We start from the raw sequence: 144,179 nt of genomic DNA on the forward strand, positions 1-144,179 counted from the left end.
AAATACTCTATGTACATAATACTAAATTAGCTATTCAGCTGCTGCTCCGACTGTCTTGTATCCATAGACAGCAGTCCTGTACAGCATTCATCTTTATATTTCTGGTACAAAATAGGGAGCCAATAAGGTTTGTCAAGTCACTGATGAATGAAGTGAGCAGAAGGCAGAATTTTATAGGTGCTAACACTTAGATACAGTACGGTAGTATGGGAGTCCCATAAGCAATTACACTATCACATTCTGTAACAGATTGGTACTAGCCAGGGAATGACAGTATGTCCAAGAGGTAATGAATTAAAACCCAACTGTAGCGTATATCCCCTTTCAGAAATGGGAGCAGCCTTCAAGCAGCTTGAAAAATAGGCCTCAGTAAAAGTGTAAGAAAATATGTGCAATTAGATGCAATCAATAAAGTTGTCCTTGACTAATGTCTATTTTTAAGGGAGTTTAATTAAATTATGAAAAAGGCCTCTCTGACTTAACTGTCAGTCTGGTTTATCACGTAGGCTCACAAGCTTTATGTCGGACTTTCTTTCAACATTTCTAGGTGCTCCAGGAATGCTGTGATCCAGAGAAGTATCAAGAAATTGCTTTAGAGTAGGGAGTCTGGAAGGAAAGGCTGAGAAAGCAGTGGAGCCACAGCACTTTTTGGGACATCCTGACAGCAAGAAGAATCCTGAAAATTCATTTCCCCTTATTCACACAGAAAACACTTCTTCATCATGTACGTGTTAGTGTCTGTGCGAGATGCTAGTAGTATCTGGGATAGAAAAGATGGACATCAAACAGACACATATATAAATAGATAACTATAAATAATTATGTTTATGATCCAGCATCTCAAATGCCCCCTTGTCATAATTCTGCTTATGTTAATTTAATATACTCAAAATAAGTATGAAGTAAGAAGAAATACATTTAATATAAAAATGTTAAGTCACTATGTTAGATATTTTGATAGGTCTTAAGGACACAAAAATACCTCTAAGAACTTAGCACTGTAGTAGAAGAAATAGGCAAATAAACGGTAAAAGGTTTAGTAAAGTATGAAAATTGTGCTGCTGGAGGTAGGCACATGGGCTGCTGAAGGGACCCTCCTATTTCCTTTGAGTCCATCTCTCCCTCAGTCACATAGAGTGGACATCAGGATAGAAGGAACTGAATATCACCACTTGCTCTCTTTTACTTGAAGTCACTAGTTTTGGTCAGATCTCTGCATGTTTGCCTCCTTCTGACTTTATGCAAGCAGAGGAAGGGCATGACTTCACAGAATCACCATTCTGGAATGCAGAGGGACAGAAAAACAGCCGTGATGGTAAATATGCGTACGAAAGCTTAAATAAATAAGAGCTTTAACAAAGGCACGGGGGGGGGGGGGGGGGGGGGGGAAGTGATGAATAAAGCCACTTGCAGAAGCCAGAGTTACAAAATGAAAATCTCAGTGCTGGGTAGTACTCTACTTCCTTATGAGTTGTTGACTCCCAAACCAATGCAGACTAACCCTATGACAGTGGGCTGTTCACAAGAACTATGTAATTATACCTGGTTGCCGGAGACAGTACACGCTTTAACTGTAGGGCATAGAGAAATCAACCTGAAACTTAGCTGGTTGTTTCCTCCCTCACTTTCATAGTGCTCAAAGGTGCTAGTCGGGCTATTAGGCTAGAGCTGTCATCAACAATCCTACTCCACTGTAGACTTTGCTTGCTATGGGACAGTCAGTCAAGCCAGATGTGCCCGATGGTGCAATAGTGGCATGATGGTGATGGCTGTCACCAACTCTGTCTGACCAGATTTGAGGCCTGCCTTGCAGGAAGGGATTCAGGGCTGGTGATGAAAGCCTTCTCAAATGGCTGTTTAAGGGGTGGCTGTAGGCCCCACTGAGGAAGACATTGCTGCTGTTTTGCTAAATGTGTATGGTATATCTGTCAAATTACCTCCTACATACTTATATGTATGCCATAGATCAGTGCTGCTGTTAGCTTTGGTCAGAGAAACTTCTTTTCGTAGTGAATGGTGGTTCCTGCAGAGACTCACAATCGGTCTAAGTGCTGAGAAGAAGTGATTTTGGGGTCTTATCTCTAAATGAGACATAAATAACACCACTTTCAAGGCTCAGGAACCATCAATGAAGAGAGACTGGAAAGAATGTAAGCCCCCCCAAAAGGGATGGAGAGTTATGGGATTCAGTCTCCCAGGCGGGACATGGTGTTACATTGTTGAACTCTTAGCAGCTGCAATTACCTGCACAAGACCTGCTCAAGACTGAGCCCATCAGCATTCCATCATGGATGGTGAAATGGCTTAGAGGGTGCCACCGCTCCCTGGGCATCTATTTGACACCTTATGGTTGCTGGGGAAAGGAGTTACATTTTCTCCATGGTGTAGCCACCTGGTAATCTGCCTCGGTTGTAAATAACCCCTCATCCATTGTTTTTAAGTATTTCTAATGAAACTCGCTGGGGCACCAAGACAACTACTCAACAAACAAGCCAACAAATAAACAAGATCCAATTGTGGAGATAAGATAAGGAACTTTTGGTTAGAGTCAAGGAGCAGTGTAGAGATGGCCATCTTGAAAGCTTCACTCAGGTCCTGGAATCTGCGACTTTACACACTCTCCAGGTGTTCTAGGCATTAAGATGGATGTCAAAGGCAGAAGGAGAACCAATAACAGCCAAGGATGCATAGCTTGATTTTCATATTTAAAATATACAATACATTTTAATAAAAAATAAATAAATTTAAAAAATAAATAAAAATAAGTATGTAGATAAGTGGCTAGAGATAAATATCATTTAAAATCAGCTATTTGAATAAAATATTTTTTGAATAATAAAAGAAATACACAATACATACATTTAAAAGGCTTAATGTATCTATACTTAATTTCACTGATTTTTACTATAAACATTTAAAATATTTTTGACGAAGGTCACTTCATAAATTAACAACAGAAATAGCCTTAATTTCATTTTTTCTTTGGTAGTGTGGTAGACAGTCAGAGCTTGTAATTAGCCACCACAGAGTGGATTCAGATAGGGCACACATTTTGCTGCCCAAGAACTGCTGACTTTTTTTCCTTTTCTTTTTTTCTTTCTTTCTTTCTTTCTTTCTTTCTTTCTTTCTTTCTTTCTTTCTTTCTTTCTTTCTTTCTTTCTTTTTTTGAGACAGTGTAACACAACTGACATTCTTAAAGTAAAAATGTCCTTAGGTCGAGGAGGGATTCTTGTGTTCTCTGTGGCTCTGAACATTTCAGAACCTAGAGGGCGTTAGAAATCCAAGTTTCAGGTCTACATTAAGCCCTTCATTTTTCAGACAAAGATGCTAAGACTCACAGGTAAAGGTACTATGGGATGTGACATGACTGGGGCTGAGATCATCTCGTCTAGTTCCCCAAGCCCACCACTTCCTATGACAGGCCTGCCTCTCAGGAAAGCATTTGGTGAATAAAGGCTCCTCACCTACAGGAGTTTGCCGCAAGAGAAACTACCCATGCAGGCGTGGGATTCAGGAGGAAGCCTGGGCTGAGTTAGGTTCTGCCCGCACACAGCTGTTTGGTCTTGTAGCCTAAGTGGTAACCTTCTTTCTATGGGATAAGCACATGTCATCTAGGGACATGAGAGAAGGCTGAGGGTCCACGAAACAGAAAGTGGGCAGGGTTTACCTGGGGATAACACACCAGTTTACACCTTCAGAGCCAGGGTCACTTAGGAAAGTCTGTCTGTAAACAGAGAAGTGGATTCACAGGAAGATTACACATTGGCCTTGCCTTACCCTCTCTCTTGTTTTCGGCCGTCTTTGGGTCAATGGGGAGGGCTGGCAAGTCGTTGACCAATTTGCATGGCAGGTTTGATCCACAAGTGCTAAGTGTTCTCCATAGAGGGGTTAGGGGTGGTGGTGAGAGGGGGGAGGTTAGGGTTGAGGGAATAGAATGGGAATCCAGGTAGGAAAGAGAAATCAAAGCCTGACCCACATCTAAGCTTATACAGAATTACAGTCTGATCCTAAGTATACCAGGAAGGCAGGCCCACCACTCTGGGAAGGCAGCAAACTGAAAAGTGGTGTTTCCTTAAGTTCAAATGTGCCCTACCCTGGGTCTTTCAGGTCCCACGCCGACTTATTCTCCTCTGTCTCACTCATTGCTATTGTCTGGGTGGGGAGGTCCTGGATAGGACATTCATCTCTGTTTAGAGACTCAGTTTTCTCTCTATTACCCAGATTAATATACAGCCAAAGAGGAGCAGGCCTGGGGCCTGTGTTCAGCATCCCCACCCAGTGCTGGCAGCTGGTGTCCAAAAACTCCTGTTCTAGTTCCCTGGCATGAGGTTGGATTTCAGTATTCTGTCCTGACAACCTGTTACTTTCTGGGGAAAGTGGTCCAAAGGCATTTCCTTTAGACTAGCAAATGCCTTTGTGACTCTCAAAAGTAAAGCTCTCTCGTTCTACCCTGCGATATTCTTAAGTGGAGAAACACGGACTTACATGCCTATGTCTTCAACAGCCCAGAAGCGTGCCTCCCACACTGATTAGTTTTTGCAGAGACGTCTAAAATTTACATGGTGGTTGCTACTAAAATAGTCAGCACCGAGCTAATGAAAAACAGACAGGGCATCTTCTTCACCCACCAAGACCTTAATATTTACTACCCCAAATATGCTAATGATAATTTCGCTATAATCAGAAATGTTCCAGGTTTCGTTGTGATATGACATTGTCATCCACACACGTGTTGGGCTTCATCCCTAGATGTCCTGGGACTCATGCACCTAGCCAGTGGTCATAGGTTGGTCCTCCTGCTGACAAAACCTAGCCCGTTTATTGAGCAGAACAGCGTGAGAGGTGTCGTGAAGGAACTTTGCTGACCCTGCCTGTCTGCCCAGGAATCTCTTTGCCTCATAAGCACAGACGTCACGTCCTGACGGGCCCGTGTCCCAGCAGAACTGTGGTGGATCGAGTCATCCATGATTTGTCTCATATCCTTGCACAGCCTGCCTTTCTTTCAGCATAATCCGGATGCTGAGGCACTAGGTAGGGTTCAGTTTGGATCTGTTTACTACAAATTGTCCCTCAGCCTTTGGATATATTAATGATGATCAGACTCAGGTTGGCAAAGTTTCTTGGGTATCTTTTGAAGGTCACTTGTGAGATGGGCTCTACCTGGCGTCCCCCCTCCCTGGTTCTGAATGAAGGCCAGGGCGTGAGAGCATCGTGAGCTTGCGGCGGGTGACAAGTCCTCTGTTATGGTGGGGGGCGTGTGTGGTACTATAAATAACTCTGTCAATATTGTGGTAATGGCACTTTGAAGAGGTTATTTCACAAGTTGCCACCATACGAGAGACCACAGCTGCACTCATTAACTCTGAAGTGTGCCTCCCTCGGTGCCCATTGCAGGTGGCACAATAGGGCAGGGCGAGCCTAGGTAATACTTAGACTGAGAATGAGGTTAGAGTAACATTGTTAGTTTCTCCATGATGTTTGGCACAATGAAAACAAATTATAATGACTTAACTGGAAATGGGGGGGGTGGGGAGAGAGCAAAACGTAACTTCGTCCCAGACTCCCTGGGCTCACAAGTAGCTCCTCCCCCTCTCAGAAGCACGCATCATAATTGACGGCAGTAGATTTTTTTTTTGATAATTAATTGCAGTAAATTATCACTTGGCACAAAAAAGGCATAATTGCAATTAATTTGCAGCCTTCCCAGCCTAACACTGAATTAGAAATGGCACTGCCATGGTTTGAGTGAGGAAGTAAAGGGAAATGGCGTACCTTTTGACACATAGAGCTGGGGTAAGCTCTGCTTGTAATTTTTCTGATATGGATGCGCTGTCTTTGGCCTGTCTTGGTTTAGAGGCGTCTGGTTCAGATTGTGACTATTTGGGTCTACACTGTGGTAGTTGCCAAGATTAGGGTGCCCTGCTGAGCTCCACGTTGGCCTTCATCATGCTAGGTTTCAGCTGTTGTCAACCTGTGTCCTTCAGAGCCTGCTGCATCAATCTCTGGGGCGCCGGAAGACTTACTTCAGAGGACAAGCATTGTTATTATATTTTTATTTTAAATTCGTTGTTTTTAAAAGTTGCTTCATTTTACATACAAGAGTGTCTTGACTGCATGTATTGCACCACATGAATGCATGGTGCTCCCAGAGGTCAGAAGAGGTCACTGCGTCCTCTGCAAGAGCAGCAAGTGTTCTTAACCATGCAGTCACCTCCCCAGCCCTCTAAAGCCTTATTCTTAACAGCTTCATTGAAATGTTACTACCACATCATAGTCGTACGTGTTTAAGGTGTGCAACTCGATGTTCTGACGTGCACATGCACTGTGAAGTGGTCATCATGGGTAATTAACACACAACCTTATTATGTGTACTTACTGCTTGTGTGCACTGAGATTGAACTTAAGATCCCTCCTCCTAGCAGACTAGCGATATGAACATGCTTTTAAGATCCCCCACGCCACTGCAGTAGATCTTTGGAAATCTCCGGTCTTGGAGAACCACAGCTTTGCCCCTTTGTTCAGTGACTCCCCATTTTCCTCTTTTATCTATTTTGCTGCGTGAGATATGCAAGCGCCTCTGTCAAGATGCTCTCCTTTCCTGGTGCTACCCATTTCCGGGGGGAAGTAGCTCATTGCTCAGATCTTTGCTATAGTGCAGTCTTGTAATGATTGGCATCAAGTTCAATCCACTTGCCCAATAAGTGACTTGAAATAGAAATTGTCACTGGATTTGAGGGACCTCTTTATATTTTATTAGAGAGCCTAAGAAACTATATCAGGAGGCTACGGAAGATTACATTTGGGGTAGAATTAAAATCAAGTGGGTTTGTTAACCCAAATGGTGATCTAAAGATTGTAGTGATGATGTTGTATTGTGATGTGGGAAGGTCATTGGGAAGGGCCACCAAGGCCCTTAGGTGGGTGGAGTAGACAGAACAGAATGCTGGGAGGAAGAAGGATGTGAGGTCAGATGCGATGAAGCTCTGACCCAAGATGGACGTAGGCTAGAATCTTCCTGGTAAGTCAGGACCTCGTGGTGCTACACACATTAATAGAAATGGGTTAATCAAGATGTGAGAGTTAGCCAAGAAGAGGCTAGATATAATGGGCCAGGCAGTGTTATATGAATACAGTTTGTGTGTTGTTATTTTGATGTAAAGCTAGCCATGCAGGGAGCCGGGTGAGACGAAAAGCAGGCCTGCTCGCAGCTCCTTCTACAGAGCCAACCCAAGGCTTGGAGTTTTTTCTAGTTGTGTTTACCTCCTAAGGCTGGGGAGACAGAATCTCTGTGGCCAGAGCAAGAAACTGGGTCCCCAAGTCCTACAGTGTTTGATTATTAAAAAAAGAGGTAAGGACCCTATTTCAGGAAGACCTATATAACAAAAAAAGCCTTATTGAATCAGTTTTGACACTCTTTGAATTCTTCTTAGCCCTGTTGTTATAAACATTAAAATAAGATGACTCTGCAGCCAGAGCTCCTCACCACTGCTGCCCTGCCAGGGAACTCTGGCTTGCCCTGTGTGTAACACCTTCTCGGGGGGTTAATAAATCATTCAGTCATAGTGCAAGGCTCCTTCCTCACAGAGCAGTGCTCTCAATAACCCCTACCACCGGCATCCCCCGAATAACTTCCTGTAGTTGCATTCAATTAGTCACGACGGCTTCGCTGCGCAAGCTAATATTCGCCAGTGTCAGAGTTCAAACCACCCGACATATTTCAGGAGACTCCAAACTGAGTTCAAGCCCTACTTGCTGAGAGTCCGATTTTTTTTTTTTTAAACCGAACTCCCTATATAAAGACTTACATCATAGAACAAGAGATGCAGATTCTACCCATGGGTTCTGTGCAGAGTGCCCATGGACCTGAGAAGTCAGGCTTCTCACTGGAAACAGAGCTCCGGTTTCACGGTCTTAAACCCAGATGTGATTTCCGTGTTGGAGACTGAGGTAGGAAGTCCTTGGCAGACTCCCTCACAAAGACAAGGCTCACTCTTTCTCCAGAAAAGGAAGAGCTGCGATTTGTGGCGGACTCAAAGAGAGGTGGATTTTGACGGTAGGAAGAGCCATTTCAACATCCACAGCTGTCAGAGACAGGAGATGGGCATCAGGAAGTAGGGAGGGTATGAGTGGCAAAGGTGTGGAGCTGGAGCCATTCAACCTTATGCTTAGGGCTTTTAACTCGTTTTCAGTTTTCAAATGGAGTTGCTGATGGATTAATAGCCAAGGCTAGTAATCATTTCTTCTTCCAGTCATTTATGCATTAAAAAAATAACCTCAGGAGGGCCTTCCACCCCAGGCCTTTACTGTTTTCAGCTGTTCTGAAACTATCCCGACACCTCCTCTCCCCTGGCTATGTGCAGGTAGGTAGGCCTGAAGACCTCAGTATTTTGATATTTTTATTTCTCATTCACTGTTATCCAGCAGCAGCAAATATGTTGGCTAATAAGAAATTGAGATGACAAATTTTCTCAGTTTTCTCCAAGCCTTAGCAGAGACACAAAGCACCGTCACTCCCTCGAGTACCCCCTAACTGCCCTCAAACTCTGAACCCCTGCTGACCCTTTCCCTAGAGTCCCTCAACCTCCCCACTTGCTTCTGCTTCTTTAAACACTGCAGGTTTTATTACAAATTATTTTAAGCATACACTTGAATTGTGTGTGTGTGTGTGTGTGTGCTCCTCAAAACAGAGTTGTGAAGCGGCCATCTCTCTAGCGCCACACTCAGCATTTTTTGTTTGCTAATTTGTTTTGTGGTTCTGGGAATCCAGGCCAGGGCCTCACAAACGATAGATAACTATTTTTGCCATTGAGATGCACCTCTATTTCTTTTCCTTTTTTCTTTTCTTTTCTTTTCAACTTGAAGAAAGGATTTTCTATGGAGGGAAAACAACCAGAATCTTCTGAAAGGTCTTTGCTTACATCTGTAGCAGCTGACATACCGAAGATGGAGGGAACAGAGAAGAGGGGTGCACACCTGCTCTGTTGCTGTCTGGCTAGTCATCGGCTTTCTACCTCTTGCAGACTGACCATTCATGGAGATGCCATGGGTGGAAGTTAAACTGGGTGGAGAGCTGGAGAAAACCTTAGATGGGTGTGGCTTAGGCAGTTCCACACTGCCAGCCCTAATTCATTGCAGTTCCCAGTACAGGCTTCATCACGGTCTCCATCCCAGCCCTACCTTGGCTTTCTGCCTGACCCATCGCCTCTCCCAGGAAGGCCTTTTTATTTCCCTTACCATCTCGAGAATAGTGGTTCTAAGCTCCAGTGTCTTTTCTGCTTCCTATGGTGGCTAATACACAAATCCCTCAAACAAGGCTGAGCTCTCTGCTTTGGATTTTAACCCATGTAGTCCCCGCATCTGTTTCTAGGATTCTCTAATACCCCTGAGATGGTTTTCAAAGACTGGCAATGGTGGCTATTGCTGTTCTTTATTGTGAGTAATGGTTTGGCCTTGGGATGTGTCTAACCACACTTGGCCCCGGGAGAACCTGGACATTTTGGTTTTAGAGGGATTTTCAGTAGTTTGCATATCTGGGCAAGCACACATGCACTGAGGAGAAGGAAGGTGATTGCCAGTGAGTCAGAGCTTTGAACAGCTTGAAGCTGTGATTGTACCATGTGTGACCCTGCAGACTTCTCTTGTCAGTGCTGGCAAAACCCATAATTCCACAGTGCTACTTGCTTTATGGAGAGGATATAGGAAATTGACCTGAAATGAAGTGTCTACCCATTTGAAATAGGGACCGGATAGACCAACATAGCTTTCATGTCAAGGTGGATGAAAGTATCATGCTCTCCCAAGAGGAGGGATTCTTAACCCTAGTGGGTTCTAGTTTCAATTTAAACATCTTTTGTATGCATTTTTTCTGCCCTATCACGAGTCTCATTCCCTCTAATCCTACCTGAAGAAGGACACAGCCTCTTCTAATTCCTACCAGGAAAACCACCCAATGAAGGTGCTTAGGCCTGCAAAGGCAGGACTTAAAAATAGCATGTAAGGGGTTTCTTTGTTTTTGTTTTTCTCTCTAAAATTCTTTAGCCATGTTGACAAATTAAGACTTACAGGCTCATGATGGGCGGAAGCATTTCTGTCTTGTCCCCTCAACTATCTGTAGTAAACAAAACACAAAAGCATCAAATGCTGCCAATATCCCCAGTGAGTGAAAAGGAACTTCTTAAGCCTGTGTTGTCTAAACTGAGACCTAAATTCATTAAAGTGTTAAGCAGGACAAATACCCTTTCCTGTAACTAGATGCCTCTGCTGTTAGAAGAAACTGGACCAAAAACCTTGGTTTCTTTTGGAATCCATGTGGCTTGTGGGGACTGAGGAAAGCCTTGTGGTAGTTACTAGCTGACATAGGCGATAGCGGTTCCCAGGGGAAAGGCTGAGCATCTTCCCAGGATGTCAGGGACAGAGCCAGTGGGGTGGGTCTCTGCGGGGTCTCCACAAGGCCTTTGCAGGCAGAGTGGCTGCTCTTTTGCTGACTTTGCATTTCAGGCACTGTCACCACTTGCTCTTTGGAAAAGGAACTGCAGAGAAACGTGCCTGGCTTAGGAATGATATGCTCACCCAGCCTTGCTGAGGCAGGATGGCTGTGGAGGGCAGGTATACTCTAGGAATCCGTGCCCAGAGTCTGTGACCTGGGTCCAGCATCCGTATGGCCACCACCACATGTGAGGGCTGTTCCATGCTGTCCTCCTGGGTAGGACTGGCTCATCGCATCACTGCTAAGAGATGGGAATCTGAACGATGGCTGACGGATTTACGAAGAGGACAAAAACAGAGAGCAAGGAGAAGCCGGAACTGTTGGGAGGTATGCAGTGTCAATCAAGCTGTTCTAGGCTGGATCAGCCTTGTGCTCACAGAGGGACCCTGGTGCATCGACCCTCACCCTTGACTTCATCATATGTTGCTCAGGGGCTCTGGGAGACTCTGCATAAGCGTCAAAAGCTGAGAAGCAAACGTAGCCCCGTCATGGCTGCTATTCCTTTCTGTTTTGTGGCTAAAGCACCAAGATGAACTTTGCATAGAGGATTCAACCATGAAGAAAGTCTGAAAGCCCACATTATAAAGGGGGTCCAGTGGTCTCCAGCTCTGATGTTACGAGGATCTAGACAGAGGCATGAAAAAAGAGGGGATGCTGGGAAAGGAGCAGCAGGAGAAAAAGAAATTCCTGCAACAAATAAATCCCCGTCCAATCTATCTTAATCCCTGAAACTTTAAAGATTTAAAATCTGCTTTAAAAAAAAAAAGACACTGCAGTTCTCAGCAAATAGAGACACTTTAAATTATTTAGGTTTGTTATACCCACAAATCACCCATCCAGAACATTTTAAATAAAAAGCCAATAACTGTCTTTGCAAGAAATGCCCTTCTAGGGGCCATGTCTAAGACATTAACCTGAATTGGGAGAGAATACCATGAGTGACTTCCAAATTATAGTCATTTTATGAAATAAATAAATGAATTTGGCCACAGTGTGCTTATTTTCTCTGCATTGAAATTCAAGGAATATATGTATTGTCAGCAACTTTTGGAAACAAAATCACTTAGGGCCCTAAGTACATAAAGTAACATTTTTGGAATATTTCACACACAAAAAAATTCAGTACCTTTCTCAAGCCTTTTGCTTTTTATAGTGCTTAGAAGGGAGGGGAAGGGAGAAGGAGAGAGAGGGAGATCAGCACATGGGCTCAGGACTCTAGGTTCAGAACACTCAGCCAACCAGTTCCTAGCTGTCATCTTGCTGCCTGCTGCGTTCCTGCTACGCCCTCATTGGTGAGTGGCACAGAGCTAAGCTCAGCAACTCTGAGTAATACAAACATTCTGCCTTTGTTCTTACCTATTAGTCATAGTCTACCCTCCGAGGAGGTGAGTGCACAGGGCAAAAGCTGTTCAAAGGTAACCACAGGGTCGTCTCTTAGAGATGATGGAGGCATGCTGACTAGAGGGGTGAGATGCTTAGGACACATCCCTTTTTCTATCTGGGATGACCCTCAATGGCAAGATGAAATTCAGTGTGTCCACTTGAATTGCAAAAGCCATTCCAATGAAGTGTCCAAGATAAAACCAGAAAAGGAGAGAAAGCTATGAGGGCTGGATGTAACATGGTAGTTAGAATCCAGTTGTATCTTAGTTGGCAACCATTTCAAAGCATCTGTTTATTGTGTTTGAGCTTTTATCCCCTCCACAAAGCATTGAGAAACCGTTTCCTGTGTAGGATGCTGATGAAAATTCAAATCTAGGAGTATTTATTGGGTTCCTGCTGTTTTACCTAAAGCCATAGTACAGTCTTCCGGTCTGTAAAGATCTCATCTAAAGGAGAGGGGCATACACACACGGAGCACGGTGATCTAGTAAGGGAAATGCCACAGGAGGGCAAGTAGAAGGAGATGGAAGGATAGCGAAGGGAGCCTCCATTCATCCTGGGGATGGGAGTAGATCACAGGAGGCTTCTCCTAGGGTAGAAAGGTGAGGTGAGGGTCATGTTCTGTATTTGCAGGACACAGAGTCAAAGGCAAATGCAAGACCAAGAACAGAGACTTTTGTGTATCATGCTAAGAACCTGAGTCTTGTTCCTGGTGATGGGAACCCAAGGATGGGTTTGGTGCAGTGGGGGGTTTGTTGACAATGTTGGAAAGCATCCTCTGCTTTGTAGGCCCGAGGCAATGTCCATTGGGCATTTTGAGAAGACATAGTTTTTTTTCTATGCTGTTACCCAGATTTCCATTTCTTAGGATCATACATATGAAGAAATTCTCTCTGTGTATGTCTTTGCATGTTTATGTGTGTGTGGGGGGGTACATATGTGCCAGATCGCATGGGTGGTCAGTGGCAGGCGAGTCAGCCAATAAGCTTACAGGAATTTTCCTGTCTCTGCTCCTACTAGACATGAGCTGCCATGCCTGGTTATACACGGATTTTGGGATTTAAATTTAGCTCCTCACATTTGTGTGACAAGAACTTTACCCACTGAGCCATATCCCCAGGCCCTCACATGAAGGCATTCTGGATAAGGCTGACTTTAATGTCATTGAAATAACTCTGGGTTGGGAGCTGTGAGACGTGGTCTAATTCGCACTCTGCCTGCTCACTGTGTGGTCCTCGGAAGGAAATTCACTTCATATCTTTGCTATTTGATTTCATGAACTCTAAACGGATTAAGGCTATCTATTCCATCTGATCCCAGAGCACTGTGCCAGCATCAAGTGTTCTGTGATGTTTCTGAAGCTACCTAGACGATGCTGAGATCCCAAAGTCACGGGACAGGGAAGGAGTATGCAGTTCAGGCAGGGTCATGAGAACAGTTTGGCGAGGAGGTAAGTACATCTCTTAGTCGTTCTCGTTCCATGCCTCCCAGGCATGTGCATCTCCAGCCAGCCCAACAGAGTGTCTGAAGCTGGAAACAGCTCTGCTGATTTATAGGCAGGAGGCAGACTTGCTTTAATATCGCAACACAGAAAGTCAGTTCTCTTAAATAATCGGCTTGCAGATTTACGGCTGTGCCGTGTTCCAGGCTCGGTGCTGTCTCTGACCATGGATGGTGCTTCACTCTGGAATGGCTGAAGTCAGCAACTTCCCTGACACGGGGAAATAGATCCCAGGGCAGTAGCCAGCCCACTGGGTCAGCCCTTTTCTGCTGGCTTTTCTCCCTCCCACCACTTTATTACATACTGTCAAGCCTCTGGGGACCTTCTCAGAAAGCTGGGGGCTGCTTGGTTCTTGTGAAGCCAGAAAGCTTTGCAGAGAGAAAGAGCTGGGGCTTGTAGGTCACTAACTGGGGGGCAGAGTGCACCAGGGAGCTCCAATACTCCTTTTGTGTGTATGGCAGTTACTGTTATGGTTTGGGGGGGTGCAAATCATGAGGGGGGCTATTGACTCCTGGTTCCCAATAAAAACAATAATGCATTCGTTCTGCAAATATCTAGATGATACTTACTATAATCCAGTAAATGTCTTGAGTTATTTACCATTTTCAGGACATTATTTTTCTTAATAACACTCTCATATGAGACCATCACTATCTCTGTGTTATGGAAGAAGGGGGTGGGTAGTAAAAGCAGCTTCTTGAAGGTCACAAAGCTACTGAGAAGTGGAGAGCTCGAACCTGTGCTCCACTGTAAACAACCCACCAATTTAACAGCGATGCAGTTACTGGCTATTGGCTCTGCATCCTGGTTTTGCCTTGCTGCATCGCTGCCCCAGCCCTGTAGGACAGGTGCTCCTGTGACCAGTCCCACTGCATAGAGGAGAAAAACCAATGCAAGTGGGTGGCGAGTGGCGGAGCTAGGCTGCGAGTCCCACCGTTCTAACTCGAGAGTGTGCTTCACTGTCAGTGTGATGGGACGCCTTGCATGTTCTGGAAAGCTTGAAAGAAAAAGGGGCAGAAAGTCCACGTGGGAATTGCATTTTGCCTATTACATTTGCTATGGTTCAGTTAGGCTCTCCAGGGGCCTCATTCCAGTTTGGCAGGGCAAACACCAGCTCTGGAAACTGGAGGGTATAGAGGGTGGCCCGGCTTCTTGAATTGTTCTTTCTTTTTTAATGGGAACAGTTGACCTCCTTCCCAGCTATTGTGTCTTTGCCCAGCTCAACAGGAGCCTACCCTGCCCTGGGATCTATCATTGGTCCCTCTCTCCTTTGTTTCTCATGCCTGACCCCACCTCCCTGGACTCAGAGGGCATTGACTTTCCCATCACCAGTTCATCTCCTGTGAGCTTGGTCCTTCTGTCTTTATCTCTCCAGCATGTGGAGTCTGCATGGGTGGATGGGACACCTGCTGTCATCCCTTTGGCCACTTGTTCATTATGTGTGGGGTTGAGAGGAGCCTGACAACTGGAGTTCCACTGAAGCACAAGAGCTGGTCCCTGTCACAAAGAACTCACCGTCTGCCGGGCAGAGACTGCACAAGGTAACAATTCTAGTACGAGTCAAGTGGTTCTGTATTGAAAGATGCAGAGCTATAGCAACCAAGGGTAGAAATTCCTCAGTCAGATGAGTGTGCGTGCATGTGTTCTGCATGCGGGTATACTGGGAATAAGAGAGGCCTTGGGAAATGGAAAAAGCTTGGGTTGATTCAATCCAATGTTTGAATGTCAAGAGGGTGGGCGAAAGAGAAAGGGTTAGTGTTTTGTTCAGAGGGAACAGCGATTTGAAGGTGCTCAAATCCAGGACTGCAGGGTCCATTTGGGTGGCTTTAGAAAGTCATAGCTAGAGTAAGGGGACCTGAAAGGAGACAGAGGAAGGGGTGCAGCTGCCAGGATTTGGGGACTCATGAGATGAGAGACTTGATGCACAGAGCTCAGGAATTAGATGGATTTTTTTGTTGGTTTTTTTTTTTTTTTTTTTTTTTTTTTTTTTTTTTTTTTTTTTTTTTTTTTTTTTTTTTTTTTTTTTTGCAGCTGAAGGTTATAAATAGAGCACCATAAACAGTGCTCTTGAAAACCCCCCTTGCATGCTGTGTGCTTAGGCTGCCCTAAGGTTTTCTGAGACATGCGATTTGTGTTCAACCTCCCTGCAAACATCCCGTTTATTGTTCTCTATCTCCTCCAGACAAACTGTGTCCCAGCCACTGCACTGGACGTCCTCGAGGTCGGTGACAAAACCTGACCTTTTACAGCTCTTCCTGCACTGTGGCAGCTCGGCTGGCCTCTGCCTCTGTGCTCCACTTCAGCACTGAGACTGTCTGATGTATAGCAAGGCACCCAGTGCAGCTGGAGCAGACAGGGTGAGGGGAGAATTAATCTAGATGGCGAGGGAGGAAACGAGGAGCATAGTGATTAAATAATTACTATGTTTTGTGTGTATGCGTGTCCACATATGTGTGGAGAAGCGACATGGTTCCCACGTTCAGGTCAGAGATGGTTTTCTCCTTCACCGTGATGGTGAAGAACGAGCTTACACTGTCAAGCTGAGCAAGAAGTGCCTTCACCTGCTGAACTTATGCTTTTATTGGAGTGGAGAATCATTGGAGGTTCATGCATAAACATGTCATGATTTGATTGACACATGTGTGGTGTCCTATTCTGTTGCTGTTACAGAACACTTGAGTGAGTAACGCATTCTGAAGACACGTGTATTTATCTGTTAGCTCTGGAAGCGGAAGTCTAGGAAGTCTAGGAGCAAGGTCATGGATCTGACAAGGACCTTCAGGCTGTGTCAGCCCATGGGAAAACAGAGAAGTCAAGAGTGAAACCACAAAGAGACCATGTTGGAATATATTAGAACTCACGCCCACGATCACAGCCTTACTCCCTTGCTAACTCCATCAATCCACTTCGAGCAGAACCCCTTAGTGGGCACCACCTCCCAACTGCTGCACTGGAGATGGTGTTATCAGCAAAGGATTGCTGGGGAACACATTCGAATCCTAGAATGTCAACGACCAAGTAGGAGACACGGAAGAGGCTTTTGTCTAATCCAGATGAGCAATGTTGGCAGCTGAGATGTGAAGAAGCAGAGCACACAGCTGGATTCTGACTCTCTCACAGATTGATTCTGACTCTTACAGATTCTGACTCTCACATTATGCTGAGTTAGATGCAGACTATAAAAAAGGGACTCAAGGTGACTCGAAGGACCACAGCCTGAGCGTTTATCATAATGGGCTTGGTGTTGCATGAGCTGAGCGAGAGCCTGGAGTTTAAGCCCTTCTCCCTACATGTCACCACAGCTCCTACCAGAGTCCGAGGCTTGGAATCTCATTACTGAAACATTATTTCCTGGAAGATACGAGTAACTTAGTCACTCTGGTCTCTTTCATATCTCAACGCTTCCAGGCACCTGTGTACTCCATCTGCAGTCCCATTATATTTTCCAGAAGGTACTCTCTTCTTTGGCCTATTGCTAAGTGACAGGATTTACTGCAGCCTCTCCTGTCAGGCCTAAATCAGGCTCTGTGAAGCTGACATGCTGCTAAGCAGAAACTCTGGCACAGGCTCTTAGTAATGAAAGGGTCTTTCCACATTTAATATCGGCTCGGTTATCCCCAAGTGATTTCCAGGGGAGTGGACCAAAAATTGCCTATCAGTCCAAATGAAGTATGCCACAATTTCCTCTGTTTTCCAGTTGCTTTTTAATTTCCACACCACCTGCTCCTAGCTTCACCAGGGCAGACTCTGCCAGCATCACCATCCGGGATCTTGTCTTTCTGTGATGTATAACTCATCATGTCATGGGCCCGTTCCTGCTCAGTGGCTAAAAGAAGTATTTGCCAGTATAGCACACTCTGTAGCCTACAAGACATACACTGTGCTAACTTTCTTATATCCAGATGAGACTTTGAACTTGTTGGCAAAAGGTGCCACAACCCTTCGTGCGTGTGTGTATGCTTGGCATCTCCAACCAAGTCTAGGAGATGGAAAGAGTAGAGGTTTTGACATCTAGTCTTACTATTATTGTACTTACTAAGCTGGAGACCTCAAGTAAGTTAATTATGTTGCTTATATGCCTTTGAGTGCCCCAATAGCAGATTGGGTCTAGTGTCTGCCTTCAGTGACTGTCACAGGAGTCAGGGGACATCCGAGGAGTATGAACAGAGGTACGACATAAGAGGAACCTGACGTGCGGTAGTCTCAGAGCGTATGCTAATTCCTGTGGTGCCTCAGGTTTGTGACCGCATGAGTTTTGCCGTCTGTGATGTGAGCGTAGACTGAACACCAGTAGAGATCAAGTGCTTTGATGCTGGGGGACTTATGTGAACTTCCACCCCTGCCTCTGATGGCCTGTGTGATCCTGGCAAAGGGCATTGTCTCATCGTTCTCTGTTCTCATTTGGAAAGCAGAGAAGACGGCCACACTGGCTTTTAAGGGTTGTCATGTGGGCTAGCTAACTAGGTCACTCCTGGAGGGCACTTAGAACTATGAAGGGCACAGAGTCAGCGTTCCGCAGCTGCTGGGAACCGCCGTGGTCCAGGTTCCAGTCCACTAAGGAGCTGATTACCAATAGTGTGTAGTGAACAAGTCCTGTTACAACTTTGCAAAGTTCATCCAGATAGTTGATTTCATGTGAGTCTCATAATCCTGAGATTGTGTATGATTTTATATTTGAGAAATTGAGTACAAAGAGGGAAGGAAATGGTGAGGCTTACACACTAAGTTAAAGCCCATGTCAAGTCAGAATCCATCTTCTTGGCCCCTAATGAAGAAAGTTGACCTCTGTTACCACCTAGGGGGAGGATGTTGGCCAAGTCCTTGAAGTGGTGAGGAGCCTGGAGCATCCATAATACCATCCTCACATGGAATGACAATATCACTGTGCACATTCCTGTGTGTTATATAACCCCACACCCATGTCTTTCCATAAGGACCTAGCAAACTGGGTAGAGCCAATAGATAATAGAACTGAGACCAGATATGGTGCCTTGCAGAGTAAGTACATGGTTGGGCACACGAGACTTTCCCAAAGGGCGGATGCAGAAGTCAGTTAGTTCAGTATGGCAATCCGTGTGCCAGCGACTCATGAGCTCTGAGTTTCCCTCTGGCAAGCATGGACTCTCTAGTTATCGGAACTAGTTCACAGCAGAGAGCTGGCCAGACTTTGAGTTCTCGCAGAGCTGATATTCCAGGTGGTGGTAGTAGTAGTGTGTGTGTGTGTGTGTGTGTGTGTGTGTGTGTGTGTATGTGTGTGGCAGACAGAGGATGGATCAAGCAAGTTAGGAAGGTGGCCAAGGTACAACTGTCAACGGAGCAGTTGGGGACTGAGAAGCCTGAGCAAAGAGCAGGAGAGAAGCCAGTCCTACTGAGGGAAGGGCATTCTAGGCTGTAGGACAAATGTGTCCAGTAGGGCTTGGGACTAGAGAACCGAGGGAAGTGAGTCCAGGGGGCAGGAAATGTGAGCTAGACTTTGCAGCATTTGGCAGGAAATCCTGAGAACTGATTCTGACCTGTGGTCTCTAGGCATTTTGCTCCAAAGAGTCATGTGACACGCTTCAAGGATCATGTACAGTGTCTGGACAGACTCTGTCTAGGGGAAGAGGACACTTTCCTCTTGGGAGGAAAGACCTTCATCTCAGTCCCCCAGGTGGTTCATGCGGCTGGGTTGTTCCCAGAAGGCAGCATCAGAACAGGCAAGAAATGCACAGTTTTAGCATCAGTAGAAGGCCTGGCCAGCATGACTTGTTCAACATGATCGTTGCCTAATGAAACAACGTCAACTCCCTTAACCGGAGTGTCTCTTTTATGACTCAGCATTACATTTATTTATTGTGCCTGCATGTGGGAGGAGTGGCCGTGCATGTCTGGTGTGCAGGACAGTCGGGATGGCAGTGTTCTCCTGCTTGCAAGCTCAGATGAGGGGGTAGATCTGCTTTCAATTACATTTACCCAAAAAAGTGTGGGAGTGGGTTCTCTCCTTGTACCATGTAGTTTTTAGAGATGGAGACCAGGTTGTCAGGCTTGGGGGGGGGGTTAGCATCTTTACTGGTGGAGCCATCTCACTGGCCCATGTTTTATGACTTTTACAACCGTTTAGTGGCTTACCTCCCAGAATCCTCCCTTGTATTTTTATGAAGGACTGGCAGCCCTGATCCTCCAACACAAAGAGGCCCCTGAGTCCCTGGGACCATGCAATAGAGTAGTTGACTGAAGGGGTACACTATACCCCAATCCGCCATCCTATTTCCAGTTTTTCTTTCCAATTTAGCTTGGGATCTGAGCTCTCATTGAACTATTACCATCTGGAATGACATCACCCATAGCCTTCCAAAATGCCACTCGACAAGTAGCAGGTCCTCAGTACTAGGGAGCTAACTCCTATCTCCCTGGAGACTCTTCCAGCTTCACCCCCTCCAGGTCTACCCTCCCTCTCACATGGTGTTACTGGACTGAATTTAATCGTTTCTTACACTCTCATTACTGTCTGACCAAGATTTATGAGTTGATAATTGTCTACAGTAAGGCCACGGAGTATCGTTTTGTGTTGGGGGCTAACCTTCCTGGTGACATTTAGGATTAGAGGCACAATGAAAAGTGTGAGTTCTACAACCCCAAACTGGATGACGTGATCCAGGGCCTTGGATTTCCCAACTGAGGACACATGAAGCTGGGCACAAAGGACAAGTAGTCTCGAAGGTTCATTTCACAAATTAATTTTTCAGGGCGTCACATCCCTGTGTTGACTCTGGGCACGTTCTGAGTGACGTTTTCCAAGCAGAAGGATGACAACAGCTGACACCTCCGAGGCCTTTATTGAATTATTTTTACACACCATTTAAAAACCTTTTTTTGGGGGGGAGGGTAAATCTAATTGAAGGCAGTCCTCTCCCCTCATCCGAGCTTGCAAGTAGGAGAGTCCTGTGGGTAAGAGAATGAAGTCATGGAAATTTCTCCAGCTTAGCAGCGAGACTTGGTCCCTCACGTCCCTGGAGCCTGGAGCACATGCTAACAGCCCTTCCTCGTGTGTACAAAGCAGACAGAGACAATGCAAAGAAAACATTGCCCAGTCCTCATTGTGAAGCCTCTAGCCAGCCCGAGATATCCATGAGGGATTTGTAGCTCTAGGTTGGGGATACCTAACACTAAGTCACTGAGTCCTCGGGCCATTTCCTAAAGGAACAGGATTGCTGGCGTGGGTCCCATGAAGTAAATCATAAAGTAAGGAAGTCTAATAAATATGAAGCTGTGAGAATGCCTTCCTTCATGCAGGCATCCTTGGCTTACAGCTCAAGGTCATTTATTGTACCAAGCAGTGTACTCAGTACTCTAGAAAAGTCTGTAAAATTCTAAGGAGTCCACAGACTGGACTGTGTCTCCCCAGAAAGGCCAGAGCTGGGCTCTGCTCAGAGAGCTGACTTGAGTCTGGGGTTGGTGTAGGTGCTGCTGGTTTTATCGCAAGAGAAACCAAAGTCACTGTGTTTAGAGGGAGAGATTCGGGAGCAATGACAATCCTGTAAACTGGAAGCTTTGGGTATTAGAATAAGAATGCAGAAACCGGAGTCTTATGATGGCAGGGCTATATTTCTATTTTCCGTTGATATATTCAGAATGCTCTGGTCACCAGGAGAGGTCTCATATGGCTTATAACGCTGGCCCACAGGCAACGTGTGATGGTAACATCTCTGAAAGTATTATCTGTGCCGACGATTTGACCAGTGCCTTGGGAACGTGTGTTTATTCCATTTTGAACAGTTTCCCCGTGGACTGTTGGCCCCTTTCTACAACTTTAAAAGGGCCCAGCACACACACGCACCTGTGTTGCACAGTGGTGACAGCCACAGGTTTCTTCTGAGTTATCACTGTGTTACATTTCTACAGTGAAGCGGACTGTAGCGAGAGAAAGCAGGTGTGAGGGTCTGGATCTTAAATGACCCCCAGTGGCCCACGTGTTAAGGGCTCAGACCCCCAGATGGCACTGCTGAGGGATGGCAGAAGCTTTAAGAGGTGGGCAGTTTCTAGGTTATCCCTTTCTGTTTCTTTCCTTCCTGGCCATGAGATGGGCAGCTCCCACTGTACTCAGCTGTCCTGCCATAGACCCAAACAATGGGACCAACTATACGCAGAAACCTCCAAAGCTATGGTCTAAGTTACACCTCTTCTGTTTCCAGCTCGATTATCACCAGCATTTTGGTACAGCAACGGAACAGCACCAGATGTTGGTCTTAAGAAAGCTCAAGGTCTCCGTTAGCAGTTATTATTCACCAGTAAAGGTAAGTAGCATAGCTCTTACCGATATGTACTGCACAGTCCAAAACATCTTCCCTTGTCTGGGACCTCGTCTCTTTTTTGTCCAAGACTTGGTTTCAACTTGGTTCTGCTGCGCTTTCTTTGTGGAGTCTGCCTGCTGCCCTTTCGGTTTAGTGTCAAGACTTTATTTCTTAAGCGTCTGGCTTCCAGCTCACTGAAAATGTTGGCTTGGCTCCCTCTTACCATTCCAGATGGCTTCAAGCAAGCTCTCAGTTCACATCTGGCTTCTTGAATCACCACCTGGAGTTCCTACTGTGGCGTGGTACACTTCTGACCCTGTGTCCCAGAGATTCCCAACCCAGTCATGCGCGGGCGTGAGTTGCAACTGTCTGAGCTCAGCTGCTAAAAGTGGCAGGGATTTTGTGAGGCTGTTGCTAAAACCCAAGTCACATCATCTGCAATTAAATAAAGAGCCTCCAAACCAGAGTTAGCATCAGCCGAAACCTGTTTCCAAAAGCTCCTGACTAGAGAGTATCTCTACCTGTGGGTAAGAAGTAATAATATGGTGACATTACTGGTACCACTTTCCAGTCCATTCTGTGACATCATGCAGCCACTTGAAATCAGACTGGCAGGGGACATTTATAGTACGAGCATGGCAGGACTACAAACTCAGGCTTTCTGGCGGAGGACCGGTAAGTGCTTAGCAGCATGTTACTAAAAGACAGTGTTTTCACTGTGGTACTCAGAGGCTGCTCCAACTTGGAGGCTACTCAAAGTTACTCCCACATCTTGGTCCCTCGTGGGATCGCCACCAGTTGCAGGCAGAGGATCAGTATCTATTCTTTCCCTGTTGCGAATTCTTCCTTTATCAATACTGCCCCACCCCTAGCCTATTTGGTGAAAGAAGATAAGGATGTAGGTTTACCAAGAAAGGGGGGATTTTTGGTAACCTCTGTGATCTCACAGTGTGACAGGAAGAAACAGCGTACCAGCAAGGCACCAGTTTCCAGCAGGGGTATGTTCCTCATTGTACAGAGAGCCTGTCAGTAATAACTGTCTTTCAAAATAGAGGGGGGGGGTCTGTCTGCGTGAATGTGCCCACCCATGCAACTGAGCACACAGTAGTGTAGGTAAAGGAGTCATGCATTTGGGGATGATAGGAGGGAAGGGACGAGAGAGTGGAGGATGGCTTATGGATACCAAACAGGCCTTTAAGGTAGATGTTTGATAGGTAGACTTCTGATGTCAATGCTATCTAAAGCCTTTGCCCGGTGCCTGCTTTGGTATGTCTAAGGGTGACTATCAGCTGGTATCACTGGGAGCTGTTGGGGAGCCTAGGGAATGATAAATAGTCCTGGGCTTGGCGCATTCATAAATTTCATAAAATGATAACTAGTTAACACTCTCCAAAGGCTCCGAGGAAACAGCCAGTGTGACCCTTCACATACACCACCCGGCTTCACACATTTTATAATTAAACTGCCTTCAAGTGACTTATAACTTGGGATTTTTCCTTTTCCTAATAGACTGCTTTGGCACCTTTTAGGACTTGGCCGTTAACCCGGCTGCCTGTATTTCAGGAACACTCTTGAGTTCTGGAGAATAAAGAGCCTATGCTAAGCTTACAAAAAAGTGTATTTCATACAGCACACCAGGGCTACCACCACTGTCCCTGCCGACTAAGTCACATGACCCAGTTCATCTCTGTCAGGAGTGTCACAGCCTGAAGTCTGTGACTCTGAGCATCTCAGAATACAGAGATGAGATTGCTCTTCTGCTGGAAAGCCGTGTCCTAGCATGACATCTCGGACAACTGGGACCTGTGGAGCCATGAATCTGAATTTTTTTTTTAACAGTTGCCTCCAGCATGCTGGTGGCTTTATTTCTAAAGTAATTGTTTTAATTGTGTAGCTTCAGATTGTGGACACATGTCTTCTGTCTGTGTGTTTCCTCGCTAAAACAGAGCTAGCACTAAATGACCTTAGTAAAAACTGTCCTTTCTCTGCAACACATGGCTAACACGGAGAAACATGTCTTAGCATATCTGTGAACAGGGCACTCGAAGAAGTTTATGTGTGAGATAGTCAGCCAGTGCTGCCCTAGCTGGCTGCTCCCAGGGAGGATAATTGAGGCTGACCAATGTTAAGTAACTTGCCTGTGGTCCCATGTCTCCTAAGTGACTGTGGAAGGCCAACGGTTAACACAGATCAGGGCAGGGGTGAGGGAAGAAGAAAGAGCATGGATTTGGAGGGGCAAATGAGAAACCCAACCCAGGGCTTCACAAGGAGGGAAACTTTGGGTTGTGGTGTGTGTGTGTGTGTGTAGAACCCTTTTAATAATAGGGATGTCACAGAGGTGGGTGGGAGATGTTTCATTGGATTCAAGGAACGTAACCAGATTACTATATCAAACCTGCCACTGAGGGTGGTTGACTCTTTACTTTGTATTAGTGGTTTGGGAGAGTCTGCAGGGGAAACCAAGCCAAGTGGGTGAGTTAAACATGGCTGCTATTCACTTTCAGTAATGAAAGATCGTCCTGTGCATTTTCAGAATTACATCCATTTTCTTTGGCCGGGGCAAGATGGCTTGGGGAGATGAGCTCAAAGTCTGGGCAGGTGGTTAGGGCTAGGGATCCTAGGCAAGGGTGTTTTGTAATGATGGAGTCTAAACAGATAAGCCCTTAGTCCAGAGCTTGGGACACGCTGCCTGGTGTGACCTGGGCACCGACAGGAATACGGCCACATTACAAATATGGATTCATCTGCTCTTTGGCAATCGAGAAACTGTTTACCGAATGCCCGTTGTGCCTGGAACTTTGCCAGTCTTGGAGATACGACCCATGGGGCAGACAAAGGGTGATGCCATAGAAATAAAAAAAAATGCATTTGGTCTTAGCCAAGAGGCTGAGAAGTGATAGGAATGGAACAGATGACACGACTCTAAGGGCTGCTGACACTTGTTTAGGATGAAGCCCCCGTAGACTGTGAGCTCCACAAAGACGTGGAGTTTGTGATGGCTGTCTGTGCTCCCTGCTGCAATGCTAGCGACTAGAGCAGCGTGTGCCGCATGGTGCGTGATGATTGCTAGATAAACATACCAGCCACCATTCCAAACAGATACAGATGCAACAGGTCACCTCATTTCACGGCCGCCCTGCGAAGCATCCAGACTGTTCATGTCCCTGGCCCCAAAGAGGCTTATTGAGTAGAGATGACTTGCAAAGATGTCTAGGGTGTCTACTTGCAACCACTTCTGTATGTAAAAGAGATGGTGTATTCAAGATGTGCTCGTGGCATCGTTTTTTAGGGCACAGTGGGCACTAGGGAAGGTTGCCATGCCTGGTGATACAGGACTTCTGTATCACTATGTTTGGATTTGAACTCCAAGGATGGGGCAGGGCCCCATCAAAAGATGGCCACCTTTGAGACAGAGCGGCAATTTTCAGACCAGGCATGCACCTTCCCATAACAGCCGTTTCATTAGGCATTTACCCTGTGTGGTAAAGCTTATGCTAAGAGCTGAGGTGAACTGGAAACATGTGTCTGAGTTTGCACTTTCAGAATCTGTGAGGCTCCATATACAGGAGGCAAAAACAGTAGAGAGGCCTGTGGCGTATGGTGAGCCATTGCAAACCTGAGGGGAACATGCCTCTGCCCTCTCTGTGGTAGTCAAAGGCCTGGCACAAATCACAATACTCTTGAGGGTCACGAGATACATGAACGTCCTCTGTGCTGCTCGAGGAGCCCCTTGTCATCCTAGGGTAGAGTTTTCCTTCTCAGGTCTGCCTTTGTTTGGTAGGTTTTTGGCTCCAAGGAGGCTTAGATTTAATGAAGTGTCTGGAAGTCCTCAGGGAGAGGCAACTGAAGGGGGCAACTAGACTGTGAATGCCAGGTAAACCACGTGTCTGGAAGACGTGGCAATGGATCTTCTCCCATCCGCACACCGATTTCCCCACTAAAATGGTCATTGATAAAGGTTGGCCCCTACTGAGTCCACTGGGGCTTTTTATGTCGTAGGTTCACTCGGAGTTTGCCCTGTGTGGGGCGGCTGCCTCCCAGGACTCCAGTCTTCCTTTGAACAAAGGAGCTCCGTGCATACTCCTTTGTAATCCTAAAAGGCCACAGCTTCAGACTGTGCTGGATGAGGACTCACTGAGGTGTCTTCTTACTGGCTTGTGAACCCTGGGAAGCCCCAGCTGTGCAGAGAACAAGCCGTGGAGTAGCTTGCTTTGGTGCAGAGCGCCGACCCACCAGTCAGCAGGCTGGTGATTGATGGAGGTCTGTGCTCTGGGTTATGTGAGCTTGGGATGTTTTCCAGGGAAAAATCTGGTCATGAGGCAAGGGCTGGCCAGGTTTGAGATAAGTGTGAAAAACACATTACAAAAGGCAACAAACTGAACGTTTCCTGACAAGAGAACCGGCTCTATTTAAGGTGTCTCTGTGTGCCTGGGTCCCTGCAGGGCTGGAAGCTGGGTGTGTGACAGTGTGCAAGCATGGGGAGTGGATGTTCACAAGTGTTAGAGAGTAGAGAGGAGAAGAGACAGAACATAGACGTGGCCGGGGAAGGCAGGATATTAATCATGCTAAAAGCAATCTGGCCCCATGGGATTTATAAGGATCCAACTAAAATCAATGGGAAATTTTATGAGACAATTTTCTTCTTGCTGGCTCTGGGGATTGTTTGAACTCTCATGGAGCTTCGGGCGGGGCTGGCTCAGAGTTCCTCCAGTTCTCACACCTGGGTGTGAGACTATGTCTTTTTCATGTTGGCAGCTTGGAGGTGAGTCATTTGGAAGGACTGCAACCCCGACCTCCTGATTTCCTGGCTCCTTTGCGCAGAACTCAGGCTGTTTGCTAGCAGTCTGGAAGAGTGGGAGGAGGAAGGGGGTCGGAGGGCCATGACCAGTGTGTTTTGTCTGTGGCGTTTGGATGGATGGGAGAGGACAGCAGATGCAGAGGGCTGAGGTCCTCAAGTGATGCCTGTGGCTCCTCATTTGCCTCAGAACCTATCTAGATGCTTGATGTGGTGGTTTTCTACCATCTCCCCCATTCTCCCCACCCAGCCAGCCTTCAGTCCAAATGACTGCAGGCTGCTCCTGGAGCCAGTTATCTTTGGAGGGCTCTCTTTATGCTGATGTCCTCCATCTGCTGAACTGCCAGGGAGCAGTTCTCATCTTGTGAGGTGTGAGGTCTTGTTGCTTAGATGGGGGTTAATTGTGAACCACTTCACATTTCACTCGGAAATGGACAGAAAACATTGACTAGAACTCTAGTAGCCACTCCTGAGCTTTGGGAGATACTAATGTTTGTTAAGCATTCCCAATCCTGGTGGCAAATACTGGTGCGGGACAATTGTCTATATTCTGTCAATTATGTTTTAAATAATTGCTGATTCGCTAAGTAGCCAGGCAGGAAGTATAGGTGGGACAACCAAACAGGAAGTAGAGGCTGGTCAATGAGAATAGGAGACTTCTGGGAAGGAGGAAGCCCATTCCTCCCCAGTCCTGTCCAGACACCCAAGAAGCAATGTGACCTGCCCCGCCAAAAAAGGTACTGAGCCATGTGGCTAACGTATACTAGCATAATGGGATAATGCAAGTTATAAGAGTTAATAAGAAGCCTGAGCTAATGGCCCAATCAGTTTATCATTAATATAGACCTCTGTGTGATTTCTTTGGGGCTAAATGGCTGTGGGACCTGGTTGGGGGACAGAAACCAGGCAGGACAGAAAACTCAGTCAATAAAATACCAGGTAAAGCTAACATGCAATAACCCCAAACCCTAACCCCCCACACAAATAATATAAAATGATATGTACATATGGGATTGCTGATATTTATCCCTGCATGGTCTTTAGGGGACCATTTGGCAGCAGACATGTGCCAGAAATTCCACTTGTGATTGCTGGTGCTGAGAAAGAGCTCATGTGTGCCTCAAGCATATAGAAAATTAGTCAGTCTAACGGAGCAAAGGTGGCGACTACTCAATCGTCCCTTAGTAGCCAAAATAAAAAAAAAAGAGCTATGGTTCAATAATATGAAATATCACACAGTAGTTAAACAAATTGTCCCTTAGTAGCCAAAATAAAAAAAAAAGAGCTATGGTTCAATAATATGAAATATCACACAGTAGTTAAACAAGATCTACATGCATTATAGCTATAATGCTATATAAAAAAGAAGCAGGATGCATAACTGCTCATTTTTCATAGCCAAGTTAAAGATACAATCCTTCTCTTTAATGACGCACCCTGTGAAAAACCCCATCCAAATGAAATCAATTGCCTTTTCTCTCCCATTGAGCTTTATAACTTTGCAATTTATATCCAGTAATACTTTTACTGGATAGAAGAATTCTGTGAGTTTTCTGACAGTCTTTTGCTGTGTCACAATGCCTGCCCCCCAAAGCTGATTTTTTGATCATATGCCCTTTATACTCTTTAAGAATGTAGCTTATCTGTAAAGCTCTTGCTTGATGTGTAAAGTGTTAGTTTCAATCCCAGTACCATAAAGTAAGTAAATAAGTAAGTAAATAAATAATGTCTTTGCCTCGTGTAGTGATCCATGCCTACAATTCCTGTGCTGGGAAGGCAGAGGCAGGAGGATTGCTGCAAAGCTCAAGACACAATGAGCTCTAGCAGAACCAGATCTACATAGCAGGTTTCTTCTCTCCAAACCAACAAGCCAACTAAAAAGGACTTTGTAACTTCATTTGTTTACAGCTGACTTTCTACCCTTCCCTTGCCATCACGCTGGTCATGAGCTATGTGGCCATAAGCACTCCATCTTGGGCATTATTGCATCTTAGAGATGGGCAACAATATTAATAATTGCTCTGCAGGGAGAAAAAAGCACACATATGTTGTTTCCAAACATCTCCAACTATCTTCTATCCAGAGAGCTTTATCATCTCCATTTCCAATGAGGAATTGACACCAGTGCATTCCGCCAGTGATGTTCCTTTCATCACTGAGGGCAGCGAGGGACAAAAATCCAGGGTCTTGCCTCATGGCCACCTGAAACAGTGGGAGCCTAAGGACTGAAGTCACTTGTCTTTTGGAGAGAGTCTGTTGCAATAAGCCACCTTGCACGCAGCTGCAGGAAGTGGGCTGGCTGAATGACACCACTGGCTGTGCCTATTTGCTGGAGAAGATGGACACCTTTCTGGGAGTTGGGAGAGCAAGACAGGTGAAGAACCTTAGAGATCCAGGGAGGAGACTGATACCTGGAGAGTGGGTTCATCTCACCTTTGCAGAATGTATTTGCATAGGTGTTAGGTGCCTGGTAATTGCTCAGACTCATCAGAAATGGAGCCAAGGCAGAATGAATGAGGAAATCAGTGGAAAGGCAACTATTGAAATATTGCGACCGAAAAGTCTGTAGTAGATGCCAGGTCTTTTCCTTGTAGAAGGAAGGGGAGAGCTAGGACCAGATCCAGACTTCCAAAATCCCACCCAGCTTCTTCTCAACCTGGCCAGGTCCGTGTGGAGAGGATAGAATCTGACAGGAGGCCATGCCTGCCTACCCTTGCTAGACAGAAGAATACTGTTTGTCATTTTTCCTGACAGTTTTCTGCTGCGTCACAACAGCCCCATCTGATTTTATGCTCACATGGCCATTACTCTCTATTAGCATACTAATAAATGTTTATGGGATTCTGCTGTATAAATGATAACTTTTACATATTATTAATTAACCTCATACATTACACGGGAGCTCCTGAGCATTTACTGACTTGTAAAACAGGACAGGGCTGCACAGGGAACCAAGTTGGCAAAGTGGCTCTCTGCTCTATTGGGAGGAGGGGATGCAGCCTCATTCGTGGGATCCTTCACTCAAGCCTCAGAGACACAGACTTTTACAGAGACTTGGTCCCAGCTCTCCTCAGCTCTGACAATATTTCAATATTCCAAACTCTCATAGGCTGTTTCTTTGCCTGCAGGCTGAGGCTAGCAGTCATAGGTATCTGTGGGGGGTACTTGGCCCATGGCAGGTACTCAGAGGACGCATAGTGAGTGAAGTTGAACTGATGCGGCGGGTTGATGAGTGGAGAGGGCAAAGAGTCAAAGTTCTATTTGGAGAACAACCGCAAAGGTAGGGATTTCTAAGAGCGGACAGGATATGTTGGAAGTGTATGAGGAGAAGCCCCCCCCCCCCCCCGCATTCAAAAGGTAGTCTTCTGTTGTAGTTAGGAAGATTCCAAGGCTCTGAGAGTTTAGGGCCATAAGAAAAGCAGACTCTAATGTTCTCTCTCCGCATCCATCAGTATCTGCCTGAATTTGGGTGGTGATAGAGGGATTGGGCAAAACGGCAGCCTACAGAATGGGAAAAGATCTTCACCAACCCCACATCAGACAGGGATCTGATCCCCAAAATATACAAAGAACTCAAGAAATTGGTCATCAAAAGAACAAATAATCTAATAAAAAAATGGAGCACAGACCTAAACAGAGAACTCTAAAATGACTGAAAGACACTTAAAGAAATGCTCAACATCCTTAGTCTCAGAGAAATGCAAATCAAAACAACTCTGAGATTCCATTTTACACCTGTAAGAATGGCCAAGATCAAAAAGACTGATGACAACTTATGCTGGAGAGGTTGTGGGGTAAAGGGAAAACTCCTGCATTGCTGGTGGGAATGCAAGTTGATATAGCCCCTTTGAATGTCAGTATGGCGATTTCTCAGAAAATTAGAAAACAACATTCCTCATTACCCAGTAATCCCACTTTTGGGTATATATCCAAAGGATGCTCAATCGTGCCACAAAGACATGTGCTCAACTATGTTCATAGCAGCATTATTTGTCATAGCCAGAAACTGGAAACAACCTAAATGCCCTTCGACCAAAGAATGGATAAGGAAAATGTGATACATTTACTCAATGGAGTACTACACAGAAGAAAAAAATAATGACATCTTGAATTTTGCAGAAAAATGGATTGAGCTAGAAAACATCATTTTGAGTGAGGTAACACAGATACAGAAAGCCAATTATCACATGTACTCACTTATAAATGGTCTTTAAACACAAAGCAAAGAAAACCAGCCCACAAATTATAATACCAAAGAACCTAGATAACAGTGACCACCCTAAGAGAAACATACATAGATCAAATCTACATGGGAAGTAGAAAGTAGAAAAAGAAAAGATCTCCTGAGTAAATTGGAGGCATGGGGACCTGGGGAGAGGGTTGAAGGGGAAGGGAGAGGTAGGGAGGGAAGCAGAGAAAAATGTAGAGCCCAATAAAAATTAAAAAGGTATTTTATATATTCAAAAAAAGAAGAGGGGTTGGAGAGCATTTCCCATGATAGGAGACTGATTGCTAGAAAAACACTGGGTTAGCAGTTATATCTAGTCCCCTGTCCTGGATGCCTATAGCTGAACATTCCTGTGTTTAGTGTTGTGAAAAGATGCGAAGATGCCATGGAAAAGCCCAGACCTGGGAAAGAGGGGACAGGTCCAGACTGTGATTAGCATATTATTGATTCTAGCTGAGTGTCTTTGTCCCTTGCATTCCAACTAATTGATCTCACATTTATAAAATGAAGCTGTCATAAATATTAAGTCACTACCTTTGAGTTAGATGAGAAAGGGGTCACCTATCTATAGGCACATTCAGGACATTTTGCTTTATTTCAAATTGTTGCAAGGAGAGGCTGCTTGTTTATCCCAGCTGCCCAGCTAGCTTAGCCCCAAAATAACCACACAGAAACTATTAATTAAATCACTGTTTGGCCCATTAGCTCTAGTTTCTTATTGGCTAATTTTTACAACTTAATTTAACCCATATCTATTAATCTGTGTATCACCACATGGCAGTGGCTTACCGGGTAAAATTTCCAGTGTCTGTCTCTGGCAGATCCATGGTGTATCTCTGATTCCACCCTTCCTCATCCCAGCGTTCAGTTCTGTCTTCCCTGCCTACCTAAGTTCTGCCCTATCAACAGGCCAAAAGCAGTTTCTTTATTAACCAATGAAAGCAACACAAAGACAGAAGGACCTCCTACACCATCAAATGAGCTATGTTTTCACCTTGTACCCCACAACACTATCAGATGTTTAAGTACAAACCAATCTTTTAGATGTTTTTATTTACTAGTGCCTAGCAAAGTAAGTACATTGATTCAATATATAGTTGTGAGAGACTAATTATAGACCAGGCATAAATGGCAAGTGTTGGGATGAGGGGATAGAAGAGATGTGGCCTTTCCCTACAGGTGTTTTTCTCCTACTAGATGAGAGAACTCTAGATGTATCCAGAACAAAATAAAGAAAACCAAGACTGGGATTTAGCATCCAAGATAATGTCCTGTGTGTGACCGCTGTCCTGACTGCAGCAGGACACTCCCTCTCTGTGTTGCATTCCCCTGTGTTGAAGAAAGAAAGGTGACCATCTCTTTTGATGTTTACACACTGCTGGTTTTGTGTGTTCAAATGTTTGCGGACATAGTTGGATGGGGGCACACGTTGGTAGCTGAGTCTGGGATTTCACTGCTGACATGGTTTGATAGAAAATATGAATGAAATGATTTAAATCCGAAAGTCACGGGGAAGCCCCTGGGGACAAGAAGGTACTTTCCAAGGAGGAAAAAAATGCCTATCACAATAGAATTGATATTCATTACTGTCAGATCTTTTTATCTGATTCCTGCCCATTGAGCCTCTTTTCAAAGTTAGAAGCTCTCCCTCCCTGTCTGCCTCAGAATATCTCAAGTGCTTCTCGGATGGATTCCATGGAATCCAGATGATCCCTGGATAGCATTTAGAAAAGTATTTGCAGGGGTACCTGAAGCCTCAGCAAGAAATAACCATTTCATGATTATGATATAAGTGGAAAGAAAGGCCACCTGTCTTCAGTGCCCAGCCCAAAATGGTGTCTGCAACAGCAAAGTCAGGAATCTCTACAGAACCCCTTGGTAGCTAAAGTGGTGGCTTTGTGGGAGGCTATGTAAGTGAGGCCTGTGGTTTCTGCATCTAGCATGGGTTCCCTCTGCTTTTTCTAACGGGACTCTCATTCTGAGTCAGGACAACCATACCTCCTTGATTCTCAGTCCTGTTCTGTGTGCGCGTGCGGATGCATGCACATACACGTGCGCAGGTGCACATATGTTTGAGAGTACCTGTGCATGTGTGTGCATCTGTATGTGAAAACCTTGGGTGTTATTCCTCAGGAATTATGTCCACTTTGTGTGTGTGTGTATGTGAGAGACAGGGTTTCTCATTGGACTGAAATTTGCAGATAGGTTAGTCTGAGACCCAGGAATTTTCTTGTCTCTGTCTCCCTTGTGCTGGGATAAAAAATTTGCACTGCCACAGACATGCAGAATCAGGTGGGTTCTCGAGATCAAACTCAAATGCTAAATTCTCTTCTTCCAAATGTCCCAGGTATCGAGTCCTTAAAATAGGCTTAAATCAAAATATGAATTCTGTTCAATCCATAGCAATACTCACATAATCTCTTATCTTTCTCCTGCTTGAACCAGTTTTAGACTGGTTTTCTGTCATTTGCCTCTAACACATTCCTGATATGATATAGTGGGTAATAACTGATGCACATTTTAGAATCCATCTGAGTAAATAATAATATTAGACCAATCACTATTCAAAATTAGCAGGGAAGCTTTGTGATTTAGTTTACAAGTAAGAACTACAAGCCCCAGAGAAGATAGCAGACTCACCTGAAGGAACACAGCTAGTAAGTGAAGGGGATAGTATAATGACACAGGCTTCTGAACACACTGATTGCAAAAGACACAGCTTATCCATACCAGATACATGGGCAAAGGATGTCACCGGTAGTGCTGACTGCTACATATATTATCTGATGGGCTGCTACATCTGCAAGTATAGGCTTATATCCAAAGGCCCGCAACCATGTGCTACAGCCATTGTCTTGGTCCTTTAGGCCTTTGCCACTTCTCACCAAGGTTACTTTAGTATTTATCTAGGTGGTCCTTCTACCTCCACTCTCATCTACCAGCTCCCTATCTTCCATGCTGCGGGAGAGTAAGTTTTGTAAATGCACTCGATTATGGCATTGTGTGTGTACAGCCTTGTACCAGGTTGAAGCCTTTAGTACAAATACACTCACTTTGTAACCAAAGCATTTTAAGATGTGACTTACGAATATAGCTCTGTAGCCTCATCCCCCTTGTTTCGTAAGTCACAATGAATGAATGATCTGTGGTTCTCCAAATGTTGATTCATCCAGCTGCCTTTGTGCATGCCATGCTAGCACTGTGGGCTCTGCTTTCCTGTAAATCACTGTCACCCCTTAGATACTTCCTCAGGGGAAACTTTTTGGAATCCATTCCTTTTTTGGATACTTTTTTTTTCCATGTCTGTGTTGCACTCTGGACATAGCATTTATTATACTTTTCATCCTGTAGCACAACTGTGTATTATATGCCGGTGTTTCCTCTGCACGTGGGAAACAGTTGTGCTCCAGGAATTATACGTCAAGGGGTCCAGCAGATGGCCTGATACATGACAATCAGTAAACGTGGTTCATGTGGATGAAGATGAGAGAACAGTGGGAATGACAGGAAGCGAACGTGGCTTTTTCTTGTTTGGCACTTTAAGCTACTGTACAGGTTGTATACCAATTCTTTGATCAAAGTCAGCAGGATACCTGGCTTCAGGTTGAATCTATTACTTTATTTTGCTTGTGTTGCATGGGTGCTTTTAAAAGAAAGATTTCATGGTTCTGAAAAATTAAATTATTTTTCTGTGATCTCAGAAACATGTAAGATATGCTGCTTGATGAATTGCTGGTGGTGGAGAGGGAGTCATGGAGGCTTTATGAGTGATGAGAGCAAAAGTAGGTATTTGGAAGCTGAGAAGTGAAGTCTTTTGGTACCATTGCTGGCTCTGGCCTTGGGTAGGAGGAAGATGCTTTATGTTAAGGATCTAAGAAGAGTGAACTTTGGTTTCCATGCACAGGAAACCTTTCCCTCCCAAATGTGTCAAGGTTTGGAATCTCATGATGTGTGACAGTTAGACAGGAGTCTCATTCCCAAGGACCCTATCTCAAACTTGTCGTGGAAACTCCCAAGGGGGATCCTTTTGCTGGACCTTGTTATTCTTTTTCTAATTATGGTGCCCAAGTGTTGTTTCTGGTGAGTAATGGCATGTGTACGCCGAGCATAATTTTTGTATGTTGTAGTCATAGTGTTGTGAAACTAAGCCTCGATTACCATCTCCTACACATTAGTAGAAAATGTAGCTACAATCTCTGATTTGAGAAACCTTGTGTCTTACAGGAGGAGCTTTATAGTACTCGACTGAGCTTTTGGCAAATTATTGATTGATTGCGATATCCTGATGGGGCATCTGCCCATCCATCTATCTATCCATTCTCCCATCCATCCTTTAATCCACAGTAATTTTCTGAAATTCCATGTTTTTTTTTCCCCATGTAGTTCACAGAGGTAATGAGGATTGATTGCTGAAGCTGGGATGGGAGGCCAGGGAAGGAACGTCGTGTTGGAGGAGTAGAAAGTGAATGGAACGATGGGGTGTGAATTATCTAGGTTGGAAGATGGAAGGAAGAAGCAAATGGCAAATGGAGTAGTGATGGCCAGGATCTAGGTACCCACACAGATGTGGAGTACAGGTATGAGAACACATGGTGACTCCAGGAATGAAAGCAGCTTGAACCAGGTACCGCTTAGTACCTTTCTTGTGACAGGTTGCTCTACAGGGATCTTCTGGTGTGAGCTTTGCTGCATGGCTCCTACAGAGGAGGTCGGGTAACATGGAAATTACTAGTCATTAGTTAGAGTAGACATTTCAGAATTGCTGATGAAGATGGCAGAGACCAGGGACTACACTGATTAGCTTATATGTGCCAGAAGCATAATATTAAAGTCCAGTGTGATATTCTATGTTCGGTTGCAAGGAGAACCCACTTAGAGATAAAGATTGAGGAATGGAATCCCTGAACAGAATAACAAAAGAATATAGCCAGCTTTGGGGAATGAAAACACTTACAGTCTTTCCATTGTGCCATAGCAAAAGAGAGGCTTTCCCTTTAACAAATGGCTTCAAAAATGAGGATCTCCTTCTTTCCCTCAGACAATACTCGAAACAGAGCTTTGTCATGTACTCTGTGGCTATTGGGAATCTCCTTTGAAATAAAGCTCCCCAGAGGGGAGGCCGAGTACAAAGTGGCTACCAAGGAGTCATTCACTGTGGTGTTTTGGATCAACTTTGACCAACTTTCCAGATCCATCTAAAACCTTCCCTCCTTCGCCTGGCCTTCCTCAGTACTACATCCTGCCCACACTGCAGATCTGTGCTGAGTTAGAAGCCGCTATGAACAGAATATGGTCAATGACCAATTGTATCTGCCCCCTCAAAAGCTATATTGTTGCTGGATGCGGATATTTCACCAGGTCTTAAATATGTCTTTGCCCCTGTAGAGCTCCCTGCTTTGCTTACAAGTACCTGGAGGCCAGAAACGTTGCCATGTTAAAATGTGAACTCTTCCTTTCTCTCCAGTACCTAGCAGAGTAGACACACTAAAGGCTCCCAACATTTATTTTCTCATTGGATGTAAGAGGTCTTGCAATATTTTCTGAACTAGAAAATTTGATAGAAACTTGAATTGCTTTGTAAAGGTGTTTTTATTCATCACTCATGGCAGAATACAAAAACATAATTATGCTATAACAATCAAAACAACTCTCATCAAGAGGCCGGATCCATTTCCCTCCAATCTGTGCTTGCTTTGTGATTATTATTATTATTTTATGATCATTTGAATTCGGGGGAATGATGTTGTATGCCATATGCCTTCAGGTCTGGAGGGCCCAGCAAAAGAAATGCTTAGCTGAGACCTCGCCATTTGTGAGCCCGTAGAATTGTGACCCTAAAGGACAATGTTATTATAGATAACAGTTTGGGGGATAACTTGTTAGGTATCAAATGCTGGTGGATATCCAGGGAATATGCCGTGTCTTAGTTATCATGCAAGCCCACGGGATGCTACTTTATGAAGAGGAAAAAAGGGGTCAAAGGTAAAATGATGAGGGATTGCACTTTGGGTCTTTATGAGCTGTCATAGCAAGCATCTTTCAGGAAACGTCTCAGCAGGCACTGGGGCATCAGAGGGCAAAGAGGTGTGTGTTGGAAGATGTCAGGAAAAGTTCAGAGCATGAGTTCCCTGCAGTGGGCTCTGGGTTCCCTGTATTCAGGATGAGATGAGGTACGACAGACATTTGCAAGGAGGGAAACAGTAATGATCATGAAATTCACTGGGCGCTTCTTATGTACCAGAAGCTGTTTTGGGTCTCCAATCCTTAGAAAATTCCTGGGCAGTTCCAGAAGAAATCAAATAGGGCATGGAACACCTAAGCAATGTGTTCAACTACAAGGGGAAGTACCGATTAAGTTAATGGCTCATGCAGTAGAGCGTTGGACCCGCCACACCTTTTCCCGCTTCTCAACAGACTTAGCGGGCACTTGGTTGGTACTGGAAGCCTCGCAGTAATAACCTGTGGCCTCAGATGCTGACTTAGCCCACCCTGTCACATGACAGTAGCTTTTCCAGCTTGATAAGAACAGGAAGGGTCCTATGCGAACTGCTCTGTGAGGATATTATTTGGCTTATCAAGAAGTCTATGAGCAGCTTTTGTAGAAGGTGAAGAAAGAGCCTTGAGCAGAGACCTCCAGAGACCCTTGTGAGGTATGGCCAACCAGGGTAAATTCAGGATGGTCCCTTCTGTTTTCCTAATAATGCTACACACTGCCTCTCCAGCACTGATTGGATAGGAGTCCCTGAGCAGCATGTGGGATCCCCGGCTTATTAACTGAGAAGGCCGAGACTAAGACATTAATGGTCATGCTACAACGTTTGTCGGTGTTGAAATGGGACTGTCATTTCCACTCCCACATTCTCAAGCTAGTCATGAGTGAGAGCTCACGGACACAAGAGCACTTCCTGTGTTTGAAGCACGAGGTGTAGAGAAGAGATAGCCGTGTCTTAGTCACAGTGGCAAGGTGTGTGGAGACAGTGCTTATGGGAGTCACACTGAATGCTTAGCACAATCCATCTAATTCTCCTAACAGCCCAGTGAGGGGCATGCACTCAGCGTTCTCAGGCTGTGCATGGGAAGGTGGAGGAATCCAACAGCCTTCTAGAGCTTTTTCTAGGGCTTTTACCACCACAGTGCGCTGGGTAGCACTGCCTCCGTGCTGGGGAGAGAAATGAAAGCTACATAATGAGGGCAGCCCTTACTGCCTTGTGTATTCAAAGTGGTTTGACCTCGAGCAAGCTAATTAAATTTTCTGCATCAATTTTTTATCTGTTAAATGGGAGTTTTGATGTCACCTCCTTCATAGTTAAAGGGAGGTTGTTGTACGAGTTAATTGGCTGTGTGTGTGCAGGTGTGTTGCCTCAAACAATCTCTCCTCATACATTTAGTACGACTGGAGTGTTTGTTATTATCCTATTATAAGGGGCCAGCATGAGCAAATCTGCAGGTGTGTAGCGCACGCAAGCGCTGAGGGTCCTCAGAAGAAAGGAGGATTCACTTTCAGTGGAGATGATTAGGCTGGCTTCAGCGGGGAAGCGAGATGTAAGCTGAGACTCAGAGGGCACTGTCGTTGCAGAATGGAGGTGGAGGGGACTTCAGCGTCTGTGGAATTGCGTGACTCTATCTCCTAGAGGAAATCTCATCTCATGGGGTTGGGCAGCCTCTTCACGTTCAGCTGCTTGGGGCAAGGCTTTAACTGTAAACCAAGCCTCCTTATTTCTCTTCCTGCCCTCTTTAAGTCCTGTCCTGCTGCATGTCTGCTAACGTCATTCAAAGCTAGCTACATCAGAGACTACTTACTTCCTCAGCCAACTCATCCGTGGTCTGCCCCTATGGCACTCCCTCCAGATGCTGCCTCGGATGCTGGCTTTTCTCAGCCATCCTTTCGGGAGTGATGCAACTGAGCCATGCATTTCCCCGTAATAAGAAAAAAAAGTCTCTACACAAATAAGGGACTTGCCAATCTATAGACAGTCTCCGGATAGAACCATTGATTTGGAGCTGTCAGGGGCTCAGTAAACATTAATCTGCACAGCAAGCCTGCGAAGTCAGTTCTGTTATTATTCTCCACAGGGAAACACCAAAAGCCTGTGCTGGAGCTCTCTTACAAAGCACCAGTAGCTTTGTAAAACATCATGGTAGATAGAGATAGGAGCTCAGCAATGGTCTAAGAGATTACAAAGCCCATAGACAGAAGGTTGGCTGGCTGGTGGCTGGACCATACCCAGGCAAACTGAGAGAAGTTCTCTTGGGTCTGTGGCAAGAATGCTGTGACTAGATGGTGATGCTTGTCTTAGACAGAGATGGGTGGCTGTCCCTGCGTTCCTCTCTCTGGAGAGCTGGCGCCCAGCTTGGTGCTGTTGGGAGGATTCAGTTCGCACAGAGAGAAGCAAGAGCAGATTGCTGTGCTCTATTCTTTCACGCACTCCTTTGTCCATTTGTCTGTCATCTGTTTGTCTGTCCTTCAGTTTCCTGCCCATCTCTCACACCATCCATAAGCCTTTACTGGGACGTGTTCTGTGTAATAGACGGTAAGGGGATTCATATTTGCTTGATCCCATGTGATTTGAGTGGGGGCCTTCCCAAGGAACACTGTGGGATGGTGCTGGAGTAACGAGGGAGGCAGAAAAATTTTTCTCAGAGACGGGGACTGAGGAAGACGGTTCAGTGAGTCTCTGGCAGGCTGTCCTAACTGCTGCTTCTGTGCCTGCAGATGAGTGCCCAGCTGGCCCGCTGACCACGGTCACGATCTCTTTGTGTGGCGGTCACGATCTCTTTGTGTGGTAACCGGTGGGACCACATATGTGCCTCTCCCTCATGCAGCCTCCTCACTGGCTCCTTCCAAGCTGGAGGTTCTGTCACGGTGTGGTCTGCCAAGCATGCTGAGATGCCCTGGGTCTATGCACAGGACTGTTCTGTTCTGCGTAGGGAAGTTCAGGTCAGGTTGGACCTCTCCCCCACTCCGTGTGTGTGTGTGTGTGTGTGTGTGTGTGTGTGTGTGTGTGTGTGTAAGCACGCGCGCGTGAAAGGAAGCCCTTTCTGTTCTGCACATGAACTGTTTTCTAGGGTAAGGAACAGAGCAGCTCTGTGTGCTCCATAGGGTGCTCTCTGGTAGGGAAAGCCCAGCCACAAGCTACAAAGTTGTCCAAGTTCAACCCCTAGACACAGTGTGCTGCAGTCGGAAATCACAAGGGAGGGGGGAGGACCCAGAGAAAATGGAGAAAGTGAACCCTGAGCAGAAAGGAGGGTGATGAGCTGATTTTTTGTGTCAGATTTTAAAGATCTCGTCCTTCCTGTTTTTTTTTTTTTCATATATAATTGGTAAGGTCCATGTTTCACTTCTAGATTTTTTTCTTTGCAATTTATTGTAGCTTTCCATCTAGCGTATGCGTCAGAGGCAGGGGTTTGCCAGTGCCCTGCTCTCCTAAGGTTCACTACTGAGAGCTGCCTGCACTTCACTGGCCACAGAAGAGTACCTGACATTCAGGCTAGTGTCTTGGATATAATTGAATTGCTGGGATATGTTAAACATCGCAGGGCTTTAAGCTGAGGGTAATTTAATGATGTGGCCTTTAGGATTGTTAATTAGCACTGTCTGTATGAGCATGTAACAATAACACCACCTACTGTAAAGCGAACGTTCTGCACTCAGAACACTCCTTTCTTTAGGGCTTCCTGCGGAGAAGCGCTCATTAACTCCTTTGGTGACAAAGCCTTTTCCCTTTGGGAGGGGTTCTGCTGGCTGTGAATTCTCGCTCTCTCTCAGTTCCCATTCTTTTTCTGTGTGAAGCCACTAGGCAGCTGGCAGGCAGGAGCAGACAGAGAACTGCCGCTCAGGCCTGTAGTAGCAGTGACTTGGATGGGCCTTCTCTGCCCTGCTGCTGGGATGCTGCAGTCCAGGAAGCAGAGAGGCTCGGCAGAGGATGTGGGGAGAGTCAAGAAAGGATACGGAGAAACTGCGACCCTGTATACTGTTGGTAAGAATTCAAATGGTGTGGAAGTACCGCAAAAATGAAAAAAGAACTCCCATGGGATTCAGCACTTTTGACTGCTTATCCAAAAAGCTTGACTGAATCAGGATATCAGAGTGATAACAACTCTCCTTAGCTCACTACTATTCCAACTGGGAAAGATGCAGAAACATTGTGTCCCCGGATGGATAAGTAGAAAAGAATAGATGAAATTCCATCTAGCCTTTAAAAGGAAGGCGGTTGTACGCTGACATGGACTCATCCTGAAAACTTAAGTGAAATGAACCTGGCACAGAATGAGAAATATTGTCCAATTCCACTCTTAAATATCTGAACATCAAATTCTGGGAATCAAACAGTCGAGTGGCAGTTGCCACAAACAGTTGAGCAAAAGACAAGATGGCAAGGTGCTAGTTCAATAACATCACTATTCAGATGAAAGGGTTCTAGAGGTCAGCTACGTACCACTGTGCCTATGCTCCACGATAATGTGTTTTACACCTCAAATGTGCTTAGGATAGGACATGTCCCATGTCAGAGGTTTTCAGTGCAGTTGAAATCACTCATGGAGGGTGAGGGGGAATAGCTCAGTGGTAATTCACTGCCTCAGTCTGCAGGAGATATGGGTCAGTTCACAGCAATGCTCACACATAAACGCAAACACACATATATGAATGCTTACACAACGTACATGCACAAACATATACACAATGAGTGCATGAGCATATATGTATACGTACTTTTGCACACAGCATATATACACAAGCATGCACATGAATCACACATACAGTACACACACACACACACACACACACACACGCCATTGGGATCTGATCATTGAAAGACAAGATGCTGACTTCCACTCTGCTTGCCCAGTTGGAAGAAATGGTCCATGGCTGTTTGGTGAGCCTGGGGGCTCAGTTGAACTGTGAGTTTGGAAGACGCCTGTGTGTGGCTGCATGTTACTAGTTTTGAGGAAGCTGCAGCTGTTGATCAGATGGGGGTACTCACTCTCCTTTTTTCATTTCTGTTCATACAGGCAAGGACTTTTAGAATCACTTATCCATCTCTTTAGTAACAAGTATCTATTTTTGAAGTTACATTCTTCAGAGAAAAATGTCAGCTATATTTAAATATTTGGATATTAGACTATGTCTTGTATTGTGTTCAGCCCAACCACCCCATGACAATGCTTTAGGTCATGGCATAACTGTGAGGTTTCTACTGTGGCCATCTCAGCTTCTCTCACCCTCCTCTCTGGTCTTGCTTTGGTTACTTGCAATTTCACCTGGCCTCTAGTTTAGAGATTGCATCCTGGCCTCGACTTTACTGACTGTCTGTAGCCCACCCCTGCCAAAGTCAGAGGTGCCTTTCAAATACTTCACAGTGCAGAGCCTGTTGACTGAGCTGGAACTCAGACCAGCTCCCTCTTCCTGTGCCAGCTCTTTGGCCCATTTTCTCCTAACCTGTCCAGCTGGCCCCCTTCATGGCCCTGCCTGGCCATCTCCCCGCTCTTGCACAGGTGCGTCTGCCCAGTGCTGTCTGCTGCCCACACTTATGCCCTGATGCCGCTGCACTGTCTGTATGGCTTGTTTTATTATTTTTATTTTTCTGCAACCTGCTTTTTGTTTCTTCTTTATTAATGTCCCTTGTTTTCGCTGAGAACAGCCATCCAGCACTTCCTACTTTTGCAGCCTCTCCCCGGAAGACCCTTCCTCCCTTCAACTGCAGTCCCCCTCCTCTTACCCCGTTGGCCTCTCCTACCTTGCCTCCTGCTCCCACATGTGTCCCAGTGCCCCCGTGACTATCTTTGACTTCTGTCCTCATCATTATTTGTCCCGAAGTGTTACACTCCCTCTGTTCTTGCAACAAAATACTATTCCTTTGTCAGTGCCTTCTGTGGCAAACCCTGCACCCGCTGAGTTGGGTGTGCTTGCTTTTTCAGGGTATCTTCTAGGAGCTATCAGTAAAGCTCTTATCCTCCTAACCGCCATTGATCTAGTCTGATTTTCATCCCAGATCATAACAGTATCTGGTCTGTACAAGGAATTCAAGTTTATTTTCATACAAATGAGCAGGTGAATTGGGAAGCTGAGACAGGAACTAGATTTTGTTCATCTCCCAGAGGCCAGACCGCTAGTCTTCCTGTCAAAGACCTGCACGAGCACTCCTGTCTGTCTTTCGGGCTGTAATTATCATTTTCTATCATTGGCTTTACTTATCTGAGTAAGTCTTTCCATCCCCGTCATGCTGCAGCTTCCTCTAGACTCCGTCCGCATCCACACCAACCGCCTCTCTGCACACTCGCTCTTACAAGGCCCGCGTGTTGTTTTACAAAGATTTATTTGTGTGGAAAAGTTGTAAGTTACCTTTAAACTTCTTTGTTCAAGAGCAAGCTATTTATGTTAGTGAACTAAGCTGATCTTAGTATTTTGTTACAGATACGCCTATTCACATGCATGGAAATTTGCTGAATTGTAATATACATGAAACAAGGATGTCAGTTTGGTCCAGTGTTTTTTTCCAGCAGGATGGTGGACAAGGATGGGGTTAAACAAATACTTTCTGATGAAATACAGACATCCTTTCTTCTGCCTTCAGGAGATAGGTGAACTCAACTGGCTAAGGACAGTTATTGCATCACTTTCTCCCCCCAACTTTCTCAAAGTGGAAAAAAAAATCTTTTCCCTGAAAGTATTTAACTAATCACAAGGTTAAAGACTCAGGGCCTTCCTTCAATCATTTAGTGAATAAAATTCTGTCTGGTTTTGTCTAGAGCTAGATTTAAAACGAGTAGGGGTAGGAGGAGGAGAAGACAACAAAGACACAGACAAAGACGAAGATGAAGAATATGGGTCTCTGACACGGTGCTTGGGTTTTCTAAGTCCCTAGCTCAAGCTGACAGCCATGGTACTTCTGTGAACACACTTTTAACTAGGCGGCATCTGGTGCCTCTCAGTGCAAATACATTCCTACACGGGAGAGTGGCCCTTCCGTGGTGACTGAGTGGGTGATGTCTGTCAGATCAATTATGGACAAGACTCATCTTCTCTAAGGTTCCCCCACATGTCTTTTCTCTCCTGAGAATTCACCTTGTACTCAACCTTCTGTCTCTGGGAGTCGGGCCTGCAGACAGTTGCCTGCCCCCAGCTGTTTCCCTCCTGAGAGCCTGGCGTAAAGGAACATTTCCCTGCCGGGTTTACATTTTCCTTCTGAAGGGTCTTCTCTCATTTCCAAACATGGTGCTAGTGAGTAGTCCTTTCTATTTCTACTGACATACCATGAGGACGCCTAGATCGTTGGTTGCTTTGACATTTGTGCAGTGAGTGGAGCCCATTGCCTGCCCCCAGCTGTCAATGTATGTCTAGTCAGCCTCATCTTGTGCTTTTTTTTTTTTCTGAAGTCACTGCTTCTTTGACCACAGGGAACAAGGCATGGTCATAATATATGAAAAGCAGGGAGTTTTCTGTAGGTGGGGCTTCCTGTAAACACTGACCTGGGACCTGCATCGCTTCCTTGAAGGCATGATTGGTACAACATTTTGAAACCCTCTCTTGGGTGTTGTAGAGATGAGACCTGGCATTCTGTTACTGAAGTCGAGTTCTCAGTATCTAACAGGCAGAGCCAGAGTATAATGAGATCAGTTGGCAAGGGCGCCATCCGGGGTACCCTGGAAGCATAGGTCTTGTTCATTTGCAAAAGTGCAAGGTGACAAGAGGTCAGGCTTCTCTCAAAGCATGTTCAGGATGTGGCATCTCCTTTCAAATCTGCCCAGACCTGTGGCAGCCAGCAATGTTGTTGCAGCCTTGCTCCTCCATGGCCATTCTTAGCAATGGTACATCTTCTCTTGTCCCACCAAAGCACAGCCACGACTATATTTTTAAAAACGCAATTCATGAAAAACGCTTAAAGCCCCCTTAGTTCTGCCTGATGACCTGCTGCTGTTCCTTCTAGAGCTCTGACACTTACTGGTTGTGGTGGTCACCTCTTTGTGACACAAACACCAAAGCCATGCCTTAGTATTGCTGCCCTTGCAGTTTCCTGTTGAGAACGCGTTTCAGCCAAGCCTTTGCATACTGGAACCTTTCACTATTGAGAGCAATTCGCTTTATTTTTAGCGCTGTGATTCTTTCCATCAGAAGACTTCTATTTATAAACTTGGGGCCTCATCTATTATTTTCTACTGCTCCTACAAGCATAGTAGCCCTATGTAACAACGTTTTTGCTCAACATTGTGTTCCACTGGCTTAGAAATGCTAAGTTAAAGCAGGGGCTTAGGAGGTACTCACTAAGGATTGGAAGGATGGGAACCGTCTCTCTCTCTCTCTCTCTCTCTCTCTCTCTCTCTCTCTCTCTCTCTTTCTCTGTGTGTGTGTGTGTGTTGAAGGCACGAAGGCACTATGACTTTTGTTACTTTTTCTTTAAGTGGGTTTGAGCTTAGCATCTGGAATCTGATAACACATTCAGGGTCCCACGTTACCATTTGTGAGCTGAGCAAACCCTTGTCTAACTTCTAAGCCTCCACTGACTCGTCTCTATAACAGACATAATGACAGAAGGGTCAACTCCTAACTAAGTTGGATGAGAAAACAGAATGATATAATATTTGATTGTCACAATCACAAAGCCATTGCTTAAGGAAAACAACTTTGCCAGCTTATACAAGGAAGAGTGGATTCACATCAAAGCCTCCAGAGGAAAAATTAGTACGGGCTCACAGATCCTACTTCCAAGAGAAACATCTTTAAAATCTAGGCCCGGTGCTGGTTGACAGTCCTCTTGAGAAGTATCCTTTCTTGAGTCATAAAGACAATTGTACACCCGTTATAGGCCTGAGCGGAAAATAAGAAGTAGTCTGTAGGACAAAGCTCAAGCAGGCCCAGTGCCTGCATCCAGTACGCTGTCTGGCTTGGACCCTGGCTTTCGGGATGGGTGGTGGGGTTTAAAGAGCAGGGAGGAAGAGGCCAAGGAAACAACCTGGCAATGAGTAGAAATTCATTTCTAGGGCTTTGTTGAGCCCTGCAGGCCCAAGGCTGTCTCTTTTAGCTTCCTCTGTCTTGCTTTCCTGTTTGGTTGGCAGGCTCCAGGCTGAGCCACTCCGTGGCCCCTTGCTGGTGGGTCAGTGTGCTTTATTTCCCCTCTAATAAAAAGCATTTGTGTCTAGTAAATCTTTCCTTTGCTCTTATTAAAACACTTGGTGCTGGTTATTGAGGTCTGTTCCAAGCTAGGTGAGAATCAATAAGGTGATCCACTTAATCATTTCAGCAATCAACAAGCTATTCTCTTAGTTTGCACTCTGGCCAAGGCCCACAGAAATCCAAAGGCTTATCAGGTCCTCATAACCCATAGAATCGCGAGGAGACCGCCTCTTCATTTTCCTTCTTCCTGTGCCCCTCAGGGAGCCCCAAGTCCTCTGAAAAGCCCTACTGTCTGCTTGGCCTTAGGGCTGTGCTTGGCAAGATGGTGACCGACCCTAGGTTTCTGGAACGTTCTTTTTGAAAGGAAAGCATACTTTTTTTTGGGCCAGGGGCAGTCAATACTTGATTGTAAATGCTTTTGTCTCGGCTATTGAGTTTTTGTATATTCCGTGCACCTGCTTGGACAATTACCCCGTCCCTCTAGGTTCAAGGCTCTCCAACATCAAGATTCAAATTCTAACAAGTGCAATTTGTTCAAAACAAGTTGTATATTTTATGAAGAGTTAGAAGCGTTAAAATGTTCCCAATAAATGAAATAAAAAATGTTTAAGGAGATAGTTTTCTTTTTCTGATTTGGTTATTCCATACTATGTATATATTGAGTGATTTCACTGTACCCCAGAAATATATGCACTACCATTATATGTAACAGTATTTATTTCCAAATAGACATATTGATTGTCTAAAATGCAAGAATCAAAAGATACTCAAATTCTGTTTTTCCCAGGAAGCATCCTGTGGCATCTAGAGGGGTCAGGGGTTCTTGTGCTGGTTTGAACAGAGACACCATACTTCCACCCTTCCCTGTTTTCCAGCTGAGAGTCCCTTAAGGTCTGGGTCTGTGGCTTAATCATCTGCGTTATCAGGACCACCCTGCTACCTAGCACACAGACATGACTCCCATGTACTTACTGAAAGGAAGGGATGGAAAGAAGGAAGGAAGGGAGGGAGGAAGGGAAGGAAAGAGAGAAGAAGGGAGAGAGGAAGGAAGGGAAGGAGAAAGGGAGACAGGAAAGGAGGGAGAGAGGAAAGAAATGAGGGAGAAGGAAAGAAAATAATTATTTAATTTAGTCCTGGATGTCAGTGTGGATTTTAATCTTGACATGGCCTGTAATTTCTGGGCATCTTTAACCAGTTCTGGCCTCAATTTCTTTTTCTTTCCACAAAGTATTTTAATCCTCTAATTCCTCTTGGCTCACACATTTCATACCCTCATGCCTCTAAGTCCATGGCTCCCAATTCTTTGATGTCCAAAGTCAGTGTAGGTAAATATATATTTAGAAAGCTCTCATTTTAAACATGAACCAAATGTCCCAGTATTAGAAGTGACTTCATCCAGTTTGAAAAACATGCCCAACTGCAATAACAAGATGAAGTAAAAGGAAAATAATCTATGGTAAAATCTTAGGTATTCATTTCACAAAAGTGAGGTGAGTACCCAGCTAGAAGACACATGGTGGAATCAGATACTTGTGAACTTCTTCTAGTCACTTTGAGCTAGGTCTCAGCTGCAAATGCATTCTAAAGCAGGTGTCTCCTATAGTGTGGGAACTGGGGTCACCACTGGCATACTTGTACTGTATGTAAGTTTTGTTGTTTATATAACTGGTTTTATGTTACTTGTTACAATTTTAAAGTAGCCCCATGTAGCCTTTCTAGAGCCAACATAACAGTCACATTGCTGGAATGTATAAAACAAGGCAGAATTTAAGCACTGATAATAACAATAGGCATTTCACCTGGGAAACTATCTGGTGAACATTCAAAAGTCCTCTGGGAAGCAGGACAGCATGCTATCTGTAATTCAGCTTTATCCCTGGCATTGAGTATCTGGGGAATCCATACCGTCTACCAACCATATACCATCAGGGCATTCAATCACTGAACCAACAGACACCTTCCCACCTAGCACATGTTTGAAATGCTGTTTACAGGATGTTGCCGTTTCTGCCAGGAACTAGTGCCTCTGCAGTTCAAACTGTTAGAATGCCATATGCAGTCCTTTCCTGAAGGCAGCAGCACAGTGTCTCAGAGCTCCCCATGCACAGAGGGGTCCTGTCCTTCCAAGCTCTGGTGCTACTGTCTTGAATTTCTTCATTGTTTTTGCATTTTCATTTTACTCCAGATGCTGTGAATTCTGTTGTCAGTCTTGGCTGTGTATTGGGGTATATATGCTGTATTCTTAAGCATCTAAGAGATGCTTTTTGCCTAAATGCCAACTAAGTTCTGCACATCAATGCTTTATTTTATTATCTAGTTTATTACCAACTATTTTGATTATGGATTGAGCAACTTGTGTATTTGTTAATTGCTTTATTTATATATTATATATTTTTATATATTATTTATACTATATTTATAAATATAGGATATTTATTTTATACTCTGGACTTGAAAGGTCCAGGTTCAAGTTCAGAAAGAGTTCATCAAATTTTGCATCCTCTTGTTTTACCATGTATTATTAATATTATTTTGCCACTAATAATAATTGTTAATTCTGTATAGAAAAACTGACTTAAAAAAGATACACTGCTGGGGTCAGACTCCAGCTAAGACCCTAAGCAGTAGTGGAGAGGATTCCTGAACTGGCTTTGCCATGTAGTTAGATTAATGACTTTCTTAAATGTCATCATAGAACTGAAATCCAGCAACTGATGGAAACAGAGGCAGAGAATCACAGTGGAGCATTGGGCTGCGCTCCCAAAGTCCAGTTGAAGAGAGGGAGGAGTGAGAACAAAGAGGTCAAGACCATGATGGGGACACCCACTGAAACACCTGACCTGAACTAATGAGAGTCCACTAACTCCGGTCTGACAGCGAGGGAACCAGCACAGGACCAAGCTAGGCCCTCTGAATGTGGGCCTAGTTGAATGACTGGGGCAGCCTTCAGGGCTACTGGCAGTGAGACCAGGATTTATTCCTACTGCTTGTTCTGGCTTTTTGAAACCCATTCTCTCTGGAGGGATACCTTGCTCAGCCTAGACATAGTGGGAACGGTCTTGGTCTTGCCTGAAAGCAATGTGCTAGACTTTGTTAACTCCCCAGGGGAAGCCTTATCCTCTCTGAGGAGTGGATGGGGGATAGAATGGGGGGTGAGAAGGGGAGAAGGTGAAGGGAGCAGGAGGAGGGGAGGGAGTTGGAAATGAATTTGGCATGTAAAATTAGAGAATCATTTAAAAAAAATAAATTATAAGAAAAAATATATTTAAAGCACTTGGCAGTAATAAAACCCTGTCATAACCCACTAGCAATTGGATGTTTTGTTTCTGGTGTTATTTCAGCATCTGTGAAGAAAGGTGCTTTCTTTTTTCTCTCAGCTATTCATTCAGAATGTGAAATCCTTGAAGAGATGCGAATTTCCCACCCAAGGTTTCCATCAAGAATGGATCAAATGAAGTTGAAAAACTCGTATCTCTATTGAATGTGTGCAGACTTTTGCCTGGTTATTATTCCTAACACAATACAGACTATCAGATATTTGCACATCATTGGTCATGCAGGTTGTTTCAGTAATTGTAAGTAATCTAGAGATTATTGAAGTGCACAGGTGTGTGTGTGTGTGTGTGTGTAGGTTATATAAAATTCACATCTCTTTATAGAAGGAGCTCGAGTATCTGTGGGTCTTGATATTTTGGTGATGGAGTTCTAGAGCTATTACTTCCACACATGAAGGGAAACTCTTAGGTTTCCTGTAAAAATATACAAAGAAAAGTAATTGCATTCAGAAAAATACCTACCAATGAGTTAGGCTGACTCATGAAGGAGTTGAACCAAATTAAGAGAAAGATGTAAAATTCAGGTAATCACAAACCATGGGAGTTTTGGGGGCTCAAATTGATTTTTAAAATTATCCAGAACTTAGATCTGCTTCAGCAAGATTGATGAGTTATTAAGATGAAGAATTTTGAAAACTTTTGATATATACAAAAAAAATATGTGTGTCCTAAGCTAAGAGCATTAAAAAAAATTGAGCAAACTGTATATATGCTAACTGCAAGTAATTTTTACCTGACCATTAAATCAGGGCACGATAGTATGCCTTCTAACACTTAATTTAGTTTGATTGTATTTTATAGGAACATTTTCTGAAAAGATGCCATTTACTATTTACTACTATCCAGTTTTCACTAATTCAGTGCAATCATAAGTAATAGCCAAACTAAACCCCACAGGGACTAAGTTTAAAAAATACTATAAATGGAATCCACTGGGATACAGTTAATTGGTTCAGACAGTATTGTGCTTGGAAGGGGGACAAAAGCTGACTTCAATTGATTGATTTATGGTGAAGCCACAGTGAAATCCTGGCGTGGGGTCAAGTCAAGGGTGTACCTCAACCTGCCCTCTCTGGGAAGAGGAAGGGCCTTTGGACTGTGAGTCTGGTGCTCTTCACTTTGTGGTAGTTTTATACACATGGAGTTGGAAAAACCCACATTTTCTTATGAACTGCTAGCTACATATGGTTTATACCCAAGAATTTGAAAGTACTTTTTAAAATAACATCAAGAAGATGACAGATTTTATTTGGCCAACTTTTACATGCAGACAGATTTCAGTGCACGTGGGCATGCTCCCTCTTCCCCCACAAATGCACACATGCATTTGTGATATGAGCGTGGAGATACTGCACGGAGTAGGTCGTTGCATGGCTTTGTGTTGAAGTACTAAATCACCTCGTAAGGAGACGGTGGTTTTCCTGCCCACAGTGGTAGGAACCCTGGTCCCACAGCTGAAGCTCACAGACAGCAACACAGCTGTTTGGAAACTAGGAGCTCTGTGGGTCAGTTGGAGCATAGAACTCCTATGCTATGATGGAATTTTCAGAGTCTGTTGGTTCCTTAGCATTTAGGGTCTAGGGTTTAAAGACTCACCTCTGTTTAAGAATGTGTCAGCAAAGGCTAAGGCTTTAAAAAGTCAGGGCTTAGAAGTAAGAGATGGGCATTCCTCTGCAGAGAGATGGGTCCGCCAGTTGTAGGAGTCCCATGAAAGTCAGAGTGTTCCATGTCTTAGTCGCACAATTCTCCTAGATGTGGGGTGTCAGCCACCTGCCTTAGGTTCACTGTGGAACTTGGTAGGGATGCTGAGTCCTTAGCCTCACTTCCTAGGTATGCACTCAAGTCTGGGATGTGTCGTTTTTGATAACCTTCCTGGGTGATTCTCAGCCCTTTCAGAACACAGGAATAATTATAGGTTTCTCATCTGTTTCCTCATTAGGAGAGGCGCACATCTTGTTCTGCAGTGCATCTATAGCATCTAATTTTAGCCATCAGTTGTAAAAATCACTCAATAAGTAGATTTTGAAATCAAGGGTGGATGACTGGATAAGAAAAGCCACACACTAATAACATAGCTCACTAATAGTTATTTACAGTTCTTTGTTCTTCATTAGTAGTGGCTTCAGATTCTAGTTTATGCTTCAGAACAGGGCAAGATATTTTCAATAAAATCTATCAAATCTTCAAAAATAAATCCTGCCATTAAAAACTGTAAGGTCTTATTGAATATAGGTATCTGGAGTAGGGGTGTTGCTCCTGATTAATCGCCTGCTTCAGGCTCTCAGAAGGGAGTGGGGGGTTACCAGACATATGTAGAGCCTCCTGAGAATTCTTAATTATGTTTGTCTCTGTCCTTGCTTCCTATTCCACATTGAGACAGGTGTTCCTGGGGAACACGCATGAACTTGTGCTTAAGAGCTGGAGGAAAGAGTTCAAAGACAGACACATCATATTGTCATGGTTTGAGCATCTTTCAGCTCCCTCCCTGTTTGGGAACGGAGGATTCACTGGAGCTGCAACCTAACTCCCAGCCCGGCTTTCCCAGACAGAGGTTTTCTTCATAAAACCCACTCAGGCCCTTCTTCTCAAGTTCTTCATACACTTTCCACCAGAAAAAAGCAATCATTCATATCTCACAAAGGGCCTTGGATGCCTCAGATAGTTTCCATTGTGAGTTTTTGGCACTGTCATTGCCCTAGCTCAAGTTACCTTCTGATCCTCTTCTCCCATCTGCTAAAAATGCATTATCCCCTTATTAGCTTGAAACCGTTACTGTTCACTGTGGGCTAGAGAGGAATAATCCTACGCCTGGAATATTCCTGGAGACTGGAGACCCTTGGCTGCTCCACAAATTGACCCTACAGCGTCTGCTTCCCTGAGAATGGAATGGAGGCCCGCTTTGGGAAAGGCTTGTTATCACAGTGGAAAACGTTGCAGAATGCTGAGCTGAGAAGGTTGAGCACTGCCAGCAAGTGTCTGAAGCCAGAGCCAAATATTTTCTTGGGAGGAGTGATCTCAGAGGTCAACACCACCAGGGGTTCCTGGGCTTACGGGACACCAAGAGGATAGCCAGAGAGTGAACCTCTGAGTCTGCTGAATTCTGTTCTTAATTCATTAGCAAAAATCAAGCTCCATCCCCACTCCTAAATATCTTAGACATTCTTACTGATAACGTCAGTGTGAAATATCTTCCAGATTTCTACCTGAGATCTAAATAATGCGTGTACATCTATGAATCTAGGGGAGAAAAATTCTTCCTGTCCCATTATGCTCCCTAGCCTACCATTGGAAATACATCCTTTTGGTTTATTTTTGCATGAGCTGTGATCAGAAGTAAGACACAGGAGGAACACAAAACCCGTGGTTCTGTCACTCTAGAAGTTGCTTGTCTTCATATCACACTGCAGTTGTGGAAGGGGTCCTGGAATATTACTGGCTGCCGTTCGAAATTTGGGCCATGGTTAGTTTGTCTAATGGAGCTCACTTTCCTGGAAGCATGAATGAGGATGCAGTTAGGTTCCCATAACACAATACTTAAAATTTCTTGGCAACTATCGTTGGTAATTATGTATTTTGATAATTAATAAATATTTTCTGAAAACACAATAAGTATCTCTAGTAGTTCAATGCATGGTCCTGTATGAATTTAAAAAATGATCCCAAGGAAAGCCCTATGAATCATCAGCTTGTTTATCAGGTCCATGACACCCCCAGAAATCAGCTTCACGCCTGCATTAGGTGATTATAGCTGTTGATTATGGCGCGAAATAAAAATAAGTCTGGGCTTGAAGTCAAAAGTTTTGTGTTTGAGTTTCAGCTTGGCCACATGGCAGCTATAGAGCAAATTATAAGCTCTTGAGCCTCAGTTTCTCCATTGTCCTAGCAAAATAATCACCACCCCATGAGGCAATTGGTGGGGTTAACAACCAGCAATCCTTTCTCCTGCTCTTCTAACCCCACTTGTTTATCATATATGCACTTGCATTCTCTCGCAAATAAAACGCTTACGGTGCCACTATACTCTGTCCTGCATATGGACTTGATCTTGGTGTGGTGTAAAGGGACGGAACCTTCTTCATCACCGTTCCTCCTTTAAATCACATTATTCATAAGGAAAACTTTATTTCCTATTGCCAGCCTCCCTTTCCTTCCCTCAAGCCCTTTCCATGTAGTGGCTGGTGCTTTGCCATCAGAAAGCCGCCGCTCTCCGCTGTGCCTCTTTTATAGTTCTACCAAGCCAGCAGAATCCTGCTCACACCCTTGTCAGTCCCCAGGATGTGCTCGGTCCCCACACCACTAACACTCAGTGCCTGTTCTGTCATCCACTTTCTCCTTCCTTGGTATTATGGCAATTTTCTTTTCCTTTTTTTTTGATTTTTTTAATTTTATTTTTATTTATTCAGTTTTTTTTTTTTTTTTTTTAAAACAGGGTTTCTCTGTGGCTTTGGAGCCTGTCCTGGCGCTAGCTCTCGTAGTCCAGGCTGGCCTCAAACTCACAGAGATCTGCCTGCCTCTGCCACCCTAGTGCTAGAATGTAAAAGCAGGAGTCACCACCACCTGGCTAATTATGGCGATTTTCAAGCTTGGGATAGGAATTTGCATCAGAGAGAAAGCGTTTGGAGTTTGGAAGAACATATTGCCATTATAGCATTGATTTGCTGTAAACCACTATATTGCTTATGTTTTAAAATTCCAGGTACCATAAAACATCCCAGAGTCCTACCCTCTTTATATTGCTTGAGAATTTAATACATGCATATACGATCTTCCTATCTCCTTCCGTACAGTTCCTCCCCTATACCCTGTCATCTTCCCCTCACATTCATGCGCTCTGAGTTTTTCTTTTCCTCTTCCTTATTCTCCTCCTCCTTCTTTTTCAAGGCTAAACCCACTCAGTGCTGTCTGTATTTGCATGGGTTTAGGACCATCTACTGGAAACTTCAGAATTGTCATATGAATCTAGACAGCTTTGGCAAAAATTTCGGACACGATGTTAATTTTTAAAAGATGGCAAAAGATATACAGGCATGTTCTCTGAGGCCAAGGGGAGGGAACTTGTCTAGCATGGGCATGCTCCATGAGATCTGTCAAAATATTTTCTCTTTCTGGAAAAACCTTGTAATAAAGCCCCCCCCCCCCCACTTACTCTTCACAGTTCTATGCTCTTCTCCAGGAAAGAATAAGTCTGCCAGGCCAGTGGTTTTATTGAAAAGACACATTGTCCTCTCCCACCTGCTCTTTCCCTGGCTAGAGAAGTCGCTGAAGGGAAGTGCTGACACTCAGCCCATTCCGGCTTGACTGAGGGGGCGTGGCTGGGGGTGTGGCTGAGAGCTGTTGGAAGGTGAAGGGCAAGTTTGGTAGAGAATAGAAGAGAGGCACATCTGCTGAGCGGGCATGAGAGGCACTGTCCTGTGCCCAGCATCTGCAGCCTTTGGGACTAAAGCAGAAGGCAAAGTTCCTTATAGTTTACTGAGGAAGGAACCAGAGCTTAGAAAAGCTGTATCATTTGTTCAAATTTCATCTGTAGGACTTGGATTATAGTTCCTGTCCAACATGATGTCACAGCACATGTATTGTTTGTTTGGTTCTTTTTTAAAAAAAAAAAAAAACTACACTAAATTGTATTACCCAACATATGTTCTCCTGTGTTTCCATCTCCGTTTTGAGTCCTTACTCAAAAGTGAAGTGACCGGGGCTTCTCCCAAGAATTCTGGGAAACTTGTTTATTACCGTTAGCTTACATCTTTAACTGACCCTTCAAAAATCCTCTTCAGATAGGCACAATAAAAATGTATTTATAACGCGTGGATATTGTAATTGGTTTGTGGTTTAGTTTTGCTATAGCCCCTCCGCCACAGTTTGTAAACGAGGCCACTGAGGCACAAGGTGCTTAAGTGACTAGCCCGAGGGGGAGATTCGTGCAAACATAAAGATGGGCCTGAAATTCTCCTACTTTGTATTCTGCCTTGGCAGGCAGGGAACATATGCTCGAGGGGGAGATCTCGCAGTTTCATGTCAGGTTGTCTGCCTGCTAATTTAATTCTGTCATTCCTAGTTGCCTCCCTTTGGAGAAGACACCACCAGTTCTCTCTCTTTGGGTATTTTTTTTTACACTAAAAATATTCCCTTTGCTAAGCCCCTCACTCTTCACAGGTGCCATCTTGGCCCAATCCCATGAGTCTGTGCTGCATCCCCTCCCATCTCCCAGAGGGTCCATAACTTTTCCCTGGATTTATTCAGAACTTTCCATTCCAGGATAGAGCAAGGAGGGGGCCTGTGATGCTTGTGGAGTCAAGCTCTCCTGGACCCTTCCTCCTCCTGGCCATGACCCAGTCAGAGGAAAGGATGCTTTGGAGGTGGGGGTTATTGCAGTTTTGGAAACACTGTCCTTCAAAATCCTTCTGGCATAAATGTTTCACGTCTTCGCCTGGGTGAGGCCAGGGCTGGAACATTCAGCTGTGAGGGTGTTTATATTTGTGGAACTCTCCTGAACATTTGCTGCGGGTTTCCAACAGCTGCTGAGCTGGAGCTCTGGGGAGATGGAGATCATGAATATTCAGGTGAAGCCACCAGAATGAACAGCCGTTAATAGAATAAATGCCTAAACAGTTGTGTAAGGCTTATTAAGACCTATTGGGGCTGAGATAATAAATTCCCACTTTGACATGTTGCAACTACTGTCGCTGAAGCACTCTGGATCACCTCTTCCAAACTGAAGGAAAAAATGATGTGTGCTCTCTATGCGAACACAAAGAAACACCTGGACGCCTTGGCACGAGGAAGAGATTTGGCAGAGATCTTTCTGTGGACCGGCGAGGCCTCAGGAAAAGGATGTGCTGTGAGTTGTTTCGATTTTCAAGGCCATCTCAATCCGCTCCAGCTGGAGTGGCCATTGTTTCTTAACACTGTAGAAAATGCGTCTTGAGCCACCAGACCACCCCAACATTAGTTCTGCGCCAACAAGATTGTGAGGCCTGGGCACAAGTATCGCTTCCACACAAGCCCATGGCCTGGCTCTCTCCCTCTATAAGAACTTCCCGGTCCTTCCAGTCTTCCCAGAAGGTTACCATCCCAGAGAGGCCCAACACCTACTTGAATAGAGATTCATAGCTGGGAACCGATGCAAAATGGACCAGAGAGACCTTTCCCAGTACCTTTGCAGACAGGGTTGGAAGTATAGAGCCATGAATGGGGCATGTGGGCCATGGTGACAGGAGCTGTTTCTTTTTCTGATGACAGCTGTCACCTTGAGTCAAGCTCACCTAGCCTCTAGTCACACAGCGTTACCCTAAGGTACGTGGAGGACTCTACTCAGGTTCACACCTACAGGCAATCTCAGCCATATTTGATCAGAAACCTGCTGTCGACTGCAAATAAAGGCGACTGGCTAACTGAACGAAAGAAACTGACACGTGGCAGCGGGACTGCCTCCTGTGGAGCCACAGGGACAGCTCCTCTGTGTTAGACATTTTGACTGATCTTCCCTACTCTGAAGATACAGTAAGGTCTTGATGAATGCAGCAAGTCGCCGTTAGGGCTTTTGAAGGCGCACAGACAAAACCAAGTGGAGACCTGGGTGTAGTTTGAGAAGGTTAGTAGATTTTAGGGCAGTTCAGCAGTATTGTACCTGAGTCTGGGTTTTGTCTCTTGTACTTGGTCTGGGTCAGAATGACCCAAGGCGAGCTACTGCACTTCTCTGGAGTATTCTTCTCTCACCTGTGACTCAGAACCATGCTACCTGTATGAAACATTTTCCCCCACCATCCAACGTGGTTAGCTCACCAAGGACCAATATTCAGTAATCTCCCCAACACTGTACAACTTTTAAGCAAATCTTTTAATCTCCCCAAACTGGTAAAACCTCTGTTTATACAAAAGCCTCCTTGTGTAGCTGGAGCTTAATGACCCGGAGTGGTTCGTCCTTTTCTCCATTTCCTTCATTCCCGTGGTGCCCATGACAAATCAACCACTGAGCCAGACTGTGAGGTCTAGCTCCCACCAACATGACGAGCTGCAGGCACTGCCTGATTCAGTATAAAAATGAAGAGAACTTCCTGCCCTGTGTACTTGCTAGCCTGGCCCGAGTTGCGGTACTCCCTTTCTACAAAGAGCATACCTTTTGGTTTATTTTGCTCTGTTTGGGTGTTTTATTGTGGGATATTGAGAATATTTATTTTTAACATACCCTCTCACAAGCTTATTCTGAGAATTAAAAGCACATAGGCCTCTTGGTCAAGGAATTAACTCATGCTCTGTGCTCAATTAGTTAATTCATCCATTTAACAGCCATTTGTTTATTCTCTTATTTCCTGTCCCTTCTACCAAGGACTCAGCAAGGTTATTTTTTATTGTATTGTTTAGTACTGGGAGTGAACTTAGGAACTCACAGATGATGTTATGCAAGAGCTCAGACACAGAGTTATATTAATACTCTTCTTTTAATGTTTTATTTTGAGAGGGGGGCCTCAATAAGTTAACCAGACTGGCCTTGAACAGACTCTGTGTAAACTAGGCTGACCTTGAACTTGTGGTCCCTGAGCCTCAGATTATTAAGTAGTTGGGATGACAAGCCACCAGCAAGCTGGGAAGGATTAGTTTGGAAGCATTCTCTTGCCGTATAGATATTAGCATTTTTCCTATGTAGTTCCTAGATGTTACCATGTACCAGGTAAGACAGTGATTTGTCTAAAAGCTAGGCAAATTAAAGAGGAAAAATATTTTAATTACTCCATATCTTTAGCCCTCCTTAGTTTCTTCTTAGGGGTGACCTGGTTATCAATATAAGACCCAATCTGTCTCATAGTTGTGTGTGTGTGTTATGTGTTGCAGTGAGCAGTCCAGAGGAGTGAACAGCTGGAATGAATTATTTAGTCAAAGTATGCTTAACCGGAAGGGCACTTATTTCCAGGAATGGCCAAAGGGTGAGGGGAACAGGCACAAGGCAAGCAGCAAAGTTCCTCAAAAACTCTGAGGTCTAGGACAAGATGAGGTCCAGGATTGGATAGCATCTCACAATTTGAATAAAGATGGTATGGTTTTCTTCATTTTACAAGTCAGTCAGGAGGGTTCTGATGACTGCTGCTTTTCAGGAGTTGGGTCGGAAAGTGACCCTGAAAATCTATTCGAATGGGAAAACTCTAAGAAGGGTAGGCTAGGAAGACATCGATGTAGCCCCAATAAAGCTGAGATACACACTTGTTCTTAATGATGGCTCCTGGATGGGGTCCTGATGGGGCTGGCTGCAGGAGATGCCTTTAGGAGGCTGCAGGCTAAAGTGTGCTTTCTTGGTCAACAGGAGGAGCCTGGCTGATTTTAGAGTAAATTTTATACCCCTCACCTACTCACCCCATAAACTAATACCTATTTTTATCATCTCCCTGATCTTTAATGGGAATGTCTGGTACTGCATGTCACCTCCTGGGTTCTGATTGGGAGAGTTTTCCAGGGTGTCAGTCTTTGGCAATACCTTTCTACTTGTTCCTTCCTCACACCCAGGTGTAGACTCTAGGAATGCCGCCACACAGCAGGAAACCCATCAGAGCCCACGATTATAGACTGATTATTGAAAAATTCCTTTCCCTACAGTCCAAATACCTTTTCACATAAAGATACTCTAATAAATTTTTACTTCTCTCTCCCTCTGAACAAACACCAAGCATTGCACACTCCTTGTTCTGGAAGAAAAAACTCCATCAGTGGGAGCATACACAAGGCAGAATTCTTTCTTTAAGGGTTTTTGAGAATGAGCAATTTTATTCTCATCCAATATGGGGGGACAATAAACACAAAATCGAGATTGCTTCGTAGCTAATACGAGCAGGAAGTAATCGTCAACATGGTTAAACCTAAGCTAACATCCCAAGGAAGGGCACTTGGGGCCTATCCCAATGTTAGGGAGGGGGCAGGAGAAAGTGAAAGGTTGTACTTGGAAAGATTAGGAAGGATCAGTTACATCTACCTTTCATAATCTTACTGTTCTTGGCAGCCCTCTTATCGGGGTAGAGGCTGCGGAGTTGAGTGATTCACCCAGGGTCAGCATCTATCCAGGAAGTCTAAGATTCCCATGTGGCTGTTTGGCTCCAAAGCTGATTGTTTGCCCCCCAGCTCACCCTATACTACTTCCCACTACTCCACTTAAAATAAAGTCTGAGAGTCTAAAAGAGACCCAAGAGTTTGTGTATGCCCTCAGAGCAACAGTCCCAGCCAGGAGCTCAGGTGTCCTGTGCAGAGCCAGGGAGACACAGGAAGTGGGGACACAGGTCTGAGTGCAGAGTTTCCGCCAGTGGTCCAGGCCTCTAGCTTAGTATTTACACACACACACACACACACACACACACACACACACACACACACACAGAGTTGTTTGCAGTTGTGGTTATAAATAATTTAAAATATGTTCCAGATGTAGCTAGCAGGTAGTAAGGCAGGTCTACAGGCGTGGGGAAGCCCAATCTTGCGCATGCTCAGCACCCCAGGCTGGCTCAGGAAGTGGGTCTATAGGCTCCAAGGTAACAAGCTTCCTTTCTCCTCTGGCTGGAGGAAGCAGGGTGGGACGGGGCTGGAGAGCTGCAGCTGACTCCAACTGCCTGAGCAGAAGGTGGAAGTCCATTCTTCCTGATTCTTCTAGTAGGCTCTAGCTGGCACTTTCAGAGTTAGACAGACTTGGGACTTCTGAAGCAGGAACACTGTATCTTCTAAGTAGCTTAGTACCTCGAATTCTCACTATTCTTATCTATACAATGGGCACCATAATTTGTTCTGTAAAACTTTTCGGGAAATAAAAGAGAAAGCATGCAAAGAACCTGGAACGGGAAACGTTAATTCTCATGTCTTTCCTTCTGGATCGGAGTAATCCAGCCAACAGTTTTTAGACATTTTCCTTGGAATTGTAAAGGAAAACAGGTCCTGAAGAATGTTCTTAGTTTCCCTCAGTGATCTTGACAGAGGTGGATGCCATTTGCCCTCCATGAAGAGGAGGTGGCAGGGATCGGGTGAGCAGCGTAGAGATTGCAGGGCAAGAGAGAGACTGTAGCAGCTGTGGAGAAAGGGACCTTGGGCATAGCAGAGATGAATCAGATGAGGCCTGGCTTTGCTTTGTCTGCCCTTTACCTCCATCTTGACACCTCAGCACTCAGGGTTAGAGTGTGTGATTCCTTTGCTGACAAGCCCTGCAGCGCAAAGGTGGCCCCAAGGGGCTCAGTAAGTTTAAGTTACTTTCAAGAACCTTTATACCGTGCAGGGGTATTCCACATTCTCCTAAGGTTGCTCAGTGACATGGGAACCTCCAGCTGTTGCAATGGGGGCACGTGAGCCAGAGTAAAAGGAACCTTTGACCTGCAGTGACCTCTGTTAGCCATCTATGGTGAAGGTAATACAGTCGCACCTGGAGCTTTCAAGTCTGGAGTCTTTGACAGTTTTAGCAAAAAGGGCAACATGTTTTTAGGCTACTTCTTCATTGGCACATGGGGCATGAGGGGCTGGGCTAGTCCTGCAACATCCAGGAGACAGTGCCTGTGTATGGTGGGAAGTTGAGAGAGAGTACTGGCTAGTGTCTTAGCACTGCCACTGTCCTTGTGATTGTCACCAAGTCATTCAATTTCCTGGCCAGTCCAACTGGAATGGGTCTGAGAGTGACTCCGAATTCCAGTCTGGGGAAGACTGAAGACGGTATCTTAACAGTTAATATGGGGTTCTACATAAATGCACATGAGATAATAATGGGATCTAGAGACACAGCCTTGGCCCTTACCTTGACTACCTCCTGGAGCCTCTCAGAGCTTTGGTTTTCCTAAATGAGAGTCAGCAGTGCCGACTGCTGGGTTGTTTAGAAGAGAGGTGTTGTCTGAAGTGTTTCATTAATGACGCTGTGCTGGGAATGCCAGCGCTCCTGCCACCACGTCTCCCTGCTTACAGATTTTAGTATTGATCTTGGGTAGATTAAAGAAAGAAATGGAGTGTTTATATTAAACACCATATAGGGCACAGAGACTTTTAATGTCCTGTAACACTCACTTCCAGTAAGGGAAAAATGCAAGGCTTTCTGAAATGAAACACTCTTCTGAAGCATTTATTGGAACTTAATTTTACTACCTACCTCGTGTAGACAGAGCTTTTCTATGGGGAGTCAGTGACTCACCCCGTAAGCTTTTCTAACAACTGTGAAAAGTTATAGCTATTTGATGTCCCCAATAAAGAGTTACTAGCAGTAATAATCCCGGAGAATATTAGAATAGGTGCTGTGATCCCCATTCTCAGGTCCAAACTCAACGAGAGTAAATATTTTATATAATATTTCCCAGATAAACTAAGCAAAGGTGGCACCTGGGGCCCTCTGATGTAGTTGAGGCTGCCTCATGGAATTCGTTCACTTGCTTCTAGCTTGGTCATCCTGAACCTGGGCAGGTTTGAACTGACGGTTGGACAGCAGTGTCTGCAAGTCTTCAAACTCAAACCAGGTCCCAACCCTAATCTCTTTCTTGGACATCGTCTTTCTTAGTTACTATATCTTTTAGTGGCATTATCATCTTCCCAGTCTCTGAGACTCAAGGTTTTGGTATGACAACCAAAGCCACCCACCACCTTCCCAAGGTGAGTCCAGAGATGGCTGTGTCATCTAGGCGATGCATCACCTAACATTACCACTTGTCACTCCTTTCCATTGCTGCAGCTGCTGCCCCAAGTCAACACCTCATCAAGTGGTCCTTCCCATCTCCAGAGTACCTTTGTGTCATCATGTCTTCCCACATGCTATGAAGATTCTGGAAAGAATTGGTCTGCATATCCCATAACCCTGCTCATAAGTTTTCCACATATTGACTCTATAATCATCCACCCAGAATAAAGACCTCCAAACAGTGTCTATCCTTTGAAGGGTTCCATAGCTAAGGTAGTACAGCCATAGAAATCTGCATATGATTCTAATCCAGATTATAGTCTCTGGAACAAACTTTAAAGAGAATGTTTTCCCTTTTGCCTAGAATCTCATTCTTTCCCCATAATCTCTCAGCAGTTTATATTCGTTGGTGTGCTAGTTACTCAATGGTTGATTTACTATGGCAAAAACTTTCCTTGATAATGGAGCATGCTTGTTTATTCATATCGATCACCAGTGCTTGACAAATGGTCTTAGTGCATCGTATATACCAAACAAATTACTCAACTCAGTTCCTGTAAATGTTCTTGTATTTCCCTGCCCCATCTCTTCCACTAGTAGTTACCCAGTTAACAAGAACTGAACTTGATTTCTATGGTTAGTCTTTTCTTTTTCTTGGGAGGGGAAATATCATGGCCAACTTGTTGGTCTTTCTTTTTTTTTTCTGTAAAAGGAAAGTCATGGAAAAGCTATGTAATTAGATGGCCTTTGTTTGCATGTGGCAGATTTCCATATGGGAGGCCCCCGGCACACTTCCCAATAAAAAGGCTTTTCATGATAAAGCAGAACATCAAAGTGGAAGTTAACAGCAGAAAGACAATTGACAAATTTGTCACATGAGTCTGCACCGCTACTATCAAGGTAATCATGTTGGTTTAAGAAAGATCTGCCACTTGGATTTGAAATATTCACATGTGAAAATGTTTCCAGGTGTGTGTTCTGGCTATGGTATATATGTGTTCACATTGTGGATGACTGGTAATTTGAACAAGGGCATACTCTATGTGCAAAATGATTGATCAGATACATTATTTAATAATGAATCTATTTGTTATTTTCTATTTTTTGGTTTTCAATGAGTGAGTTTATTAAGCAATACATTTTTATTTTTATTCACTCATTTTCCCCCTCACTTGACAAGTACCCTGGAGAGGTGAATGCATGCTTAGAGTTACCTAAGTAAAAGCAGTTCTCCATAAGAGTTCTGTTCACCTCCAATGATGACATGGTGAGGGTAAATTGTCTATATTCTGTCAATTATATTTTAAATAAATGCTGATTGGCCAGTAGCCAGGCAGGAAGTATAGGCAGGACAACAGATAGGAAGTAGAGGTGTCAATGAGAACAGGAGAATTCTGGGAAGAGGGAAGCTCCCTCTGCAGTCATGTCAAGACACAGAAGAAATAAAATGTGACTACACCTCTGAAAAAGTTACTGAGCCATGTTCTGAAAAAGGTACCAAGCCACGTGACTAACATATACTAGAATAATGGGCTAATATATAAGTTATAAGAGTTAATAAGGAGCCTGAGCTAATGGACCAATCAGTTTATAGTTAATGTAGTCCTCTGTGTGATTTCTTTGTGATTTAACAATCGCTGGAACTGGGCAGGACAGAAAACCTGGACAACAATGACAGACGGCTTCATCAAGAAATTAATACACAGCCAGGTAGTGGTTGTGCAGGACTTTAATCCCAGCACTTGGGAGGCAGAGGCAGGCAGATCTCTGTGAGTTCAAGGCCAGCCTGGTCTACAAGAGCTAGTTCCAGGACAGGCTCCAAAGCAACACAGAAAACCCTGTCTTGAAAAACCTAAAACCACAAAAAGACATTAATATGCATAGAAAAGAGCCTCACCTTTGATTTTTTTTGTGTATATACATAATCAAATAATCATACCTAAATTTGAGCTGTGAAAAAGAAGTAGAAGACTTTAAATTTCTAGTTTTTCAGAACTGATAATTTATGAAATTTATTTCTGTTGAGCTTCAGGACTCATTACTTAAATCACCTGTTAGAAGTTCTGAATGAGGCCAAGTGAAAATATGCATGGACAGCTTGGATGTATGGGGAATCCGGCATGTGACCCTCCAAAGAATATGACCAGGGTTTCAAGTTGTAGGAAATAAATACTACTGGCTTATGTCATTACGCTAGTCCCTTTAAAACTCCAAATCTTGTTAGCTAGAAACATGTGTTTAAAATACTGAGAAACAATCAGAATATACCTGGTGGTACATATCACAGCCCATACATAAGATCCTCTGGGACATCCAGGAACTATTTATACTCAAGCATGAAAGAAAGAATTCACACACAGTAGACTGTCCAAACTTTCAGGACCTTTCAAGATGGCACCTAGACACTTTGCCCCAGATCACGGTGCTCTAAGGGGATCGCAGGTCCACTAACCACTTTGGGTCCATTAAACAGTGTACAGAATGGTGAAGGGACAGCCGATATGCCACATAGCATGAGACAGGAGTGCTGTAGTGCTGAGGCCAGCCCTCTGGGTAGGTGTTTTGAATTGTGTCTTCCCTACCCACTCAATCTGTTTCCACTCTGTTGCTCGGGGTAGCCTCTATTTTAGACTTGAAAGCCATTACCTTTAGCCCACTCTCGTTCTCTGTGGGACAGAGGATGCAGCATGATTTATATGAACTTTAGATTCAGTTACTCAGCAAGGGGGAATTTCTGCCAGGGAGTCTCAAAAACTTGCTTCATTTTGAGTAGTTGATCTGAGCCTCTGAAAACAAAGTTGACTGGTGGGTTTAAGTCGGTGAGCTCTACTCCAGTAGGATGCTCTCCCAAGACCGTGGGAAAGTTCCCAGTTCAGTTCACTTAAGATGAACAGTAAGACTGGGAGGAATAACTTGATGTGAACTTTGAACTTTGGATGATTAACACCAAGAAAAGGCTAATGGGAAGAAATTTATGGGACATATTTGCCATGTAGTCACTTTATGGGTGAATAAACTAAAATTTCTTCAATATGTTTCAGAAGGGCAAAACTACGACAGCAGGTGCTAATTCTAGGAGATTGTCTGAGGGATCCATTCTGTTCTTATAATTTGTAGAAGGCTCAGCCTTTCCAGTGCATAAGCTATGCCTGAGTCTTTCTTTCACATGGATTATGGCTCTCAGAAAAAGGCATGTGGTCCACATAGGAACCACACTGTCAAAGCCACTGGAGGCCATTTGTATGATACTGCAGGTCCCTGGTCTTCACAGCAGACTAGCTGAATCAGAGATATCTTCAGGAAAAGCTGCCGAAATCTGCATTGTCCCAAATTTTCTGATTGTTTCTTGTGCTTGATAGGAGGGATCAAAAATAGCATGGGTAGTGAAGAACCATCCATCACTGAAAGGCATCTAGAAAGGGCTCAGGAATCCAGGTTTAGCGCCCCTCTCCAGACATGCATCTGTTTCTCCTAAACAGCAAGTAAATAGCATGGTCCCCGGGGATAATATGTACTCAAGAAAATTGCTAAAAAGAAAAGTGACTTCAAAGATATGAGCCTGTCTGCTATGATGTGAAGATTTTATTCCACAGTTTATACTGAACGCTGGGATCTTTGGGAACAACTACGGTCATCTTGTGGCAGAGAAAATTGAAAAATAGGTCACTTATTCATTAGGTATTGTGCTAAGAGATTGAGAGACGCCTATGTGTTCTTTCAGTCTCCAAAGTAGAAATCACTTTCATGATTGTCCTTCCATTTTCATATGAGAAAAACAGCCCAGATTTTCATGGTCCAGAAATCACAGTGTTGAGTACAGAGATGAATGCCTGAGTGACCCAAGTCAGCCTCATGCCAAAGTCTTTCCTCCACATTATCTGGATGGGGCACGGCATGGGGGTTGGGGAATGACAAAGAAGGTCCCTAGAGGGCCAGGGCCACACTAAGCAGATCTTTGAAATTTGTGGCTACCACCCTTAGACCCTTAGAGAGTTGAGTGTGTTCTTAGTTTCTAGATCTTTTCACTTGAGAAGGGAGTAGTGGACTAGGCTCTGAAAAATTCCTGATATGAATGAATTAAATTTGATTAACTAATCCTTTAAGCCAGATTATGAGAAAATCATTAACACTATTAGAAAATTAGTACAAGTCATTAGGTAACAAGGTTGCTCGTGAAGAGACCAAATCACCAATAGAAAATCTCCGTTCGAATTTACTTGGTGAATAACTTCAAAGTGTATTTTTATGCTAGAAAAAGATGTTCATGAATAGCCCTCTAATTTCTGTATTATAGGGAGGCATTTTTTTTTTTAGAGCTTAAAATTAAGGGGCAGTACCACAAAGGAAGATTTATATAGGTTAGATCACATCAGAAATGGACAACTCCATGAAGAAAATATTTTATATAAAATCAGAGAGCAAACAAAAGCCCACAGAAACATCTCATCTGCCACAAATGTAAACAAAGTTATAATAGCTTTAATATATAAAGATCTTGGTAAAATAAACCATATCATCCCCTAGTGTATGACTGTAGCAGGGAATGGTGAGGTCAAGTATGGTGTGTCCATATGATAAGACCTTGACCAGCTGGCCAAATGATTCTTAGAAAAGGTATTCAGCACCATGGAGATCTTATCATAAAATGCTGAATTAAAAAAGCAAGCTGTAGAATCATGTTCAACAAAATAAAGAGAAGCACCCACTCAGGGGACTCCTTGGGCATTGGATGCTTTATCTCCTTAGACCCCCCAACAACTGAATGGGGCATGTTCTTCTATTGTTTCCGTTGGATATTTGTGGAATGAGAGGCCCAGAGAAGTTAGGTAACCTGTCCAGTCATATCCAACGCATTCTTAAGAGCTGAGATTCAAATCCAGGTCTCAGGCTGCAAAGCCGTAACTCTAGTTTTGACTTGTGGTTTATGTCCTAGCACTCTTTGCCACTCTTTTGATAGTTGCATCTGTCTTTATAGCTTGCAAGGAATTAACAGTTGAGTTGAGTAAGCTCAACTGCGAGAAGTTCGGCGGTTGATTGATTGAGAGACTGGCTTTAAATAGACAGGGGGGATGTTCTGCTCAGCGTGTGGCTCTTCCTGCCTTCAGTCTTTTCTCCCGGTAAAAAGATGAGGAATCATGCAGAGGTATGCTGTGAAGCCTGACAGTAGTGCCCAGAGTGTGGAGGGAATTCCGGAAATGGTAGGCGGCACTGAAGGGAATAGCATCAGACCTCTGTACAATGTGACAAAACAGAACTTCATCACCTAACTTTGCCATCTTCTGTAAAAATGAATATATTGCTAATAGTCTATGACATAGGAGGGTATGAAAGTTTAAATCTGATGTCCAGCCACCACTTTCTAGGACCCCAGAAGAGAGAATAGTTCCAAATAGTGCATTTTGCATAGGTAGAAAGCTTTCCTCCAGCGGTTCAGAACTCTAAGAGATGAGGCTGAGCTGGGGAGAATAAAGTGTAGTATGGAAGTCTGAGGGAGGTGCCTCTGAATGCCCTGGTGCAGGGTCCTAGGTCATCTATTTACGCTTAGGACAATGCCAGTGTGCAATAGGATTCCTTGCTTGCTTCCCTCTACAGCTCAGTGAGATCTTCCAGAAGGCTCCTTAGCCCACAAACGCTTTGTGCGTCAACGTAAGAGAAATGGTGGCTTCATGATGAAGTGGGCAGACATCAAGTCAGAAATGGTCTTTACGAAAGGAGCCTGGAGTCCATGGTGGAGAGAGAACATAGGTCCTCGAAGAAGCCCCAGGAACCTTTCTTTAGTCATAACCATAAGAGCTGGAGAGCTGTGCTGAGGACAGCGAGCTGGGGAACCCCATCCATGTTTGGCTCACCCTTGCTCCTCTGCTGTTTTTACACTTAACAACTTATCAGGAATCTGCTGAGCACCCTGAGAGGACAGGAAAGAGCCTCCGTGTGCCTTTGAAACTGTCTGCAGTTGGGACAATCTCACCTTCTGTGTTGAAAGGTTAACATTTGCCTGGGACTCTAATTACGAAGTTCGCAGGAACCCTTGCCCTTGACTTAGAAGGTTAGATGCCTTGGAGAGCAGACCCAACGGGGACCAGAGCAGGCAGGCAAATGTCCAGTGGGAACCTGCCTTCAGTCCCGTGCTTCCTATTTTGAGTCTCTCTGGAGAATCTGCAGGCATTATCGTTCTGTGGTCAGGAAAGGGTGGTGCTGTTGTTGTCACAGAGGAAATGACCAATGAGTTAATTTTGGACTGGAGCTGTTTGCTCCAGGATCCGGCACAGGTGGCTCGAGTGAGACAGAAGAGGAGGAGGAGGCCCGCTCATGTTCAGATAGAATGGGATTTAGCCCCATGTGGGTCAGCGTGCCTGTTGCCTAGGGAAGGGCACCTTGGACGCCTCTCAGTTGGAAGATATTATCTCCAGATGGAGTCCTCTGCCTGCTGGCAAAGTCAACAGCATTATTTGGTAATATTTTGATGTGCTATTTATATGGAAAGGGGCTTTATTGGCGTGTCTTTCACATCATTCACAAACAGCTTTAACTTTTCTTTCTAAAAGGGAGAGCAGCAACGAAGATGGCAAAGCTTAGAAAGTCATTAGGGCAAAGAATTGGCCGGGCATGGGCGCAGGCCCAACACCATGTGTCCTGGCCGGAGAGTCCAGGCCTAGGCTTGATTTGCATTCAGGCTGCATCTCTGGCTGCTGAAGCTGGACTCGCCTGTCACTCTGACGAATCTGGCAAGAGCTCCAGACTCAGGGCTTCAATGAACGGGAAACACTTTGCTGGGCTGGAATGGGGGAAGGGAGAGGGCTTGGGAGAATGTAGCCAAAGGTTTCGTGTCATGCATTTGTCTGTTCATTGTCTTCGTTTGGGTAACAACAACTTAAAAGCAAACAAAGAGGTTCACATTATTATCGTAACCCGGGGAAAACTTCTAAAGCGCCTCTTGGAAATGTGCGCAGCATTGTTTGAAACCTCTCTCTCTCTCTCTCTCTCTCTCTCTCTCTCTCTCTCTCTCTCTCTCTCTCTCTCCACTTTAGTCAGCACAAATTTGGAGGCAAAACCAAAGCTAGTAATAGCGTGTCTCATGCTGCTATCAGTTTTCCGCCAGGAGAACATTTTGGGACACACAGCCCTTTGTCTATTTCCAGAAGCTCAATTCAATGACATTACATGAATGACTACAACACTATAGCATGTTCTGCACCGTTTCAAATTGTAACCTAAAAAAGGGAAGAACTTGGAACTCCGCCAGAGTGTAATGATTTCAGTTCTCAAGAAAATCCAGCAACCATTACGCTACTCTCAATATTTTCTTGCTGTGGAAATTTAAGAATAGGCCCTAATCAAATAGCACCCCCATCCTCCATTTTGCCATGGTTCCTGTTACTAACCAGCCTCCTGTGTCTGTTTTGGCTTAAAAAAATAAATAAGTTTACAATATGTTTTTTTTTTTTTAATGGAGCTGAATCAGACAATTGTATAGTTTAGAAAATGAAGGCAAAATGTAAAACAGGCTAATCACGATTCCAAATTCAATCTTCAGGTCTCTAATTGATCCCATCCCAAAGGTAACATTCTATGCTAATTGACATACTGAGATGGTTACAATTATGTAAAGTAAAACTAGGCCTGTAGGAAACTGTATGTCTTCATGAAGCACGGGAGATGGCCAGCTTTTAAAATAGTTGATTGCAAAAGGATGCAACCACTTTGCTCACATTTCCTCCTTGGGTTTGGCCCTTGTACATGTGCAAGGAGCCCCTTTCCCAAGCCTTCAATAAAGTATAGATTTCAAGGCGAAGGTGACGTCATGCTATGGGGGGGAGGCACGGTAGAAGGAGTCAGAATTCTCAGTGTTCATTTTGTAAGTCAGCTAGAAAGAAGAGAAAACGAAACCTAATGTTCCATATTTATTGGCAGAATGACTTTCCTCTGCGATTGTGACCACACACACATGAGCGTGCTCAGCCTCGATAGGAAACAGATGGCAATAGAGCCGATCCTGCCCCAGGTGGACCCGCAGCGTTTGCAGATTCTGTAGGGTCCGGGCAACTCCTCAGTGCTGTCCAGAAGGAGCCCGCATCCTCTCTCAGACCCCTCCAATTTTTCCTCCCTGTGGTAAGCACCCTGGATGGGAGGCCAGGACTCCCCGGGGTGAGACTGGATGTTGAGGAGGCAGGAAAGCAGGAGGCCTGTTTATGCAATCAAGAGAGGGAGCAGCCTCCTTCAATGGTAGGGAACACCTGTGCCTCTTGGCATCTTGCCTCCCTGGACAGGCAAACCAAGCTAACCACGTGCATGGTGATTAGTATTATTCTCCCCCTCCTGTTCAGCAACACTGGCAATAGGGGTATCATTAATACCATCCCTGCCTCGCTCTCTCTTCTGCCTCCCAACAATGTCAGTCCATCGCTGTCCCCATCAGCTCTGATTTATTGCGAAACCTCAACAAGCCTCTCTCCTGGATGGTTGCTATGGATTTTCTAACTGCATCCAACCTTGCCAGCTCTAATTCATGAAGTAGCTAAAGCCATAGAAACTCAACAACCGACTTCCTTGCCTAACCATTGCTGGCTTCCTAAGCGGCTCAGAATAGAACACAACTGCTCTTTGGTATTTTTTTTTTTTTTTTTTTGGTGTGTGTATATGTGTGTAATTATTTGTCTAATGCCTGCTTGGCTGCCAGTTTCTTTTACTGTATCCATAGCAGGGAGCCCACAGCAGGGGACACTCTGCCAGACCCTGTGTGGGGCCTTGGTAAGTCTTTGTCAAAGGAATGACTAAGGTGGACTGCCACCTACAGGGTGTGAGATAGGCCCTTCAATAAAATGTGTAGCCAATCCTAAAGCACTTCCTCCAAACCCTCACAAAGAAACTGTGACAGAAGCACTTTTATAGCCACAATCAGTCCGGACATGATTAGTTCCCCATGAAGGACCCCAGAGAGCAGCTAGCTGGTAAGTGGAGAACACTATAGCTTGCTCTTTGTTTTTGTTTTTTTATTTTTTTGCTTTTTTTTTAGACCTTCAAGACATTATGCTGGATGAGTTTTAGATTATCCTGTCTAACAAACTAATTTTTATAGATGGAGAAACCAAGTCGTGAGAAAGTTACCCACTTCCTAAATGACAAGCTTCTTGAACCTCAGGCTTCAAGAAGATCCACGGAGCACCACAGAGAACCAAAGAGAAAGACATCCCACCGTGGTCTCAAGTGTGCTGCTCGGTGCCTAGGTCAGCGGAGTGTAGCTTTGTTAGGTGCCACAGTGGGTGGGAGACCCAGGTCGGAGAGGGACAGGACAGAAAGCTCTCTTCACAGAGTCTCTTTCAATTCCACTTCATTTGCGCCACTCCCTACTCCTTCCCTATCCTGATGTTACTGGCATTAAGGGCTCCACTGGGGAGCCTGGAGTCAGGAGAAGCAGTCCAACAACAAGGGAGGACAGAGGATCTTGGGTCAGAAAGACCTGACTCGACCCAAGCTCTTCCGCTTGGTTATAAACTTGAGTGATTTCTTTGAGCGTTCTAAACCTCAGGTTCTTCACAATAATGACCTCTAGGGTTGTTATAGGAAGTGAACAACCATGGGAGGATTAGTGAAAGGAGTCGGGTATGTGAATATGATCAAAATGTATCCTATGAAATTATCAAAGACTTAATAAGGATTAAAGATGAACCTAACAAGAAAACCTGCTATATTTAGTGAACACTCAGTGATTTTTTTTTTGTTCCTTTTCACAATTTCTCTCTTCTAGTAAAACTCTCCCATCCTGGCTTTCTGGACTATACTCTATATCTAAGAGGGCATTCACATTTTAAACAGGACCTTTCTTATTATATTACATATGATTGAATAGTATGTAATATATTTTATGTTATTTAAACAATTTGTATACAAATTTAACTTTTAATATAAGGTAATTTGTCAAAAAGTGAAGAAAAATCTATGATCAGGAAATGAAGTGGCACAGCCTTTGAGATCTCACTTAATTTTGAATTTCAAGTTCCGAACAATCAATGGAATGGCTTTGGGAAGGCTAAGCCCATTTTGAAAGTCTTCTTCTCTTCTCTTGTAAATGGGATCTGTAGTTGTTAAGACTGTGGTGAGGATTAATTATAATGAGGACATGGTGCCTGGCACAGAGGAGCCCCTTAGAGAAGCCAAGGCCCTTCCTTTTACCTGTTACCATCTGTGGTCCTGGAGACATCATCCCGATGACAGCCCATTAAACAATACAAAATTGCAATTCCCAGAGGATTGACTATAATTTTAAAAATAGTAGAGAATAGGAAATTTCTTCCCAAACATGGCTTTAACTATATATACCAGGAATTGGAACTACTGGCTGTATTCATTATTCATTGTGATTCTCTAAGGGACTCACAGTCACCCATTAACACATCCAGAATCACTTAGGGGGATTTACAGTTACCCTGTGATACACCTAGAATCACTTAGGGGGTTTATAGGAGCCCACTGGCACCGCCAGAGTCACTTAGGGGATTGACTGTCACCCACTGGTACACCCAGAGTCACTTAGGGGATTGACTGTCACCCACTGGTACACCCAGAGTCACTTAGGGGATTGACTGTCACCCACTGGCACACCCAGAGTCACTTAGGGGATTTTCATTCTCCTGAGACTAAGACAAAGTGGTCTGTACTGAAAGCCACAGGGTGCCCACCACAGAAAAGTTCATAAGGTAGATGGGAAAATTTCTTTTAACATAGAGAACATGGACAATTTTTTCTTAGCATGCATTATCCTGTGAGATGGCCTTGAAGGGAAGGCATTTGAAGAGGAATCGGTTGGTGGGGAAACAGAAAGGAGGAGTCTCCGGGAGCATGGTGGCTTAAACCCATGATTCTAGGAAACTGAGTCAGGAGAATCCAAAGTCTGAGTCCAGTCTTGGCTATTCAGTGAGAACCCACTCCAAAAATAATCATTTGGTGCTAGAGAAATAATTGTCAGTAAAATGCTTATCTCCTGAGCCTGAGAACCTGAGTTTGACTGCTCAAATCCACATTGAAAATAACGACAAACCAAAAAAACCATTGGACATGGCGGTGCATTTTTATAATTCCAGCCCTGGAGGGTCAGACACAGAGGAATCCCCAAGTCAGCCCGGCTATCCTAATCTTGGGTAGCATTCTAACCATCAGGGAAGCTTCTTAAACTAGATGGTAAACAACTCAAAAGAGTTTCAGAAAGTTCCTGAAACTGACCAGATTCACTAGGCCCTTTCCTCCAAAGAGTAAGACCTGCAAGTAAGAATCTGAAAAGGAGGCCAGCTGGCTGGAAGAATCAGAAAGCAGCAGAGTGCAAGGAAGAGGTTTAGACCAGCCAAGTCACTTAAAGGACGCTCTCCAATGTGGTGAGCTGCTGGCACACTGTGCAGTTGCCTTAGGTTTCCAACTTGGTGGAACTGTCACCCATGTTGGGGGTAGGCTTTAGAGCTTTAGCTGTCTTTGAGTCATTTCTGATCCTATAATCCCTCGCACATTCCTAAAAGTAATTCCAATAAAACTCATTGGTTCATCAAGTTGATTTTTTTGGTATCTATATTTTGGTCTGTTGTGGGTTCCCTGTCTGGGGTGAGTAGATGTGTGTGTAGTGTCTCCCCAGAAAAAGTTGTCACACAATACCTTCTTGGTGAGTTGAAAGCCCGTGAGAGGTCCTGTCTTACAAAAAAGATGATGATGCCTGTGGAATGCCAACCAATGTTGTCCTTTGTCCTCTGCATTCATGTACATGTACAACCTGTGTGCACATGAGCGTGTGCGTGCGCACACACACTAAACAGGAGCAAAATCAGAACAAAAATAAAATAAATGAAAGGAAGGATGGGCTTCCTGTAACAAATCTAGTTTATCTGGTAGCAGAACTATCAGTCCTGTCAGAAGTTGGTAGAATAAGTTAACTAGAGAATACTTACGATTGACATTTACTACCTCAGTCATTTCTATCTTCAAATGTTACGTATCACTTTTTAATTCCATCATGTTGATAGACAACAGGAAAAAAGAGTTGCTGAATAGCATTAAAATAGAAAAATCACTGGTGGGCAGCTCCAATTTCTACTTTGCTCATTTATCATTCACTCAATCACTATTTTGTTCATATTTTAATTAGATTTCATACCGCTTTCTGCGTTTATCATGTGACTTAGCTAGCAAAATTGTGGCCCATGGGTAAGGCAATGCATTTGACCTCCTTTCACTTTTAAGCACACAACCCAGGACTTCTGAGAGTAGCGTCTTTGTGGTGTCCTCTGTGATTCCCACTGCACTTGCCCGTGCACTCTACACTGAGAAGACCACTGAGAAGACAGAGATGTGTGAGACATAATCATGCTTGCAAGTGTACTTCTTAGTGTAGAAGTCAGATGAGTATTAAAAATGATAGCCAGGCTGGGTGGTGGATGAATACACCTTTAATCCCAGTACTTGGGAAGCAGAGGCAGGCAGATCTCTATGAGTTCGAGGCCAGCCTGGTGTACAGAGTGAGTTCCTGGATAGCCAAGGCCACACAGAGAAACCCTGTCTCAAAAAACCAAAACAGAGAAAAAAACTTTCTAGTCACATCAATGTTCTAATATACACAGAAAGACAGTGAGATACAGCAGGAGGAGATAGAAAAAGGGAATTGAAACCTTATTGTGGTATCAGTAAAGCTTTGAGTAGTGACATATTAAGGTTGGGAGTATTTCAGGTGAGCCCTGGAGCTTCAGAGTGCCAAACCCTGATCCTGGCATTAAAGGTTATAGCAGTCATAACAAAATTCTGTATCACTTCTTCCCAGCAGGGGGAGAGAAACAGATGGGAGGAACTGGAACTGTCCATGCTATGGGTTTGCATTTGAAATGCCCCTCAGGGTCTTATGCACTATTTTGAGAAGTTGTGGAACCCTTGGTGCATGGGTGCTGGTTGGTAGACACAAGCAGTTAGGAGTAGGCTGTGAGCATGGCCCTGCTTCCCATCCTGTAGTGATAAGAGCGGCGGGGCTGCGTCCCCAGCACCCGGGCCACCTGGCCGCCTGACTAGCTTATGCCCCGAAATAACAACACACAAAATGTATTCATTTAAACACTGCTTGGCCCATTTCTATCTAGCCTCTTCTAGGCTAATTCTCTCACCAGGGCTAGCCCATTTCTAATAATGTGTGTAAGCACCCCAAGGTGCGCTTACCGGGAAGATTCTAGCCTACGTCCATCCGGGTCGGAGCTTCATCGCATGTGCCTCTGACAGGAGCTATGGAGTCTCTAAGCTCACTTCCTCTTCCTCCCAGCATTCTGTTCTGTTTACTCCACCCACCTATGTTCTAACCAATAAAATGGGCCAAGCCAGTTTCTTTATTAGCCAATGACCTTCCTCCATCACCATCCCACTCTATTTCTTGATCTGCCAAAATGTGTGAGAATTCTGCCAAAAGTTTCTGCTGTGCAAAATCTGAATTATGGGCTAAGAAAGCCTTTCTTAACAGATCCACATCTATCACCATGCACATAACTCAAGTTCAAATGTATCAAAGACCTTGACATAAGCCAACCACACTGAACCTCATAGAAGAGAAAGTGGGAAGTACACTTGAACACATTGGCACAGGAGACCACTTCCTAAATATAATCCCAGTAGCGTAGACACTGAGAGAAACAATTAATAAATGGGACCCCCCTGAAACTGAAAAGCTTCTGTAAAGCAAAGGACAAGGTCAATAAGACAAAACGACAGCCTACAGAATGGGAAAAGATCTTCACCAACCCCACATCAGACAGAGGACTGATCTTCAAAATATACAAAGAACTCAGGAAATTAATCATCAAAAGAACAAATAATCCATTTTTTTTAAATGGAGTACAGGCCTAAACAGAGAACTCTCAACAGAGGAATCTAAAATGACTGAAAGACACTTAAGGAAATGTTCAACATCCTTAGCCATCAGAAAAATGCAAATCAAAAGAACTCTGAGATTCCATCTTATACCTGTAAGAATGACCAAGGTTAAAAACACTGATGACAACTTATGCTGGAGAGGTTGTGGGGCAAAGGGAACACTCTTGCATTGCTGGTGGGAGTGCAAATTGGTACAGTCCCTTTAGATATCAGTATGGCAATTTCTCAGAAAATTCAGAAACAACCTTCCTAAAGGCCCAGCAATACCACTTTTGGGTATATACCCAAAGGATGCTCAATCACACCACAAGGACATGTGCTCAACTATGTTCATAGCAGTATTGTTTGTCATAATCAGGATCTGTAAACAATCTAAATAGACCTCGATTGAAGAATGGATAAGGAAAATGAGGTACATTTATACAATGGAGTACTACACAGCAGAAAAAAATAATGACATCTTGAAATTTGTAGGCAAATGGATGGAATTAGAAAACATCATATTGAGTGAGGTAACCCAGACCTGAAAGAAAAAATATTATATGTACTCACTCATACGTGGTTTTTAAACATAAAGCAAAGAAAACCAGCCTACAATTCACAATTCCAGAGAACCTAGACAACAATAAGGACCCTAAGAGAGAGGTACATGATCTAATCTATATGGGAAGTAGAAAAAGACAAGATCTCCTGAGTAAACTGGGAGCATGGGGACCTTGGAAGAGGGCAGGAAAAATGTAGAGTTCAATAAAAACAATAAAAAAAAGAAGTTGAAGAAAAAAGTCTTTCTTCTTTTAAGTTGCTTTGTCCAGTGTCTTGTCACACAGCGAGGAAAGGGATGAAGAGCAGAAGAACATATAATTCCCTATGATGAGAACCTAGACCCCGAGGAGGAGGGAGAAAGGAGATGGGGAGTTGGAGAAAGGTCTGAGAGGCAATGTGTATATGACCACAAGCAGCGAAGTATGGCAGCCAAGGAAAGTGGGGATCTTTGTCAGCCAGAATGCTGATTCTTTTCGACATGGCCTTGCTACAGACATCCCTTCAGCTAGTGGATATGTTTACCCCTAAAAAGACAGATATAATGTTCATCTAAAAATAACAGACCAACACAATGGTAACCCACAAGCCTGAGTAAACTCTGCTGTATCTTTGAAGAGCTTGAATGAAGATTGGAAAGGCAAGGAAAAAAACTTTAGATAAGTTACTTGGGAAAATCGCCTGATCTTAGAAATGCAGGCAGAAATCAGTACCGGCTTGCTGGTAGAAACGTATTGCCAGACTTGTGTTCTATCAAGAGCCACACTGTTTGATTGTTGTGGTCTTAAGGAATGTAAAAATGAAACAAAAACAAATGTTACAGAAATCTGTGTATACATGCAAAATGTACATATGTATGTAGACCCAGAAGGACCCTCTCATGGGGCATCTGAGAAAGTCCTAAAAATATTTTTCTCAAATAGGTAGACATTACCCATCTCCCCTCATCACCTACAGGTGCTAATATTTTCTGGGCTTGATAAGCACCATTTTATCTTGGTATGTAACATTAACTCTTACATCAGATATCCCACTTAGAAGAATCTCTGGCCACAGTAATAGAAAACAATTCTTATAATGGGAATGGAAATTCATTAGGAGAAGGAGGAAAGTTTCAAAACCTGGAAAAATTACTTAATACTTCGGCTGTGATTTGAATCCAAAATCTCTAAGGGTTTGTGTGTTTGGACACTTGGCTCCCAGCCGGTGGTGCTGTTAGGGAAGGCTGAGTAACCCTTTGGAGGCAGAGCCTCATTGGAGGAAATAGGTCACTGGGGGCTGTCTGATTCTGTGAAGATGATACCTAAATTGTAATGTAGATAGTGGGTCAGTACCATGGGGTGTCCATGGAAGAAAGCCGAATAGATGGAATGGTGGGTGGAAAAGTGAGACAGGTGATGTCTGCTGCAGGCAGCAGGGATGGAGGGCCATGGCTAACGATACTCTTTGGAACAGAGGTGGTTCCATTAAGAGTCCCAGATGCCAGACCCAGAGCTGCAGGATTTGGTGTTTACCTTATGAAGTTTTGGTGTTACTTTGGTCTGATCTTTCCCTTCTGTGCCCTTGTTTTTCCTTATTCACACAGGAATATTTATTTTATGCCAATGTATACAGGAAGCGTGAAGTTTGTTCTTTGATTTTGCAGGGGTCACAGTTAAGAGACCGCAGTGCGTGAAGAGACTTTGGACTTTTGGGCAGTCTTAAGATTGTTAAATACCACGGGGACCTTTGGAGTTAGACTGAAGCATTTTTCATCAAAAGATGGCTGGGATCCAGTGAGAAATGTCTCTATAGGCTCAGATGTTTTAACACTTGGTTCTGGTCCCCAGCTGTGTAGCTATTTGGGAAGGTTGTGGAACCGTTAGGAGGTAGCGTCTTGCTGGAGGCAGTGAGTCACTCAGGGTATGTTTTGAGGCTTCATATTCTGGCCCTTCTTCCTGTCTACCCTCTGCTTCCTTAGTGTGACTGTATTGTGATGGAACAGCCTTCATCTCCTGCCTGCTGCCAAGTCTGTCCTCTCATGATGGATTGTAACCTTCTGTAACTGTAATTCAAATTAAACTCTACTTTAAGTTACTTTTGCCCTTTTATTTTAATCAGAGCAGCAGAATAGAAATAAAGAAACCCCTTTGAATTTATTTCTTCCTCTGTAAACTGAGGACGATTTTCTATTATACAGGATTGCTGTGGAATAAATAGGTCACATGATTCTGTCATTAATCAGTCCCATTTACTCTTCCTGTCCTAAGATGGTTTCTTTCTCAGACGTCTAGGTGCCGAAGATTTCCGCCGACAACTTTGGGAGAGGAGCTAGGTGAGTGTTGATTAGGGCAGTGTTCCAAGCTGAACTAAGGGACACAGACCATCAGTACTTGCTTCAGTATAAACTCAACAGTGGTTTTGCTTATCTGAGGATTACTGCTGGAAGACACGTTTGCTGGTGAAAAGGGAGGGAAAAACTGCCACTGAGAGAAATGGAGGGGTTCCTGCCGTAGAGAAAAGCCTTTGCTTTGGAATATGTCTTCAAGATAGAGTTCAGTCTCAAAGAGTCCCTGTGACCCATGCAGGAAGAGCTCTGAGTAAGAGAAGAGAGAGCCGAACAGATTCTAAAGTCGTGGAAAACTAGAAGCATGGAGATGATCCACCCACCAGCCACCAGCTCACCTACCCACTTACCTATTTCTAACTCTTTCTTGTACTGCTACCTGGAGGCCAAGATGGCAAGGTGAAAACATGCAATAATTTCTCTTGCACCTTAAACTTCCAATGGGGGAAAAATGTGGAATTCTAGATGGGTTTTGCATCTTGATTTTATTAGTTTCCTAATAATTATTAGCATTGCCAGCAGTACCATCCTGAACTCATGGGAATGACTTTTTTCTTACATGTTTGTGATGCAGATATGGACTAAGGACTTTGGGATATTTAGAATCCCTTTCTGTCTAAAAAGCTGTCAAATGGCACAAACCATATTTCAAATCCTCTTAGCTATAGTGTTTTTTACTTAGCTGTTAATATTGGTTTAGTGATAGAGGAGGGTCATCTTTCTATCTGTTGTTTCATTGGTTAAGTAATAAAGAAACTGCTTGGCCTCTGATAGGACAGAAAATTAGGTAGGCGGAGTAGACAGAACAAAATGCTGGGAGAAAGAAGCTGAGTTGGACAGTCACCATGATTCTCCCACTCCAGACAGACGCAGGTTAAGATCTTTCCTGGTAAGCCAACTCATGGTGCTACACAGAATATTAGAAATGGGTTAGATCAATATGTAAGAGCTAGCCAATAAGAGGCTAAAACTAATGGGCCAGGCAATGTTTAAAAGAATACAGTTTCCGTGTAATTATTTCGGATAAAGGTAGCCCTGCGGGTGGCCAGGTGCCAGGAATGTAGCCCGCCGCTCCTATTACAACAGATTAGAGTTTTGGGAGACTGTGTCTTCAGTCATGAAAAAGGAACCATTTTTGTTGCAAGAATTCACTCACATTTATTGTTAATCTTTATTTCATACAAAATTATTGTATGGATGACCTTTATTTCATTAGAGTGTGAGGAAGGCTCCCACCACTGGCTTGAGCGACTTGTGAAAAACAGTTCCTTGGGTTATAACTCTGTGAGTCTGATCCTGGAATTTCACTCTTAGGCACAAACACTTCTGGAAATGAGTGGAAGTCAACTTTCCAGACTTCGAACTGAACGTATAAATCCACAATGTGGGAGCCCGAGGTCATAGACTAAGCCAGAGGCAAACCTTAGCAGGGCCTGGTGGCGAGGAGCATCTGGAAGCTGTCACCATCAGCTCGCTTTCCTGGGCCATCATTGTCTAATCCCCCAGGTGTAGCCACTTAGTCTGCACCTGTGGGCTCAGCCCCGCTCCACTCTGGATCCAGTCCTCTCCCCACTTAAGAGGACTTTAAAGAACTCTAGGCCATTAGTTCAATCAACTAATGACTATCACCCAGTGAGTCGGATCTACATCCTGATTTCCCTAGATTCTCTGTGGCTTACTCCATCCTGCCCTGGTGCTGCCTGAGGTCCAGTTTCATCAGAACCTGCTCTTCCTCTTCCTGGCCCCAGCTTCCCTGCATGTCTCATTTATCGCCAATGCTCTTAAGAGACATTGCCGGCACCAGGATGTCCCACACAACTGTAGCCTCCGACGGCTGCTGCCTCTCTGCCTGAATCTCCTCTTCTCACGTAGTCTCCTCTTTGGTCCCTTATAGCCCGGGATCACCTGGTCTTTGGGGTTCTTGTTCATTTTCACCTTTCATCTGGAAACATCTGTGACTCACACACTGTGCTGAGTCTGTGGATGTGAATCTGAATCACACCCATCCTCTGGTAACTCCTAGCCCATCAGAGAAGGCAGACACGGAAGCAAAAATAATCTCCTCCAGCAGGGCAAGCACCTATACAATGCTATGAAGAAAAGAATCATGGCAGCTACTCCTAGTGGCTCCATAGAGGAGGAAAGCTGAGCCCTGCAGGTTAGATAGGAGCTGTTTACATGGATGGGTTGGAGGAACATTCCAGCAAAGAAGCAATGGAAAGCATATGTGTTTAGAGGTATATCAGGTAATTATGGGAAACTGAAGTGAGGGATGGGTGGGAGGTAAGGCTAATGAACTGGTTGGTAGAGCCAATGATGGCCTTGAATTTAATAATAATGACTTCTACAGCAGTAAGAGTAGAGAAGGATGCTATCAATCACACCAAACCTAGTTTCTTTTTATATAATGTTGTAAGTATGAATAACATATACTAAAAGGAATGGGCATTTATTTCTCAAAATGAATATTCTAAGATGTTCCTGAGTGTTTCTAACATCTGTGGACAGAGCTTGGAAGTTAATGGCTTAAGCAGAGTTAACCATGGCTTTGGGAATGTTGATGAATCTTGTGTTGATGAAATGTTCTGGAACCTATTTGACCTCCATTGCCCTCTTCTGTAGCATCTGGGGGGACTGCAGTATTGAGCTATAGGGATAAAATACGGTCTTCCAGTCCTACCCAGTTCAGAACATTTGCCAAAAGTCAATCCCGGGATGAAAGAAGGTGCTCGTGGCAGAGGTGTTATACACACGCCAGGGCTGCCTTCCTGACCCGACTTCTCTCCACACCCTCAGGTGCCATTGCTGATCTTTCTGACATTGAAAGGGGCTATAGGTCTGGAGTGGCCACAGTTTCTGAAGTGAACCTTTGAGGTGGAGTCAAGGAGAAAGGGGGAGCTTGCACGAGGAAGCTACTATAACAGTAGGAATAGCAGAGTTAGGAATAAACTTTAAAATGAAAACTAGATACAGAGCCCATTGCAAAATTAGAGACTTTAAATGTTTAGGTAAAGTGACAGAGGCCTCAGTTTTCCAGCCCTGGGAGGATAAGGTTGTACTGGACCACTGCCACAGCCCTGTGTGAGGTAGGACTTCAATAAACATATTAAATTCAGGTTTTTGCTCTCTGGGACATAGTCTTCTTGAAACACTAGGATTGCTGGTTCCTATTGATATTAAAAATAATATTCCTTTGAAAATAGCATGTTCTTTTGGGAGGCCGGACTGTGACAGATTTACACTTTGTTCTTTTTATTTGGTCTGCATAAAACATTTTATTATAATAAATCTATTACTTTTTATAACAAGGAAACAGACAAGTGTCCACTGGCTCTCCCTTTAAACATTTCTCATAGGTACAAAGAATGGAAGGCGGGGGCTGGAGAGATGGCTCAGAGGTTAAGAGCATTCCCTGCTCTTCCAAAGGTCCTGAGTTCAATTCCCAGCAACCACATGGAGGCTCATAAAGAATGGAAGGCTCAGGTGCGCAATAGCAAACACACCTTCTCTTCATTTGGTAGGAGGCATGTAGGGAAAAGTTGGGGCTTCAAGCCGATTGTTTCCAAATGTCGAGGCTAGCATGGTGTATGATGTCTGGAAAACGCTTTGTAAATATGTGTTGAATGGGTGAATTTCAGGGTGGTTGGTGAAATCCATTACACTATCCATCATTGCCCCTCTTAAAGTCATCCATTTCCTGGTTATCTGGTTCCTTCTATAGAGTATTGGTGAGGGAGGGCTGAGGGAGGCAGACACAGGTGAGTGCCTCCACTTGGCCACACCCACTGCATGTTGGAAAGCCAGTTAAATCTCAAGCCTAAATCCTGGACTCAACCATAGGCAGGCCTAGGAAGTCCTAGAGGGTCTTTGACCTGCCAAGGCCGTGACTTTTGATGGATGGTACTTTCCGTGGGTGGTTGCTTTCCATAAATGCTGTTGTGGTTCATAGCACAAAGCTGACTGAAGCATATGCTAACCTCAGAGAACACATTTTAAAAAGTAACTTTGAAGAAACAAGTCCTTGGGGTCGGGAGAGATGGGTCAGTGGTTAAGAGCCCTGACTGCTCTTCCTGAGGACTAGGGTTCAATTCTCAGCACCTGTGTGGCTGCTCACAACGTCTGTAACTTCTAAGCTCTGACACGTTTATACAGACATACGTGCAGGCAAAACATCAATACCCATAAAATAAAAATAAATAATTTTAAAAGCAAAAGCGAGTCCTCACACAATGGCACCTGTCCTGTCAGCCCTGTTGCGGTGTTCGCTGAGGGTGCATTTTAGTTGCTGCGGTGTGCTACACAACCCAAGCAAATCGAAACGTAACAACCCTCACCATGTGGAGACGTGCTGGAAGTGGCGGAAGTTAAGCTCCAAGGAACGAGACACGAAACGGAGGCTCCCTACTTTCTCTGAAGAAGCTCATTAGCTTTGACTTTGTCACATTCTGCTTGCCGTGGCCTGAGAGTTAAACTATGTCAAGAGTGGCTGGGATGTGGGGGACCCCGGGCAGTTGGGGGACCCCGGGCAGGTAGAGAACAGCTGGGAGGGAGAAGACAGACATGAAGATATGGAGAGAGTAAGCACACAGATGCATGGGGAGATGGAGAGACAGTGACAGAGACGCAGAGGATAGAGCAGAGGACAAGGACGCAGAGTACACCAGAGACTGTACAGAGGAAGACTGAGCCTGTCTGAGCCAACAGCGGCGGTAGGCAGGTTTAAAGGTCAAGACCTTGCTGAGGAGAAGACCAGACTGTGGTCAATCAGATCATGTCGAACAGTTCTCGCTAGTGATGGGACAATTCTCATAGGCAGCCAAGAGCATCAAGTACAAGATAGATGTTCCAGATGTGGCTAGTCAGGCTGTCTGCCCTCACCCTTAGCTTAAGTTACACCGTGCCCCCTCCGGTACCACCTAATCCCAGGTTAACCTGTGCCTGGTCTCACCTTGCCATGGAATCTTTGAATCCCTAGGCTGTGCATCTTCCTGGACAGAACAGGGGTTACTAAAAGAAGCATAGGCTTGTGGACTTGTGGTGGGGGCCCAACTTCCTTACTTCCTGGGGCTTGCAGATGCCCTGCAGTTCCCTCCACACTCAGCAGCTGCCTGGGGCAGTGCTCCTAGGAGGCTATCAATAGCCACTGTCAATCCTGGAAGAGCTCCCGGCAGCATAGCACCAGGGACCCAGCTAGCCACTACTTGGGCCAAGCTCTGCAGGAACTCCGCACGCACAAGGCTTTGACAAATGCCACTGTGTTCAGGCAGACTTGGGTCTGAAAGGAAAAATCAGGAAAAAAAAAAAAAAAAAAAAAAAAAGGAAAAGGAGAAGAAAGGAAGAAGCAGCTAGCATCTACTTTTGTGCCAGGCACCACCACATATGTTATTCATTGGAGCCACACAGTAACCCCAGTAGGTGGCTATTTTTATCTTTGCTTTTTTTTTTTTTTTTGATAAGGAAATGAAAGTTCCGAGAGGTTAAGAAACCAGTCCAAGGTCTCTCAGCTAGTCAGTGACAGAGTTGCTAGCCTAGGACTGTTTCTCTACAGCCCCAGATTCCTCTCAAGGCCGTGTGAAATCCATCATCCTCCCAGGAGACAAAGGACTGCCGCTAAGTCGCCATTGAGGCAGGCTGGGAACACAGCCGGGCTCTGGCTGCCACCCCCTCCCCCAGAAATGTATGTTTCCACAATGAGGTTTTCTCTGCAAGTTAGTGCTTTTATGGCTCTCAGCAAAAATCTGTGACACCAGATGTTAAATGCAGCAGGAGAAAGCTATTTCCATCGTCGGGGAAATCTTGCACAGTGCACCGAATCTGGTCACATATCTGACTTCAGGCAACATGTGATCTGATTTCTGTTCACAGAGAGAGGCCGGCCGGGGCTGTTTGGGCCTCTGGGTGTTGGGGAGGGGGCAGCTTAGCCTCAGACTTCTGTGACTTGCTGGTAAACAACACCTGGCTTGTCTGGAGTCCAGGCCTCCAGGCCACAAATCTACAGTTATTTGCAGGGGCCTGACAGTAATGCTGGTGGGCTTTGTCCTTGCTGTGGCCACCATCCCCTCAAGTCCTTCCTTCCTTCTGCCTTCTCTGTTCACGTCTGCATAATGTTTATTCCTATCTGGACTTATGGACCAACCCTCACAGAACTCTAGGTTCTCTCTCTGCCTCTGTCTTTCTCTCTCCTCCTCCTCCTTCTTTTCTTTCTTTCAAGCAAACAATAGCCAAATACCAACAGTTGCTTATAAATCACGCTCTGTCCGTTTTCTGTGGCTACCAAAATACCTGATACAATCAACTTAAAAAGAAGGAAGGTTTATTTGGGGTTACAGTCTTAGATATTTTAGTCTATGTGGATAGATGGCCCTGCTATTTTAGGGTGAAGAAAAAACATCATGGTAGAAGTGTATGCATGTGCGTGTGCACGTGTGTGCATGTGTGCGTGTGTTTGTGTGTGTGTGTTGGGGTGAGTTATTCACCTATGGCAGCTGGGAATAAAGACAGAGGAAGAATAGGAGCCAGGATCCCATAAGCCCCTCAAGGGCACATCTTCATGTTTCAGCTCCCCCTAAGTCCCACCATTTCAAGTTCCTTCTAGGATTTGGGGGGACATTTGAGGTGGGAGTTACCCACTATTACCTTCACAGGGGTGTCCTGATATAAAATAGGGGTGCTGGATACATGGATCATAGTGTCGTTGGAAGGTTACATTAGGTAATGTTTGTAATGATACCAGGATGTTGACTGGAAACACTCAATGCTCAGGAGCTAGAAGCCAGGACCAGTATGATACTATTGCCCCAGGTTTTTATTCCATTTGGTTGCAGTGACACCCTGTCACAGGTTCTAGCTTAAGCTTCACTTGTTCCTTTCTCCCTGACTTGAGCATCTCTAGTACCCAACCTAGATGTTGAGTTCATACTACAAGACACTCTCTAGTACGGGTCTGGGTCCTCAGTTTCCTGCCTATCTAACCCTGCCTGAGTCCAGGCCGCGTTGTCTGATGTGCTCAGGACAGGCGGCTTCTGGGGCCCAGCAGAGCCCTCAGTGAGTGAAGTAGGTCTCAGGCTCGCTTCCTGTTGTGTCTACAAGGAACGAGACGGCGATGTTTTCTGGGGAAGCCGTGATCACTCAAGTCAGGCCATACAAGGCTTTGCACTTTGCTGAGTCCAACGGCCTGCTTGTCAGTTCTATAAATTTAGAAACATGATATTTGTTCTTAAAGTCAGACTATAGCAGGGTTTGGGGACAGATTCCCTCTAGCCTGGTGTGTGAGCTGGGCCAGTTTGTTCATTTCTCAATGAGAAAGAGCTGGGAAAGGGACAGAACTGCTTGGGTCAGCACATGGTCTGTCTGTAGGAAAATGTGCCAGGCGAGGGGGTAGGATCTGAGACCGGGAGAGATGCTGAGACTTGGTGAACGCCCATGTCCATGGCACCTTTCTCCAGTGGCAGCTGCGGTCATTGTCTGGTCCACTCACTTTCCTCAGAGTGGGACCAGTTCTTTCCTCAGGCATTCTTCCTCATATTCCAGCAAGGCCTTTCCCCTTTGGCAGATAGCAACACACATGGGTGGCATTGCTGTTGATGATATTTAACAAGTGATTAGCTGCTTGCAATACAGTTTTTTTCCTTCCTGTGATTATTTGCCATAATTAAATTTAATTTGACAGATAATTTAATATGACAAATATTTACTGGACACCTACTATACGCTGTGCTTACTTAGGATTCTCCAGGTCATATTAGAGTCAGTCTCTTCAATTAAGTTTAAATTAGAAAGTGTGTATTGAGCCAGGCCCTGTCCTAGGACATAGGTTCCAACAGTGGACTATTATCCATGCAACCCTTACGGCATGTCCTAGAGGGGAGAGCAAATCAGAAGGCACCGGTTTATTAGAATGGGTTAAACGACAAGAAACACAGAAATGTATAGAAACGCCATGAGTTCCACACTTGGCTTTCTGAAGGGAGTGACAGCTAATCTTGGGCCGGAATAGCTGTCAACAGGTATGAGGGACATGAGTACACATGTACATGTGTGTGCATGTATGCAAACAAGCTTATATACACATGTGTGCTCATCTGTGTTTCTGTATAGGTGTGTGTGTGTGTGTGTGTGTGTGTGTGTGTGTGTGATTTCATGGCGCAATGGAGAGCACGCTAGGAGAAATAGGTGCGGTGCAGTGAGCTGGTGAACTGGGCAGGGACCCCAGGCTGCAATATCTTCACCCCCATGTTAAAACTTTGCCCTGACAGCAATGATAGGCTACGTAGAAATTGTCAGCAGGGTGTGGATCAACTCTATTTATCTTTTAGGGAGATAATTCCAAGTATAGGAGCTGGAGGGGAAGTAACAGCATCCTTACTAGTACTTTCACGGATGTGTAAACATTTCTGCTCTGTCTGATTAAAGTTTTCCTATCTTTCTAGGTTTTCTTTCTATTTTTCTTGCTGCACTAGACCTTGAACCCAGGTCCTTGTGCACATTGGACAAACACTTTACTATTGAACCACATCAATAGTAGCACATCTGATATTAAACTACAACTCCAACCCTTGTCTTTTGCCCTAGACAGTCCCACTACGTTGTCAAGGCTGGCCTCAAGCTGGCTACGTAGCTAAGACTGAACATGAGATCCTCTTTTATGTAGGGCCTTACCTCAAAGTTCCTGTGACTATAAGGTTGGGGAGCACTTTGTCTACTCTGAGTGGAGCAATCCCTGTTCCTTCTCCTCTTGTGGGTTGCCTACAATGCCCCTTAGTGCCTGGGAGCAGGTATACGACACTGGGATCATACCTATACACCAACTTTGTTTACATTAGTAGTATAACTTTTGGAAAAGGAGCGAAATGACCATAAAGATGACTTTAAAGGTGAGGATTACTAACTCCACCCTTGGTTATTTAGACTATTGATTTCTGTTAGAGAGGAGTTGGATGTGTGAATGAGGGAGGCAGCTCTAAACGAAAGGTCATTGATTGCTTCATTAATGGAACAGGCTCTGGGGAAGGGCACAGATAATCCTGTTAGGGAAGTCAGCATGTCCTAATTGACTTACAATCTGTGAGATGGTGCCACTCCTTCACTTCTGTCAGCTGACCAAGGGGAGAAGGAAACTGGCCAGCTCCTCTGGGAACCAGGTTTGCCTTCCCTGGAAGTAAGAGCCATCTACCCCCAGCCTGTCACATGCTACCACTTGCCCTGCCTGGGATCTCACAATGGGGAGTTTCCTGGTTTTTACAGAATCACTCTTGACTTTAACACATGGAGGAATGTGTTGCCTCAATTCCCTTTCTTTTAGCACTTTGCTAGCTGTTAAAAATGCAGGCTGGATGCATGTGGAAAGCAAAGGAAGATTTTTCTCACTGCAGCGGCTCCCAGCAACCCTGAAGATGGGGGACCTGTCCTCGGAATCTCCACTGCTCCCGGCTATGTGGGGATACATCTTGACGTGATTTCCTTCTGTACCATGTCTTTGCAAAGTCTTTACTTCGTGTTCTCTTTTCCTTGTGCCCTCTTTCAATCTCCTCCTCCTTCTCCATCCTCCACTAGTCCCTCATCTCTTCTTCCTTTTTTCAGAATCGTATGACTTAACCCTATCCCTCAAGCATTTTTAGAGCATTACCGATGAGTTACCACTGAGCGGCTATGGAACTGACCAAGATGTAGGATGCTTCTTCAAAGACAACGGGAGAAATTATTCTAGAAGGCAGAAAGTTTTGAGGCTCGTCGGAGCCTAGGAGAAGGCACTAATTAATAAGCTCTCACTGTTAACCATCCATTAGTTTTTTTAATTGTCATGAAAACCATATGAAGTCAAGATTTTGATGTTTATTGTATTCAGGAGGAAGTGAGAGTCAAGGGAAGTAAGAAATGTGTTCAATGTTACAGAGCTGGGCCCATTTGACTCTGAAGCTCATGTCTACTGGAGTTGTGAAATCCAGAGACAACACAGCGGGGTTCTGTAGGGACTAAGGAGCCATCAGCAAGGCCCCAGAGAAACACAACACTCTCCACCGGAGAGTAGGGTCCAATTTACTATTTAAGTCTGGGGCTTTAGAATAGGACCAAACTTTTAATTAGTGTGGTGGTGGCTGGAAATAAAAGGAATTTTTACATTCATTTTGAATGACAATGTTCAGATATGAAATCTTGCTGTCCAAATTGAGTTATGGATTGCAGAAAAATGTCTGGAGGGGAAAACACACTTTGATGTTATTTGAACATGGGCTTCAGCCCTAGCTTCCTGCCTTGGCTAAATTCTGTGATCTTCTGCCCAAACTACCTGTGAGGCTTGGTTTCCTCACCTCTAAAATGGGAAATGAGAGGCAGCCGGAGCCCATGATGGGAAATGTTAAAGCACTTCGGCTCACCGAAGACAGCGTTTGAATGTCTGGAAAGGTCAGAGATAGCCGCCCTCCCGAAGTCCGGGGAGCAAGAAGCCCTGTCTGGGTGCCCTGGTTCTATCCTCCAAATTCTCAGGCCACTGGTACTGTGTTGTATCAGAAATCACATGGAAGTCATGTAAGACCTATTTCTTATCCATATGTGAAGTTTGATGGAAGACAATCTCTAGCATGCTGCCAAACCAGATGGCGGCCCTCCCACCGCAGCAGTCCAGCTGCTTCTGGTCATACAGTGCCCTAAGCACAGGCTCCGCCTCCTCACCCATCTATTATTTGATCTCATTTGCTAGTACTATCCCCCGCCTCCATTGCATCTTATGCTTGAAACAGATTAGTCCCCCTGCTTTTTGAAAAATTTCCTGGCCTCGGGGCTTTGGCCATGGCTTTTTCCTCTGGTCAAGAACATTCTTTCCTGGTGCCAACTTAACAGGCTTGCCACATGCCCTGACATTACCAGTTCCCTTACAGTTGTATTTTGTACATACTATTTACTACCTTCTAGCTTATTGTAGGCTGGGCCATTATCTAACCTCTCTATCTCTGAACATGGGTTTTATTTGGAGATTGTCTTTTTAGAGGTAAAGAAAAAAGTTTGTGCTGGGCGTGGTGGTATATAACTGCAATCACACACCCATTCTTCCTCTGCAACAGAATCTCTCTATACAGCCCAGGTTGATCTAGAGCTTGTAATGCCCCTGCCTCAGCTTGCCAAGTGCTGGGAATCCAGGTGTGCACCACCACGCCTGACCGAGACAATTCCTTCCATTGTCTATGCCAGGCTGTGTCTGGTTTATGGCACTTTCTTCCGGCAGCCTTAGCCAATGAATACACATTCTGTAATCTACTTCGGCAAGATTACATTTCTTCTCTGACCCCATCCCCACCCCTACCCCAGCTGGTCCCAGGCTCCACTCAGCAGAAGCTTTGCTGTACCCCGGCGGATCAATGACTGGCTCATATAAGCAGTTTAATAAAAATGCGTTGAGTGAATTTATCGTAAAACAGAGAGTTAATAAATGTACTCCCAGAAGGCCGTAACAGGAATGGGACGGAACAAGTAGGTCCCTGCCGATATCAACTTGGTTATGTCTGCAAGAGTGGGTGGCCTCTGGCAGGCTTCTGTCTTCCCTCTGACCAGGCTTGAGAAACCCGATCCCTTCTTTGGAAGCCCTTTGAGGAGAGGAGGGCACAGCCTCATCAGCATCTGAGAACAGGTCCAGATGGAGCGTTTAGCACAGGGCTCGGGATCCAGTTACACTCCACCGTGCTGTAGCCGGCACTAATAAGGCCCGACGGCCTAATGGGCTGTCCTGTGGCGAGGCTGTGTGTAACAAGGTGGGAAAACCGTGCAAGAGCAGGTAGTCCTGGGGGTGGAGATGAATCAAAGTGGGCTTGGGAGGCTCCAGGAGGAAATCCTGGGCTCTCCAACCTCTTTCCAAAGGAGAGCAACGTTTTCTCTTGGTTAATTGAAATGCACAATGGGCTTCCTTTGGTTGGCTCCTCTCCCATTCCGGCCCAGGCAGAGAACTGCAGGCGTTCGTGTCATGGGACAGCTTTTATTGAGCACCTACCGTGTGTCAGGTGCTGTTGTTCATTCTAGGCTGGGATGAAAGGAAAGCAAATGGCGAGGAGCCTTTGAAGGACGCGGTTCACAGTGAGTCCTCGAAACAATGCCTCTCCTTCCTTTCACCCTCCCTTTGCCTCTCAGTGAGGGTGATTGGGTGTAGGAGGCAGAGAATATTGAATAGGGCGCATTGATTTTAGGTGTCTCACGGTGGCGGTGCAGGCAGTTCTGTGTGAGAAGGCACTGGAGTGGAAGACCCCGCGAAGCTGAGGGTGGCCGGAGGAGCAGGAGTGGGAAGGAGAACGGAATTGCGGTTGGAACCTGCCCTGCACGCTGACAGAGACGATCATTGCGGGAAGAAGTCTGCAAGCTTTAGAGGCCCCTGCATTAAAGCTTAGGGCCAGGGAATAGGGGCCAGACACGGGACACGATACCAACAACAGTTCTATGTTTCACACGGCAGACAGGGAAGGCAGCTTTTCTTTTGAGACAAGGCTTGGCAGCTCATAATTTTCCTTACCTCTATGAGGCAAATTATTGCCTCTAGTTTATTGCGGAAGAGATGGAGGCCCAAGGAGGAGCTAACTCATCCCAGTTTGCACAACCAGTAAGGGACAAAATGAAACCCCACAAATTCTGGCCTAACAGTAGAGCTAGCTAGTACTTCTACCCATTAAGCACGCTGCCTACCTGGTCTTTCTCTCAATGCTTCCTCCTTTGTGACTTTGGGTTCTCCTCTCATGTAAATATACAATTTCTGTGTCCCGCGAAGCTCCTTCTGGGAGTGTGGGGTTATCTTCTCCTTTGTCATCTGGTATTGTCTTCGTCAGAACAATGATGGTGCATCATCGTTGCTATGGAGGGAATGCCTGCCAGAGCTGGTTTCCTGGGGCTGCTGTTGTAAGCATCACAAGCTGGGGGCCTGCGAACAGCAGGCCCTCCCTGTCTCCCATTTCTGGAGACTGCAAGTCCACAATCAAGGCATCAGCAAAACGATGTTCCTTCTGAGTCCCGTAGGGGACATTCCTTCCCTTACACTTTTCTGTGACTCCTCCTGGAAGTCCTCTGTGCTGTTGACCTGTGAACTTAGCACTCTCATGTGTCTCACTGACACCGCCAAGTGCGTGCTCCCTGCATGTCTCCATCCTCAACGTGGCCCAATAGACACCAGTCATATTGGATAGGAGCTCACTCTAATAACTGGATAATCTCTACAACAACTGTTTCTAAATGAATCAGGGTTGTGACTTCAATATATTTTTTCTCAGAGATATGGTCAACCCAAAGCACTGTAGCCAAAGCCCCACTGTCACTGAGACTCCAATGCCCACTGTCACTGAGAATCCATATTGGATACAATCTTGAGTTTTTAAACTTTCAACACTTTACTTCCTTCTTTTCTTTCTTCTTTCCTCCCTCCCTCTCACCTTCTCTCCCTTCTTCCCTCCCTCTCCCTCTTTCCCTCTTGTCTTTCTTTTTTTCTGGTGTATATGACATACATGCATGTGTGTGTGTGTGTGTGTGTGTGTGTGTGTGTGTGTGTGTGTGAAAATTCATGCTTCTGAGTCTGAGCACCCATGTGGTCTGCCTCATGCATCCATCCCCACTTTCAGCTTTGACACGGGGTCTCTGCTCTTCCCAGCTTTCTACCCCAGGCTAGCTGCCAAGTTAGAGGAAAACAATGAATCTCAGCTCAGAAAGGGTTCGAGGTTTAGAGCTGGGGAGACAGACAACATATCTCCCTCAACTCCTGATGTCATATCCTGCCTTCAAATCCCCCAAACCCGTGTAAAACCTGGAGCCATATTCTGCCTGCATCTGTAATCTCAGTGCTTCTTCAGGGAGAGGGGAAAACAGAAGAATCCCCAGAAGTTAAAAAGCAGCTAGCTTTGGTCTCTCTGAATCATAATTGGAATTAGCCTCTCTTTTTTCTTTTGAGCCTCTGGTCCTGCAAGATGTCTTCTCTACCTACTCCATGCAGTCAGTGCTCCCCTGTAAGCCCCGCAATATTAGGGTTGTCTACATCCAGGGCACAGGGACTTTTACAGTTCACTAGACTTCGAGTATTTGGTCTGATTTGCCTAACCAGGTTAAAAGTCCCAGCTTCTCAGCAAAGGAAATTGCTGCCTCGCTCATAGTGACTCCATAAAACCTTGCTGGCTGGCTGATATTCATCTGCTTCAGATGCTGCCCGAAGCTCAGAGTGCCATGGTATAACAGGGCCACACAGCCTGGTGACATGGAGAGCCAAGGAGAGATCCAGGCCGATTGGTGCTTATAAAAAGCCATGCCCTGTAGACAGGCCCCACAGTCAGTCATTTTCCTGCTTTTGCAAGCCCCGATTCACCTGGGTAATTACCTTAACTTTCCACCTGACTTCTCCTGTGCCGACCCAGCCAAAATCGCTAGAGGTTTGACTACTCTAAGAACTGGTTGACCAAGAGCGCAACTGATTACAGAACAGAGCAGGCTCCAGAGGAAAATTCTAAAGGCCCCTTTGTTCCAGGTATCCTCCGAGAGGACCCACCCCTCGGGGATCACATTGCTGCTTCCAGTTCTTGGGCTCAGAAAGCTTCTCTTCCCTGCCGGAGGCTGGCAGGGCCCAGGAGCACTGTCAGGTTATCCTGGCCAGCTGTTTCCCTTGTTCACAGCAACCCTTTGTGCGGCCTTGGCTCTCCTTCCTCCCTCAGCTCTCCCCCTGAGAGTTTCCAGGGACAGCAGCGGGGCAGGAATGAGGCAGAGCAGATGCTCAGCCCTTCTCTTTGTTAGTGACAGTCCCAATGCGAATGTCACCCAAGGAAGTTGGCAAGAAATCAAAACTTAGAATCTAAGGGTTTTGTGTTGGATGATATCTCAGGGCTGATTTTGTCCAAATCAATCATTTTCTTGGTGGAGGGAAACCGAGGCATGAAACAATGAAGCTGTATATGTGATGTGGGCAGAGTGGCAAAAGTAAGATGCCCAGTATCATTGGCTATCCCAGCCAGTGTAAGTCAGCAGTAGAGGATCATGGGCAAGGACCCTGTTCAACGATAGGAGTTTGGGCCGAGATTTCTATAGGAATAAATAGTATAGAAATTGTATAGGGATACATCTACAAAAACAAGCATCTAGCCCCACTCCTTAGCCTCATCTTAGAAATCTCCTTCCCATTTTAATAAAACTCCAGCCATCCTGGTATTTGTTTGCTTGTTTGTTTTTATTCCAAATCCCGTCCTACCCCTATGCCTTATGTGTGCCTTTCCCACAGTACAGGCAATCTGTGACACATACTTCACCTGGATAATGCCAAGTAAGATCTCATTCTTTGACATCTGCCATCAATGCAATGCACACTTCTGATTGCCTTCACAGGGGTTTTTCTTTCAGGGAACTAGCTATTGGAAGTCTGATGTTTTCGTTCCTTGTCTAGACTGCAGGGCTCAAGGAAGCAGAACTATTGGTGAGGGACACACACACACACACACACACACACACACACACACACATCCTTTGTGACCCCAAAGGCTCTCCAGTCCTGGGTCGTGTGAGGCAAAAAAAGAAGCCATTACTGTATATCCTTGCCATGAGTTCTGTTTTTCCATTTTACCCTAAATAACGGAGAACAAAGCTCAATTCACCAGAATGATCTGGTGTCTGGAGTCCCAGTGTTGTTCCCATTTTTAATCACTTGCACATAGTTCAGTGGAGACAGTTACAACGTTCTAATTACTGAGGTGGTGGGTCCCATGGCACCTGTAAGGCATTCGGTGCAGTTCAGGAAGTAATGCTTCCTTTCCAGTTTACATCACCATTTAATCGAATTATTCCTTCCAGTTTAGCTTTCACATAGTCCATCAAAAAAGAGATTGCTCATTTCCTCGAGAAACTGTATACGTCCCTGTAATACCATTTTTTCCCCCCTCTTGTAGTAATCTGAGATTTTGTAACCCTCTCTCCCTACTGTATTCTCTGGTTAATGTATAAACTTGGAATAAGTTTCTTGACAGAGAAGTCAAGAGGGTCTCTCACCTGAGGGATTAGCATTTGCATTTCAGGAATGTGAGCGCTCAAAGGGGCCTTTCATACCCCCCCCATCATTTAGTGGCTTGTTTTCTGGGGGAGGAAACTGAGGCCCAAACAGGGGTAGTTGGTGGCTCCTAAGTTCTTCCCATGCTGCTGCTGTGTAGAAGATCCAAAAAGCCTGAGTAGGTGAAGTAGGCAAAGCCCCTGCCCTCAAGGAACATGTGCCCAGAGAATAAAACTGAAATTATTAGAATGAAAAGTATTCTGTGTTTTTAACTATGCAGAAGTACAACTGTTTTTTAAATAGCTGGTTTCCCCAAGGAACAATACACAGAATGAGTTATAAGACATGAGAATATTTTACCTGCTTACTAGGTGAAGAGTGGTGTGGTGGTTTGAAAGAAAATGGTTCCCAAAGGGAGCGGCACTACTAGGAGGTGTGGCCTGGTTGGAGGAAGTACATCACTGTGGGGGCAGGCTTTGAGGTCTCTTTTGCTCAATTTTCACTCAGTGTAACACTTAGACCTAACACTTCTTGTCTGTAAGATGTAGGACTCTGAGTTACCTCTCCAGCACCATGTCTGCCTGCATGCTGCCTTGTCCCACCATGATTGATAATGCATCCCTGAAACTGTAAGCTGTCACCTCAATTAAATGTTTTCCTTTATAAGAGTTGCCATGGTTATGGTGTCTCTTCACAGCAATAGAAACTTTAACTAAAACAAGTGGTGAAAGAACATTCTAGGTAGAGGGAATGAGGGTCCGGTTGTAGCAATGAGGAGATTTTTGAACACTCAGAAAGAGAAAAATCAGATGAAGCAGTTAAGGAGGCAGGTAGGGCCACTTCATGAAGCTGGGGGAGCTTCTTAAGTGTATGTGAAGTGTGTGTGTGTGTGTGTGTGTGTGTGTGTGTGTTTGTGTGTATGTGTGTGTGTGGTGGTAATGGTGGGTGGTGGTGGTGATGGTGGTGATGGTAATGATGGTGGTAGTGGTGGTGGTGAGGTGGTGGAATGGCTCAGTGGTTAACATCACTGGCTGATTTTCCAGAGGATGGAAATTTTTGTTGCCAGTACCCACATGGTTGGTATACACCAGTGATTCTAAACCTGAGTGTTGAGACCTCTTTGGGGGTTGCATATCAGATATTTACATTACAATTCATCAGAGTAGCGAAAATTACAGTTATTAAGTAGCAAGGAAATAATTTTTATGGCTGTGGGTCACTGCAACATGAGGGACTCTATTCACAGCATTACGACGAAGGTTGAGGAGCACTGGTGTAACCACTTCCAACTCTAGACCAGCGGGTTTGACAGCCTCTTCTGGCCGCCTCAGGTACTGCACATGTGTGGTCCACAGACAAACACAGGTGAAACACTCACACACATAAAAACAAATAAATTTTTAAAATTTTTTAAAGGGAATATGTGCCAGGGTCAAGAGAATCCTGTCAACTCTCTGCAGCTCCTTTCCACCCATTCTTTCTCTGGTCTTTCCCAGGAGGCTGATCCATACGCCTTCTAGACAGTGCTTTCTTTTCCCCATGACAGGATTTGGTCAATAAGAGGCTGTAAGGGAGCCCAGCAGATGTGAGGAGAAAGGCTCTGTTGCCTGCAACCTACTAGCTTGTGACTTGACAGAATGGTGAACTATGTGTGTGTGTGTGTGTGTGTGTGTGTGTGTGTGTGTGTGTGCAGGGTTTGGGGAGGGTGGTTCATTTCTGTTTAGAAACATGTCCTATAAACTTCCTTTGCCTGGCCCTTTAGGCTCAGAGGTGACAATAATTCTCTTTTCTGTCATTTCAGTTCACTTCACTTCTCTTCTTGGTCTCACTAGATCCTACCTACTCCTCAGTAGATACTCCTTCATTATGTCCTCTCAGTTACACCATCTGAGATTTTTATATTTATTTATTTATTTATTTATTTATTTATTTTTTGCTTCCTTTAGGGTTCTTTACTTTGGAGCTTGTGACATGGAGAAGGCCCCAGCAGTCGTGGGCATCGGTGGATATTGCTGAGGGGGATCAGAAGTAGTCCAGGGACCACCTGAGGTTCTAATATATGTACCTGACAAAAAACCAACCAAACAACCAAACAGAAGACAAAACAACCATAGTAGCTCTCAACACCTGCTAAGACATTCGCCAAGACTTTACAGCTGTCTAATGGACATACCTATTGAAGAAGGACTTCCCTAGACACATTCTCAGCCCGCTTTCCCCCTTTGACTCCTAGCTGTGGAGGGTCATAAACCAGGATAAGTGAGCACAGCACATGGAGGAGATGGATGAAGAGAGACATACACAAGAGCCAGGGACGGCCAATGTATAAAGGCAGGCTACCTGCCTGCAGCAGCCAACACAGAAGGCAAAAGTATCCATTGATATTAGTCTGTTTAATCATTGCCTGAGCTTCATCCAGAGACTTACAGGGTTGCCTAGATTTTCATCCAGATGGTAGGAAATGATGTTAACCACCTCCCCCAAGCAGATTTATAGGCATCTAGGAAGCAGAACACCCCAAACTTTTTTGAGAGGTCTTTCTCACCAGTTTCATAATTTTAGGATATGCTGAAAATTAAAATTCTATTATATTTTCAAGTTAACTTACTTAGCCATAAAATGCTTATCGGAGACTAATTCCAAAGTAACTCTTGTTCCTTTCAATGTACTTTGAAAACTTCTGTTTTGAAATGTTCAACATACCTATCAAAATCCCAGCAAAATTCTTTAAAGACCTCGAAAGAAGGTACTCAACTTTATATGGAAAAGCAAAATCCCTAGGACAGCCAAAACAATCCTATATAATAAAAGAACTTCTGGAGGCATCACAATCCCTGGCTTCAAATTCTACTACAGAGCTACAGTACCAAAAACAGCCTGGTATTGGCATAAAAATAGACAGGAGGACCAATGGAACCGAATAGAAGACCCGGATATCAATCCACACATCTTCGAACACCTGATCTTTTACAAAGAAGCAAAAAATATCAAATGGAAAAAAGAAAGCATATTTAACAAGTGGTGCTGGCATAACTGGATATCAACATGTAGAAGAATGAAAATAGACCCATATCTATCACTATACATAAAACTCAAGTCCAAATGGATCAAAGACCTCAACATAAAGCCAGCCACACTGAACCTTATAGAAGAGAAAGTGGGAAGTACACTTGAACACATTGGCACAGGATAACCCCAGTAGCACAGACACTGAGAGAAACAATTAATAAATATGACCTCCTGAAAATTTAAAGTTTCTGTAAAGCAAAGGACACACTCAACAAGACAAAACAACAGCCTACAGAATGGGAAAAGATATTCACTAACCCACATCAGACAGAGGTCTGATTTCCAAAATATACAAAGAACTCAAAAAATTAGACAACAAAAGATTATATAATCCAATAAAAATGGAGTATAGACTTAAACAGAGAACTCTCAATAGAAGAATCTAAAATGGCTAAAAGACACTTAAGGAAATGTTCAACATCCTTAGTCATCAGAGAAATGCAAATAAAAACAACTTTAGATTCCATCTTATACCTGTAAGAATGGCCAAGGTTAAAAACACTGATGACAACTTATGCTGGAGAGGTTGTGGGGAAAAGGGAACACTTCTGCATTGCTGGTGGGAATGCAAGCTGGTACAACCCCTTTGGATGTCAGTGTGGTGATTTCTCAGAAAATTAGGAAACAACCTTCCTCAAGACCCAGCAATACCATTCTTTGGGTATATATCCAAAGGATGCTCAATTGTGTCACAAGGACATGTGCTCAACTATGTTCATAGCAGCTTTGTTTGTCATAGCCAGAACCTGGAAACAACCTAAATGCCCTTTGACCAAAGAATGGATGAGGACAATGTGGTACATTTACACAATGGAGTACTACACAGCAGAAAAAAAATAACATCTTGAGTTTTGCAGGAAAATGGATGGAGCTAGAAAACATTATTTTGAGTAAGGTAACCTAGACACAGAGAGACAATTATCACATGTACTCACTCATAGGTGGTTTTTAAACATAAAGCAAAGAAAGCCAGCCTACAAACCACAATCCCAGAGAACTTAGACAACAATGAGGACACTAAGAGAAACTTACATAGATCTAATCTACATGGGAAGTAGAAAGTACAAAAAGACAAGATCTTCTGAGTAAATTGGGAGCATGGAGACCTTGGCAGGAGGGTTGAAAAGGGGAAGGGAGGAGAGCAAAGAAAAATGTAGAGCTCAATAAACATCAATAAAAATTTTTTTTGGATGAAAAAAAGTTACCAAAAAAAAAGAAAACTTCTACTTTGATATCAAATGTGTAGATAAGTTAAACTTGAATGTATTTTCCTTTAGGAAGGGCAGGAGTATAGCTTATTAGAGCCAATACAATGAGATTTAGTCTACCAGTAGAGTTGTAAGTAGATGTTGATGCTCAAGATCAGGAAACCTTAAAAACCAATATATGAGGATACCTTGTGTATAATACTTGTTATATTATACACAATAAGTATCAAATCACACTTTGCATTCTTTTAATAGGCTCTGGAATTCCATAGCCTGTACAGGGTCACTTACCAGAATCATTACAATCAAGTAATAAAATGAAAGCTGGGAAGAAAGAAAATACCAAGTAAGAACTGGTCCAAAAGTGGTTTTGGAAGTCATCTTTGTTCAGTGATGGGATGCAGGGCAAGTAGGAATTCTTAAACTCTTTATAGAGTCCCTTGGATATCTGTGTTCCTATTCATTTCAGTAAGGTCTAAAACTTTGAAGCATCTGATTGTCACTGTAGGAACTCACAGAGAGGATGCTCACAGAATATTTGCTGAATGCATGCCTTAGAATACACCTTTATTTCCAAGAAGAGGATACAGGCCCTCCTCCTTCCAGTCTGCTTTGGTCTATGCCCAGATCTCCACAGGCTTTAAGGTCATCATTACAACATCTCTGGGCAAGAGTTGCTACTGTTACCACGTGGGTAAGAAGGGTGGGACCCACGTGAATCACATGGCTGGTTGTGCCCATTTTTGGCTTTGTTGGCTGTGGCACACTTACATGTAGAATTTAAGCACTGAAGGGACTGGGGTTTTCCTAAGGACACGAAATGTGAGAGACCCTGCTGCTTTCTGAGTCAGGAGATCTAACAAGGGTCCTCTGGGACTTCATGCAAAGACCGTTTGCAGCTTCTCAGGGCTCACAGATTTCCCTGGTCTTACTTCTTTCCCCCACGCACTTCCTGAGTGCTTCTTGAGCACCCAGGGATGCTTTAGCACATCTCTCCTCCAGACTCACGTGTTTGGTCACTCACCTCTCTCAGCCTCTTAACCAAGGGTCAACATTGTATAGTCAGCTCACCCAAGGACCTCATTTAAAACCAAGTATCTCCCCTTACCTGATTTTTTTTTTGTCTTCAACCCCATTGCTCCTTAGTAATCAGAAGAATTCCCAGCATAGAGGAGGTTCTCAGCAGGCACAGTAAATTAACTCTAATATTCAAGCAGCCTCCATTTTAGTGGGATTTTCCACAGCTACGCAATATTCTGAAATGCCTGGTCCTGAGTGGGCTTTCTGCTCAAATACAGCTGCTCTTTCCAGCTCACTAGACAGAAGGTTGGCTCTCCTAGCCATAGTGAAATGCTGAGAAGGGGTCTGTAGTGTCAATGTCTTTACAGCCCACTTTAACTCCTTTTCATACCTCTCTAATTCCAAATATGACTGACACAAAGAGAAAAAAAACCAGTTTGTTTGGGCTCCAATATTTAGTTAAAACAAACTTAGCTTCATCTATTTTATGATCCAGTTGGCTTCTGGAGGAAGAGCATCTGGGTCTGCATCTTCTTCTACCATTTTTGCTGGGTGGCTTTGCTAATTTTTTGTACCTCTCAGTGTCCTCAGTAGGAGGGAAAGAGTAGAAGTCTCTGCAGCCCAGGGTTGCAATGGGATCCACCTAGAGTAAGATATGTGCTTTGGATCTGCCCTGATGAGTGTTGGTGCTTTCCTGCTAACTGATGTGGTTGGTGTACTGCTGTCTCTGTATCGAACTTTGTGGAAAAGGATACCCCTGACTGTTCATGACTGCTCTAGACCCAGGGCCTGCCTGGGTAGTCATGAGCTAGGTTTGTATCTGTGTAGCTCAGCGAGGCAAGGAGACAACCATGCCTAGTGATGCCAGTTTCCTAAAAACACTGTGTTCTGGCCAGCCCAGCTGGGCCCCAGGCGTCACCCTGGCCACTGGCATTCTCCGGTAGCTGCTGCCCAGCCGGTTGGCTGGAGAAAAGACCACGTTCTGTGCACCTGCCAAGCCATGGGTGAGAGGCAGGCTGCTGCCTTCCCAGCCCAGTGACACGGGAGCCCAGGACTTGACAGAGATAATTTTCTTGTCACCAGGTCTGAACTAGTCACTGGAAGTCATTGGAAGTCGTCTTCAAACTCGTGTTCTGAAACAGGGCCAAATCCTCAAGCCGGAGTTTACAGGCTAGGGAGCTGGCAGTCCCTGAAATGGTACCATTCTAAGAAAAAAGAAAAATCTTAATACAACTTGCCAGGGAATTCAGTGTCCTTCTTTCTTTGTGTGTGTGTGTGTGTGTGTGTGTGTGTGTGTGTGTTTGGATGTCTGCAGGAAGCCTTGGAATCTCTTGAAAAAACAGGATTAAGAGAAAAAAAGGAAGAAGGAAAGAAAAGGTAAACCCTTCCCTCTCCAGGGAGACATTAGAGGAACAACGCAGCCTGAGGGAGGTTTTAATGCCAAGAAAGCCTGTTCTAAGCCAGTCAGAGAGAGCGGCCAGGGTGGGCACCGGTGGGCAGCTGCAAGCTATTCAAAACCACTCTGGCAGAGGGGAAATGATCTTTCTTTTATCACTTTTTTTTTTTTAAAGAGGGAAGTTAAAAAATACAAAAGATGCAGAAACACGCTGATGTCACCGAGAGGGAGTCCCAGGTCACAACCAACAGTGGGGGTGTCAAGGATCTCCCACCCCACAGCCTCAGCTCAGTTCTCAAAGGCGGCCTAGACAATAATCAGATGCCAAGCCATGTGAAGTGCCCAGAGGCGACTCTAAAACACCCAGCCCACCAGCGGGTGAAGGCTGCCAAGGAGCCAGATGCTGCAGCTTTAAAAATATCTTCCGCTGCTTGGCATCTGCAATCACGGCTGCTGTCTCTTCTCCAGGAAGGAGTGGCCAGGCTGGGCCAGCCGGGCAGGCGGCTGCAGTGCGCTTTTCTAGGCAGAACCCAGCGCCCCAGAGAGCCTCTGGCCAGGCTGCCCATTTGGCCTTGTTAAATCACCCCCAGCATATGGTGAGAGACATCTGCCCAGGGCCCAGACCTCACAGACGGCATGGAGAGGCTGGGACCAGCTTTCTGAGGCCGAATGTCCAGGCTGACTTTCCACAGGGAGCCAGGAGAAAATTCTAGGACTTGAGTCTCCTGTGAGCAGAGTTGAACCCCGACAAAGAGGGAACTTTCTGGGTCATGCCACCACCAATCTGGTTTCCTGCGACACCTGCTAACTTAGCTGTTAAATGGGGTAAAAATCTATGCCTCATGGTTTGATGTGGGGATGTGGTAATTCGTTTAAGCGATTGGGTCTGCCCTTTGGGTTCTAGTTGAAGGAGCCCCAGTTTTCCCATTTATAAAATTCAGAGCTCTCTCCAGCAAGTTGAGGTTTCAAGAGTTCTCAGAGATCCAGCAGCACTTTCCCCGATTCCTACTAACTGCCGGGCACTGGTGGAATTCATCTACCTCGGAATTGTGTCTCTTTAATTGCACTGAGATATAGTCTCCTTTCAAACCGGCTGACTAGCTATGAAGTTAAGCAGATTTCTTGGGGACAAATCGGGAGTTAATAAGCTGTCTACGATGGAAGCGAAAGCCTTCCTTAGAAAATTTCCCTTTGTCTCTTTGGACCCTTTTGTCCTTCCACCCAAAACACAGCGTCCAGACAGCAAAATCATGGTTTCCTCACTCTTCTTTTTAACCTCCAGATGGCAGTCCATGGATTTATAGTGTGCTTCCCCCATTTCAAAAGTCTATCAGCCAACTCTTTTGGTGAGGCATCATCCCAGAACTGAAGGTAGGGAGAACTCTATTTCCAAAGTGTTTTAAAGAAGAGAAAGGCACAGGTGTGTTTGCAGACACAGCCCTGGACGCTGCAAGAGCGGGCACAACCCTTCCTTATCCTCGCCTATGCCCCAGCAGATCCTTGTAGTGTGCAGCATGTCCGGACACACACTGTCTTTTCTAGCGACAGCCACAGTCTGTAAGCCAGCGGATGCTTGTGATGGCGTTCCGCAGCCTTTATTCTCACCTGTCGCCAGTCCTAATGACCCAGAGCTAACTTACAGCCTCATCGCCTCCAGGTTCCACTCCAGTTGTGGAACAAATGGTTGGGTTACATCAGCCAGTTTCTTCCATTTCCTGGCCACAGTTTTGTTTTAAGAATAGACCGTAGCATCTGGACAAACCCAAATGGAATGAATCTTGGAGCTTTGCTGGGAAAGCTGAGATGTTTCTTAGACAGCAGTAGTGAAGTTACTCAGGAGGCGCCTAAGGAAGGCAGCATGGAGATCCTAGATCACTATGAATTCTGGATCAGCCTTAATGCAAGATAAGTCTATAGTTGAACTTCTCAATGATAAGAGGCTGTAGACCCTAGGGGAAGTTTTCATTGTTTTATTTAAACAAAAAGGAAGTGTTAACTTTCTTGCTGTAAAGACTGCATTGGGACCAGAACTTCTGGTAGCCACCTACGCTGTTCTTTTCATGTTGGTTTTGGGATTCTTAAAGGAACCATTAGGAGCAATCTCAGTACAGAAAAATTAATTACATATCAGTTTCTGCTCCATGACATTATGGACCAGAAACTTCCAAAAGCCATTTGTTTCTTATCTTATTGATCTAATCAACAACACTGGGCACCAATATCTATTCTTTGACTTGTTCCCATTCTCTGTTGTCAATACATTCAGGTATATTTCTGCCAGCTCGCTTAATTTTGACATATTCATCTGACTGGTACTGGGGCAACTTCTCTGCCCTTTATTCTAGAGTCTTGTTCTCTGTAAGAGACAGAGAGTAGGTTTGATGGCAAGTAGAAAGCTGGGAAGCATTCCAATGCAGTATTCGATAGTGTTCAGTAAGCCTATTTGACCCATGCTTTCTATATTTAGCAACTGGAAATGTCTGTTTATACTCAGAGAAGTCTGAAGAAGTTATATGTACAGACACGTGGCCTGGCTTTATCTTTAGACTGTTAGCAAAGACTTAAAAGTCTTGTTTTCTTTTTCTTTTTTCTTTTAGGTTTGACACATATGGCAGGGCTATCAGAGCTTGCTCAGGATTAAAATTTTTATTAAAACATAAATTTCATCAAATTTTTAATATATGAAAGACCGGTAGACCACAAAGGGCCAATAATCCCATAGTCCACACACATTTTTTCAATGATAAAAAGTAACAACTTATATTTGCACCCATGTTTTACATTTCTTTTAGCAGGCCATTATCTAGTGCAGGTCTACATGATGGTCTTTGTAGACTGCAGACTTTGAAGCTGAAGTTGTACACGTGATCCATAGGCCCTCATATAAATAATCAAGTGAATTTGCTATCAGTTGCTTGCCTAACCTGCTATGCTGCAACAGTCCAGCTGTGACACCCGTGAGCTTGTGCCAAACTGGAAACCATGCATCCTTATTATGGACAGCTTTGTCTAAGTTTTGAACTACTTGTGTGTCAGATCATAATTGTCTATCTGTCTGTATATCACCAAGAAGCACATCGAGCTAGCATAATAATTGGTTCACCTATGAAATAGAAATATCTTATTCTCGAGCCTTCAGAGTTCTGGCCTATAGTAAATGAAGAATATATTGAGATTGCAGGTCAGGCTGCCTAACACTAATCAAAGAGAAAGTTCACAGAGGCCACCACCTATACTCTTTATCAACGCAATCAGAATTTGTGTGAGGGTGGGAATTAAAAAAAATATTGAAACGAAACAACACAAAGGAACATCATCTGTCACCCAACATGAAATGCTACAGTTATTCAGAATAAATTAATTTCTGGTCACCTTTGAACTTGCAAAAATATTATTAGTTCTAACATTTATTTTTATCAGTAAAACTACAATACATACATTTATTCCGTAATAGCTAAAAACAAGTGTACAAGATGCTACTTAAGGTGTTCTTACAGCTCCAACAAAGTCTATGCTTCCCTCTGGGCTGACTTTACCTCAGAGTGGTGGCTGTAACAAGTAGTAGGAAAATGACAAGCGACATTGTTCAGAACTTTGCATTTAAGGACGAGTGTGCTTCCACTCTTGAACTTAAGTTTTCTGCTTTCTCTTCATGCTCCGTTATGCACTGGGCTTCCAGGGTTTGGTAATAGCACCCTACTTCACTATTTTGATCTATTGTGAATTATTACTTCACATGGTAGCCTCTGCTCCTGGATCACTGCTCAAAAGCACAGTGAAAGAATGTGAAAGTTGTCATTTGAAAGGGAATCACATGTGTCAACCTCAAATAAAAGATGTAACTTCAGCGGGTGAAGGACATGCTCTTTTGTATGTATGCCTTACAGGAATGATCACAAAAGATTCTTCCAGAGCCACAACCTTTCAGAGTGTCCCCAAACTTTTATAAAGGCCACTCTGACAGGGACATCTAGCCAGGAACTTTCTATTCAACCCCAGACTTGGGTTAATCAGTTGCCAATGGCAACTGTTTTACAATATCTGTTGAGTTCTTATTTTGCCTTTAAAAACTTCCTTTCGCTTCCAATGCTGATATCCCCACGGCTTCCAGTCACTGCAACCTCAAGGCACGAAGGTTCTGTCTCCCCTATTACAATGTAGTTTTCCCTTTTCCAAATAAAAACTGTAATTCTTTGGAGAATTTATCTCTGTTTTCTTGTTTTTTTTTTTTTTTTTCCCTGTCTTTTAGATTGACAGACCAGATGATGTCTTGCTCTTGCTCATTTTTTTGTATTTTCAGTTCTTACACTGGTGCAGAATATCTGCTTATTAAGTGTTTTGTTGGGAGCCAACAGAAAAATTGAAATGGTTGATTCCCCCTCATGCACTCAGCACTGAGAGTTGTTTCCCAATCGGTAATACTTTTTAAGTGCCATCAATTGGTGTTAATATTGAAGAATATTTGTTAAGCAACAATTTTGTTCATAATATTTGGCAAAACACCACTGTCTTTGACATCAACCCTCTTCACTCAGTCCTCCCAAGTCCAAGTGCATGGCCACACTCACTTTCCTTGGGTCTGTTTTAAGGGACATAGCTAATAAGTCATGATAGCATACCTACAACCCTTCCTTCTGCATGCTCACTGTCACCTGTGTGTCATGCTCCCAAGGGTCTCTTCCTGTCAAACCCTGCTGGAAGGAATGGAGTTTAGGAACGCCACCTCCTTAATGTTCTTTACTCAGGCCTGCATGTCATGGTTAGTCATTAACCTGCTTCATTCCTTTTTGTTCCCTGTCAGTGCTGGGTCCTTGCAGCTGCGGGCATTTTTTTTTTTTTTAATTTTAATCATTCAGCACGCTAAACCGCATGCATAATTTAACTTAAATTGACTTAAAGGAAGAATTTTCTTTAATTATCTTTGTCTATTAGAGCTTCAAAGTATATAAATGGTGGACGAGTGTTAGGCCAAAGGACCATGTGTGTCCTCAGTGGCTCCCACCTCTGACCTAACATCTCATGTGCTCACCTCTTTCAGGATCAGAGCAGACTTTTAGCATCCCAGATCAGATTCACTTGTCCAAAGGAAACAAAAGCAAGAATTTTCTGTTTTTCAGTGACTCAGACATAGTAGGGATCTTATATTCCTATGCAAGGCAATTGCTACTTATTCCCTGGCTTTTGTTCTATGACCCTACACTTACACTAAGCACGGTGTATAAAAGTCCAATTAAAGGCCTGGCTCTTCCAAAAGTCAATTTAATAGCTATTATCATTACAGCTTTGGGTTTACTGATAAATGACAGAAGAAAAAAAATTTAGAAAGCAAAAAATTAGCTTGGCATGGTGGCACACGCCTTTAAGCCCAGCACTTGGGAGGCAGAGGCAGGCAAATATCTGTGAGTTCAAGACCATCCTCGTCTACAAATTTAGTTCCAGAACAGCCAGGACTGTTACACATAGAAACCCTGTTTCAAAACATCAAGCCAAAGTAAATAAGTAAATAAATAAATAAATAAATTAGATAAATAAAAATGAAAAGAAATTTGAATTGAATTGAGTTGTATGTAGCTGTCTTGTGGTTGCTTTTTCAGTTTCTCCCAATGGCGAACTTCCAGAAGGGAGATTCTGTCATACTGATTTCCATATCTTTAGTAATCAAGATAATACTTGGTACTGAAAAGGCTTAAAGATATAGCCATATGCCTGTGTTGATGATGGTAAAATCATGCCCTATTGTTGTGGCTTAGATATGAATGAATGCCCCACAAAAAAGGGTTGTCTTCAGCTAATGGTGACTGAATTGAGAAGTGACTGGATCATGAACGTACAAAGTTTAGCAATAGATTCACCCATGAGCAACTGGCTAGCTCAAGAGGCTGTTAGGACCAGGGGCTTAGGAGGAAGATGTAGGTTGCTAGGGACATGCCTTTGAAGGATATCTTGTCCCTGGGTCCCTTCCTGTCTTTCTCCACTTCCTGCCCCAGTGAGATGAGCAGCCTTCTCCTTCATGCATGCTGCCAGCATCCTGTGATAATCCTGCCCTGCTACAGGCCCAGGATGCGTAGAACCCGAATCAATCTTTCCTCCCTTGAGTTATTTTCTCATGTATCCTGTTATGCAAGACAAAAGGTAACATAAATAATGAGTGTTCATGAGGTGGCAGCCTCAGATCCCTCATAAACTGTCGCAGACCACAAATATCCTTTTGGGAAACGAGCTCCCTCTTGTGCTATGGAAAAGGCCACATGGTTACCAGTGGTCCCCACAGGCAGTCAGAGGCAGAGCCACTGTAATGAGACAAGTTTATTGACTTTCGGTTTTAGCCTCTGAACCACTGTCATGTATATATGCTGGTGTTGCTTCATTGCTAGAAGGCTAATGTTGTATTTCAGGCCCCAGAACGTAGAAGAGGGAGAAGCAGGGAAGGAAGGAAGGCCCTCAGGACTAGGGGTGGGCAGCAGCAAACTGATGAATACAAGAGAATTTGTGCCGGTGGCCAGAGGGATGAGCCTGATGTCCAGTTCCTGGCGCTATAGACTTCCCTGCACTCCAGGCTACCAGTGTTTCCCCAGTAGGTTTTCTACCAGGCCATGACCACTGCCAGTATCAGCCCAGTGCAAGGAAGGGAGGCTAGAGCTGTAACAGCAGTGCTAATGGGACCTTGGCCCTGCCCCAAGCCAGCATGGAAAGCGGCTGCTGGCTCCTGTAAAAATCCTTGGTCCGGGCCATTTTTTCCAACAAAACAAAATTCACCACCCTCAAGAAACGCCATGGCCTATCCTTGGTGCCAAACTCGAGGAAAATCAAGTTGTACAACTCTTCCCCCTGCCTGGGTGAAATGACAGATAGCAAAAGAGCCTTCAGTTTCCTCTACCCCAAAAAAGTCTGCCAGAGATATAAATATTTAAAAACAGGAGCTCGGCGGAGGGAGTTAGCTTTCCCTGTTCTTCCTTGGCAAGCGTTCACCCACTCACTCGGTATCATTTGACTCCGTGTGATGGAATGGCAGGTCTGGGTTGCACATCCTAACTTCTGACACCCGGCTGGGAAAAAATGTCTGTGAACTCTTTTTTTGTCGCCTGAAACAGACCTGGACCCTGGTTGTGAATGCCAGGCTGAGCAGAGCTAGGGGAGGAGAGCCTGCACGTTTGTGCCCCCCTCTTGCTGGTTCTTTATTTTTATCTGCTGCTGAGAAGTCCTTCCTGGTTTCTGCCCAGTAGTACAGCACATTCGCCTTGGCATGGGGTCGGTCAATTTATTTTTGTTTCTTATTTCTTCCTGACTCTCCTTAGCTCCCACTGGACGAACCAGTGACAAGTTTGTAAATGTGGACAGTCCTCCTTTCTTTGTTTCCTTTGTGTGGCCATCTTCCAAACAGGGGTTCCAGGAGACAATTTGATACAAATTCTCTGTTTCATACAGAGAAGTAGATACTAACCCTGTGATAGGTTTGAATAGCACAGATAACCTTCATAACATAGGCCTTCATCACAGACGACCTTCACAATCTAGGCCTCCATAATTTTAGGTGGATTAGAGGAAACTAATGAGGATTTTGAAACGGGCTTTGGACTAAAACGCTCAACATGCAAATCTACTGAAAACCCAAATAATTTGAAAGCACAATTACCCCAGTCTCCAGACCTCCCTTTCCTCTCTCTCTTAATTCATCTCTGCATGTTCCCTCCCTCTCTCTGTCTCCCTCCCTCTCTCTCTCTCTCTCTCTCTCTCTCTCTCTCTCTCTCTCTCTCTCTCTCTTTCCTTTCTTCCCTCCTTCCTTCCCTCCCTCTCTCTTTCTTCCTTCTCTAAATTGCTTGATCCTCGGAGTCCCTTTTAACAAGGTTTAGGACTCACAAGAGTTAATAGGCGAAGGGGGGAGGAACCCACTTGTTTTAAGCCGGGCGCCTGTCACCTTCTCTTGGCAATTACACTGCTAATGGCTGGGTCCCAAGCAAAGTGGCAAAGAATATCTCTTCTCACGTTCCCAACTCACAGTGCATTCCCAAATACCAGATGGTGTTTTTGGAATCCATTTCACTATGTTTGATATGACAATACTTTTGTATAATGTTAAATTATATATAACTATTGCAAATAGCTGAGATCAGAACAACCAAGAAGCAGAAAATTAGCCCCAAGAAGGAAAGAAACTAAAGACTGTAGACTTTCATTTGTCCCCCATTGTGCCCTAGCTCCTTCGGATTCTCTTTTAATCGGAAGAGGATTGGCAGGAGGGGCTGGGGTGTGCAGAGAAATCGGGTAGCAGCCTGGAGGAACATAGGGGTGGGGATGGGAGGAGCAAAAAGTAGCGCTGCTGTGTTTTGCAGTGAAACGACATCGTACTGGGATCCTCTTTCTGTTAGAGTTCAGTGTAGAGAAGGAAAAAGTTGCCAGATGTTCTGAGAACGGAGTCATCTTCTCCCAATGGCCGGAATCTCAAAATAATCAGAACACGATCCTCAAGCTCATGAAGAGCCCTCTCTGGAATGCTTGTATTTTTTCATTCCTTGTGAAGGGACCAGGAAGGGAATTAGTGGAGCTGGAAACCTCACTCACTCAGAGAGACACACGCCGGGGGTGAGGGGATGTGGAGAGTGAACAGCAACAATAAAACAAATACTGACTTCAAATGGCATAAAGGAATCTAGCAGAAATAGGCCAGAGGCTGCTACCCGTATGGGGGCACAGGGACACAACAATGTCATTTCTAAACAGTCAAAGGAACTGGACTCTTTTAATAAAACCATCTCAAAGAATCCACTCTCGCAACACAGGAACAACACCCACTGAGCCATATAGTTCTATCCCAGCTGGCCAAATGGGGGTAAACACCGCTCTTTAATTTTAATTTCCTGGCTATTTGTCAATGGGCAACCCTGGGTCTTCTTTCCCCAACCTTCCAACAGGCCTTATCTCCACGCTGCAGGACTTACTGACTTCAGCCCAGAGCGAATGCATTACAGCCAAGTGATAAATTGCTTAAAATTATTCTTTAAAAAAAAATGAAAATGCTGGAAAGCTCCGAAGCCGCCTTATGAATGGAGGGTGCGCAGGACAATTTCCAAGCTGCATAGATTAGGGAGACTTTGAGCGCATTGATTCCTTCATCATCAGTCACATTACCAGCCTTCAGAGGCCATCTTCAGAGCCAAGGGCTCACCCTAGATATGCCACTTGGCTTTCCGTGGCAGGCCAGGTGTTTTTTTTTTTTTTTTTTTCTTCCTCCCCTCTCCCCATCGTTAGTCCTTGTTCATTGCAATCCCTTTCCATGACTGCCTCCTCCCCCACCCTCCCCTCCTAGCATATAGTCACCCTCTGCTCCCCGGAAAGCTGCCCCAGCTCCAGTGACTACTACATAATTAACAATAACTTGTAGCAATGCAATTTAAGAGTCCTTTGAATGGGCGCCGATGGTCGAATGTATAGCCCATCTTTCTTTGTCATCTGAGAAAAGCGGCCCCATGTAGAGCTGCTGGTAGCCGAGTGACGCTTTGTTGTCGGGCACCAGACACACAGTACCAGCTGCACTGGCAGGTAGCCGAAGTGCAAGGAGATAGCTGCCAAACTATGTTATACAGAGGGAGCCGTGCCAAAGAGAAAGGGACCTTTGCATGCCATGACCCTTGACCCCCAAGTCAGCATGGATCCCATAGTCCTCTCTTTCCAGACAATTGCTTCTTTCATTCCTCCACAAACTGCGACTAGAAAGGGCCCGTTTGTGATGGAGTTAGTTAGCTTATAAGTTCCCAGCAATTGAGTCATTGCATTTCTCTCCCGTTTTTTTTTTTTAAACAGTGACGCTGCCCCATGCCTGCACCCTAATCTGGAGGTAGGACTAGGTAAGTAATTAAACAAAAGAAAATTAGGTAAGCAAAACATTTGCAACCCCGCAGCCAACTGGTGTGGGGTCCGGATTTAGGGCAAGGGAACGGAATTGAGATAATGACCATACAGCATTTAGAAAGTCAAATGGAAGGTGAACTCTCACCTGATGGGGCAGCCCCCCCATAAGAGGACTCCCAGAATGCGCTGAGGGGCCTTGCCAGCACACTCAGCTCTGCTCTCTAAGGCTTCTTTCATCCCAGCAGCAAGGCTTTTGTTTGCTCAACTTGGATTAATGAGAAACTAAGAGCGAGTATTTGAATATGTCCTTGCAAGTTCACTTTTGTTCCGTGAACAGCACAAGGGGGTCTTTGGGAAACGGATTTTTATTTTGTATTTTAAAGACATTCCGTATCAGGGGCTATGAAAAGAACCCCAAAAGGCTCAAGTGAGGACCACCTTGGAGTGACAGTAGCCTTTCTGAACCAGTGGACAAGGAATAGGATGTCTGCGTGTCATACCTAAGCAGCTGCATACTGTGGGGGCACCTAGGAAACGGAGGCTCCCGCAGTGCCTGGGACATAAGGAGCCTGACTTTAGCATCCTGCATCTTTACTTTTTTCTAGAAAAATAAAATGTGGTCGGTCTATGTGGAAGCGGACTCTGCCTGCTTCTTCAAGAGCAGAGGCATTTCTGAAACCATCTTTTTTATCTGTGTCCATATCAAAGGAACCGTTTTGGAGGTAGGGAGAGAACAAGACACCTGCAGGGCAGCCTGGAGGACCACACCTGACTTCGGGCTCCCACGCGGAGCGTCTGTTCTTTATTTTCACTCCGTATGAAACTAATGGAATTTGCAGTTGATTAACCTCGAATCTGGAGAAGCGATCCAGTCTACGACTGCAGCTGGCAGAGCCCAGGCCCCTTGTCCTTCTGAACTGAGTCATTGTAGCAACAAGTGTTCCTCCTCAGAGGCACAGGTCCAGAGAAGTGGGTCTGAGAGAGAACATCCCCCAAGTCTGGGGCAGCTGGCAGGAACGGCAGCAGGCTGAGCTAGCTTCTGAGTCTAAAAATAAAATGCTGGTGTTTGGATAACAAATTCTATCAGGAACCCAAAAGCTTCTAAGGGAAACAGAAGTCCTTTATATGTGAATTCTGTGCTTGGGGGAGCCAGATCCCTTCTTACATACAGGCTGTGTGGTTGTGCAAGCTACTGAAGTTCTCAGTGCCTCCCAGGCCTCATCTGCCAACTGGGAATGATCATAAGAATGGAGGGAGTGTAAAGAAGTCTCAGCGGATTAGGATTTGTAGTTAAGTGCAGTGCTTAGCCTACTGTAAGCTTGTGCATTTCTTCCCTTAAAAGGACACAGATTTATTTTCAGGAAATTGTGCAACTGTGTATCAGTCTTACTCAGACTGCATCAGGAGAAACCAGTTCTTTCTTCAACAGTTTATGAGCATAGCTGCCTTAGAACTCTGGTTAGACGATGGAAGGAGCAAGGCAAAGGACTGTTCCTCATTGTTCCGTGTGCGACGGTAAAGGTTGCTGTCTGATTTTTCCAAGCGGCGCCTACCACATATGGTATATTTAGTGCATAAAATGTGGCAGTTGGATTCCTGTGTTGTGTTTTTTTATATTGTCATGTAAACAAATAATTCCAAACATATTTCTTCTTTGTAGATTTGTTTCTATTTTGCAAATTGTTTTAGGCATCAATAAACAGGACTGTACAAGTGTGCACACAACTGTAGAGCCCACTTAGCGTAGCAGGCACTTCTCACACATTCATTTACTCAACACCGCTACTCTCGAGTCATGTCAACATCCCTCCGTCTCTGCCTCATGACTAATACAGTGTTATTGAAACCCATTTCGTGTCTTACACCCGGGGAGCTCCACTAACCTTTCTGATGTGTAGCACCTGGTGCCTATCGAAAGTCAAAATAAGAAAGAGGGCTTCTTTCTTAATGAAACTTCTTTCCTGGCATTCATGGGGTCGGAGTCCTTGGCCAGAGTTTTCAGGAGAGGATCACTAAAGGGAAAGAAAGCTTATTGCTACAGAAAAGCAGGAACTAAACTGCACAGCACGGTGATTGGGAGGCGTTTGGTGAGAGGCATCTGGGCATCCAAGGGGGTGATGCTTTCATCTTTTACATCAAGGAAAGTGAAAAGAACTTTTCCCTTGGAAAATAGCACGCTGCCAATTTCAAAATGTCTTTCCTAACCCAGAACACTAATAATCATGGCTGAAGAGTGAGGCAGTGGGCAAAGCCTCTTCTGGCCATGTTATATAACAGAGAGCGAATCTACTGCTTTGTGAGTATTTCCAAACATGCAAGCACCCTAACAAAGGCAGATAGGAAGACAATAGCCGTATTCACTCACTTTTCTTGAGCTAAAAAGAGGCAAGTGATAGCAACATATGCTCTAAATGTGACCCATGCAATTTAGCTTAAAGGCAAAATAAGATAAAAGTCCGTGCTGCACGCAGAGCTTAAACGGAAGCATACGTATCTGTGTACTTCCTTCCTGTCCCCATGTGTTGCCCTGAGGTGGGTGGGATCAGAATGCACCTCACACCTTTCACTCTAGGGTCTTGAGGCCTGCCACGGGCCTGAGAGAGCTGGGGCACAGGCTGCCTCACAAGCAAGGATGCAGTGTCCCTTCTTGTACTTGATCGAACCCAAGTCGCTAGGGAGGTAGGGCAGTACTCTTTTTAAAATTTCAGTGATGACGCTAATGGGGAATAGCTGGTCAAGGTGACCTTACACAGCCATAACATTCTTAAAGGAGTTGGTTCCTTTGCACAGAACTTGACATTGATCTCGGAATCTTCCAGAAAACAAAACAAAACAAAACAAACAAACAAACATAAAGATGGCTGAAACTAAGAATAATCTCATAATTCTTTTTTTGGGTAGAGCTTGGAATACTAGAGTATTCCAAGAAGAGTCACAACTCAAGGACACGAATTCCTGAAGTGCATGCTTTTATAACCAAGAGTAAGGTTTGGGCAGCCAAGAGTGGCAACTGATGAGTATTTTCCTCTCTGTTCCAAACTCTTGATCTGTGGTTGTAGCAGCAGACTTGCCCAGAGGAGGGTGCTTTCTGTAGCAATGCCCTAAGCAAAGTTGCCAAGATGCTAAGTTTGAGTGAAACACATGTGCGTGGAAGCCTGCCGGTGCAAACTTGTGTGCAGACTTCACTTGAAGAGCACACCTCCAATGTTAGAGAGCCTGGCGTTCCTGTTATCAGACGGCAGGCCTTCTGTTTACTACAGAGGTCTTGTATGATCTGGTGCATGGGATTCTTGGGGGAATATGTTTTTTTACTTGTCAGAGCCACGTTAGTCTTTAGGGACATGCACAAGAGAGAAGCCCTTATTTTGCTGAAATTTATAAACACTGCGCCTACAGATCAGATGATTGTTATGTTCCTGAACAGATCTAGCATGGTGTGAAGAACACTAAGGCACTCCACAGGACCCAGGAATCCTTGCTGTTTTCCCCAGAGAACTTCATAGAGTTATATAAGGAAAAACAAATGAATCTCTCCTTCATTCCTTTATCCACACCCCAAACCCAAGCTTCTAATTGGAAAAAAATCCAAACAAATACAAGGAAATGATGTATTGGTTAAGAACAATGACAATGACAGCTAACACTGTATTTATGATGCGCCTGAATACCACTAAGCATCTTATATCACCACTCCCTTCAAACACAAAAGAAAACTGAGGCCAGGAGTTTAAGGGACTTTTTCAGAGTCACATGTTCTCAGGTAATGTTTTTGGACACTAGGAATGTCTGTCTATTGAATTAATTCTCTTTTAAAAAACTTGATGTTTGCCAGGTCGTGGTGGTACATGCTTTTAATCCCAGCACTCGGGAGGCAGAGGCAGGCAGATCTCTGTGAGTTTGAGGCCAGCTTGTCTACAAGAGCTAGTTCCAGGACAGGCTCCAAAGTTATAGAGAAACTCTGTCTTGAAAAACCAAAACCAAACCAAACCAACCAAAAAAAACTCAAAAACTTAATCATTTAATTTAAAAAATTTTTGAGTCAGCGTTCTCCCTACATAATCGAAGATAGCCACAGCCTATCTGTACTTCTGCCTACACTCCCATGTTCTGGGATCACAGGCCTAGCAAGTCAAGCCCCTTAATGTTCTAATCATTACTTAAACCAACAAGAGACAGTATTGTTTCTGTGGCTTATGATGTTCTAATTAAAATAAGAAGAGAATGAGGTATCCAGCCAAGGGCCACAAGAAAATCTTGCCTATGCTCTTCTGGATGGATAGAAATATCCCACTCCATGTGAAATAAGCCCATAAAGCAGTGGTTTTCAAACTGTGGGGCATAGAAGATACCTTGAATATCAGATATTTACATTATTATTTACAACAGTAGCAAACTTGCAGTTATGAAGTACCAACAAAATAATTTTATGGTTGGGGGTCACCACAACAGGAGGAGCTGTATTAAAGGGTCCCAGCATCAGCAAGGTTGAGTACCACTGCTCTAAGGGTCAAGGGACAATGCTGTTATTATTTAACTCCCATTGGGAGGTAACAGTTGCTTTAAACACACAGTAAATATTTATTTAATGACATGAAATTAATTTTTCTGAAAACACATTTACCCTTCAACAGTTCTGAGGGATAAATTAAAAACCGTGGTCTGTTTTCCCAGGCATGGAACCAGTCTCCCCTTCTTTCTAGTCTATATGTTATCAAGACATTCAAACTTATCTGTATAAAGCATGATTACATTCATGGGCAGTGGGGCTTGGTGATAGGTGACACGGGGAAGTTGTGCCAAGCACAGCTAGAAGGGGAATTCAAGAGGGACTCCATCCATGAAGGGAGTTCTGCAGAAGAGGCTAAGTCCTGTCTCAAGCACAGGAAGGATGCTGAACATTATTGACCTTTTGGGAAAGGCAAATACACCAGGGTGAGATACCCCACCACAACGTCTAGGTTAGCTGAAAATGAAGAGACAAAAAGTAGCGAGCAAGGTGCATAAGGCCAATTATGGAGAATTTGGAATCCTTCTATATGACTGGTGGGGAATGTTAAATGGTACAGTTGCTGTGGGGGAAAAAGTGTGGTCTTTCTCCCAAAACTCAAATACAGAATTACCATAGACTCCAGCGATTGATTCTATTTACATAACCAAAAGAATTAAAAGCAAGGATGTGAACAGATCTCTGCACACCACGTTCATATCTGCATTCCCAACTGCTAAGGGACAACCCATCCACGTGGCTACCAATGGATAACTAGATTGTCGACTTGTAGCCTGTGCCCACAGATGGGCTGTCACTGACCTTCAAGGGGACAAGAAGCTTTGACAAGTGCTACAGCATGATGCTCCGTGAGTCAAAAGGCAAGGGACAGACAAATATTTATGATTGAACTTACACGAGACACTGAGCACATAAGACATACTTACAGAAAGTAGAATGGGGGTTATTGAGTGCTGGGGACATGGGAGGGAAGATTGCTTTTTCATTGGTATAGAGTGTAGGGTGAAAAAATTTTGGTGGTCATGGTTGCAAAATAGTGTGAATGCACTTAATACCAATGCAATATATAAAAAGCTAAAATAGTAATTTTATATCTATCTATTTTAACACACACACACACACACACGCACACAAGAAAACCCACATTAAAAAAACAAAACAAACAAAACCAAGCCCCTTCTACCTTTAGAGGCAACGGGCAGCAGGCTAGAAGTGTGAAAATGTCTGTAGGCTTGGGATGAGATTAATCTCTTGAGACACCAACAGATTCTCAGTGCCCACCTCCATAGTAAACGTGTGTTGGGTGAGGGTGCTGACGGTCTGCTGGCACTCTCCCAGGGATGGGGAAATGCATGGCAGCTGCCCAGCCCCTAAGGCATGGTGTTCCTGAGCTTGTCAGTGAGTCAACCATCTGGCACCCAGGGCTCAGGGTTCCCAATCTCTGCCTTGAATACTTTTTGAATTTGACTGAGTCTGGGTGTGGTGGTCCTCAGGTCTCTCCTGCGAAGCTGGTTCTCCTTCATCATGGCTTTTGGGTTTTTACAGGACTCTAGCCCTAAACAAAGAAATGTCTGTTGTCACATTAAGAATTAGATAAATTGTTTCCGGTAACAATGGGAGCATTAATAAAGGCCATCTAAGGCTGATGCTTATTGCTTGTTGAAGATGGAAAGTTCCTTTTATGTAAGTGACACTTGTGGAGGATCTGTCAGTCCCTAGGACACCTCGCAGAGATGGATAGCCAAAGGGCAGAAGTGAATTTTAGTTGCGTTGACACTGCTCATCATTCCTTATACTCAGGGCCCGTGCCTTCTTTCCCACATGGCCTTGGTACCTGCCTTTCCAAATCTCAGAATGTAACAGGTTTCCAGAAGATCTTTCCATATGATGTCATGAATGTACCCCAAATTTTTTATTATTTGCTTATAGTCTCATGAGTAAGAGATGGGGACTGGACTCCTTTCTAATTTTCATAACAGAACCTTCCTGTAAACAGCAGTATTTCCTGTGAAATTCTGTCTTGGGATTTTGTCCACCTGTGAGATCAAATACATTGGAGGTAATAAGCCCCTAGCTTGGTGGGTTCAATGCCTTGGGGATCCTAGGAGGGGAAGGAGTTAGTCTCCATCAGAATGCTGGCGGGGAAAGGATGCTCTTCCCCACCCTCCCTATCATCTCCTGACCCATTTCCCTCCTGTCATCTCTGAACCCTTCCTGCAGGAGCTCTCTGCCACTCCAGTGCCTGCTACCCCGTGCTGTCCCTGCTGTCCTTGTCAGGTGACCCTCCACTCCTACGTTCAGCTCAGACTTTTATCACATGGCTTTCTGTTGCTATCTTATCAGGCAACCCCACTCCTTTTCTATCCTTCCAGGCCTGCTTGAGCTTTTAGTCATAGGACTCCCCGCCTCCCTCCCCACCCTCACTCACACAGCGCCTCTCCTCCCGTTGCCTCCTGTATCACACAGTCTGCTCTGTTTCCTATTAGGGGAGTGTGCATTTTAAATGTCTCAGCCGTGGCTGTTTCTGTGGCCACAGAGCCTCTGCCGCAACCCCCCTCCCTGCCCCTTCCCGAGTCAGACACCAGAGTGTGAGCATCGGTTTACAGTTGCTGGCCAGATACCAGATGTTCTGGGTGGAAGCAAATTGTCATAGAAAATGTTTGTCATTTCAGATAAAGATCAATGCTAAAAGTGGTAAGGATGGAAAGGAACAAAAGGAGCTACAGTTTTCCTTGTCCTTGTCATAATTAATAACAGTCTCGGGCAGCCCCCTCTCCCTGTGCCCCTTATCCGGTTAGAAATGGTTATAAACTCGTTTTCCCCTTGGAGCATCCCCAGCAGGCAGTCTTTATCATACCGTTCTAACATGGCTGGGAAGGGACTTAAGTGGATAACAGAAAAGGAAGACGGGTACTACAGGTGGAGTATTCCTTATCTAAACGCATGGAAAGGAAAGTGATTTGGATTGGACCTTTTTGGATTTTGTAATGTGCACACACAGGAACAATTCCGTGGGGATGGGGTGCTAGACTAAACAGAAAATTTATTGATGTTTATTAAACACATGGCTTATGTAAAATAGTTTTAACACTTTTTTGCAGGAAGTGATGTTTTATGATAGAGAATTCTGTGGACACTCAAAAAGTTTTGGGCTTTGGGATGTTTTGAGTTTTGCTTTCCCAGAATAAGGATGTGCAACCTAAACTTCTAGAAAATTCTTCTTCAGCATAAAGGTAGTATAGACTATTATGATTGAAATCCAGGGCAAGGATAATAATATATAATAATAATAATAATAATAATAATCAACAATAATTCAATCTCTTTACTTGGGGATGCAGTGACTGATAGTGGAGTTCTTCATCTGGTTTCAGGTGCTACAACATGACTGTTCCTAGGAAATCCTTCTTGGAGAATCATTTCAGGCACACAGCTTGTCAAAGACACAGTAAAACTCAGGACATCAACCTGGCTGGTCTAGCATGTGTAGAAACCCTGTTTCTTCAGGTCATTAGAGATCAGTGCTTTCAAAGTATGCTTTCAGGATATGTTGCTGTTGCTTACTGTTACACAGGCATCTTTGTTTTGTTTTTATAATTTAATCTCCCTTTTATTTTCTTTGACTTTTTTTACCTTTGGGTAATTTAAATTATTATTAATATTATTATTATTATTATTATTATTATTATTATTACAGGAAGATCTAGTTAGTAAGCCAGGCTGGTCTTGAATTTGTGACCTGCCTCCCTCAAACATCACCAATGTTAGAACTGTAGAGACGTATCACTCCATGGAGCCAGAACCCTTCTTCTAGTGACTTTAGGGACAGGAGGAAGAATTGCTGTGACATTTCTCCACAGGTCATGGAGACCATTGCCAGAGGCAGACAACACTCCTTCTGGGCTGCAGATTGGTGGCACTCTGGCTGGTTTTAATCTCCCAAAGGAGAGAGCAGCCCTTCTTGAAGCACATACAAAGAAGGCTTTACAACGTTAGTGCAAACATTAAGGAAGAGACATCTACAGTGAAGACAAGCTGAAATTCCAGTTTGAGAAATGCTGGTGACTCCCCGTGTCACTTGGTGGGGATAACAAATAAACACATGTCTTGTAATATTTAAGGTGTCTGGAAACCAAGAGATTCATCCTTTGTGTGCCATTGTTAAGAAGTGGGTGACGCTTGTCTTTGGAGACGTAGACTCCTAGTTTCTGACTGCGTCTTCTTCTTTGCTTTGCTGTCCTTCTCTGGTGTGTGTTCAGTAAGTGGTTATGTGACCCCTGCCCATACCGTCACAGCCTGGGCTAGCCTGAAATTCTACTAGGACTCAGCAACCATTTCAGTGCCCAGTAAACTGGTTTGTTCATAAAAGAAGAGACACACCGGAATTCTAGGCAGCATCTCAGCCCCATGAGAGCTGTTACAGAAAAACTGGGTCTGCATGTTCGTCAGGCATTAGGAGAATGTGGACCGCAGCCTATCTCACATATTGAAGAAATGATGCGAAGAAGTAAAACCATTTTAATTTTAAAAGTTTTATTACCACAAATCTAAGAGAAAGGAATAGGCAAGTGAAAGGTCAGATAGCCAACTCGTCCTTACTTCCAGAGGGAACCTTCAACTCTTCTGCATCCCGATCTGCGGGGAAGGGGACAGGATTCCCAGGTTTCCTCAGTTATGGCAATGGGAGGGTCAGACAGCAGTGAAGTGGCGTGCTCAGTCACTCAGAGCATGCAGAGGAGGGAGAGGATTAGCGATCACTTAGTCCCCTACTGTGCTTTGGTACCAGATATAATACGATAGGAACAGGGAGCAAACTGAGTCCCAGTCTAACCAGAGAAGACATTACAAATATTGTAAAGGCTTCTCTAGATATTGCTGTAAGCTAAAGTTCACATTTGTGAATTTTATTCCAATTTTTGCTCATTGCAAGCAAGATTCAATCCAAGAGAATGTATTCAAAAGCAAGTATACAAAATACCTAAACTATACTAACTAGAGATGGGCATTTTTCTTAGTTGATAGTTATTTTTAATAAGGTAACCAGAAGAAACATAAGATTGGCAACTTAAATCAGTTTTTCTCTTAAAAATGTTACTTCGTCTTAACAGACAGGCATCAGGGAGGGACATCTCAAAACAACTTTGCTTGTTCCTATCTGTGCCTGACCTGAAGCACATGTCAGAGTATGGTATATGGCCATGGCTACAATAAGGCCCTGACTCTCAGCTTTATTAAGTTTGTGTTTTACTGCAGTTTTAGGTGTTTGTCTTCTATGTGGGCTCAATGGAAAGAGCATGGTATTTGGGGATGCTGTCTTAGTTACGATTTCTATTGCTGTGAAGACACCATGACATGGCACTCTTATAAGGAAAACATTTAACTGGGGTGGCTCACTTACAGTTTCAGAGGTTCAGTCCATTATCATCATGGTGGGGAGCATGGCAGCATGCAGGCAGACATGGTGCTGGCTACATCCAGACCAGAAGGCAACAGGAAGTGTCTGTGTCACTGAATGAAGTTTAAGCATAAGAGACCTCAAAGCCTGCCCCCACAATGACACACTTCCTTCAACAAAGCCACACCTACTCCAACAAGGCCACACCTACTTCAACAAGGCCACACCTGCTTCAACAAAACCAAACCTCCCAAGAGCATCATTCCCTGTGAGGTTAGGGGGACCAATTATATTCAAACTATCACAGATGCCTTGAAAGAGTATTATGATGTTGGTAAATTTATTGACTCTGATTCTCGGGGTATTTGGGGGGCTATTCTAATTTTGAATAACACTATGTGTATTTGGAGAGGTATAGACCAATGTGTTTGGAAATGGCAGATGATACTTGCTCCAGAATATCATGCACTAAAGATGTGAATTTTCTCCTATGTCTAAATTTTAGTTGTCACATATTTATAAGCTAATGCTAAGAACAATGCCTCTGGGCTCAGTAAGTCCTTGGCATTAAAGACAGCATAATACTTGGATGTTGGCAGAACGTGGGTTTAACAGAGACCCATCATCCCCAGAGTCCCAAAAGGACTTTAGAGTAGGTCACTGCTATCTAGAAAGTAAAATCAAGCTGACTAGCTTTTACTCCCAAATACTGGTTGCTTGATACATTTTTTTTTTTAAATAGATACTAGTAAGTGCCAAGAGAGTCAACCTAGAGGACAGTTTGGTTCAGGAAAGGCAAATGATCTAAAATGAGGGTTTCTATTTTCCAGAATCAAACCTTTGAAGCTCATGGTATGTGTTTCTTTGAAAGGAAATTTTCATTTTAAGAGTTGAACCTGCAAAGTGAATCTATCTTGGGATGCTTACCCTTCTTAATTGGCATTTCATCCATAATAAGGATGTTTTAAACTTCTGGCCTCCATCAGCTTGCAGGATGCAAAGACTTTACGAAGGATACATCAGCAGTTAGGCATCAAGTCAGAGAGAGAGGCAGCCAGCCCACCTAACTTCCGGGCCCAGGCCCAGCTCTTCCACATCCCCCTTCCACGCAGTCACTGCTGGTACTACAGCTGTTTAAAGTGTGAGTTGCCTCATACTGTTTTCACTTTTAAAACTTGGAAAGTATTTCATCACTTATGGAAGTGTTTGCACATTCCTTCAGAAAATTTCATTCTCTGGGAGCAACACTAAGTGATGAATGGCTCTTCGGATGAATGGCTGATGAGTTCGGAAGCCAATAAGCCAACTTGTTACCCTCCTCTGAGATGCTGTGGGTTGTTTTCTTCTACCAGCGCCCTCTACCCCAGTGCAAATTTTTATGCTACTCAATCAACCTTCAAATTCTAACAACCCCATTTCCTGATAATGTTATTTTAACTCTTTCGGTACCCTTATTCTTTCCCATAGACATAAGCTCAAATAAACCAAAATTCTAGCCCTACCTCTAATTTTAACCTATTTCACTACTACCATAATTCAAATACACTAGTACTGTCGTCTTCAACTTCATCATAATCGTAACCCTTAACTCTATTCAAAAACTTACCCCTAACCCCAGCTTATACTCTATATCTCAAGACACATCAGCTGTGAGGCTGTGATGTGAAAACAGCTCTTTCAGGTAGGTGGGCAACTGCGGCATCACGGGGCTCCTTGGAAAACCAGTGAGCGTTTTTAATTTTCAATGACCATCATATGATTCAAATACCCAAGTAAGAAATGACCCCTGGAAGATAGCTGATTCTGCTGTATGAGGAATCTAGGTTCCCTCTAAGGCCTGGGGCCACTGAGTTCCTCTGAGGAGCCCTTAGCTCTTTCTGTGCATAAAAGGTTTTCCCTGCTAGGAACATACAACATTTTATCTGGTGAGAGTGTTATTCTAGCAACTCAGTGCAGTGATACTTCTTTTCACGAAGAAAATCACATTTTTCATTCCTTACATTTATATGAAAATCTGGAGTAGAAAAATTGTTTCTTTACTGTGTAAGTTTCTCAGCTCTAGCAAAGCAATGTATAGCCTATTACTTGAGGGCTTGATATGAATAATATTGAGCCTGCAACTTGCGTTAACACTATTGAGAGCATAGTCTGTGTTCATAAGTTATAATGACTTATAATAACCATTTATTGAGGTTCTGCACACTTGCTGTAGGGGAGACCTCTAGGCATTTATGGTTTTGCTCTGGATATTGTTGGAAATAGAGTTGGTTTCCTACATGACTTCCAAGTGCCATTATTTCCCTGAGTAGCTCTCCATTGCCTTAGAAATCCATCGTGGTAAGCTGTTTCTATTTGGTTTGCTTGGGTTTTTCCAGAAACTTAATCATCTCATCCGAAGATAGCATTACTTTAGACTTCCTTCAGTAATTGCATTGCATATTATGCTTTATGTCTTCAGAGTTGGTCAGGACGTCGAGGACAGCTTTCAGTACTAATGGTGATGTGGATCTGTCCATCACTGTTAATCTGGGAACTCCTGTGTGATGCTGATCACTCTCAATTGTTCTTCCCCCATTTTAGTTCACGTGGTTAGGCGAGCTATCCCATGAAACCTTTACTTTAATAATTTACTGTGTTTATGTTTACACAGCTGTACAACACAGTACAGTTTATTTTGTAAAACTTAGGAATGTCCTAGAAGATGGTGTCGTCTATGATTATAGAGGTCAATGTTACTAATTATAGTTATTCAAATGGATCGTGTCATTATTGTTGTCTACTTGAACTATCAAAGGCGGCTAAATCTGTACAAAATTACACAGGTGAAAATTGGGTTTCTGTCCATTTCTTCCTTTTTTTTGCTATTTTTTGTGTTATATCATTTGGTATTAGGTTAATTGATGCATGAAGTAATTAATTATTACTATACTTTCATCTTATCATTCTCTAGCTGGTCATTATGAATAAATAAAAAATACGATTGTGCATTTATCTAGTTTCCTTGTTTAGTAGTATCTGACTTGAAGCTTGCTAGGATCAGAAATGGAGATTATTTCTCTTTTCATTTCATCTATTTAATAACTGTCTTCCTCTTATTTTTAATGTAAACACTTTTGTTTAAGCATGTCAGTAGTAACAAATATCGGGACTTAATATTTTAAATTCATCTGACAATCTTGTTTAGACCACCTACAATTATTGTTGTACAGATTGTTTCGTTAACTTCTGTTAGCCTGTTCTACTTAATTTATTTTTCTTTTGATTCTCTTCTTTGGCTGTTTAGTCTGGATTTTTACACATGGAACAGTGTATGCATTTTAACTTTCTTAGTAACTCGGGAGGAAATACATCCTCCTTTCAACTTCCCTCGAAGCTTCCAAAACCAGTCGTTGATGTTAACTTATCTTAATATTGAAGTTGGTGATTGAGTAGAATTTTTGAACCTCTTCTACATGAGATAAGATGCTTGGTAAAATTTTTATCCTCCTCTCACTTTTCTTTGTGGCTGTGCTGCCTTCTCCCTGGAGCCCAGGCTGGGTGTAGGTGGGACCTCTGCTTAGCTCTCCCCTGGAACACAGGAAGCATGGCTCAGGCTATTAATGTCTTGCATGTGCTCGCTCTTTTTTCAACCTCTTTTAATGTCTTTGATGATTGCTTCCTTTCCAATTGTTCCGGTTATTGAAACACCTTTGAGGTCCTTGAGTTGGAACTTAGTTTCTGGGTTGGTGTCATTCCCTGTTATGTGATTTTTTTTCTTTCTTCCTTCCTTCCTTCCTTCCTTCCTTCCTTCCTTCCTTCCTTCCTTCCTTCCTTCCTCCCTTCCTTTCTGTTTGTGTAATTCATCTTTTTGGGAAAGTTATTGAAAATGTAACTTCTGAACTATCATACCCAGGCTTGCACACTGTGTCTATCCGCAGCACCCTTAGACTGCTAGGGATTATTAGTTGTTTAAATCACTACTTCACGTTGACAATCTCATTTAAAATTTTTTCCATCCGGGTATTTACCTGTCTTTTCCCTCCTAATGTTTTTTTAATTTTTTTATAACACAGAAAGATGTAAAGACTATTTTGTTATTAATGGTTTTCAGATATTTCTTCCCTCCAAGTTTCCCTCTGACTCAGCAGCATTCAGTGATTTTTTTTTTAACTGTGTGCTGTTTCTACTTGCCCATTTTCAAGTGGGCAAAGAGTTATTTGAATCCATTATTTTCTGTGTCCATACATTTGGTGTGCTAATGGCACTTGGCAATCCAGCTACTCTCCTGCTGGGTCCTGGTGAAATCCTTTCCTCTGATCTGTTACTGCTATCTGATGCTCTGGCCTAATATCCATGTAGCTCATCTTTCTGCTGTTCTGGCCTGTGATGACAGTTTTTCTTAACTCAGTGCCTGACTATCTGATATTCACTGCAGGTGTAATGCTCAAAACTCTACTTCTAATCTTTCAAACACACTTGGACTTTGTTCACATCTTCCCCATCTTTTAGGATTTACTAGAAGAATGGGTTTTACTAGACAGTTTGACAGTCAACACTGGATTCTCCCATGCCCAACGCAGTTCATATGCAGTAAGTTCATTATCTGAGTAAACACAGGAGTACTAGATGGAAAGAGGAATGAGTGTCTCTAAGTTACATAGAGGGACAGTATGGGGTGACACAGGTCTGTCTCACTGCCATAGAAGGTGGGTATTTTGTATTTGGAGCAAGATGGTCATGAGACATTTATTACATGTTTTTATCTGGTGTCGTAGACATGGATTTATTTCCTACCAGAGTTGTCAGTGAGTCAATGCACACTACTACTATTTGGTTTTTGTTTGTTTATTTTAAAGAGATCTCATCTTTTGTGTCTTAAGTAAGGGGACACTAGAAAAGGTTTCTTTAAGGATCCTCAGTGAGAGGTTGAGAAGCCAGAGATGTGCAGTTCTTTGAATTGACTCAGACTCTGAAGAGTCAACTATTATCCTGTGCAGACAGTCTGTAGCTCTGTAGTCTCAACTCCTAAACTCCACTGAGCTTTGTGGGTCTTATTCTCCCATAGAAAAGTACTAACAGCATGGTTAGTAACTAATTCAAATCTTCAACAGCAGGCATTGCCATCATAAACTATACATTAATTTGGGCCATATAGCCAGGTTTCAGACCAGTGTTCAAATCACAGGTCAGTCACTTAACTATTTTCTAAAGTAGATTTATCTGCTTAAAGTACATTTATTACATTTTCTTATTTTTGTGTGTGTGTGATTGCATGCATTCATGTGTAAGTGTGGTGTGAGTGCACACATGTGGAAGTAGGTCAAAGTTCAGCTTGACAAAGTCAGTTTTCTCCTTTAACCATGTGTGTCCTTGGGATTGAACTCATACCACCGGGCTTGGCAGCAAGCGCCTGCATTTCTGAGCCAATCTCAACAGCCCCACTTATTAGCTTTCTGAACCAAATCTAAGTCGTCCTTCAGCTCCTAGCCTGGAAAATAGGCTACAATGGGACAAGACTATGGCAGGGAAGTGAAGCAGTCTGTAAAGTATGGGCCATGGATATACTTGATTTCATGTTATCTGTCATTATTATTTTTAATGTCATTTAAAATAGTCTCTTCATTTCCTAATACAGTTTTCTTAAGTTATAAAGTATTGCTGTTACTAAGTTTGTTAAATATGCTGGTAATCAATAACTTGAGAAGTATTTGTATGCAGACTTGGCTCCACCTTGCAAGGGGTTCTGGTCTTGTATAGGGTTGCTGAGTGACGGGTGTTGAGCAGAGTTGAGCCTGCTCATCAGCGCGAATGTGGGTTACAGTGGAGTTCTCCTAAGACTTTCACTGAGTCTTGGCTCAAGAAACAGGCCTTGTATCTGGAGAAGAATGTGCACTTGCTTGGATGAATCTTTACTACACTCAATGATTTTTTTATATCACGGGATAAGGCTCCATTTAGATATTCTTTCAGAGGTTTTACATTTCTGAGAGGTATCTTGACCACAGGGAGATGCATTGTCTAAATCGAGTGAATGGGGCAAACTACTCTATCACTGGGATAGCAATGCCTTTTCCTTCATAAACAAATACATCATTTTGAAGAGATCAGTTTGTTAAATATTCTTAAGCCACTTGACCATTTTCCCAGGCCCTTAAATATTGATATCCTAAAATGTAGTAGTTAATATAATAATGGCACTTGACAACGCCAGTGAAAATAATTACAAATTTACTGATGGCGGGCCCTTACTAACGAATAACATATGTGAGGCCTGTTGTTAACGACTTGCACACGTATCTTGTTATCCACGAGGCAGGTACTATAGCTCATCTAGCTTTATGTACGAGCCATCTACCTGAGATGGTGCTTCTAGAGCAATGGCAAAAATGACTCCATCACAAGTTCGTATCTTCTCTCTGTTACTATCTCACTCCCTTCTCTACACACGCACACACATTCTTTCACGTATCCACCCCTCCACATTACTTTTGGCTTGGAGAATGGATCAGCTTCTCATTCCTCATATTGGGCTATCAGGGAGAGTCAAAAAGGGCCATAGAGTGCCCTGAAGGGCTGTGAAGATTTTGCTCTAATGTATCTTCTATTCAGAGCCTGTTTTGAGAGTTGGCAATAGTGATTCCTATGTTTGTGGGATTTTCTAATATTCCAGGAGGCTTTTCTGCTAGCCAATCCGCCTGCTCTTTCACACGGTGCTTGGACTTCATAGACAGAGACTGACACCATCGTCTCAAAGGTGTTGCGCCTGACCACCAGAGAGTTTAAGAGGGATTTTAAAGTTCCATGTAGATTATTGGAGGAAGATTTGGGGCTATTAATAATTTTGATAGTAACGAAATGAACACTTTTTGAATGTTTATCATCTGCCAAATGCCCTGCTAATGACATCAGATCACAAGCTTGTTGAACCCTCAACAGCCATGTGTGGACAATTCCGGAGTCAAAGTGTGCTCCTAACACAGCCAGGTCTCAAATGCAAGATCATAACTCCAGCTTCTAATTTATATTTTATTAGGGAGAAATGAATTTTAAGTACATATAAAGAGAGGACTTTGTCCACTTTGAAATACATTTTGCCATGTGGAAAATATTAATTATGATCGTAGTAATTAAGATCAGCATGCATTCTACCACCTGCTTGCTCATTGGATCAATAAACATCTCCCTACTACCTACTATCATGCTGGATACTTTCCTGGAGGCAAGCAAACACGTATGAGCCATATCTCCTGTGGAGCTTATGGTATGATGGAGGGAGTAAAACATTAAACAATCACACATTTCTGAATGTAAACAGTACTCTGTTTGTTTATGTATCAAGGTCTGGAGTGTTCTGAGATCCCAGAGCATAGAAATAGAGTGCTCTAACACGGCTTGGGGGCGGGGCAGATAAAGCATCCTAAGAAAGCGTGTTTGTATTGAGGATGGTAGTTAGAATGCTAACTACAAAGAGAGTCATTTTCTAGGGAAAGGAGAAGAATGTGTCCAGCGTCTGAGGTGCCAAGAGTTTGAGGGTCTGACAGAAGCTCAGTTTCGGGGCTGAGCCCTTTCAACGAGAAGAATGGAGAGGCAGAAACGTTCAGGGCTGGTGAAGGGTTTTACTCTTTCTCTAAACACAAGGGCAATCCATTGAAATGACAGATGACCTGTGTCTGAAAAGGTCCTTTAGCCTTCACTGTGAAGAATGATTGCAAGAGGCAAAGACAGATGTGTTGAAATCAGTTAGGAAGCTATTGTGGTGATGTGGGCCAGTCAAGATGGCAGATTGAGCTGGGAGACAGTGGCGGGTGGAGAAGTTAGGAATTACCTAAGACATAAGTGTAATGGGATCAATGTTGAATTTAGATAGATGGAATATGCAAGAGGATGGGGTCAGAGTAGCTCTCGGGTCCCTGGCTTGTGTAGTGTGCACTGTTCTATTAAGCCCCACGATGGTGACTGTCGTATCTTCAATTTGAAGATGGAGAAGCATCTGAAATGTTCTTAGGCACTGTCCACTTTGTGTCATGCATCTTGCCCAGTGCCAATATCCATTCAGGCAGCCTGAATCTGAAATCTGTGCTCTTGACAGCTGCATCACTGAGGAAAGGGAAGAACTACACCGCTCATAGCAAAGGCTGCCTTACATGTAACAGGTAAGTGAAGGATGTCATGAAGGAAACGGGCATTGCGACTTTAACATACATAGTCCGATCTCAAGTCCAAGCTTTCCGATGCTCGCGGACACTGGCAGCGGGTGCTATTGCCATTTCTATCAAGTCACTGAGCAGTCCTAGTTTCAGCAATTATGATTTTGTTAAGCTCGATTTGTACGTGTGTGTTTGAGTAGGGGTGGGTGTGAACGCGTGGGTGCACGTGGAGGCTGGAGGCTAATGTTGTGTTTTCTTCCATTGCTCTCCGTCATAGTCTCTGAGTCACAGTGTTGCATCGAATGTGGGAGTCCACAGATTTGGCTAGACTGGCCGTTCTGCATCACCAAAGAGACTCTCCTGTTTTTATCTCCCTAGTGCCAGGATTATAAGTGCATGTTTCCACACCCAGATTTGTGTGTCACGGCTGGAAATCTCAACTCAGGTCCTCTTGCCTGTGAAGCAAGTAAATTTGTTAATCAAGCCATCTCCCCACCCATAAATATCATTTTTATAAGGAAATAATTCATGCCCATTTTTAAAAAAGACTAAGGAACAAACGAAAGAAGAAAGAAAAGAGAAAACAGAAAAGAAAATCTGCTGACCAAGAGCTTGCTTGGTTTTCTTGAAAGAAGGCCCTGTTCTCTGACCTGGTGGTTGTTTCATAGAAGGATCACTATAGCCTGGGCTTTTGGGGTGAATTTGAGTTTAGGAGAACTTAGGCCTCTAGAGCTCCAGTCCTGTCTGTACAGGGGAGGAAATCTGTCCTCATTTAATAATATGGTCACGGGCCACTGTCTTTGGAGCTTGCATGGGAGTGTGACAGGGCTGGGCACATTAGCACCATTGCAGCAGGTACAGCCTTGGACTCTCAAGCCTCTTATTGGCCCTTCTTATTAACAAGGACCCAGTTTCCTCGCTGGTACAGTGGAAATGCAAATGATACTCTCACAGAGACCCCGTGAGCTATAGTTCACCTTGTGGAAAGTACTTGAAGAACCCTCCTCGGGAGGCAGAGGCAGGTGGATCTCTGTGAGTTTGAGACCAGCCTGGTCTACAGAGCTAGTTCCAGGACAGGCTCCAAAGCCACAGAGAAACCCTGTCTTGAAAAAACAAACAAACAAACAAACAAACAAACAAACAAAAAGCAAAGGCAGGAGTGTGTGCTGAATCAATTGTTTCACTAAAAATTGTGTGTACTTTTTCTTTCTTTCTNACAGAGAAACCCTGTCTTGAAAAACAAAAAAAAAAAAAAAAAGAAAAAAAAAAAGAAAAAAAAAAAAAAGAACCCTCCACACACGCAGGAGGCCATCAAATGGTAGCCAGAGGTCTCAGAAGCAAGTGGCAGGACAGAAGCCTATGGAATATTCTCTCTCTGAGGAAACACAGAGAAAGGCCGATTGGCCTTTACTGCCCACACGTTCCAATATCTTATTGAGCCACGGTTCTTTTAAGTTCATCCTACAATCTGGACACCGGAGATATGAAGCTTAAGGCCTAGACTCAAGTTCTTAAAGAAACAACATAGCTCTAGAGAGCAAATCAAAACACTCCAACATGATTTGGCAGTCACTGATGGGATTCTCTGAGCAAGGCTACCTGGGGCTTGTAGGGGAAATGACTTGTTTTTGCTTCTGAGACCAGAGAGGTTCCACAAACGAGCCCTCCTTTCCACTGGGAATTGAGGAAGGGTTGAATTTGTTGGGAGAAGGAAACGGGCATGTTCTCCAGTCTGAGTGCTTAAGGAAAAACAACTCCTCCTCCCTGTTTTTTTGGTTTGTTTGTTTTTTTGTTTTTAAATCTCGCACCTCTATAGTTTGCTTAGAGCATATCATGCCCAAGGGCCCCCTTTCCTCCTTGATAGACTCACCGGTCCTCTGCCTTTCTTCTACCTACAACAACCTGCCCGGAGGAAAGGAGAGGATGTGAACGGCTTGGCATGCAGTGTGGCTTGCAGGGCTGTGACCTTTCCCCTGGGTTATTTGCCTTTAAGTCTCTTGCTGTTTTGTCCAGTGAAACTCAGTGATGCTGGTATCTCATTCTGTCTTAGGATCCATGGTGTGCATCCAGAACACCAAGTCTCATGTAGCAGACACAGTCTGTGTGGTTACTGTAGGGCTATACGTACCATATGCACTGTGGCAAAAAGATATTGCTTCCCAGCTGTCCCAGACCTGGTGCTCCCTATTGGATTCATTAGCTGATATGCTTGATTAGAAAGTAGTTGGATTTATGACTTGGTGTGCATAGCTTTATTTCTTGACTTCTAATTGAGAAGTTATAGCAGCCCCCTTTTATAATTATTTCAATTCTTCTCATATTTCCTTTCTTAAGAGCCCTACCATCACTACTGTGCACACTTTGGCCTGAGTGTTGGGCAACGTGTCTTTCAAGGGTTCCCTACCATTCACGGAGCACGGCAGGAACACCTGTTAGCAGGTTGTTTCCTGTGCAGTTACAAAATAAGAAGTGAGATTACTATTTTCTTAAAATAAGAAACCCAGAACAATGTATGCTGATTTTAATTGCTTCTTAAATAAATGGATGAAATCAATTATTTAGTTGACAATGTTTATCTTTTCAGCATCTGAAGGGAGTTTATTAAATCCAGCTGCTAAGCCATTTCATTAGCATGAGTTAAAGGCTCACATCTGGGGAGAAGGTGCTTGAGGAAAATTGGGGGTGAGCAGCAGAGGGGACTGTCTTAGAAATTTAAGGGTCACTGCCCCCTAGATAGTATAGGCTTGTCTATGTACTAGTCATGTAGGGATATGTGGTGTAACTTGGGTCAGCTATTTGTATTGAGTGCCTGATTCTGCTTATGTGTCCCAGCTTTCCTCATGTATTATGGCTCTGAGCAGGCTGCTCAGCCTGAGATCATTCATATCCATCTTTGACCTGGTCCTTATTACCCCTTAAAACAGTTAGCTGGGCAACAGCATGAGCCTATCAAGCGTCTCTCTCTCTCTCTCTCTCTCTCTCTCTCTCTCTCTCTCTCTCTCACACACACACACACACACACACACACACACAATCTTGGATTATAGGGAATAAAAATTCTGTCCAACACATGCCACCAAGAAAAGAGCTCTGACTGAGATGTTTTGCTTACAGTCAGCCATTGTCTGGAGAATGGGTGTTTATTTGTAGTGAGTATATTAAGATCATTGACATTAGACATATATAACCTGCATTGTGTCTTCTCTGATTGAAAAGTCTGTATTGGGGCAAACCTTCAATTAGAAAATCTTGTGGCAATGAAAACTGTCCAACACCAATCTCTAATATCAATATTCTAGGCTATCACTGTGCTTATGAGGAGAGGTGGGGGAAGGAAGAGAAGAAAGAAAGGAGAGAATAGATGCTTTTCTGTGGAAAAAATGGCCTTTTGAAAAGTGTCATAGTTCACTTAAGACTGTAAGTGAAATATCCACTAAATAGATATTAAATAACAGAAAAAAGTTCCTACCATTCTTTAAGAACTTAGACATGTTTATTTCCTATAAACATACATTTTTTTGTGAATGACTAGATTTATGCATTTATGACTGGCTGGTCTCTCACAGTTTCTTTAACTCCTTTGACAGCACCGAACCTTCCTGTTGCTTAACAGGAAGATGGATCCCTCTTTTAGATCAGGAGTCGATGTCACAAGACTGGTGTCCTGTTCTTCCTTCTGCCACATTATAAACTTTGCACCTCTATAGCGAGCAGACTTGTGTCTCTACAAATGGATGGTCCCAGCCATCTGAAGTTCTGAGTAATATTACATTCCAGTTATTAACTCACCTAGGACAAGCGGGTCTAAATTAAACGAGTGGACTCTATAGCCTAAGCAGCTTTTTTTCAGCTTGTGCGTTGTCTGGGGTGATGGGAAAGCCTTGACAATCTTGCTTCTCTTGGATATAAAATAGGTTTGTGATAAGATAAAAATTATCCAAAGTACCTAGCATATATCTCCCATATTGGCATCGATCCAGGTTCCCTGTGCGGGTGAAATATTTAGCTAGGCACTGAGGGACTCCTTTCTACCTGCGAGCTGAAACGGCAGCTGTTGTCTGGGCCTTCTCAGTGGTACACAGGGCTGAAGGGCTGTCTGCACAGCCTTACATGCTAAACCCCTTGTTACCAGCCTAACCTACTAACTCCTCTTGTCACGTCATCCCTTCCTACTCTCTTCATCCTCTGTTTTTCTGCAGTACAAGGTAGGAAACCCCTTATATGGCCCCCAAGAACGCTCTTAAATCCACCTAGCAAATTCTTATGAGGGCCAGACAGTGGGCAGAGTGAGGGCAAGAGAGGGACTTTTCAGCAGGCTTCTAGAGTGCAGCCCTGCAAATATACGCAACACAGTAAAAATTTATAAGGTCAGTTTACTTGTGTTACGTTATTAATTTTGGGTGATTAGATGACGTAAGACAAATCTTTATGCTCTTCTCGCGGTCTACTGTTTCGTCCCCCCCCCCCCCCCCCCCCCCCCCCCCCCCCCCCCCCCCGCCTCGAGTCCATTTCATAATATAGGCTCATCTGGAGCACGCAGACTCTCTGTCACAAGAAGAAAGAATCCATTCTTGTCTGGAGGCAAAGGGATCCCAGAGTAGCCTTGGGACTCCTGTTCGATTAACTCATTCACTTGTTCTGAGTTACCTCTCTATTCGATCTGAGTGCCTGCGTTTCTGAGCCAAACTCAGAGAGAGGGACTGCATAAGGGCTACTAGCATCTGCTTCCAGAAGTGCATCTTGCCTTCTCCCTTATAGCCTTCCATTATTTACACGGTTTCACAGAACTAGCCTGGAATGGTTGTCTTTAGATGAACTTTCATGCCTACATTCCAAGTTTCCATTTGGGTCAGGGCTATCCCACTTGAAAATGTCCACTTATGATTCCCAGCTGCAGATTCTTTCCTTGTCATCCTCACGAGTGCACACAGGAACACTCACAGACACGTGTGACTGTGGGCATGCACAGGCTGCCATACATCCCTCTTGATATGTACGCCAGCATCCAGAAAGAACAATGCATTGTTGAAACTGTCCTGTTGAGTTTGTAATCTAGAGTGAGTTACTGAGTGCTGATAAGTAAAGGAAGTGCAACCAGACAGCTTAATCCTCCAATTTCCTGTCTTCTAATCAGCCCCTGATTCTCTTGGCTTTAAATTAGAAACACTCCTGACAATATTCAGGACAGGTGAAGGAAAATCAACTAGAAAATAAGGAAGGACAAAGCGTTTACTTCACTGTCTAAAGTTCACAGGAGAAATATGACCGTAACAACCGGAAATCAAGATTTTTAAGAAAGATAGCAGAAGAGCCCAGGCTAGCTTACACAGCCATTCACATTTCTGAATGAAGCAGATTTGGACCATAATTAGATTTAAGGAGGAAAAAAAAAGGAACTAGTCTAATGTATTTGCTTCTCTCTAAGAATAGTGAATTGTGTTTGAAAAGCAGTTGTACAGGGCTGACCTCAAAGAAAATGATAAGAATAAATTCTTAATGTATGTGGAAGAAATAAAGTCAACCCTACGCCACTCAGATTTTTCTTAGAACCTATTACTTCCAGTGCTGAGAGAAAAGGAATGTTTTGAGGGTATAGAAACATCCGAGGGCGGTAGATGTTCTTAGACATAATATGGTCACACGTATTTACAATGGTGGCCTCTGCTTAAAGTTGCTTATTTAATAATTAGCTCAGATCATAAAAATATTTTTAAAAGGCATGCAAATATGTTAAATTCAAAGTATGTAAATATGTTTACCATGGGCTCTTCTAAAAATAGATCAGATACTGAGATGATGTTATGCTTTATTTTTTCCTGGTCCTTCTCCTTTTGAGTCTTTTCGTGTGTTACCGTTTTAGCTGTTTCCAAGTTATTTCAGTCCTTATCTTGAAAGGGCTGGTGCCAGTTCCTAGGAAAATCTTCCTTAGGCATTATCTTCAAAGGCATGCAGAAAGTGGTCATTAGGAAAAGTTGTTCAGTTGACAATATTTAAAAGGGGAAATGTTCTCACAACGTGAACCCAGGCAAATAGCAGCAAGAGGTTTCCCTGCCAGTCGTTGTGGAAGTAGACTCCAGGTGACGGCTTTTAATTGGTAGACAGAGTAAGACAGTATTTCACAAAAACATGATTTTTACATGCGTATTTAAAAAAAAAAAACAGGTATTAATACCACAAGGTATGGCAGATCCTTCTTGTCCAAGCATGTTCCCGGTATACCAAGTTTGAGTTGCAAACAATTGGACTAAAACAACAATTATTGATCGACAATTAATGTGTGAATTTCTAAAGAAATTGTCAAAAATAATTGGTTCGGAGTTTGGCCCGGGTAACAACAGCTAATTGCAGAATCACCCAGTAGTTTTTGCTTTAATCATCATAAATTTTAAATTTGAGTGATAGAAGAGAGACAAGTGTATTTTGGGATTCACAGACAAATTTTTCCATAACAAACCCTTCTCGCTGAGTTAGTTTGACTGGGGGAAGGATTAGCCTGCCCATTTTGAAGCCCTGTGGGGAGAATGAAGGTGTTCTGGTGGGTGGAAACCTCTCTTGTAGCATGCATGTGCATTCCGGGCATTTCCAATTTGTTTAGAGCTGGGAAAATTTTTTTGTGAGCACTTTCTTTAGCTTTCTGTCGGAAAGTTTCAACTAGAGATGTCACAACACAGTGAGATGAAGTTGATACGCAATATCTATTTCTTGATTTACATGATTAAAGCATCAGAGAAGTGGCTCGGATATCAAAAGATTCCCCCTAAGAGGCCGTGCCAAAGGTAATTACTGTTAAGATGTGCATGCTTGAACCCGGGTGCCTGTCAAACTCCCAGTTGTTTACAACTTAGTGGCTTTGAATAAAAGTTTTCATTAGGCTTTGGAATATCTCGCATACTTTTTTGATTCATTTTGATATACAAATACATTTTTAATATGCCATGCCCCTCAAGAAAGCATTAACTTTTAACCTAAAGAAGAAGTAGCCAGAGATGTCCCTTCTCAGCAATTTACACCTCAAACTAACTGTTTCTTAAGTGGAAGTCGTCTTTTAAAGATGAAGCTAAAACTTAGATTCATAAAGAACAGTAACTCCTTCATCCAGCTGCTTTCCAGTTAGTTATCAGAAAGGGCACTACACTCTACTGTAAGCCAGAGCAGTTATGGGGGGCAGGGAGGAAAGGAGAGGGGAGAGGGGGAGTTCTTCTCAATCTTTCATTGACCGGTTTCTTTCATGCTAGTGTGTCTTTATTATTTAGGAAAAAAACAATTCAAAAGTGGTGCAAGCTCCACCCATTTGCACCTAAATCCTGGAAGAGGTGATGATCTCCCATAACCTGGCCCAGCACATGCCCCCAAACTAAAACAAACAAACTCATTTGCCATACAAATTGTTTACGATTCATTAAAAAGCAAAATTGCATATCCCGGTGCTGGCAGCTGAGGCCGAGTCTCCACGGGAGGAGGGGGCATTCACTGACTTGCCTTTGTATGCTGGGAGGACCAAGCCGGAGGTTCCCACTAGGAGCCCGGAGTCTGAGCAGCCAGATGACACAGGAGGTAATTTTAAAGTTTTATTTGCCTTTAATGTGAAATGCAGATCTTGAACTGTCCTTTGCTTGAAGAACCTTGTAAACCAGGAGAAGTTTATTTATTTATTTTTTTGCAGTTTGGAAAAATTCTTTGGGTTAGTAAGGCGGTGATATTGAGGGAAGGGGCCTGAGGGCTATTCAAAGAACAAGTTCTAAAAAATATGTGAAATTTTTATTCTTTTCATTAGTTGTTTCCCCCTTCATCAAAGCTTTTCTTTAGTTGACTCCCAATAATGGAAATTTACATCAGAATTATGTGTAACTAGTAGGTCTAAAATGCTATGGTGTGCAAGATTCCTAAGGGAACTAAAATTTCGATTTATTCCCTATGGTAATTTCTGCAACTTCTCTAAAGAGCCTGTAAATTTCTCACCCCTTATTAAAAACGAAAATCAAGAAGCACTGAAGACACTTCTTTGCAGTGTGCAGCCTACACAGCAGCGTGCAAGCTCCCAGCATTGTTTATCTTCAGTCAAAGGCATTGCTAAATGTTCCCACCACTTTTATACATTATATTCCCTGCGGTAAAACATCTGTAAAATAATTTTAAATGAAAAGCAACTTCCAAGTAAACTTTACAGCAAAGAATTTACAGTTTTCCAACTTTAAAAAAAAAAAAGAAAAAGAAAGAAAAGAAAAGCCTCTGGTGATCTTTGCAAGAAATAATCATAATAATAAAGACACAATTTGCCATAAAAAGTAACAGTCTATAAAATTTAGGACCTCTTGAAATACAGTGAGGAAAAGAAGTGTTTTACCCAGAACAAGGCATCAGCACAGTTTTTTCCCCCCAAGCTTACAACTTAGCCTAGAAAATAATTGCCAGACTAATCAGTAAATTCATTTGTAGTGCTTAACAAGCTGTGTGAATTGAAGCAATATCACCGCCTCATGCAAGCAAACCTTGCTCTCGCTGGCAGAAAGTCTAATGGGAAAATAAATGCCTTGAATAAAAGTTCAGGGTCGTAATAGATAGGCGGTTGCAAGTCTCATTAGCCAAAAGCTGTCTGTAATATCGTCCTGCAGCCACTGGTAAAGTTTCTGGTGTCTAGTTAAGAAATTGCCAGAGAAAACAGACATGTACGCACATACCCACAACTACTTTTGCTCAAGTCCTTGGAATGGACATACTGAATCCCAGGCAGCAGCCGCATAGAATCCTGCAGTAGTTCCCTTTAATAGTCTCAGTCTTCCGAATTCCTACATCTCGCCACAATGATAGCACCATTAGTCCAGCAAGGGAGAGTACTTTTTCTGCAGATCGCACAGTGAACCATGCCCTGTTTTGTAATTCCATTCGCCAGGCTCCCCCTTCTACATCGCACACTCTCCTTTTCTTAAACTGATATCTATGTGAAATGAGCTGAAGTTCACGGTCCAGTTAGGAACGGATAATACATTCATTGTCCTGGGAGCAAACTTTTTTTTTCCCGCTCCCTGGAAGAATTCACGCTTGCTGCAAGAATAATAATTACGGAAAACTCGGAATGCGGTGCTAACGAATTAATCCTTAACGGACACCACCCTAACGAGGACAGCAATGATTCTGGGACTCTCTTCCTCACAGGACGAGCGTCTCCTGGGACAATGAGCTATTGTACATCCTCCCCCTCCACTCTAGCGCTTATAGATCCCAGAAGTCAAAGGTTGTCTGGCCTGGTTGACCATGACTTGGGAGTTAACTCATTCGGCAGCTACAAGTAGAAGTTCCTGAAACTTTCTATTGCCCAGAGTAACTGAAAGAAAGCGTGTGTGGACCAGTTCCACACAGAGTTGGCGGTTCTAAGGGATGGAAGGTCTGCTCCTCTGACATAAACAAACTTGGAAAAGTTAGATGTGAGAGCTATGGTCCCCTGATGGAGGATGAGGAACAGAGTACTCTCACAGGTGACTTTAAGGCATTCCAATTCCTGGGGCATAAAAGGTTCACATGGGGCTTGTCTGTCTCCCATGCTCAATATGCACCCCTAGAAAATTTCACAGCCAAGGAGACCCATGCACCCCATAGTTCTCAAAAACAAAAGTAAAAAGGATGTGAAACTAGGGTGAGGGCACAAAACCCAAGGGGCAGGACAAACTGCTCCTTTGCTATCGACAGACGTCTGTGGCCAAAACCCAGAATTGTATCTTAAAACTTTCGACACTCTTAAAATATTTGTTAATAATAGCAATCATAATATAAAAACCTCCAAACACCAAATACTGTCCCATAGAAAACAAGGGCAAGCAATACTGGGAACTCAAGTTGCAGAGTGGCAGGGAGAGGGAGGGTGGCAAGAGGAAGCAGTGTGAGGCGGCCCCACTGAAGAGTGTGAAAAAAATCAAATGTGAGTTTGATGAATGTGAGGTCTGGGACATTTTGTCAAAGAGGGAGGGAAAGTAGAAAAGGGGGGGAAAAGGAAAAAAAAAAAGGCAGTCCCGGCTGCCAACTCACCATCCACCAAGTTCTGGCCGAGATGTCGTAGCAAAGCTGCCATTTGATGGAGCCGTCGGAAGCTTTCCCTGCCATTACGCTGTCAGCAAGCTTCATCTGATGCTAACTCACGGGAGATAAGACACCTAATTGAGAAAACATTTGCAGTGGCATGTGGGGCAACATGTAGTCCGGTCCATACCATATGGAATCATGGGTAAAAAAAAAAAAATCTCCTTGACAATGAACCAATCTCTCCCAGACCCAGTGGCAAGGTGAAGTGGAGATGAGGATTCTGCTGCTCCCACTGTCTTCCCTTCTCCCTCTTTAAAACAAGAGCCCACTGCTACACATCAAAGGGAGGTGGTTAAAATTAGGGCTTCATCACTCGGATGATTTTGGTCTGCAAGGTTTTTCCTTTCCTTCCAACAACCAACCCCCCCTTCCTTTTTTTTTTTTTTTTTTTTAAGGAGAATAAAGAGATTTAATAGGACAAAGGCAGGTAGTGGGCTGCGGAGGGAGATCGCCACAGGCTATTAGCCTAAAATTTCTGCCTGACAGATGGAACTGCTTAGAGACTATCATGCAATGTTTGGGGCGTTTTTTTTCCCTCCCCCCCCCCAACTCAGACTTTTAGTCTGATTCAGTATCTGTTTTTCGCAGCCACTCTCCTCAAGAACGTGAGCTGCGCGCTTTAGAAAGTGTTTGGTTCGGTTTTGCTGGGCTGCACATCTCCCTTGGAAGCAAAGCAAAGAGTCGAAAACTAGATCTGGGAATAACTGAACAGGTTTTCCAAGAAGAAGAAAAAAAATTTCAGGGGCAAAATATTGCTTTTTCTTTACTTTGTTTTTTTTTTTTTTGATTTTTAATTAATTCATTAGTTAATTTGGTTATGAAAGAACTTAAGTACAAGATGCCAGTACCGGAGTCTCTTGCTTTCTGGTTCAGTTGGCATTGTGTTTGGTTGTGTTTGTACGTGAGCAAATGAGTGCATTCCTGATGTGCTCGTTCTAGCCAGCACTAGACTATATATCTATATTTTTGATGTTGTTAAAATGAATTCTGGACGTCTTCATTCTTTAAATATAAAGCAAGCACTTATTGTCAATTCATTTTTACACAGTTCAGGCTAAATTTGATATGAGAGTCAGGAAAAAATTCACTCTGATTTTCTTACTATGACTTAGCCATCCTTTTTTTTTCTTTTTGGTAGGAATTTCAAGTTAAGCTTTTTTTTTTTTCTCATGAAAAACCCAAGAACATGCACCTAGTAATAAGTACTGAAAAATGACGACTTTTAAGGGAGAAAAACTCCAGACAGTTGCTGAATTCAAAACACTTATTCAGAACTAATGGGGAAAAGGAAGAGTTCAGTCTTGTATTTGGTCACTTGCATTTGGTAGCTGTCATTCCCATGAGCTGAGCTGTGCTGGGGCTGCAGATAACACCTGTGCAACAGCAGCACTGCGCACGCGTCCTGAGTGCTGTTTGGGAGACGAGCAACCCTGGGCTCCCCAGATTAACACCAGTGATGGCCTGCAGTTCCATGCCTAGAGGCCTTCCGCGTGGACACATCAGAGCCCGGGAGAATTGAACGCTACTTCTCAAAATGATCCAACTGTGGTCCTTGAAGAGTTGTGTTTTTACAGTACAACTATCTAATGGATTTTTTCTAGCTATATTTTCAACCTAATTATGTTTTGGTAGCTTCGTTCAGGTCTTTAAGTTGTTAAGAGATCAGATTTTTTTTTTCTTTATGGCCTACTTCTTAATAGTTGTAGGGGTTATTATTATTATTGCTATTATTATTATTATTAACTATTTAATCTTATGGTAGTACAGTAGATATCTCTTTTTGATCAACATCATTTCAGTAAAGTCATCTTTAGTCTTTAGAAATAGAGGCGTGGCTCACGGGTTGCATTTAGGGACAATAAATTGGGCATTTATTCTCTTTCTCGTCCCCCATTGTACTCTTCTAACAACACGGGGCTAGGAGAATTATTCTCACTCCTTGGAAGGTTCTTTGTGTTTGCATGTCCCTGGTCTCAGATCTCTTCGAAGAATCTGTGATAGCCCAGCAAATGTTAGATTGGTCTGCCAAAGGACACATGCTCCTTTCAGAAACGCACCCCAACATTCCCGGCCAGAACCCCCACAGCATTGTGCAATTCCCATCTGGAGAAAGACAAGGAAAGGGTTTGTAAATTTTATGTAAAATGTAAAATAGTAACTTGGCTCCCCCTACCCCCCCACCCTGCCCCCAGCCCAAGGAATAGGAAAAGGAAGCTGTACTCTGTCTTTGACTCTCCCTCCCTCCCTCCCACCCGTTCACTTCTCTCAGGCTCTCTTTCCACTCTATCTTCTCCAGCTTCCTGTCCTGAATAAAGGTGCGTGGCCATGTCTCCTTGTGAGGCTGCAGCGTTGCCATGCCTAAATGTGCCTGTCAGAAGTCTCAGAAGTTGGAGGTGTTTGTCCTCGGAGACACAGCTTTTCCAGGGTTCAGAACAGTTTATGCTTGCCCCTTTATTTATGAATGAATGGGTACTACCTAAACTGGCATCCAGATTTCATTTTGTGAATGACGGAATCACCTGAGAGGACGCTGCAGCAGATATCACAGTAGTCTTGAACAAAGAAATGTTAGATATTTTTTTTGGATAATAGTTTTAAATCCACAACAATTAGATACATTTAACGTGATCGTTTTCAACGTAAAGCCGGATGGAAGCTGCCCTTCCTCGTACAGCAGCCTTTCACAGTGTGGCACGTTGTTAATAGCCTTAAAACAAGATTAAATAAAACATGCTAAATATTGCAATTATTGTGGGAAATAAAATTATTTGGTGAGCATAATGGGGAACAATTCAAGCATTTAACATGATCCAGGAAATGCTACTCCAAACAATTGCATTGCTTTATGCATTTTCCCCTCTTTGATTGCTGACAGATGCCTTTTCTGGAAACAAACATCTAAATGGTTTGCCTTCAGTCAGAAAAAAAAAATATAACAGAAAGCGGCTACATGGTTTGAATTTAACTCTTGTCATTTGAACACGTCTCCATGCACGTGAGTGGATCTAAGGCGAAGGCAGCATTCCCATCAGGAAAGAAGCCCATAGAGCCTTATTATTTTTATTTGATTTTATTTATTAACTTTCCTTGAGTATGTGTTATAAGGAGTGGGATCCCCTAGCTGTACAGTCAGGAGGCAGAATAAGGTCCAGGTGATAAGGGGAGGCACCAGGAATAAAATGGATCATCACGAGAAGTCTTGGGCCAAGTGTCAATGACTTTCTAACCTTGCTCTGCCCGTCACAGACAAAGACCCCCAACAGAAACATCCACTTTATATAATGATAAAGCAGAACAAAACAAAACAAACAACAATAAAGCAATGATCCCAGAGCACAAGACTTGTAGTTGGGTCTTTCCTCCAGTGCGGTGGGTAGAGGCCTCCAAGACGGCTGTCAACAGGTGTACAATACCGACAAACAGTTCAGAAAGAAACTCTGCTTCTGGGTTGCTAAAGGGCCATGTGTAATGGAATATCCATGCTTTTCGGGGCCTTGGATAGTAGCATGGTTGAGAGAACTGTTTGTGAAGTCTCATACCCTGCTCTGGAGGTTACTGACGGTTTGGCCTTTCGCATTTTAATTAACCTCTCTGATTTTCTGTGTCCTATACTAATCAGAAAATCGAAGAAAATAACATGTATTTTGTAGGCATGTGTGAGTACGTGTAGTTATAAGTTAAACTATACATCAAGTTCATATTTCTTAATATGTAACAAACACTGTCCTGTGACCACTGCTCTGTTTATGCTTTTCCCCTCTTGAGAAGTGCCCTGTGTTTCTATCTTCTGGTCCTGTGCTGTGAGGCTGAATCATCTCTCTTTTGTTCTCCCCTGACAACCTGTGCCTGGTTCCAGCACAGCTTGGATACTAGTACTCATGCCCAAAATCATGTCTTCCAGCCTGCCCACCCACCTACACCTGAGATCCCAACCAGCCTGCCTGCCCCTGCCCACCTACCCCTGAGATTCCCAACCAGCCTGCCTGCCCCTGCCCACCTACCCCTGAGATTCCCCAATCAGCCTGCCTGCCCCTGCCCACCTACCTGAGATTCCCAACCAGCCTGCTTGCCCACCTACCCCTTGAGATTCCCAACCAGCTTGCCTGCCTACTACACGGGGACTCCCGAGGCAGGGCTGTGTTTCCCTTTGTTACAAGGGCTATGAGAATGGCAGGAGGTTCCCCAGCAGTTAGGTCAGGATGAGAAGACGACCCAGCAGCCTGCCCACCTAGAGAGCCAGTTGCAGGCTCCCAGCCCTGCAGCCTCCTCTTTCCTTTCTGTTCATGCTGTTTCCCCTTTGAGTGCATAGCCTGGGTCAGAGTCCTGCTCCGCAGGGATCTGCAGCTCCTTGGCTCCCTGTTGCCTCCCTTATCTGTGCCACCCTTCTGTGTCTACTTCAGATAGACTGGCTGTATTACTACCTGTCTTTGATGAACATATGTCTTTTATCCATTCATCCATCCATTAAATAGCATTTCTCTAGTGCCAGCAATTAAATGCATTTCCCTCTCCTTTTAAGCTTTGTTTCCAGAACCCTTGGAAATGTGAAACTCCACAAGAGCACGTGATCTGAACACAGCATGTAATAACAGCTAACGTTTATCCAGCATTTCCTCTCAGCCAGGCGATGTTCCAAGAGCCTTAAGTATTTTTTTCCAGGTAGGTTCCTATGAGGTAGAATTATTATTAACCATACTTTGCAATCAGAAACAGATGCTGGGAGGCAAAGTGTCCTATTTAGGGTTATTGAGTTAGAAACAGAATGAGGATGAAGCCCAGGAGTCGTCCAGCCCTTTCATCCCTGGTACTATCTCTGAAGTCACTGATAGGATTTAGCACCTGCTGAATGGCCAGGCATCTCTGAAGATGCTTGTCGGTGATGCACATGAAACATGGACAACAGTCCTAGGAGGTCTGAGTCCAAAAGGTAAGAGTCTTACCAAAAGATTCACGGTAAGGAAGACCAAAGACCGGCCTTGTGTGTTGGTGTGCACCTGCGACCCTAGGAGGTGTAGGCAAGAGAAATGCACCTAAAAGGCCAGTCTGAACTACAAACAATTTTGTTTTAAAAATAAAAAAGGGGTTCAGC

The 144,179-nt window shown here is 44.0% G+C and overlaps 1 long non-coding RNA gene across 2 annotated transcripts; it reads left to right on the forward strand.

The window, feature by feature from the left end:
- Positions 1 to 14,773: 14,773 nt before the first annotated feature.
- Positions 14,774 to 96,789, forward strand: LOC126498067 (uncharacterized). 2 transcript variants are annotated; one of them, XR_007590762.1, is made up of 3 exons: positions 14,774 to 14,911; positions 21,542 to 21,643; positions 96,396 to 96,789. It is a non-coding gene; the product is annotated as an uncharacterized lncRNA (long non-coding RNA). The 2 variants fall into 2 exon arrangements; XR_007590761.1 differs by lacking the exon at positions 96,396 to 96,789 and adding an exon at positions 21,872 to 21,976.
- Positions 96,790 to 144,179: the final 47,390 nt, after the last annotated feature.

The sequence above is a fragment of the Alexandromys fortis genome, unplaced genomic scaffold (genome assembly GCF_014885135.2).
Source record: "Alexandromys fortis isolate MF-2015 unplaced genomic scaffold, M_Fortis_MF-2015_v1.1 scaffold_13, whole genome shotgun sequence".
NCBI classification, from domain to species: Eukaryota; Metazoa; Chordata; class Mammalia; order Rodentia; family Cricetidae; genus Alexandromys; species Alexandromys fortis.